The 140,967-nt window shown below is 42.0% G+C and overlaps 7 protein-coding genes and 1 pseudogene across 26 annotated transcripts; 5 read left to right on the top strand and 3 right to left on the bottom strand.

Annotated features, from left to right (window-relative positions):
* Positions 1-1,411: 1,411 nt before the first annotated feature.
* LOC106572028 (E3 ubiquitin-protein ligase TRIM33) lies at positions 1,412-27,910 on the top strand. The gene is given in 22 exon segments (XM_014145737.2): positions 1,412-2,326; positions 6,697-6,815; positions 6,955-7,102; positions 7,591-7,723; positions 7,933-8,049; positions 9,417-9,531; positions 10,182-10,328; positions 10,527-10,644; positions 11,120-11,430; positions 11,759-11,824; positions 11,826-11,915; positions 11,917-11,946; positions 12,454-12,663; positions 15,883-16,024; positions 17,091-17,154; positions 17,393-17,555; positions 22,782-23,194; positions 23,406-23,529; positions 24,224-24,298; positions 24,686-24,838; positions 26,555-26,605; positions 27,175-27,910. Coding segments are annotated over 22 exon segments (3,567 nt in total). The 5' UTR covers positions 1,412-1,767; the 3' UTR covers positions 27,394-27,910.
* Positions 27,911-33,733: 5,823 nt separating this feature from the next.
* LOC106572030 (uncharacterized) lies at positions 33,734-35,959 on the top strand. The gene is made up of 2 exons (XM_014145740.2): positions 33,734-34,557; positions 34,954-35,959. The coding sequence occupies exon 2, from the start codon at positions 34,987-34,989 to the stop codon at positions 35,704-35,706; it is 720 nt and encodes a 239-aa protein (XP_014001215.1). The 5' UTR covers positions 33,734-34,557; positions 34,954-34,986; the 3' UTR covers positions 35,707-35,959.
* Positions 35,960-38,714: 2,755 nt separating this feature from the next.
* On the top strand, positions 38,715-43,392 carry slc66a1 (solute carrier family 66 member 1). Of its 3 annotated transcripts, none has more exons than XR_001321045.2 (9): positions 38,715-38,848; positions 39,553-39,609; positions 39,888-40,094; positions 40,188-40,317; positions 40,543-40,630; positions 41,203-41,354; positions 41,478-41,570; positions 41,706-41,911; positions 42,226-43,392. XR_001321045.2 is itself a non-coding variant. In XM_014145742.2 (9 exons), exons 3-9 carry the CDS (start codon positions 39,889-39,891, stop codon positions 42,313-42,315), a joined length of 945 nt encoding a protein of 314 aa, XP_014001217.1. In that variant the 5' UTR covers positions 38,716-38,848; positions 39,553-39,609; position 39,888; the 3' UTR covers positions 42,316-43,392. The 3 variants fall into 3 exon arrangements, 2 of the variants coding, with proteins under 2 accessions (XP_014001217.1, XP_014001218.1); XM_014145742.2 differs by having other exon boundaries at positions 38,716-38,848; positions 41,726-41,911; XM_014145743.2 differs by lacking the exon at positions 39,553-39,609 and having other exon boundaries at positions 38,738-38,848; positions 41,726-41,911.
* A 7,672-nt stretch (positions 43,393-51,064) lies between these two features.
* nr1h4 (nuclear receptor subfamily 1, group H, member 4) lies at positions 51,065-68,004 on the top strand. 4 transcript variants are annotated; one of them, XR_006759075.1, is made up of 11 exons: positions 51,065-51,170; positions 58,724-58,865; positions 63,168-63,533; positions 63,760-63,900; positions 65,208-65,338; positions 65,888-65,986; positions 66,088-66,187; positions 66,423-66,539; positions 66,697-66,789; positions 67,156-67,288; positions 67,512-67,691. XR_006759075.1 is itself a non-coding variant. In XM_014145656.2 (11 exons), exons 2-11 carry the CDS (start codon positions 58,769-58,771, stop codon positions 67,709-67,711), a joined length of 1,458 nt encoding a protein of 485 aa, XP_014001131.1. In that variant the 5' UTR covers positions 51,065-51,170; positions 58,724-58,768; the 3' UTR covers positions 67,712-68,004. The 4 variants fall into 4 exon arrangements, 2 of the variants coding, with proteins under 2 accessions (XP_014001131.1, NP_001167301.1); XR_006759076.1 differs by having other exon boundaries at positions 67,509-67,633; XM_014145656.2 differs by having other exon boundaries at positions 67,175-67,288; positions 67,512-68,004.
* Positions 68,005-70,253: 2,249 nt separating this feature from the next.
* Positions 70,254-104,326, bottom strand: LOC106572032 (plasma membrane calcium-transporting ATPase 3). 13 transcript variants are annotated; one of them, XM_045696149.1, is made up of 23 exons: positions 103,843-104,326; positions 101,083-101,987; positions 98,723-98,920; positions 98,220-98,477; positions 97,845-97,970; positions 91,926-92,057; positions 91,069-91,119; positions 90,707-90,745; positions 90,122-90,283; positions 89,760-89,974; positions 89,277-89,519; positions 87,020-87,261; positions 85,938-86,172; positions 83,459-83,638; positions 83,228-83,315; positions 83,019-83,125; positions 82,368-82,559; positions 81,782-81,995; positions 80,987-81,198; positions 80,667-80,774; positions 80,260-80,442; positions 79,402-79,488; positions 70,254-71,635 (listed from the first exon to the last, which is right to left on the bottom strand). In XM_045696149.1, exons 2-23 carry the CDS (start codon positions 101,297-101,299, stop codon positions 71,198-71,200), a joined length of 3,927 nt encoding a protein of 1,308 aa, XP_045552105.1. In that variant the 5' UTR covers positions 101,300-101,987; positions 103,843-104,326; the 3' UTR covers positions 70,254-71,197. The 13 variants fall into 13 exon arrangements, with proteins under 13 accessions (XP_045552105.1, XP_014001219.1, XP_014001221.1 ...); XM_014145744.2 differs by having other exon boundaries at positions 101,083-101,722; XM_014145751.2 differs by having other exon boundaries at positions 71,373-71,635; positions 79,335-79,488; positions 101,083-101,722; positions 103,843-104,325.
* Positions 104,327-111,994: 7,668 nt separating this feature from the next.
* LOC106572034 (deleted in malignant brain tumors 1 protein) lies at positions 111,995-120,911 on the bottom strand. 2 transcript variants are annotated; one of them, XM_014145756.2, is made up of 12 exons: positions 120,054-120,911; positions 119,528-119,569; positions 118,797-119,123; positions 118,652-118,675; positions 118,211-118,528; positions 118,043-118,066; positions 117,589-117,918; positions 116,940-117,254; positions 113,639-113,680; positions 113,226-113,543; positions 113,048-113,092; positions 111,995-112,731 (listed from the first exon to the last, which is right to left on the bottom strand). In XM_014145756.2, exons 1-12 carry the CDS (start codon positions 120,121-120,123, stop codon positions 112,709-112,711), a joined length of 1,878 nt encoding a protein of 625 aa, XP_014001231.1. In that variant the 5' UTR covers positions 120,124-120,911; the 3' UTR covers positions 111,995-112,708. The 2 variants fall into 2 exon arrangements, with proteins under 2 accessions (XP_014001231.1, XP_014001229.1); XM_014145754.2 differs by having other exon boundaries at positions 116,940-117,272; positions 120,054-120,910.
* A 7,969-nt stretch (positions 120,912-128,880) lies between these two features.
* Positions 128,881-130,601, top strand: LOC106572037 (UDP-glucuronosyltransferase 2C1-like; annotated as a pseudogene).
* A 145-nt stretch (positions 130,602-130,746) lies between these two features.
* Positions 130,747-137,434, bottom strand: dedd (death effector domain containing). 2 transcript variants are annotated; one of them, XM_014145758.2, is made up of 5 exons: positions 137,274-137,434; positions 135,469-136,130; positions 135,088-135,189; positions 134,813-134,950; positions 130,747-134,545 (listed from the first exon to the last, which is right to left on the bottom strand). In XM_014145758.2, the coding sequence occupies exons 2-5, from the start codon at positions 136,043-136,045 to the stop codon at positions 134,112-134,114; spliced, it is 1,251 nt and encodes a 416-aa protein (XP_014001233.1). In that variant the 5' UTR covers positions 136,046-136,130; positions 137,274-137,434; the 3' UTR covers positions 130,747-134,111. The 2 variants fall into 2 exon arrangements, with proteins under 2 accessions (XP_014001233.1, XP_014001232.1); XM_014145757.2 differs by having other exon boundaries at positions 137,282-137,434.
* Between the last annotated feature and the right edge of the window lie 3,533 nt (positions 137,435-140,967).

Raw genomic sequence — 140,967 nt, 5'->3', positions numbered from 1 at the left:
TTACTGCATGGTCAGAACTAGAAGCACAAGCATTTTGCTACACTCGCGTTAACATCTGCTAACCATGTGTGTGACCAATACAATTTGATTTAAAAGGCGTGTGAGATCAGTAATTGTTAACCTAAAATATTTTCATAAATATACAGTTTATACGGGTTTTATATAAATGTTCTGTATAAATAGCACCGATAAAAAAATGTATGAAATGTATGAAATTGTATGAAATGTATGCATTCACTACTGTAAGTCGCTCTGGATAAGAGCGTCTGCTAAATGACGTAAATGTAAACGTAAATGATAATGTAAACAGACCATAAATGCCTACATTTTTGTTTTCTTGGAAAGCGTGTGAGTGATATGTCAGTACTTGTTGCATTTACAACTTGTCTATGTCCTATCAACTGATTTCAGTGCATAGATTGACACATTGAATGGAATGTTGGCAGTTAATTTGCAAAATTAATGTAATCATTCCTCAAACTGTGGCTAACAATATTTTAAACAATACAATCTTATTACAGCACTGGCAAACCATGATTGACCAACCCCCTGACCAAAATGGCAGACTTTTATCCCATTCTAGTATTCTAATTGCATTGTGTGTAATTTCTGTAATTCAGGGCTCATCTGCAAACTAAACCTGTGTCTCAGTATGACACATTGATAAAATGATGGTTAAATAAAAATTCCTAATTCTACGCATGAATCAATAGTCAAACGCAAGACTAAATCACGAAATGACGTAAACACGTTTTTTTTTTTTATACCTCGGTACGTAAGACGTTCAGGGTTGCGGTTCAAAACGGAGAGGCTGTACCGACACGCCTGGTGTCCAAATTGAGGACGTTTTTGCACAGAGAGTCGAGTGGAGAAGAGCGCATTCGATTCAGTCGTCCTGATGAGCCCTTCGACAGATAGCTAGTTTATGATTACGACTAGAAACGTAAGCAAAAATGTGAAATTTGTCTGCCGAAGTTGGGACTTGGGGGTGTTGAGAATCATTCCTGAGAATCATGTTTTTTTTTCTCCAATATATTTTCGGTGAAAATCACTACAAAAAAAATGTGCTTTAGCTGTCATCCTGGCCTGATATTATCTACTCACTATCGAGCTAGTGGGCTCCCGAGTGGCGCAGCATCTGTGCTTGAGGCGTCACTACAGACACTCTGGTTCGAATCCAGCCTGTATCACAACCGGCCTTGATTGGGAGTCCCCCGCAATTGGCCCAGCGTCGTCCGGTTTGGGCCGTCATTGTAAATGAGAATGTGTTCTTAACTGACTTGCCTAGTTAAATAAAGGTTAAATATAAAAAAATGTAAAATATATATATTTTTTTAAATACTCCTCTCCTGCGTTAAGTAGGAGCAAAGGACACGGTGTCCCGTGTTGTGTTGCAGCGTAAACTCTCCCGATTGAGCAGTGTATAATGTATCAGGGTGACATCCAGGTGGTTAATACCAATATTACAAGTTATTTATCGCTGCTATCCTACTAGAAATAAAATCGAGTGGGGTGGAACAAATTGAAGATGGTGACCAATACTACAAGTTATTTCTCCCTCTCCCATCGAAATAAACATCACTTCCTTTAACAAGTTGTAACTTGCGCCGTGCTTCTGTTGTTGCCAGCATAAACTAGCTGGTAAGGGCTTATCAGCACGACTGACTGAACCGAATCCATTCCTCTCCACACTCGACTCTCGGCTGCGTCATCAATTTGGGCACCAGGCGTGTGTCTGTAGCCTCTCCGGTTCAAAGAGGAAGGAAGATGGCGGACAACAAAGGCGAAGAGGATATGGAGAACGCTTCCAAATTAAATTCAGAACCACGGGGAGAGGATAGCGGGGACCCCGAATTGAAAGATGTGAATTCGGTGATTGTCATAGAGCCCGATTCGAAAGAAGGAGATGATTTACAATCCCAAGAGAATGTTTCTCAGATGCCTACACCCGCTAACGTCAGTGGAGGAGGGGACGCTAGCAGCAACAGCGCGGGCGCAGGGGGGGCAGGCAGCACAAGCAGCAGCCCAGTTGGGAACACCAATGGGGGTACAACCGAGTCCTCGGGTGCTGGGGACATTGCTGGAACCTCACCAACATTCACAACCGAAATGTCCCCACCGCCGACGGTTCCACCAGCCAACCCCGTCACCCCAATAAACCTTATGGATACGTGCGCTGTGTGTAAACAAAGTCTCCAGACCCGTGATTGTGAACCCAAACTCTTACCGTGTCTACACTCATTTTGCTTGAAATGTATCCCCCAGCCAGAGCGACAAGTTACCGTACAGGTGCCCGGGCCGAACGGACAGCCAGACACCCACATAGGTGAGTGTAGCCCTTCATCATGACTCTCAGTTCCATCACGTTAACAGTTAGTCATTGGACGAAGGCGTCTTCTGTAGGGGGGGTGTTAAGAGCCGCCACGATCGGTCTGAACATTAACACACATCACTTGCAGTACGGGTTTGAAAGCATAAGGACTTCATCTTCCATATCGTCGATTAATAATAAAAAGTTACATTTATACACACCTTTTTATAAGGTTAGGGTTCCCACACGGCCATATTTCCATGTTACAGCGCTTGTTTACGGAAGACAGAGTGGACTGACTACCTGTGCTAATTAGCTAGCGTCTCCGAACACCTGTGTGTAAACGGAAGACGGATGCCACAAACGTGTTGTCACTGAAAAATACTGTCGGCTGCAACTGTTAAAACCGTGTACAGTAAGTGTGTATTTTGCATTTGTGAAAATATTTTTATATGAAAATAGAAAATGTTATGTTCCTAGAATCGTACCGCAATTTAGTTAGAGTCGATGCACGTTAAGATTGAGTATTTGTCTGTTTTGGCTTCCAGAGGAAATTCTTCCTTTAAACAGAACATGCAATGTCTTTGGACTAAGGAGTAACGTTAGGCTCATTTAGTCCAATATTGGGCTAAGGTGAGTGTAGCCTGTTTGATTGAAGTGGGTATAGATGTGTAGAAGCATTGAGTACCAGGCAGCAGCCAAATGGTCAGCAAGCATAATGATATGCAAATAAATCGACTTGATGGAAAGTTTCATGATAATATTGTTTTTCACTAATTACCAGACGTCATATGGCGATAGATATATATTACTCACACTGTGACTCATTACAATAATGATTCACTTTGGGCCTAACATAGCTCCTTATGGTAATGCAACATAGCATACTGAATAATCAACAGCCCCTGGGCCTGATAGGTCAATGCCAGAAGAGTATTCATATTGAATGTCACATGTGCAACACAGTATACTTATTTTCAGTTTGTCTTATCTGTAAAGAGCCTTGGCCTCAGACCCAAAATTCAGTTTCTCCATCCTTCCTCAAGGTGGGAAATTTGTCCATCCACCGAGCATTATACTTGCATGACAATTACACCAGAACTACTATGCCCACATAAAGACAAGCCATATTCATATTTGGTAAGACCCCAAAATTCGGTTATGGTGTGGCTTTGGGACCGGGTGACATGATTGTCATAGGTGTGTGCATGTCTTCAGACAGAACACACATTTTGTTTTGCTTTTGTTAGCAAGGTTTCCAGGAGTAAACATTATGGAAAATTGGTGGACATGGAAAAGAGCTTGTTTTCTCAGATGTTCAAGCCTGGGGGGCTCTTTGAGTCCACCACTATGGCAACCAAATATCCTAGCCGGCTACGGGTCTGTGTAGTTGATATTGGTGCATTGATCCTTGTGGACTAGGCCAAATAATGTTAGAGGACATCCACGTGCGATTGGACCTCAAAGATATAGGCCTATAACGCCATTGACAAATCAAATGACTGATGAAAAATGGTACTCATGGTTGTTTGCTGGGAAGAAATAATGTTTTCCAGCTATACTAATTCAATTCATTTAGCAGATTTTTTCCAAATCAGATTGATTCATATAGCCAGTTATGTCCAAAGAAATCAACCAACCAACCTTTTCCAGCTTGCTATAATGATTAGGCCTTGGCAAAAAGTTGGATTACTATTTACTTTTACTCTATCAATTGTCAATTTTAGTACACCTGTTCTTGATACATTAACCCTAGGCTAACTATTGACATTCAGAACTCATTTACAGACCAGTTATTAAGGCCTAGGTTATGATCATGGGCAACCAAGAACACATAATTCCAGCATTATTTCTGGCATTAAATCAAGGTAAAATGTTTCCCATTTTAGTTGTGACCTTCTAGTTATTCATCTTTTTATTGGTGGTCATGTGGTATGGCCATGGGATGAACATGTCTGACTCCAACCATTACGCTACACTTGATAATGGCCCAGGAACACTATCCTTTTTGCTTGTCAGCCCCCATTGCATTCTGGAAGATGCCATTATGACACTTCTGCCTACACCTAGCCTAGTCTGGTCCTCCTAGATCTGTTTGTGAGTATTGCAGCCAACCCCTATGGTCGTTGACATAGCAAACTTTTGGAATTGACAATTACCATAGTGGTTGGCTACACACAAAAACCGATATGGGACCAGACTATGCCTTGCCTATTCAATGCCGATGGCCACTGTGGTCTGAACTACCCAAGGGCTGTTCTTTTTTTATTTTGAAATTATTATGACCCACTTTGTCTTATCAACATGGCTAAGATCGGATGATTTCAATGTAAAACATAAATACAGAAGCCTAAATAAGAGCAGTAGACTTGGGCCTAACTGTTTACAATGCCATCTCAAATTTCCTTGTGTGCCAAGTCTACAAAAAAGAACAAAATCGCCACTTGGTTTGGTATAGCCTACCTACAGCTGAGGGATTGGGTTGGGGGGAAACTCAAATTCAATGATTGAACTATGGATGCAAGGAATTACAGTTCATGAAATCAATATCATGGTTTTAAACATGTTTTGAAGCTATACGTTGTTTATTTACAAATTGAAGTGTTAGGCCAATCATACAACATCACATTATATTTGGGGTTATTTGCTTATGTAAATGTGGCATTAATAGTAAGGCTCCCGAGGTGGCGCAGCGGTCTAAGGCACTGCATCTCAGTGCTAGAGGCGTCACTACAGACCCTGGTTTGATCCCAGGCTTTATCACAACCGGCCTTGATCAGGAGTCTCATAGGGCGGCGCACAATTGGCCCAGCGTCGTCCGGGTTAGGGGAGGGTTTGGCCCGGGGTAGGCTGTCAATCTAAATAAGAATTTGTTCTTAACTGACTTGCCTAGTTAAATAAAGGTTTGATAATTTGTAGTTTAAATTTCATGTAGATCAGTAGGCCTAACTGTTTCTGGAGGGCCTAACCATTGAATAAACAAACATGTGGACTAATGGTACAAAATTGTCAGTGTCATACACATGTAGGCTACTAAAAAGGTCTGATGGCTATGTTACAATTTCAGACATTCATGCATGAAATTCTGCTTCACCTGTTATTTAGGTCATATAAATGGTATAATGTAACAGTACCCGACCATGAAATAGATTATGCATTTGGATACTGTTTGTGTGCATGCACCCTGACTTGCCTCAGTTGAAGGTGTCACAGCTGCAGTGGCAGATCAGATCAGCCTTGTTGGTGTGGTCTCACAAACCCTCCAGCTGCACTCACAGCCAATCACTCAGAGCCCCCTGCAGCTGGGGCTTACACAAACCGGCTGTGTGCAGCCCGAGCCGGTAAAGACTGGCTCAAACCGGTTTGTGCTGCATCCAGTGATGTACAGGGGGATTTAATTGATGGGTTTAAGGGAGTTGAGGGGAGTTAAGTGTGGGGTAGTTAAGGATGATGTATTCAACATTTAGGGTTATGTATTTTCATCATGCATATCATTGCACACTTATGATATAGATCACTGATTTACATTTCCTGCATGAGCATAGCAACCTCATTATTCAGAAATCTTGAAAATAATAGGAAATATGGTGGTGGATTTCAATAAATAATAATAATTTAATGGATTTATCTCTTTTCCCAACCCTCAATGGGAAACTACCAATGTGTAGCACCCACCTACTTAGGCCATATAATGTATTTCATATTTTGCTATTCATATGATACTTACCAATTCAATTGTAACATCTTTATTATTACTAAGTTTAAGTACCAACCAATTGTAAATGGCAAAAAACTGACATGGCTGACATTTCTCGAGGAAGGCTACCCAGAAACCAGTCTTTCCATACAGTTTTTAGATTTTTAGATACAATCAAACTCATCTTCATCAAAAATGTTTGTGTTTGTGACAAGCTGAGAACATGTGTTCTCAGGGGCGGCAGGTACCCTAGTGGTTAGAGCGTTGGACTTGTAACCTTAAGGTTGCAAGATCGAATCCCCGAGCTGACAAGGTAAAAATCTGTCGTTCTTCCCCGAACAAGACAGTTAACCCACTGTTCCTAGGCCGTCATTGAAAATAAGAATTTGTTCTTAACTGACTTGCCTAGTTAAATAAAGGTCAAATAAAAATGTGGAGGGACAAATGATAATTAAAAAATGTTAAGTAGTTGAACCAGCTTGTGATGCCTAATGCGTTTGATGATTTGCATCTGTCTCTTTCTATATAAGCTTTTTGAATAGCCTCTGACCTCTGTAGTATCTGTATGAAAACAATGAGTGAGAAAATGCAGTTTTTTTCTGGGTTGCTGATTTCAAATGTTTTCTTTGTAAATTTCTATAGGCCTAACCAGTGCTTCTCTCTTGTATCTTTCCTCTGTCTACTCTAGTGAATGTGATGCGGTGCATAGTTTGTTGTCAAGACTGCAAACAGAGCGACATCATTGACAACTACTTTGTCAAGGACACTACCGAGGCCTCCAACACTTCAGATGAAAAATCTGCACAGGTATACCACAATTGAACTCTAACACAATCCAGTTACATTCAAGTGGATGGTTGATTAATACAAGCTCCCATTTTATCAGCTGGATGTAGCCTAGCCTAAGTATGTGTGTAAGTGGGGTCATGTGTTTTGTCTCGTTCAGATGTGCACCAGTTGTGAGGACAACGCAGATACCATAGGGTTCTGTGCAGAATGTGGAGAGTGGTTGTGCAAGACCTGCATCGAGGCTCACCAGAGGGTCAAAATCACCAAGGACCACAAGATCCGCAAGAAAGAGGACGTCTCTGAGGGTAAACTGTCCTACAAACCTAAACACAATATGTAATGTGTACCCTGGAATATCAAGTGACAATTTGACATAGTTGGATGTGTAGGCCAGCTCTTTCTATTTGCAAGTAGAAGGCTCTGGTGTAGGCATATGGTGTCTCATAGCACGGTGTAGTTTCACCAAACTTCATAGCTGATTTGCCGTTTCCATGGCAACCATGCTGCAGAATCAGTCGGCGTGTTCCAATAGTAGATTGGCCCTGCTGGTTCTCAGTACTATATATTGTGATTCTATCAGACTTTCCTGAAGTAGTACTATATATTGTGATTCTATCAGACTTTCCTGAAGTAGTACTATATATTGTGATTCTATCAGACTTTTCTGAAGTATTAATTTATGTATCTCTCCCTTCTATTCTTTCTCTCTCATACTTTCACTTTTTTTCTACCCAATCACCAAATTTCATATTCTTTCATACTTTCTTTCGTTTGTTTCTCTCTGTCTCTGTAGAGTCTGTAGGTGCGTCGGGTCAGAGACCTGTGTTCTGTCCCATTCACAAACAGGAGCCCCTGAAACTCTTTTGTGAAACCTGTGACACACTCACCTGTCGGGACTGCCAACTGCTGGAGCACAAGGAGCACAGGTAGGACATGCATTGCATAGACAACACAGGATTGATCTTTAGATTAGGAAATCTAAATCTTTAGTGGATTCTAGTCGGTGGTGGATGGTAATGCATCTGGTTTTGTGTTACATTCTCATATCTCTATTGGGCACAATGAGAAAAGCAGCATCTAGTCCAGTGATCTAAGCACAAGTGTTCTTTGCTGAACAAAGTTTCTCCTCTCTCAGGTACCAATTTCTGGAGGAGGCCTTCCAGAACCAGAAAGGCTTCATTGAGACACACATGGCCAAACTGCAGGAGAAAAAGACCTATGTCCACTACTCTCACGCTCACGTGACAAGCAGGTACAGCATCATTCCCATCTCTTCTGTGAAAGTATCTTGCTATGCTACTTCATAGCTGCAGGGTGAACTTTCCCCTAGGTATAAATCTAGAACCAGCTTCCTGTCCCCCAATCCTAATCTTAACCACAGTGGGGAAAATGCTAGGGGCTGCTTCACCCTAGAGCGATTTCATACAGGTTTGTTAATGATTTGAGGAAAATTTCCCCTCCCAATGTTCCCTTTAAGCTGTGCGCGGGTGCGCAGTAGCTCCGAGACTGCCGCGCAGCTCCCTCGGGACAGCCAGCCCACGGAGAAAAGCATGAGATTGAACTTCACTTAACTTTCTAGAGTTTTCCCTGTTAGTTTCCCTTTACTGTGGCAATTGTGATCGAATCAACGCAATACTATCCACTTTCAATGCAACATACCTAAACTAACTATGAAAGAGATTTTGTTGTAGGCAGAATGCATCTGAGTAGGATTCTATTGCAGTAACATGCACAGCTCAGCCCATACTCTACACAGACCAGTGTGGAATAACCAATTAGAGCTGCAGTAGGCCTATATGCAAATAGACTATTACCATATATGGATATGTGCCATTTACTTTGAACTGAACTGTGTTTACAGCATGAGCGGTCATGAGTAGATGCGCTTCTTTTGAGATCAAAGCGAGAGCTGCATGTAGCCACGTGTGCACATTTTGTTCATATCCTTTGCTAGTTAGTGAGTTATTAGCCCAGATCGATAATTTGTGGTCAGCAATAGGGGAGTTTCTGCTTCCTACAAGAGCACGAAACGTGTGCTTTGAAAAGTGAGTCATTTTTCTTATTATTTTTTTTTCTTAAAGGGGCAGTGTTGTATTTTGAGGCAGGTAGTAGCCAATAGGCAGAGGGTAGTCAAATTTGTCTGATTCTCTGCAATAATGGTATGGGAATAATAATGCATTTTATTTTGTATAGTGGTTTCTTGCGTCAAACCAAACAAGATTTTCTGTCACCTTGTCTGAAGGACAAGTGGATAAACAGGTTCATGTCAAGTCCTGCATGTTTTTTTCAAAAGTGTCATGGAATGTAGGCCTACATTGAACACCACACATTGGCTGCTACTGTAGGCTGAATGATAGAACAGCTATTTCCATGTTCAAATGTTATATGATGCATTTTTCTCCATTGTTTTTGATGGTAGGGAACTCTGGTAGGCCTACATTATGATAAAATAGCCACAGTAGCCTAATTGGCCGCTGTTAAAACTGTAACTTAAAGCGGGTACAGCTACAGTGTTCACAGTAAACGCATGCTGATAGTTGCACAGAATTGACTAAAAGTGCTATTTTATTGTTTATTAGTGTGTTTCTAGTTTGAGTGTCTGTGTCTGTTTCCATCCAGGCTAAAGGAAGTTACTGAGACCCATAGGAAGGTGGAGCATGAGATCAAGATAGCCGTGTTTACTCTTATCAACGAAATCAACAAGAAGGGCAAGTGTTTACTGCAGCAGCTTGAGGTAAGGCGATAATGGAACCTATGCAAGGAATGCATTTAAACTTATCTTCAGAACCCTTAGAATTGAGAAAATGACATTCTGTGTATAACTATTTATGCTCTCAGGCCCATTTTCCTAGAGCCAGATTATGCCTAGTCCTGGACTCAAACACACTTTCAATGGAGATTTTTAATCCAGGGCTAGGGTTCGGGAAATGCACCATCAGTGTTTTCATTACTATATACCAATGAACTGTATCTAGGCCTATATTATGAGAAACATGAATACTAATGAATCACTATGAACTTAATCTCGCTCCTGCATTGCCAGATGATGGGAAGTTTATTCTGTGATGTTATTTGGATACTGTTTTAATTGAATAACAAAGGGGTTATGGTTTACCCTAATTACGTAGTAATCACATAGGCGGATGCCTGTTGGTAATGGCAAGTATCCTAGCGGGCTGCAAGTAGCCTAGCAGTTTTGAGTTTTAGGCCAGTAACCAGAAAGTCGCTGGTTCGAATCCCTGAACAGACTGTGGAAAAATATGTTGGTGCCCTTGTCTAAGGCACTTAAACCTAATTGTTCCTGTAAGTCGCTCTGGATAAAAGCGTCTGCTAAATGACTAAAATGTAACGTTTCTTCCTACCGTTTGTCCCTTGGTCCTCCAGAGTGTGACTAAGGAGAGGAGCATGAAGCTGTTTTCCCAGCAGACAGACATCGCCAACCTGGCCAGGCAGATCCTCCACGTGCTCAACTTCACCCACTCTGCCATTAACAGCGGCAGCAGCACCGCCCTGCTTTACAGCAAGAGGCTGGTACGGAGTACAGATAAACACACACACTCAGGGAAAATCTCACGCCATGACATATTCTCCATGACGAAAGGCTAAAATGTGCACTATAATATGCGGAAGCCATGACGGTTGTCCTATCCGAAATCGATCCTCTGTATATAGTATATCGTCTATATAGTACCTGCAAACAAATGACATCCCAATATCTTCATTCTTCAGATCATCTACCAGCTGCGCAAGGTTCTGAAGGCTGGACTGGAACCAGTGCCTCAGGCTAATGGTTCTGTTCGCTTCTTCTGTGACCCCACATTTTGGGCTAAGAATGTGGTCAACCTAGGTGAGAGGACCCCCCTTTGACTGTGATGGGGTTTTGGGGGTTTACTACTCTACGTGCAAGGAAGTATGCAAGGACATCTGTTTCTGGTCAGTGATGGTACAGTGTAAAACATTTCATAGAAAGGGAGATGTGGGGGGTGCCGAACTCGATCTACTTGAAAATTACTAAAACCAAATGGAATCTGTGTAGTAATGATAATGGATGTACATTCATAGTTTCCTGACTGTGTCTAGCTCCCTAATAATCACCCAAATGAAAGCTAGACAGTCAGGGAGCATTAAAAAAAAAAAATATGGATAGAATACTTTTTTCCCCTCAAATTCTGATTGTGAGAAAATATAACACTTTTTTCGTGTGGCCCTCCGGACCTAGTACGGCCCCAGGGCAAAATAAGTTTGACAGCCCTGGTCTAGAGGAATCACCATACACTCAGTCACTTACTCTTAGCCTCCCCTCTCTCCCCCTCCCACTGTAGGGAACCTGGTGATTGAGAAGATGCCCCAGGCTCAGCACCCTCCCAACATTATGGTGGGGCCCATCTCCCCGGGCCACGGCCACCCAGGCCACGGAAAACACCCAGGGCAGATCAACCTGGCTCAGCTCCGGCTGCAGCACATGCAGCAGCAAGCCTTCGCCCAGCAGAAACAACAGCAGCAGCAGCAGCACCAACAACCACACCAGCAACAACAGCAGCACCAACAGAGGATCCAGGAGCAGATGCGTATTGCTTCCCAAATGTCCCAGCAGCACCCCAGGCAGGGTGGACCTTCGATGGTACAGCAACAGGTAGACTGTTGGGGTACCGTTGTTCCCATCGATAGCAGTGGTGTAGTGAAGGGTAAACGTATGTAAACACTGTTTACCCACCTATTGTGAATATAGGGAGTATTCATTTACTCACCGCAAATTGTGATCAGTATTTATTTTGTTACCATTACATCACTGATCGATAGAGTACATTTGTCAAGCCAGGTTAGAATTTTTTATTTACAGAAAATATTTATACAGTCATAACGTAGTAGAAATATACTAGTACTGAGTATTATCTGTTGCTCTAAGGATTTAGTTAATTGTAATGTAATTTTTATGTAAAAGTATAACTGTCACTCCCCAGCCCCCGCGCCTCATCAGCATGCAGGCCCAGCAGAGGGGCCCCATGAACGGCGGTCCCCTCATGTACCCCCCCCCACCACCTGCGCCTGGCCCCGGGACAGGGCCGCATGCCCAGCCCCAGCGCCCAGCCACGCATGCCCAACGGCCAGCAGTACCCCCCCCATGATGCAACCCCAGCTGCAGAGACAGGTCAGACTACACCACTCACGTTATGTCCCTGAGGGGATAAAAAAAGTTGTAATGAATTGAGTTGCGGTATAGATACTTTATTACTCCCCAAAAGGGAAATTGATCAGAAAGACAACATCCTTATAATAATAAGAACAGTCACATATACAGTAAACAATATGTTTTATGCAGAAACCGGTATGACTGATTGGCGATACTGTCGCCATTTTGTAGTAGAATTTTCACTGAGTGTGTATGTATGGGTACCTTTTTGTGTTTAGCTGACTATAGATTCTGAGATGAGCCACCACAGGTTTCGTTTGTTACATCTAACAGGGGTTTGGCACTTTTTCTACTTGTACTTAAATAGTAGTTGTGTTTCGTGTTGCATGGGCATGATTAGTGATTATGCTTCCAAAAATGACCTTTCAGCACGTCGTAGACCTGGTAGAATTTAACAATAATAAATAGTTAATGCTGTTGTAAATCTGTAGTTTTTGACCTCCCTCCATCTCGCTCTCCCTGTAGCATTCTAACCCAGGTCATGCTGGACCCTTCCCAGTGGCCTCTCTCCACAACGTGAGCGCCGCCAACCCCACCAGTCCCACCAGTGCCAGCATGGCTAGCGCCCATGCCCACCGTGGCCCCGCCAGCCCCATAGTGGGCGCCATTGAGCTCATACCCTCTGTCACCAACCCAGAGAACCTGCCCTGCCTACCAGACATCCCTCCCATTCAGGTACACAGTGCTCAGGGAGCAGGCACATGTCACGTACCTCCATATCTAACCATACCTGCTTCCATTCTCATCCCACTCATTTTCTACTGGCGCCCACCTTTTTGCTTTTTGTAGATCTGAGGGGATTGGATAGGTATGAGTAATACAGTGCATTTTCCGTAATCAATCCACACATAATAACCCATAACACCAAAGCAGAAACAGGTTTTTATAGATGTTTGTACATTTATCAAAATACATTTGAAATATTACATTTACATAAGTATTCAGGCCCTGTACTCAGTACTTTGTTGAAGCACCTTTGGCAGCAATTACAGCCTCGTCTTCTTGGGTATGACACTACAAGCTTGGCACACCTGTATTTGGGGAGTTTTTCCACATTCTTCTCTGCAGATCCTCTCAAGCTCTGTCAAGTTGAATGAAGGAGCATTGCTGCACAACTATTTTCAGGTCTCTCCAAAGATGTTCAAGTCAGGACTCTGGCTAGGCCATTCAAAGACCTTCAGAGATTTGTCCCGAAGCCACTCCTGCATTGTCTTGGCTGTGTGCTTAAGGTTGTTGTCCTGTTGGAAGGTGAACCTTCGCCCCAGTCTGAGGTCCTGAGTGCTCTGGTGCAGGTTATCATCAAGGACCTCTCTGTACTTTGCTCCGTTCATCTTACCCTCGATCCTGACTAGTCTCCCAGTCCCTGCCTCTGAAAAACATCCCCACGGTATGATGCTGCCACCACCAAGCTTCACCGTAGGGATGGTGCCAGATTTCCTCCAGATGTGACTCTTGGCATCCAGGCCGACGAGTTCAATTTTGGTTTAATCAGACCAGAGAGTCTTGTTTCTCATGGTCTGAGAGTTCTTTAGGTGCCTTTTGGCCAACTCCCAAGCGGGCTGTCATGCCTTTTACTGAGGAGTGGCATCTGTCTGGCCATTCGACCATAAATGGCTGATTGGTGGAGTGCTGCAGAGATTGTTGTCCTTCTGGAAGGTTCTCCCATCCAAGAACTCTGGAGCTCTGTCAGAGTGACCATCGGGATCTTGGTTACCTCCCTGACCAAGGCCCTTCTCCCCGGATTGCTCAGTTTGGCAGGGCGGCCAGCTCTAGGAAGAGTCTTGGTGGTTCCAAACTTCTTCCATTTAAGAATGATGGAGGTCGCTGTGTTCTTGGGGACCTTCAATGCCGCAGACATTTTTTGATACCCTTCCCCAGACCTGTGCCTCGACTCAATCCTGTCTCAGAGCTCTACACACAATTCCTTCAACCTCATGGCTTGGTTTTTGCTCTGACATGCACTATCAACTGTGGAACCTTATATAGACAGGTGTGCCTTTCCAAATAATGTCCAATCAATTGAAATTACCACAGTTGGACTCCAATCAAGTTGTAGAAACATCTCAAGGGTGATCAATGGAAACAGGATGCACATGAGCTCAATTTTGAGTCTCATAGCAAAGGGGCTGAATACTTATGTAAATAAGGTATTTATGTTTTTTTTTAATCTGTTTTCGCTTTGTCATTATGGGTATTGTGTGTAGATTGAAAACCATTTTAGAATAAGGCTGTAAGGTAACAATGTGGAAAAGGGTCTGAATACTTTCTAAATGCACTGTATGATTAATATTCAATGTAACTTCTGCCATATTGCTTTATACCTATCTGGTCATTTCCTATTGTTGCTCATTGAAGGAGCTAGGGAAAGGGGGTAGGGAGCGTAATTGGAACCTGGCTCAACTCCGGTGAACTCTAATGTGGTGCCTAGTGAAAGTCTACACACCCTTTGCACTGTTGTCACATTTTACTGTCGTAAATGAAAATCAAAACCTTTTTTGAATTGGGATTTCCCCCCCAATGATCTACACAGCCAAAGTAAAATAACAGTTTTTTGGGGGGGAGGGGGTATAACTTGATTGCGTAAATCTACACACTCCTCTCTGTTGCACATCTAAATCATTTCAGGGTACAGATCAAGGGAAGGTTATGAAATCATTCCAATACACTGAATACCCTTTTGAGTATAGTAATTAAGCTATTGATGGTGTATCATGTCACCTGGTTACTGAGAGTAACACAGTGTTCGTGAGAGTCTTATCTTTCCATAGAGAGGTCAAACCATTTGGATGCTACAGACGGTTTTCAGAATGTGTCATGGTCTGACAAACACCGATCTAGCTCTGCCACCTTTCACCGCAGATGCGGATAGGCGACATCGGCGTATGCAGTGGATTGAGTTGCAGCTCATGCAAGAAAACATATCTCTAGCTTAAGCTAATTAGATTCCCACGTAGCGGTGTACATCGACTCTAGGGGTTTAAAACAGCCACAGACTTCATTGTCTGAGCTGAGGGAAATCTGTGGATGGATCAACATTGCATTCATTCCACATCACTGGCCTGTATGTGGCATGTGTTAAAACAAATCCATTCCAAATCATCCTTCTGGTTTACAAAAAGGCCATTAAGGAATACTGTAAGAGAATATGGCAAACAAATTTACTTTTTAAAGTAAATGCATAACTTTAGGTTTGGGGCAAATCCAAAATCAGAGTGAACCTTTCATATATTTCATGAATTGTGGTGGCATCATCATGTTAATATGGGCATGCTTGTCACCGGCAGGGACTGGGGAGTTTTGTTAAAGGGGCAAAGCCCAGGTAAAAACGTTGTGGAAAACATGCCTTAGTCTTCTGAAGACCTTACACTGGGATAGAGATGTATTTTTCAGGGTGCAAATTATCCAAATTATAAGGTCAAATATGCACCATAATGGCTTTCCACAAGGTGTTCAGTGTTTCTGAGTGGTGTAATCTTAGCCCAGACTTAAATCTGCATGAAAATCAGTCAATACTTGAATATTGCTGTCCATCAGTGATCCTCAACTAACTTGACTGAGATTGAGCAATTTTGAGCAATGTATAGATGTTGCCCCAAGAGTTGTGGAAAGTTGGTGGAACCGTATTCAAAATGATTTCCAAGAATGTGTATCATTTTTAATTTTGAAGTGTGGACTAGTTTGTGTAGATCAGTTGGGGAAAATCCTGATTTTTTTAAATCCATTGTTAGATTTTAATTTTAAGCGAGCCAAATGTGACAACTGTGCAAAGGGTGTATAGGCTTTCACTAGGCACTGTACATGGGGGTTCTTCATCAGAAATGTTCCCAAGGTGAGCTGAAAATGACCACTAATTCGGTGTTATTTTCCTGTGGTTGGACGCTTTGGCGCCATCAGCTGGAAGACGCAGGCTCCAGCAGTCTGGACGCCCTCCTGAGTCGCTGGATCTCAGCCAGTACATACCCTCAGCTGGGCTTGTGGCCCCCCGTGGACATGAACCCCTCCCCCGGACTCTCCACACACTCACCTGGCTCCTCAGGTACTGGAGGACTACAACACACACAGCTTCAATTCCATCTGTGATTTTGAAATCATTTATCAAAAACAAATGCTCATATCACTGTCACGTTTTACGAAGATAATCGTTTGTATCACATGACTTCTATATTACTGCTAGGGTTGAATACCGGTGTCCCTGGACTTCCTGACCATACCCCTTTCCGTTTCCCAAGAAATATATTGAACGGTCCTGTGGACTAATAATATAAACATTTTTATGCCGCACTAAAGCAAAAATACTAAATATGCATGTGCGAATAGCTACATGAACCGGACATATCAACTCTCTGGCTTCATTCATACATTAGACTAGTCATCACAACACTAGCAGCCTACCATATTAAGCCTACTTGACGTAAAGTCTCCAATAGAAAACATCACTTGGGCAACTTGCATGACTTTTATAAATTGCATCGCTGACTATCATGTGTAGGCTTCATGCGATGTCTCAACGCAGTTCCTGAAGGCAATCTCCACATTCACAAATCTCTGCTGCTATGGTGCTGCTGAATCTCCACTACTAGGCCTATTTGCTTATGTTTGTTTAGCTGGAATTGGATAATGTTCCCTGTGACAGTCTCCACAATAAGCGGGTTATCATTAAGTAAAAACAGCCGCAACCTTCTGAAATTCCCCTGATAGCCAGGTGCAAGGGGAGAGAAAAGTGCCAACAAGCTGGCTGACATCTTTCAGTCAAAGGTAAGCTAAAATGAATGTAATTTTCACCAGGCTGTTGGCTAATAACCTCATAATATTGTAGGCCTAAATCAACAAAATAGCGTGGGGACTTGGACAGAACTTTGAGTTGATTAAATTGTGGCAAATACAACAAGAAACCGTTAGATTCAAATCCATATTTCTCCATTTACAGTGTTATAATCATGTCTGATTTATTCATCTGCTGGTATTATTTGCTTTAATTAGCATTTCCAGTTTGAACAGGAATACCAGTATGGTTGCAATTTTTTCAGGAAGGATTTTCAGGAAAATATTCAACCCTAATTTGACTGCCTCTTCCTTGCTCTCTGTCTATCTCCCACCCACAGGCTTATCAAACTCCCACACGCCCGTGCGGCCATCCAGTACTTCCAGCACAGGAAGCAGGGGCAGGTAATGATGACACACAGGTTTAATACTAGAACTCTGCTCAAAAAGTTCAAATGACACTATTGCATAAAGCTGTGGAACATCCATAGGATGGGCAGAAGGTAGCAATGCCGATATTGTACCATAGACTCACTCCTAAACAATGAGTCCTCATCTCACTGGTATACATGTAAAAGTATATGGAAGACTGTAATGGAGGTCTTGACAGTTTGTGTGTGTGTGTGTACATTTGTGTCCCCAGCTGTGGCTCTGCCGGGAGGCCAGTGCCAGCGAGCGCCCCAATGGAACAGCAGGTCAAAGTCAAGCAGGAGCCCGGAATCGAGAAGGAGTGTGGCTTCTCAGGAACCACCACCTCCAACGTCAAAACGGAACGAGGGAAGGATGGAGGGAGGAGCGCGTGCATGGTAACACATCTCTAACTGCCCAGCTCTTTCACCTCCTAGCCTGTCAGTACCTTGATCTTAATCTAGCAGGTATCTATGTACCTGAGGCTATGTATGCTCTCCTCTATTTATTTGGACAGTGAAGCTAAAATGTTTAAATGTGGCTCTATACTCCAGCATTTTGGATTTGAGATCAAATGTTTCATATGAGGTGACAGTAAAGGATGTCACCGGGGTATTTTCTTACATATCTGTTTTACTGTTTAGAAATATAAGCACTTTATGTATCTAGTCCCCCCATTTGAAGAAGTCACAAGTATTTGGACAAATTCACTTACTCGACTGGTTTCACAGACAAGGCTTAAGCCTAGTCCCAGACTAAAATGCCTGTTTGAGCTGTCTTAACTCAAAGTGACTTGCACAGACTTATCTTAAAATAGTCATAGATTTAGCTTGTTCTGGATTAAACAAAGCCGATTGCAAGAGGGCGGATTAGAGGTACTCTAGGACTAAATTGAAGCTTAAAATAATCCTTCAGAGGCAGGTTTAACTTCTGCTTAGTACTGTTTGTGAGGGAGGATGGACTATTTCGAATAGCTAAATGAAGACCAACATGCACTCCAGAGGCCAGCCAGATGAGTACTTGTGGATAGTAATCCATTAAATTACTTGAAATAGCTTTTCGAGACCTTTTTCGTATGTACAAAGAAAATACATTGGAGATGCTTCTTTGCTTGAGCCTAGACTTTCCTCTCTGTCTCAAAGAGGAAGGCCTTTACCCAATTCTCTCCAAGTTATGATCACTTTGAGGTTTTTGAAATCTTTCATCGTGAAACTGGTGATTTGTGTGGTGCCAGTGAAGCAACTGTCTGTAAAATAGTTCACAAAGTCTGCAGGGCCATTTGTGAACTGAGGAGTCTTGACATCAAGTTTGCTGATGCTGCTAGCCAAGCCAACGATAAAGTGCAATTCTATGAATATGGGCACTTTCCAGGAGTAATTGGCTGTATAGGTGGATGTCATGTTCCCATGAAGTGTCCATCAACCCCTGATGCTGAGGAGTCTACAGGAACCGTAAGAACTGGTTTTCCATCAATGTTCAAGGTGTAGGCACTCCTAATTTAGATTTTCCAAACATTGTTGCCCGTTGGAAGGGTGCAACTCACGATTCAAGGATTTTTCTCAACTCTTCATTGTGTGCTCAGTTTCAGAGAGGACAACATAGTGGACTACTACTTGGTGACAGTGGATAGGTCAGAGTAACTTCTTATTCACGCCATAAATCCCACAACAGCTGAGCAGCAAAGATACAGAGCTCATATCCGCACGAGAGGGATGGTTGAGCGTATGTTTGGAGTATGGAAAAATCGATTCCAGTAAGGATGTACGATATATCGGTGAACACATCGGAATCGGACAATATTTGCTACAAATGCCAACATCGGTATCGGCCAATGTCTGGTTTAACGCCGATGTGCAAAACCAATGTCAAAGCTGACGTGCATATCTATATAACGTAGGTACATGACGTAATGACGGCATGTAAAATCTTGCGCTATACGTGCAACACAGCATTCCTAAACTAGCCCACAATGTCTGCTGTGTGGATCGAGCAGTCAACAAGTCAAGCAGTCATTTGAAAGAGTAACACAATTTCAGCGAGACAATTCAAAGTTGAAATCCATTAAAGCCAAGATAATGGAATTCATTGCCCTTGACAATCAACCGTTCTCTGTCGTGGGTGATGTTGGCTTTCGCCGACTGGTTGAGCACCGGTACACATTATTAAGTGTGCTATTTTTCAGATGTTGCCCTACCAGAGTTACACAGTAATAGCGTCACTGCTATTAGCTTCACGCCAAACATACTATGGAATGCCGTTTGGGTCTTTGCGTGTCAAAAAAGATACAGTAGCACTGTCAAAACTGTATAAAAAAGTCTGCAAACAAGCAAACACCGGCCACGAACGATGTGTTTACAATACCGCGTTGGTAATAAAGCATAATTTGTTTGACCACAACTTCTGGGGTCGCTAGCTTTAGCTAGAACCAATACAACAAGCCTGAAAACAATGACCCTTAGAAACTGCAGTCATTTTCATTATTCTTAGCAATGATTTGGGAATCCTTGTGAGTAAGTATTAGCTAGGTATCCACTTGTTGTTTGCCTATTGAAATTGAACTTCAGTTCATGAAAATAAATAGCTAGCCAGCTGCTTAACCCTGTTGCCCAAAACTAACATTATAAGCAGCCAGCTAGCTTCATCTGGCTAGTGATGTCTTTACCGAACCGGGTTATGGATTAGGCACAATAGGGGAATTTGAGGTTTGTCTTCAAAATAAATAAAAGTATGTCATTGACAGTGATGCAAATGAATACAAATAGTAGAATTATGCCATGCTAACTGCAAAGTCCACTATTGTGGCTAATCCTTATTGTGGCTAATCCTTATTGTGGCTATCTTCACATTGATGGGTCCGACCACCATTAATCAAGTAAGAACTGTCTTATAAATTAGGGTTATTTTAGATGATGACACCTAGCTATTTAGCTAGCTAACTATAGCTCCTGAAACATATTGTCGTTTTGCTATGTTTTTGGGGAAGAACATTGGTTGCATCCATGAGCTAGCTAGCTTTTTTTTTTTTAGGACCAGCACTGTAGGTGCGCGAGACAACTTTACCAGCGTCATAGCATACGTATTGATGAATCGTTGTGACATGAAATACGAGTGATTTTGTAATAACTATGTAAAAAAATTATGGACGGTTTAAATTTTAATGTGACGTGCAGTCATATTTAGGTCCTGATTGGTCAACAAGCGTATTTGACACATCAAATAGTGTTAAATAGTATATTTTTTTGACACGCAAATACCCAAACGGCGTTCTATAGAAATCCTGGTTGAGAATGAAATGACTGAACAACAAAACAGCACAGCAAGTAAGTGAAAGAAATTGGTTTTGTTTTACTGGTAATGGGGACATGCGTAAATGCCAACAAAATAATTTTTTGGTCAGTGTGTGTGTGTAACCTTTATTTAACTAGGCAAATCAGTTAAGAACAAATTCTTATTTACAATGACGTCCTACCCTGTCCAAACCCGGACGACGCTGGGTCAATTGTGCACCGCCCTATGTGCCTTAAACCGCTGTGTGTGTGTTAACTATTTAACTGTACTAGAATGCTTAAAAGGCCGCTAAAATTGTAAATATCGGTTATCGGTATCAGGGTTTTTTTGGCAAGGAAAATATCGGATATCGGTATCAGCCAAAAATGTAATTATCGGTGCATCACTAGATTCCAGTCTCTACACAGTACACTGCGTTTCAAGCCAAGAAGATGCTGCAAGCTTTCACATTGCAGCACTTCAACTAGATGATATGCATTTAAATATGTAATGTATTCATTATGGCTTGTTTTTGCTTTGATAATGTTTGTTCTTTACAAAATTAAAATAGTGTGCAGCATAATTAAATGAGTGACTAAACCAAGGCTAGTTTTAAATGTAGTTTGTGGTGATTAAAATACTCACACTCATGAATATCCAAATGACAAAACATTTATTTTTTACATATCATATTGTTCACCATGGCTGGTAATCACAATTGTCTCATTACTGTATATTTTTTGGCTCATACCTCTCTCTTCCAACTTCATATCTAATTCAACCTGTAGAATTCTCAATTTCATTTCATGTTCTTCAAGTATTTCATTTTATGCTCATGAAATTCTCTAGCTAACTTTTCATGCATGGTCATCTTTTTTGATCTCTGCTGAAAGATGGTGGTAGCATCTTCACTCAGGGATGCTATAGCAGATGTAGAGGGTACACACTCATTGTGCATTGGCTCTTCCAACCTGTTCAGATACCCTTCCTCTGGAAAAAGAACACCGTTAGAAGCACAAATAAACTCATATGGTCCTTAGAGTGAAAGAAGAATAAAGATTGACAGACAGTGGAATATATTTACCAAAGAAAGTAACCAATTTGCTTTCTTTTGGTATATGTACCATTTGTGCTCAGTTTTTTATCTGAACTGTCCAAATGGTAAAGCTCTGGTATACCATCGAGGTTGCTGGTGCTCTATTATTCCAGACAGCAAGTCACTCAATTCATCAGTCTTGTCTTTTTTTGGTGGTCCACCACCAGTAGTGTATCGCTCTCTTCTGATCTCTGCATTCTCTCTTTTTAAAGCCAGTGTAAGGTTCTATAAAGGCATATATCATTCAATATAAGTAATGCCACAAAAATATGAATATGAGAAATGTGGAATACTGATAATAATGAAGATATCTCAGCTGAAGTTGTTGTACTCTTCTTTTGGTTACATTTTCATTTGCATTGAATTCACTGCAAATTGTAGCCCAACCACTCTTTTTCTTTTGCTCAGTAGCAGTAGTATGGTTTTTACTTTCAATAACTGCATGGTTTGACAAAATTTGTTTTTAGTAGTTTTTTTCATACTCACTAAAGTGTTTTGGAACAAATTGTTTTTGCCTCAAGATTAACACCAGTAATGGTGTTTTCTATTCCATTCCGGGTTTTTATGAGCACCATTAGACCAACAGCATGTACTCATACTTAACCTAGTCAGGCTTAACCCAGGTGTTCTCATTTAGGCTTACTTACCTTACTCCAGAACTCCATAGTCTCCGACTAACTAAGCCAAATTTAAGCCACGTTCACGAAAGCTACTTGAATGTCCTAGTTTAACTAGTACACATTAAGGCCTACTCCTGGCTTAATCTAAGCCCTGTCTGTGAAACTGGCCCACTGTGTATGAAAGTAGTCAAAAGTTTAGTATTTGGTCCCATATTCCTTGCACACCATGACTATGTCAAGCTTATGACAAACGTGTTGGATGCATTTGCAGTTTGTTTTGGTTGTTTCAGATTATGCTTTGCCCAATAGGAACTGAATGGTGAATAATGTATTGTCATTTTGGAGTTACATTTATTGAACATAAGAATAGATGTTTCTGAACACGTCTACATTTAATGTGGAGGCTACCATGATTACAGATAATCATGAATAATGATGAGTGAGTTAGAGGCACAAAGACCATACCCCTCCCAAAAATGTCTATCCTCTCCTGTTATTGGTAATGGTGAGAGATTAACATTTTTAAGGAACTTTTGGCCTCACTTCTTGGTGCTACACCAGAATTCTCAATGTAATTAACCCTCTTGAAAGCATTCAGCTTTTTTTTAACGTGTGTGTGTGTGTGTGTATCTGTCCCACAGATGAGTAGTCCAGAGATCAGCCGGACTCCCCCTCTCCCCGTGCTGGGCTCCGTGGCTTCCGCCTCCTCTGTCCAGGACGCCCTCAAGACGTTGGGGGAGCACGTCAAAACTGAGCCCCAGGACCAGGAGGCCTGCAGCGGGGCCAACGGGCCTAGCAATGCCCCTAGCACCAGCCCATCCACTAAGGCCTCAGATGCCCCGTTGACCAACAGCAAGGGAGCCGGGCCTGCTACCCTGCGAACTCCACGCACTGCAATGGGGACCAACCAGGGTGGGGCGGGAGGGAAGGATGATGACCCCAACGAGGACTGGTGCGCCGTGTGCAACAACGGGGGAGAGCTGCTTTGCTGTGACCGCTGCCCCAAAGTCTTCCACATCACCTGTCACATCCCCACCTTGAAGTGCTCCCCGAGGTGAGCCACTGATCTACCACTACATGCATACACACAGGCTGGCTTTGACTAAGTGTCAGAATAAGAATGATTTTCATTCATATTTCAACAGATAAGCCCTTTAACATTGGATGCTGATAGCTTGCCACACATCGGCTATCTTTCTCCCATGTATATGTCTATAATATATCTGGGTTGTTGTGTCACATTTTCTCTCTGTTTCCCCCCTCAGTGGAGAGTGGATGTGCACGTTCTGCCGGAGTCTGGCCAGCCCGGAGATGGAGTACGAGCCTGATGACGAGCCTCGTGGCGAGAAGGACACCAGTGAGCAGGGCCTGAGTCCTGAGGACCAGAGGGTCAGTGGAACCATCCACCTGTAATACCTAGAATATGGCTTTCCCTGCTTACAGTTGAAAGGACTTTCCCATAGCATTAGTAGTTGCTCCTGCCACTGCATTTCCCCACTACTTATATCAGTTGACTTTAGATGCCCTCACATTTTAGGAGTAAATCAGAATGAATTAATTTAGTACACTTCTCTTAGTAAGGAGTATGTGAATTACGGAAAACGTGTATTTAGTAAGCTTGATGCGCTACTCCTTTCATCTTAATTTGCTGTGTTCAGCCAGAGGGACACATTCCTCATCTGTCTGTCTGTCTGTCTCTCTCTCTGTCTCTCTCTCTGTCTCTCTCTCTGTCTCTCTCTCTGTCTCTCTCTCTCTCTCTCTCTCTCTCTCTCTCTCTGTCTCTCTGTCTGTCTCTCTCTGTCTGTCTCTCTCTCTGTCTCTGTCTTTCTCTCTCTCTCTGTCTCTCTGTCTTTCTCTCTCTCTCTGTCTGTCTGTCTGTCTGTCTCTCTCTCTCTGTCTGTCTCTCTGTCTCTGTCTGTCTCTCTCTCTCTCTCTGTCTCTCTGTCTCTGTCTCTCTCTCTCTGTCTCTCTCTCTCTCTGTCCTAGCTGAGGAATGTTAAGCAGTTGTGTAATGTTCTCCTGCATAACCGCCCCTCCCTCTCTCTTGCTCTATATCTTTGTCTGTCTCTCTCTCTGTCTGCAGAGGTGTGAGCGTCTCCTGCTGAACGTTTTCTGCCATGAGCTCAGCGAGGGGTTCCAGGAGCCTGTCCCTCCCTCTGTAAGTATAACAAGCTTGTAAAAGGCAATGCCACCTGTATTCTCTGACCTGGATGGCCACATGTACTCTAGAGTACAGCCTCTCTAGGTTTCTTCTTTCTTGGGACATTTTCCTGGGCACTGTGCTCTTGATTCTGCCATTGCTTTCTTTGGGGTCTTGGCCAGATCTCTGTAAAAGCACGTAGTGTCAACTGCTGATTTAAAAAAAATAAAAAAAAATATATATATACATTGTATTTATAAATACATTTGATTGGTTGGTTTATGGATCCTTCCCTATGCCCACAGCACCACCTTACTTCAGCATTGTGGCTATAACCATAATGTTCTGTATAATAAATGAATGATCCAATATGGCTCTCTAACCATGGTGTTCCCCTCTCACCAGATCCCTAATTACTACAAAATCATCAAGAAGCCCATGGACTTGACCCTGGTGAAACAGAAGCTACAGTTGAAGCACGTCCAGCACTACCAGAGCCCCATAGAGTTTGTCTCGGACGTGCGCCTGGTCTTCAGCAACTGTGCCAAATACAACGAGGTGAGTGGGCATGACTTCCATGCATGATGAGATGGGGCTGAGTGATAGTTGAATGGATGCTGGAGAACACATGCACATTAATACTGTATGCGGGCAGTGGAAATGCACTATGCAGAAGGTTGATATCCTTATCACACCATTTTGCATGAGCTTGGGCACCCACAGGGATTAATGTTGGATGACCGGATGCAGTTATTGGGTACTCACACTGGGCTGTTTGTTGTGACGCAAAAATATTTTCATGGCCTCTAATTTAATGTCTTCCTAGTCAGTTATTTTGTAAGCAGTTAAGACTCCTTGATTTTTTTTAAACTTATGAGTTGACAAAACAAGCGAATCAATAAAGCATTGAACTATTATTGTCATTATTGTCACAATATATTAGACATTTTTGTCATTCTAAATAACTTGCCACTTTCTTGCAGAGAGATTACCTTTAAAATGGTAATACATTCCGTTTTGTCTGTATTCATTATAGCTAACCGTTTATCAATGATTGATAGTTTGTCCTTGACTTGATTGTTTTTGGGTGGAGTTTTCCTTTAATATCTTGTGCAAGCTATCTCTTAGTATTTGTTTCATTAGTCCATTGTTGATGTAGTTAGTCAATGTTTTGCATGTCAGCAATCACGTTTTCAAGATGTATAACTGTAAAAATACAGAAATACGGTATGGTGTATTTTGCGTCATATGATGCTGCGTTTTGCAGAAGATCATTTGAGGGTGGAATTTTCCTATTAAAGTGTATATTTTCACTAGATACTAACACAAATACTTGGACTTTTCGAATGCAAAATTTGTCCCGTGTGTGGTCTCTTCATTGCATTGGACCTTTTGATATGGTGTCAATGTTTACTTTCTTAATTTAATCTCTCTGGACATGTTTTCAAGTGATGTGTTCAGGGGAAAAAAGATTTACAAGGAATTTTGTGGTTTAGATTTTCAATAGTGATTTGAAATGGAAAAGAGGGGACCAATATACTACCTTGTATTGAGAGGATCAATGAGGAACTGAGTTGTGGAGGTAACGTTAAAAGGTTTTCTATTGGTTGCAGTTGACATAGTCAATGGTCCAGCGCAATGTGTCATATTTGCAAACTTAAGATTTTAAAAGAGACACTTATTAGGTATCAGTGAAGGGACTGTCAGTGTCAAGGCTAAAAGGTTTTCTATTGGTTGCAGTTGACATAGTCAATGGTCCAGCGCAATGTGTCATATTTGCAAACTTAAGATTTTAAAAGAGACACTTATTAGGTATCAGTGAAGGGACTGTCAGTGTCAAGGCTAGTAAGTCAAGCTAACCAATTTAGCAGGGAGAGAAATTTGAAGACGTCTTTCCCAGGAATACGCCAGGACCCACAGCAAGGCCATGGATGCTGTTCAGAATTCAACAGGCAGAAGCAGCCAGGTAAAGACTAGACAGACCATAGGTAAAGACACTAGACTCGTTGGGAAATGTAATGGCAAGATTTAAGCAAGGTCTGCAACTGAATCCTCAATAAGTTAGACAGTAAGTGAAACAAAAGTTTATGGAGGAATGACGATGACACACACCACATTTGGACTCCAGTTCAATAAGGCGTGTATTTTACGTAGGCCCAAAGACCAAGGGTAGTGACAGTATACATGGTTGTTACCTATAACCTGTCTGCTGTGAAATTCTCCCCCCCCCTTCTGCTTTTGTCTTTTATTGTACTGTTATCACCCCTTTTTTAGATGTCTCGAATAATCCAGGTATATGATGAGGAGAAACAGAGTAATGTGCAGGTAAGCTGTTTCTAATACACATGGATGGGAAAGGTTAGGCTGCCTACCCTGTCACTATTTTAAAAATGTGGGTTTTATATGCATTTCCACACTGAGGTCAAAATAATATTGTGAAAATGATAATGCTTTTTTTAGTATAAGAGCTGTTTGAAAAGACTGCCAGAAATTTCAGCCTGTTTTGATGGGATGGAGTTTTGGGGGTACAATTGTTTAGACCAACAAGAAAGAGTTCCAAACCTCTGCCAATAACAGCTAGTTTTCAGTTTTCCAAACTCAGACCACTCCTAGACAGTCCAAGAAAAATCTTGGTTGAGAAATTGCTCTTTGCTAAGAAGCTAATATTGTTTATTTTTGACAATTTTAATTGGAGAAAAAAATCACACTAAGGTACTTAATTGTTACCCACAGATTATTTAATATTGAGATAAAAACAGCTGCGTTGGACCTTTAACCCTCTCTAGTGTGCTCCATCTCCTCCCCTCCCATTCCTTACCCATTCATCCCTCCTGTTAAATGGTGCCCTCACACCTCACCTTCCTCATACTCTCCCCCTCGTTCCCACCTGGCAGGCGGACTCAGAGGTGGCGCAGGCAGGGAAAGCCGTGAGTTTGTACTTTGAGGAGAGGCTGCTGGAGCTATACCCAGACGAAAGTTTCCCCGAGGTACCAGAGGAGCCTGAGGCCCCAGTTGGAGAGGAGGCAGATCTCACAGAAGACTCAGAGGATGAGTTTGTGCAGCCTAAACGCAAGCGGTTAAAAACAGATGAAAAGATGCTTCACATCAAGTGAGAATCAGTGTTAAAAAAGGAAAAGGTCAAGAGAAGTGAAAGGATTTTGTCTTCCTCATCTGAAATGCAAGACCTATTGTACACATTTACAAGTTTATTTCATTTTTGCCTCTTTTACTTATTGTAAAATAGAAATTAAATTAGTCTGTATCTGGCAAACTGGACTTTTTAAAGATATATTGGAAGTTCCACTCCTTCATTTCCTCTGTGGGAATTTATGGATGTTCAAGAAAATGCTTGTACAGATTTGAAAGTATGTTTTGTTTGCAGTAGTCTTTTTTTTTCTATTATCATTTATGATAATATTTGTGAAACATGCTTTATAAAATATCCAAAACTCCCATTTCCACTATTAATCTTAATGTACTATAAAGTTTGACATGAATTACCTAACAAGTATTTGTATTGTGTTTGAAATATTTTACCTGCTGTAAATAAGAAAAACCAAATGAGGAAAAACCAGTGGCTTGTTTGGTCTTTCACCAATAAATAAAATATGTTCAAATATTTACTGTCAATGTTGCAAGACACAACTTAATTTCAGGCTCTGAGAAAAAACAGATTGAACATGTTTCTGTGATCTTTTTTCATTATATAATCAGGTCTCTTTTGGGAAAGAGATTTGTAATCTCAATATGATCTGAATAAAGGATAAAAGGTTTTAAATTAATACCAGGTTGGCAATGGGTTTTACAATCAAGGACTCAAAGACTGAGTCACAATGGTTAATGAAATTGAAAAATGTGCAACTCAAGATAATATGGTGCAGGTTTTCAAATGAAGTTAGTTACAGAAATGGTCTTCTCTTTTTACATCAGTCAAAATTGTGCAGCATTGAAGGACAAGCCTGAGTCATCAAGATCCCTCCATCCCTCACACACAAGTAAATCAGCTACCCCACCCTGAGAGACCATCGGCACTAAGGGGTTAATTAGTTCTGTAAGTACATCACTCTTAGACAAAGTAGATAGGAAATGGCATTAATAAATATCAATCCAATCAACTAAAAGTACTGTATTGTCAAAGGTGTGAACATTTTAATGGAAACGTTCTTACATCTCATCTGCTGTGGCATTACATGCATGAAGGGAACTCTCGTGCGCTAGCCGTATGGTTAGTGAGAAAGTCCATTGTGCAAATGTACGCTCCCTTACTAGACGTCCGACTACGTCCGATAAATCCGCGGACGGCGTCGGGCCGCTCACAGGGGCCGGATCTTCCAGGAAGTCATCGAACGGAGTCTCTCGGACCTTCCGTTTCCGTTTAATAAAATTGTCCAATTTTGGTCATTTCTTTGCAGTTCCGGATTATTCCACGGGAGGGCGAATGGAATCATATTGCAAACGTAACATATCACCAATCACGACACGGCTTTTTCTCCTAAACGGAAAAGAATTAGAAGACGAAACTCGGTCTGCGTGGGTTTGGCATAATGGGCAGTTGGCCCCGAACAGGATGGAGTCGAGGCCTTGACGCTTTGAGTTAAGGCTATTTTTCTGGGATTGAAAGTCAAACGGGAAAATAGAGTGCTGATTTGACCGCTTCACATCAAACTACATGAGCCTACGGTGTCAGGAGAAAAGGAACCATGCATTTACCAATGTTCATTTCAGAGAAATTGTACAATGACACATTGGTGATATTCAACAATAGGTTTTTTTTCCAAAAAGTTACATATCCAGTTGCAGCGTGTTCAGGTGAGTCCGTTAAGGCGGGTTTCGGAGCTCTGCGAGATTTCTGTGATTTTCTGAAACAACACACACTTGTTCAACCCTCTGTAAATAAGTCAGTTCTTAACATAAAGACCTACAACTCAATATTCTATAAGAGCCTAACGTTCAGATTCCTGTGTCAACCAGAAGTGCCTTAAAATGGTGTCATAGGGGCTGTTTTGAAGGGTTAAAAAGGTCAGATCTTTCCACAACTTCATATGTGTGACTAGGCAACCCTCATGAACTGTAATTCAGTCATATATCCCATCAGATGTCAAAGAAAAGCTCTCTCACACACACACACAGCAAGGACGGAGTGACACAGTGCGGTGCTTAAAGACACAGAGCCTGCAATGGCATTACCATTATCTCTAGGCTGTGCCGAGTTCAATGAGACGCCCCGCTTGACCGTAGCTCAATCTGTCTGAGCGCAGTGACCGTGAGAAAACTAGGCCCAAAATGATGCCTGCACCAATATGTCAAGTGCTTTTGGGTGACAGTGAGAGAACCGTTAGGGTTAGAAGCACAATTCAACCTCAGGAGCGTTCCTGAGGTCCTCTCGATCTGTGCAAGCCTAACCTTGACCCTGTGGCATTAACCCTTCACAGTAAAAAGGTGTTTAGATCAAAAAGTGTGCAATGACTTCTCTCCCCATAGGAATACATTGACAATTCTCCTAAATTCAACCTGAAGTCTATGTGGGTTATGAATGCCTTATGAACCTGTCTTCTATAACAATCCATCAGGCTACTGTGAGGTCTACCTGTGTCGATTCTAAGGTTCCTGGAGCAACCGGAAGTTGTTAAAATCACCCTAGAGCTATTGTCATATAAGCAACCTGCAGATAGTGAAAATCACGCAACTCAACCATGTGTCATTCAGTCAATTCTTAAGGTAGAGACTTCATATTCAGGATTCTGTTTATGTCTACCCCAAAGACAACGTGTGTGGAGCAAGAGCTTCCTGTGACAACCGGAAGTTGTTAAAAACAGCCTAGAGCTATTGTCATATGGCCAACCAGTAGATAGTGAAAATCACGCAACTCAACCATGTGCCATTCAGTCAATTCTTAAGGTAGAGACTTCATATTCAGGATTCTGTTTATGTCTACCCCAAGGACAACGTGTGTGGAGCAAGAGCTTCCTGTGACAACCGGAAGTGGTTAAAAACAGCCAAGAGCTATTGTCATTTAACCTGCACATAGTAAAAATCACGCAACTCAACCATCTGTCATTCAGTCAATTCTTAAGGTAGAGACTTCATATTCAGGATTCTGTTTATGTCTACCCCAAAGACAACGTGTGTGGAGCAAGAGCTTCCTGTGACAACCGGAAGTTGTTAAAAACAGCTTAGAGCTATTGTCATATGGCCAACCAGTAGATAGTGAAAATCACGCAACTCAACCATGTGCCATTCAGTCAATTCTTAAGGTAGAGACTTCATATTCAGGATTCTGTTTATGTCTACCCCAAGGACAACGGTTGGAGCAAGAGCTTCTGTGACAACCGGAAGTGGTTAAAAACAGAATGTATTTAACCTGCAAAAAAGCAACTCAACCATCTGTCATTCAGTCAATTCTTAAGGTAGAGACTTCATATTCAGGATTCTGTTTATCCCTACCCCAAAGACAACGTGTGTCTATTCTTTTTGCAAAAAAAAACTAAAACACACACACACAATTTGGCCATAGGGACATAGTGTGGGGCTTAGAGACTTATACCGCCTTCAATAGTTACTTTCGTTCAAACGATTCAAGAACCGTCAGACCTAGAGCTCCGAAATTTTAGAAACCTGTTCTAGAGCTCAAGTCGATAGTGCACGAGAAAGACCGAGAAACCGCCTCGTGCATTTGCAATATGTTCAATTCATTGTGAATATCACGGACATGGCGACATGTAGAAATGTCCCAGAGTCACAAGACTAGGTGCATTGAAACCGCCTCGGCCCATAGAGACGGACCCCAATGTCTCTGTCCGATAGCTCATTCAGGGACCCCGTAGTAACGCCCTGAAAAAGTGGATTTTCAGCACCAATTAAGGCCATTGCTCGGGCACCGAATGACCTATCGAGCCGAAACTTGGGATTCGGGGTCGCCTCACATAGGCCTACACATATTGTCAGAGCTGGACCCGCAGCTATAACGTAACTATGTGTTTTATGTTTTTTTATGGTTAAAATTGAAAGCACTGTGAATTATGGGCCTTCTCTGACATATGTGATAGTTGGCTTCTATACGAGTTGGAAAAAGTGGATTTGGTGTCAGATGGTATCAGTTTGGTGTCAGAATGACATCTAATTGACTGATGGATGCTGACTGCTGGGTGACGAGCAATGGAGAGGAACCACAGTCACTGCCCGGCCATCCTGAGTTCATCGGGCCAGTCAATTATGCATTTCTGCAGTATTTTTGAGCATGCCTAAATTCGTGATGCTAATTGCCCATTGAATCATATTGCAAACGTAACGCGCAATATTGCAAATGTAACGTGCATTTGCAATATGATTCAACAGCAAAAAATATCACCAAAGTTGACATGATGAATCATATTGCAAACGTAACGCGCAATATTGCAAACGTAACGTGCATTTGCAATATGATTCAACAGCAAAAAATATCACCAAAGTTGACATGATGAAATCAACACAATGAGCGATAGAGAGGAACCACAGTCACTGCACGGCCATCCCCAGTTCATTGGGACAGTCAGTTATGCATTAATGCAGGGTTTTTGAGCATGCCAAATTTGTGATGTTGAGGCCCATTGAAACATATTGCAAATGCGCATCCGTGCACATGGTGACCCGAAATGGGTTACCAGGATTAATTTTTTAGAAGGGTTTTAAATGCCTTTAGGGGGGTGCAAGGGGTCCACGGTTGGGTAGGGAGCACCTTCCATCAGTGCCCATCTAATATGGGGCGCCCCTAGTCATTTTGGACATTTTTCCACAAAACAAATCGCTAAAAAACGACAGTCCCACTTCTCTCATGTCACCATCAAGCCATGGAGAGGAACCACAGTCACTGTCCGGCCATACCGAGATCATCGGGACAGTCAATTATGCATTTCTGCAGTATTTTTGAGCATGCCTAAATTCGTGATGCTAAATGCCCATTGAATCATATTGCAAACGTAACGCGCTATATTGCAAATGTAACGCGCATTTGCAATATGATTCAACAGCAAAAAATATCACCAAAGTTGACATGATGAAATCAACACAACGAGCGATGGAGAGGAACCACAGTCACTGCACGGCCATCCCGAGATCATCGGGCCAGTCAATTATGCATTCTGAGCATGTCAAATTCGTTAAAAATGTTTAAAAGCAACAGAGTCCCTCTTCTCCCTCATCATACATGACAAGTAGACTGTCTGCATTGATTCATGGCTTAACATAGGGCTATATATCATTTGGGCAGTATAAATGCCATTTGGACTATGGTTCACTGACTTTTGGGTTTGGAAACCGACTTCCTATGATCGTACATGGCAAACGGACAAACATCCTGATTTGGCACATTCAATACTTTCATACACGTATAATTGACAAAAAAAGAATTGGACATTTCATTTGCACATTTCTAATGGCATTTGGCAAAAAAAAGAAAAAAAGATGTCACTTTTGACTTCCTATGAAATCATATTCCAAATGCACAAATCATATGCCTTATGCACAAGCAAATATGTCACTTTTGACTTCCTATGAAATCATATTCCAAATGCACAAAACATATGCCTTATGCACAAGCAAATATGTCACTTTTAACTTCCTATGAAATCATATTCCAAATCCACAAAACATATGCAAAAACAACCCAAAAAATGATGTCAATAAAATATGTCAAATGTATGTCCATACAGCTCTTATACATGTGTAATTGACATAAAAATCGAAAAACGGTCCAGAAACCACTCTTTAAGGGGTTGAAAAGTTTTCAAAAAATATGTCATTTTTTCCAAATTTGACTCTTGGGTCTTGAATTGTGTTACATTTGCAATATGAAAATTCACAGCGGAGAGCTCTAGCCATCTATTGGATATTTGCTGTGATTTGGCACATTCAATACTTTCATAATTGACAAAAAAAGCATTGGACATGTCATTTTGCAAAAAAAAAGAAAAGAAAAGTCACTTTTTTCCTATGAAATCATATTCAAAATGCACAAAACATATGCCTTGTGCACAAGCAAAAGCAACCCAAAAAACGACGTCAATAAAAAACGTCATAAGCATGTTCATACAGCTCTTATACATGTGTAATTGACATAACAATCGAAAAAAATTCGAAAAACGGTCCAGAAACCACTTTTTTAAGGGTTGATAAGTTTTCAAAAAAAAAATCATATCAAAATCTGACCCTTGGGTGTAGACTTGGGTATCATTTGCTGTATGAAAATCCACGGTGGAGCGCGCTCGCCATCTAAAGGAAATTTGGGGTGTTACAATTGGCAATTGCCATCGGAAAATTGCCATATGATTTGCACGGAGATGGACCGCTTTCGGTGGTATTTACAATCGTGTGTATGATTCGTGCTATGCCAATATGTTCCCATGTTATTTTGTCCAAATCAGGGGGGTTTTCCCTTACATTTAAAATCGGAGTCAGGGGCCTCCTGAGGGCTGCAGCGGTCAGACCCGGCTTCATTCCCGGGCTGTGCCATAGGACTGCGCATAATTGCTCCAGCGTCGTCCGGGTTAGGGGAGGGTTTGGCTCATCGCGGCCGGTCCGGGTGCCTGCAGGCGGAGGCTCTATGCATTATACCGCCTCCAACATTGTAATTTACTTCCTACCGGGTTGATAACTTCCGGAGCGATTTCTGCTATTGTTTTTATCATTAGCTTTCTAGCTATAACTAGTCGATGCATTTCTGACTGAAATAGTTTGCAATGACTACATTTAAATTACAGCCCGGCGAAGGAGGTGCTAATGAGCATTGTTCAGTTTCTTCCAAATGTAATGGTATTGTGAGCTTCCATAGTTTCCCGGTCGATGTAACAGCGCTCAGAAAAAGGTGGTTGGTGGCAATACGTCGTGACAACTTTACTGTCACCAAACACACAAAGGTGTGTAGTACACATTTAATCGAAAGTGACGTTGAGGGAAAACATGGGGGCGACAATACCTAAAAAGAGGTGTTGTTCCTACTCTTCGCGTGGAACTGGCACATTCAAAAGAGACCTGATGTTTGGGAAAGAAGACTGAAACCTCCGACTGAGGAGGATGAGAACAAGGTGCGCTGCTTATGGACTGTGCCGTCTCTGATCCGGTCCAGACACATGATTACTATGCAGTCCCTGAACCCGCAGCCCTGAACATGACCCTAATGGCAAAACATGAGCACGTAAGAGAAATTGAAGAGCTTCGAGCCAAGCTGGAGAACTGACCGCCCAACACAGCTTTGGTCTACAGCGATTTGCTGGTTCTGACGAGGATATACGTTTTTACACAAGGTACAGTAATCATTTATTATCGAGCATTACTATTGTTTATTATTTACTATTAATTATTATTATCCCAAAGTCCATCTTACCTTTAAGAACATGTTCATTGTTATTTAAAACTAGGCTAGCATATCTTAGCATAAGAAGGCACATTGAATGTATGTTGTCTTTACATTAGTTTTCAGTTAACCCACCAAAATGCTCCCAGGTCGTTGCTGCAAATAAGATTTGGTTCTTAGTCCACTTCCCAGGTTAAATAACGGAACATTTAAAACAAATTCACTGCTGTGATGATAGCTGCTGTGACTTCATTAAATACTTAAGAGAATATTATTTGATCTTACTTTTTGTTATGGACCGAATATAAGGACTATATTGTACTAAAACGGTTTTCTTTACGTTCAGACACTGCCATCAATCGACGAGTTCTTCTTGTTTATGACTCGTCTGTCGCTGGGTCTGAAGCAGAAGGATTTGGCCCATCGGTTCAGCATCCACCAATCGACAGTGAGACGGATTATCATCTCTCGGGCCAATTTACTCTACTGTCTGCTTGGATCAGCACGGATATGGATCCCCAAGGAAACCATCAAAGCCCACCTACCACCTGAGTTCAACGACTATCCATACACCCAGGTAGTGATCGACCGCACTGAACTCCTCTGCCAGACACCATCTTCACTACTACTGCAGAGTGAGGTGTTTTCTTCCTACAAGTCACACTGTACCTTTAAGGGCATGTTGGGAATGTCACCAAATGGAGCTGTCACTTTTGTGTCATGGTTGTATGCTGGATCTGTGAGTGACAAGGAGATCTTCAAGCAGTCTGGAATTATTTCCTTACTCACCCCTGACATGGCCATTATGGTGGATAAGGGCTTTCTCGTAGATGACATTGTTCCGTGCAAGGTCTACCGGCCAGCCTTTCTGTCAAGACGCACACAGATGCCAGCGCATGAGGTTAGGGAGACCCAATCCATTGCCAGGCTGAGAGTGCATGTTGAAAGAATGATCCGCAGAGTAAAGGAGCACAAGCTTTTTGACACAGTCATCCCCCTGACCATCTCAGGCAGCATCAACCAATTTTTTCCAGTGACGTGCCTGTTGGTCAACTATCAAAACGGACCTTTGGTCAGAGCATGGGCCAAGCCAGTGTAAATGAACATGTGTTTATTTGCTATCAACAAAATAATAAGTTGTTTATCTACGACATGTATCAGTCACTTGTGTTGTAGTGAATATCAGTTTGTGTGGAGCTTGTATTGTCTTTAATTAGGCAATGAGCTTAGGGGTGGAGGAATGAAATCAAGTAAACACAGAATAGCCAGAATGCAAGATTGAATACAATGTTAGAGATGTGTAATTGATTAACTGAACTGTTGAACATTTGCTGAAATACATTTTTTTTAAACAAATCTATTCTACTATAGTTTTCTTCACAAGAACATCAATACTTATTTTTCATGAAACCACTAAACTTGGCACCCATGCAGGGGATCCATTCAGGTGCGAGATAGACACTTCTGCAAGTAGTGGTAAAAATAAGTGGTCAACCTTCTCTCTTATAGTTTTTGAAACCTGTAGATCTGTATATATCCTTTCAACTAGGATGTCCTCCTGTGCACGGATGACAAAGTTACACCAGCTACAACCTGTGAGAAGGATTTGACCTTGCACCTGCCAGTAGTAAGCATGAGATCTCTTCAACTTCAGCTCTCCATTCTGTATCTTAAGGTAAGGGCAGTCAACATAACTTGGTACATGTGGGCACTTGACCTCTAAGAGTCCAAAGTGTGGTCTCACACTGGGATCAAATATGATGCCATCTAGAGAGGATCCTAACCACGGAGCATCTGGGTTCACTACGAAGCCACACGGAAAGAAGTTAACATTCTTCAGTGTGCAGTACTCCTGTACAGCCACTGGCTCCATGGCTAGCCCCCTCTTCATCGCCATGGTCTGCATACCAGATCCCTTGAACATCCGCTCAGCTAGGTTGTCAGCTGAGGTCTCTCCCCGGACATGGCAAACCTCTCGGAAACGAGAGGATGTTATTCTAATTTTCCTGAGCTGATGCCATTCCGGGCTGCTGCTCTGCTCCCTTGTAGCAACCTGAACTTTGTGTGACATCTCGTAGGTTGTCTCTAATGCATTGACGTGGAACTGACATTTCCATTGTTGTCACAAGAGGGGAAGTAAGTAGAGAAAAGTTGGCATACGTTTCTGACACGGGGAGAAGGTCCATGTCAGGCATGTATCCATTGAGTGCTATGTAGAGAGAACTTCTGCAAAACATTTTAAAACCTTATCAGGTTGGAGAGATTACAATGACAAAGACTCATGTAAAGTTTCCAGAAACAGCACAAGCCTGAAAGTTCAAATAAAATGAATTAAAATACAGATTTATAGATTATATATTTCCCCCCAGTCTTTGTCCCAAAATGTGTCATTACATCGTAAAGACGCCGCTGTTTGTGCTTATCATCTGGATACAAAAACAATCACAAGAAAATGTTTTCTAAAATGTTTCCATTCTAGGAACCTCCAACTTACCTTATTCCATCAGCACACGAGTTTGTAGGTTTACGGAACTCTATCCCATCAACCGGACCTGGCTTCACACCCTAATTTAGAAGGATTTACTGTTACATAGGCTGAATACTTTTCAGGTGCATTTTTTAATGGATATTGATAGACTCACAAGTGTTCTTGGCTTGTGCCAACACTGTTCTGTGTCTGTGCAGCTGTGAACTGGTGGTGCAGCAGGAATGTTTAGTTGAGTCTGGTAAAGAAGGGCCACCAGATGATTGCACATAGCACTTCGTGCAACACTGGAGCAGTGGCTTTGGACCACTACCACTGGTACGGAGTGCTTCAACACCATCTGTGAAGATAAGTGTGATGAAAGACTGAAGTGAGAAACAAGAATGATGCGACCCATGAATAACAAACATAGTAGTGTCTAGTCTTCTTAAATAGGGGCTCATTTAACTATACAGGAATACATTGTGTCTCAGTAACACAATTACCAAACACTGCAGCAACAGATCTTTACCAAATAACCTGTTAAGTGGGCAATTCTAAATTGGGATTGGGACCCATCATTAATATCTATCTATTGATAAGATTAAACGTTGGCACTGTCTCCAACACATTTTGACCATGATGACGGTGTCTCACAGGGGATGTTTAACAAGGTCCCTAGTAGCTATCTATAACCTTTCCCTACTCTCATGGACCTGTGACAGGCAGCCCTCACGGTGATCTCCCCTGTCAATGTATCTTTGTTAGATACTGTGTAGAAGACATGAATAACAATTATTTTTAGCTAGCAAATATACCTAGCAAGCATAACTTAACCAAGCTAACGAAAATACACACATTCTCGGGTAGATTCTGTCAACGTTACATAATTTTACGAAGTAACTTGCTAGCTACAGTTAATAGTTAAATTAGCTAGCTAATGATTGTAGCTAGCTAACGTTATATCTGTCACTGACTTGGTACTCACCTTCATAGTTGTCTATGTAGCTTCCTATAACGGTATACATCTTGAACCCCTTTTCATTCTTGTTAGCTGGAGTCTCGGAGGCTGATTTAACAATTTGATGTACATCATTAATATTAATTTGAGGCAAGTCCTGAAAACACCTAGTAAAAAAACTGCGACATAGTGGTAATAACGTTATATCGTCGATAATAACTAGACTGACCGGAAATTGCCACGCCGGTAGGAAGTGTTAAGAACGTTCTATCATGGAATGTGCATAAGGGAAGGTTTCTTCTGACACATTGGTGCGGCTGGTTTCCGGGTTAAACTGGCGTGTGTTAAGGAGCGCGGTTAGGTGGGTCATGTTTCGGGCATGATTCCACCTTCGCCTCTCCCGTTGGGGAGTTGCAGCGATGAGAAAAGATCGAAAAGGGAGGGGGGGGTAAAATAAATAAACAAAAATCAGTGTCAGATGCATGTTTGTGACATAGTTGAACCCAGACCAAAATAGGCCATAGGGAAGGTATTTGGTAGAATAAACTGACATGATTTCAGAGCAGAGAGGAAGCAAGAGGGTTTGCTCCCGTCAAAATATGTCCCCGATAAGCAGACCTCCCGCCTTTGGAACAACAACTCCCATTTTTGGGGAGGAGACTACACCATCTCGTCATTATATACAGTTTCTCTGGATAAGCATAGTTCTCTGCTGAGTCATCAGTCAGGTGAGCAGGGTCAGCTGACAACAGTGTTTAGATCGAAGACTCCCGCGAGCTGAGGCCGAGCAGTTTTTTTTTTAGCTTGTGTGTTGAGGTAAGCCATACTGTTCAAAATACACTAAATTTGTCACAATTTCATGGGAGTAATTGGCTACCTGTCGAGTCGTTTGCGTGCGATCGTTAGAATAGCTGGGAAATGTGCATGTTTCAGGCAGAAATATGCGGCCGCAGCGAACATCGGATGTACATGATAAATCTTAATTTTCACAGCTTTATGAAAAAATGTAAAGCCTGTAGATCTTCGAAGACCGTGGGGAGGGAGGCTTGCTGCACACTAATGACAGAATTGCCACGCAGATCGATGAGGCTAAGTAACGAGGACTGTTGATATCTGATGCGAACATGTGACATGTGGACACAGTTTACCGCTGTTCTGTAACTTCAAGTTTCAGGAGCTTGAGGACAATATTCATCGTGTCTGTCTATTTCAAGATGCATCCTAAATTCCAGAAACGTCCCCCACAAACGCAGGTTAACTAGTTCGAAATTATTATTTTATGCTGTGATTTGGACATTTTTAAAATGTAGTTGATTTGTTTTTGACCGGAGGTATACTACAAACATAATATCTACATTGAACTGTTACACATAAAATGAAGAATGAATACGTAATTTAATCGGATCTTTATGGTGTGGCTTCATCTGTCGTCCTAACTCCGCCTTTACTCTGACGTTGGAGATCATATTCCAATCAGTTCAGTTGAGCTAAATAGTTTTCTCCCTAACCTTTGCAAACAGACGTCTGAAAAAGGCATTGTGCCTCCTTGGACACATCAACAACCGCCCGAGAATCAGGTAAGATACTTAAAAAAAATGTTTGACCACAACCGTTGTCCTGGAAGACGTTTGAAGCAGAGCCAGCTGTAAAAACTCAGCGAGCAACATGTTTGTCCCCAGCTGAAAAGTCTTTATCAGTACAAACCGACTTCACTCTGAATTCCATAGCAGATAGTACATTTTGAGACTGAGCTATAAACAAGTTTTGTCAATAGAAAGAATAAGCGGCAACTTGTTGTTTATTTAGCTAGCTATATTGTTTAGCTTGTTCGTTTAACCCTTTCCCCTCTGCTTAGTATGAGCCTGAATATGGGGTCAGCTGATGGTGTCCTCAAGCGGGGGTCTTTTGGATGGAACACTGATGGAAACTTCAGCTCTGTATGCCCCAATGGATCGGTATGGGTTTGGGAAGGGCTGGGGGAATGTGCCCAGGACGCCAGGGACATGGCCAGTGTCATCCTGGGTCTACTGTCTATAGTGTGCTTCATGGTTTCTTCTCTGCCGTAAGTCTTGATTGGGAATACATTATTTCAGCCCATTTCCAAAGTATGGACAACACCTTTAGTCTTCTTATTTTGTTGTGTTCATGAATACAGGCAATACTACAGCTCTTGTAAGAGTGGGAATATGGACAGCGCCTTGTCCATTTGGTTTCTGTTGCTGTGGCTGGGGGGTGACTCCTGCAATCTTGTAGGCTCATTCTTAGCTGACCAGCTGCCACTACAGGTAAGTGATGGCTATTTGGGGTCAGTCAATATTTCTGAAATGCTTTAAATAACCATATAAATGTTTGTCAAGCATGAAAATAGAGGGATAAACTGAAATTGTCAACTCCCAAGATACTAATGAAAAGATGTTTTAATGTTACAAAAAAGTGTAATAATATGCATTTAAACTAGTATATCCCCTTGTCCGCCGCACTGACATGTCTCTCTCCCCCTTCTCATGCAGACATACACAGCAGTGTATTATGTCCTGGCTGACTTATTGATGCTGGGATTATACTTTTATTACCTATCTAAGCACAGGATGAATAACAGTGAGTTTTTGTCTGTTAATGTATTTGATCTCTCTATGAAATTAGCTGCTGTGAGATTTGTCTTGTCAATAATAAATCAAGGCCATTGGTCAGAGTACATTCCACGCATTGACTATTAACTGAGGCCTCTGTTCCACTGGGACCACAGTTTGTAATATACAGTATAACACATGCATGACAGAACAAGGTATGGCTTGTCCACATTGTTCTATGTTCTGCCCATGACGCAAATGTTCATTCCAGGATGCTGCAAGGTTTTTTTTATACATACAGTTGTTATTTAACAGTTCAGTGAACCTGACGGGTGTCAGGTTAGACTGCTGTAGCCTATACACAGAGGGTCCCCAGGATTAGTGTTGAGAAACAGACATTCATTACACAGGAGGAAGAATCATACAAAACTAGTGTGATGTCAGCAATACTACTCGTGATGTCAGCAATACTTTGCATCACCACCACCTTTTCTTATTTCGTTTCTTAATTGTTGTCACCGTGACCCTTTGTTGGATGACTTTGCTGAGGCGGCATCTACCAATATTGACAACTAATAGCTTTATTTTTCCTTTACCCAGACAGGTCGGTTCTAAATGTAGTTGGAGTAGTCTATATACTGGGCTTCTCTGCCAGCCTCGTTGCCTTACCTGGGTCAGGGTCCCAACAGGATGTGGTCCTCTCTGGGTTTAAGGGGCGGGCCTTGCTGTCAACCACTGTGGACAGTGTTAAGGTAAAATATGGGTTTTGTGTAATCAGTGCATGTTAATATAATTGATTTGTTGATTTTATTCCGGCCCCTGGCCAACCTTTTATCTGTCTGAGTGACATGCAGATGCTTTGTCTTTGTGTCCAGGCTTTCAGCACCAAGGAGATCATTGGGTTTACCATTGGCTCCATATCCTCAGTGCTCTACCTCTGCTCCAGACTGCCACAGATGCACACTAATGTGAGTCTTAAAAAGGGGAGTGGGGGGGTTGGTAAGGAAGTGAACGAGTACTGGATGGACAGATCATTTTTAAAGTGGAGGCAAACCTACCTGTGAAAGTTTTGCATGGATCTTTTTCTTTCTCGTTATATTTAGAATGTTTATGTCTCTGGTAGTACACAAGGAAGTCGACGGAGGGTGTGTCCTACTTCCTGTTTGCCCTGGTCATCCTGGGTAACACTACGTACGGCCTGAGTGTGCTGCTGAAGAACCCTGAGCAAGGCCAGGGAGAGGGGAGCTATGTCATCCACCACCTGCCCTGGCTCATTGGAAGCCTGGGCACCCTCTCTCTAGATGTCCTGGTATCCTTCTCATTAAAATGCCTGCTGGGCCTCTGGCCTCTCCACCAACATTTTTGCAATATCCAACGATTTGTTGTAATATTTTGTGTGCTTTGACATAACACTTTTGCTTTTGTATTGTATTACAATTACCCTAATGAACTTATCCAAATGCAACAGGTTCAGGTTTAAGTTTGATTAGTATTATCTAAGTACATTATCCTATATGCCAGCATGCTGTTGTTGGAATGTGTTTCCTTTCTATTATCTAAAAGTTTGACTGTTATTATTTGAATTTTTTTCAACTTCATGAATTCCTTGACTCTCTGCTTCAGATCTCCGTACAGTTCCTGATATACCGCAATAATGCCCCTCTGGAGTTGGAATCGCAGCATGATGAGAGAGCTCCTCTGCTGGACAAATGAAACTTCTCCCTTTGTGCTGGATCTAGCAGTTCAGACAATTATCCCCACCCAATAGACTCTCACTCACATTCCTAACCACTAAATTCAGAACTTTTTGACAAACACAGGAAATCCCTTTTCACTGTATTGTTATTTATGTGTTATGAGAAAGATGCGACTTTGTTAATTGGGATTCAGCTGTAGTTTACTTTAACTGTTCTTAATTGCTCTTAAACTTTTTGTGAAGGACCTTCCAACCATCTAAATACTTCTAGTATTTCAAATTTGTTAAAAACCTGTCCTGACAATCATGACACTACTACTGGTCACTACATGGAACCCTCTCGTTGTCGTATTAGAATAGTCTTGTTGTTGTATTTCAGAAGTGATTGACAAAACATTTTTTTTTTGCAGATCACTTCATGTCTTTTGTATACAGAGACATGAATCTTAGTGTCTTGACATGTTCATGTGGATTTATTGTAACTTCATTAAAGTGTAAATGTCTGAAGTACTGTACTTAATTTATTTGATCGTTTACATCAATTGCCTTTAAGCATTTTTGAATTGTACATTTTAATTTATGTACTTTTTGTTGACTACTTTTTTGGGGGTATGGTATCCGGTCTGGAGACTTGACCTCATGTTTGTTCAGTGTAAGCACAGAGTAACGATGCTCACTGAAGGTTTCTGTTGCTGGAAGGGTCCTGTTTCTTTCTTAGTCTGTTCCCTACCAAATGGTGTTGCATCAGTACTGAAATACACAGGAAGGATTTAAGATTTTATCACGTTGATAATGTCTCATTCCCCACTTACTACTACATTTAAGCAGGAAAAAGACAATGTTCTAAAGAAATTAGTTGTGGGAATGTCATTCATTTTGATAAATGTTTTGTTTCACTAACACACTCAATAGGACACATAAATCATGCTTTTAAATAACTGAATTTGTATGGAGCCCTGCTGTCATTTGGCCAGTGTACCTGATCTTTAGTATGTTAAATATGCTGGGAACATGTTGTTTTCCGCCTTCCATATCCAGCACATACTGTTTTTGACTGGACTCCAAGATTGTATAATAAAATTCATGAAAAATAATTTCACATGTTTAATTCTAATGGGAATTTTAATGTTTGTGCTCTTTAATATATGTGTTCTATTCATGTACTGTTCTATAAACCAATTTCTGTGTTCATGCAAGTGGCTGACTACAAATCACTTATCGGTAGCTGCAATTCGGCAGTACGCCCAGATCGTGTTTTGAGAAAGAATGAACGTGTTTTGAGAACACCAAAGTTATCTCAGTTTTAAGGTCTCGGCTGGGCGAGAAAGACGCCTTGTGTGGTGTTGGTCTATCACGTTATGAAACTATTGGTCGGTCACATGAATGAAATAAAACGGTAATGATTAATTATGCTAAATCATGCAATATAACTTGTCTGTGTATATAAGACAACTGCTGGGACTGCCCAGGGAGAGCTCCTGATTGACATGTACTATGGTGCATTGAGTTGGTTGGAACCTCTCCAGCCAGCTGACAATAAACAATGATTCATTTAAGATTGACCTCAAGTGTCCCTGTGTAAGAATTTTTCCACAACACAGTGCATTCGGAAAGTATTCAGACCCTTCAGGCCCACCCATGTGAAATCCATAGATTAGGGTTTAATGAATTTATTTCAATTTACTTGTTTCCTTATATGAACTGTAACTCGGTAAAATCGGCAATTGTTGGGTTTATATTTTCAGTATAGTTCCTATTTGTCCGTTTTGTAACATTAAATCAACACATTTTACAAAATAACTCATTTACATTTTTAGGCTGTTACTAGTATAACTTCACATAATAATATCCTAGGCATTAAGAATATTTTTGTTTCAGAACACTAGATCACTTTTGTTCCTGGTTCTGTTTCCGTTCCTCAAATGTTAGTCTTTTTCGGTACACTGAACCAATTCCAACCCCTGATTTCAATAGTACCATGCAGAGTCATGTATAGAGTCATACATATAGTGCATTCAGAAAGTTTTCTCACCCCTTGACTTTATCCACATTTTGTTGTGTTACAGCCTGAATTAAACATTTATTAAATAAAGATTTTTGGTCACTGGCCTACACACGATACCCCATAATGTCAAGGTGGTATTCTGTTTTTTTTATATTTTTTATTTTTTTTACAAATGTATAAAAAATGTAAAGCTGAAATGTCTTGAGTCAATAAGTATTCAAGCCCTTGGTTATGGAAAGCCTAAATACGTTCAGGAGTAAACATTTGCTTAACAAGTCGCTTGAGTTGCATGGACTCACTCTGTGTGCAATAATAATGTTTAACATGATTTTTGAATGACTACCTCATCCCTGTACCCCACACATACAATTATCTGTAAAAGGTTCCTCAGTTGAGCAGTGAATTTCAAATAGATTCAACCACAATGACCAGGGAGGTTTACCAATGCTTCACAAAGAAAGGGTAAAAATGGGTAAAAGTTTGACAATTTTCCTGTCCTGCTAAGCATTCATAATGTAATCAGTACTTTGTGTGTCAGGGAAAATGTATGGAGTAAAGAGTACATTATTTTATTTAGGAATGTAGAGAAGTAAAAGTAAAAGTTGTCAGAAATATAAATAGTAAAGTACAGCTACAAAAAAAAATTACTTATGTAATGCTTTAAAGTATTACTTAAGAAGTTTACACCACTGATGATGTTTACTCAGCTTCATGATATGCCACACCTGTCAGGTGGATGGATCATCTTGACAAAGGATAAAATGCTCACTAACAGGGATGTAAACATATTTGTGCACAGAATTTGAGAGAAATACGCTTTTTGTGAGTATGGAAATTTTCTGGAATCTTTTATTTCAGCTCATGAAACATGGGACCGATGAAACATGGGACGAAAGTACTCATTACATTTTGAATGCTTATCAAGAGAACATCACTGTTCATCCGTACTGCCTCTGATCTAGTGGACTAACTGAACACATGCTTAGTTTGTAAATTATGTCTGAGTGTTGGAGTGTGCCCCTGCATTGCAATCTACTTTGCTTAATGTAAGGAATTTGAAATGTTTTATACTTTTACTTTGATACTTAAGTATATTTAAAACCAAATACTTTTGGACTTTTACTCAAGTAGTATTTTACTGGGTGACTTTTAATTTAGTCTTTTTCTATTAAGGTATCTTTACTTTTACTCAAGTATGACAACTGGGTACTATTTCCACCACTGTCCAAAACATGCATCTTGTTTGCAACAAGCCACTAAAGTAATACTGCAAAGAAAAATGCGGCAGAGCAATTAACAGAGCAATTAAGTGTTATGTTTGAGGCAAATCCAATACAACACATTACTGAATACCACTCTCCCAGTTTTCAAGCATGGTGGTGGCTGCATCATGTTATGGGTATGCATGTAATCATTAAGGACTGGGGAGTTTTTCAGAACTAAAAAAAGAAAGGAATGGAGCGAAGTACAAACAAAATCCTAAAGGAAAACCTTGTTCAGTCTGCTTTCCACCAGACTCTGGGAGATGCATTTACCTTTCAGCAGGACAATACTCCAAATCACAACGCCAAATCTACACTGGAGTTGCTTACCAAGAAGACAGTGAATGCTCCCGAGTGGCCAAGAAAATCTAGGGCAAGACCAGAAAAGGGTTGTCTAGCAATGATCAACAACCAATTTGCCAGATCTTGAAGAATTTTTTAAAGAATAATGGGCAAATGTTGCAATATCCAGGAGTGGAAAGCTCTTAGAGACTTACCCAAAAATACTCACAGCTGAAATCGCTGCCAAAGGTGCTTCTACAAAGTATTGACTCAGTAGTGTGAATACTTATGTAAATCAGATATTTCTGTATTTTATTTTTTATAAATTTGCAAACATTTCTAAAAAACTGTTTTCTCTTTGTCGTTATGGGATATTGTGTGTAGTTTGATGAGGAGAAAAAATGATTGCATCCATTTTAGAATAAAGCTGTAACGCAACAAAATGTGGAAATAGTCAAGGGGTCTGAATACTTTCAGAATGTACTGCATATAGTTGTGCCAATGCAGTTTCTGTCTGAACGTTCCGAGAGCACCACTTTCTCCTCCATATCCATTGCTAAGTGATAATTGACACTTCTGTGTTGCTCTGTTTATTTCTGATAGTTTTTAAAACCTATGAAGGTGTCCATTGAAAGCATATACAGTGCCTTGGAAAAGTATTCATCCCCCTTGGCGTTTTTCCTATTTTGTTGTATTACAACCTGTCATTTAAATTGATTTTTATTTGGATTTCATGTAATGGACATAGTCAAAATAGTCCAAATTGGTGAAGTGAAATGAAAAAATTACTTGTTTCAAAAATTCAAAAATACACCTGTTCTGAAAGGCCCCAAAGTCTGCAACACCACTAAGCAAGGGGCACCACAAAGCAAGCGGCGCCATGAAGACCAAGGAGCTCTCCAAACAGGTTAGGAACAAAGTTGTGGAGAAGTACAGATCAGGGTTGGGTTATAAAAAAATATTTGAAAGTTTGAACATCCCACAGAGCCTATTAAATCCATTATTCAGAAATGGAAAGAATATGGCAACACAACAAACCTGCCAAGAGAGGGCCGCCCACTAAAACTCAGAGAGGCAACAAAGACACCAAATATAACCCTGAAGGAGCTGCAAAGCTCCACAGCGGAGATTGGAGTCTCTGTTCATATGATAATTTTAAGCCGTACACTCCACAGAGCTGAGCTTTACAGAAGAGTGGCCAGAAAAAAAAGGCAAAAGGCATGTGGGAGACTCCTCAAACATATGGAAGAAGGTACTCTGGACAGATGAGACTAAAATTAAGCTTTTTGGCCATCAAGGAAAACGCAATGTCTGGCGCAATCCCAACACCTCTCATCACCCCGAGAACACCATCCCCACAGTGAAGCATGGTGGTGGCAGCATCATGCTGTGGGAATGTTTTTCATCGGTAGGAACTGGGAAACTGGTCAGAATTGAAGAAATGATGGATGGCGCTAAATACAGGGAAATTCTTGAGGGAAACCTGTTTCAGTCTTCCAGAGATTTGAGACTGGGACGGAGGTTTATCTTCCAGCAGGACAATGATCCTAAGCATACTGCTAAAGCAACACTCGAGTGGTTTAAGCCCAGACCTCAATCCAATTGAGAATCTGTGGTATGACTTAAAGATTGTTGTACACCAGCGGAACCCATCCAACTCGAAGGAGCTGGAGCAGGTTTGTCTTGAAGAATGGGCAAAAATCCCAGTGGCTAGATGTGCCAAGCTTATAGAGACACACCCCAAGAGACTTGCAACTGTAATTGCTACAAAAGGTGGCTCTACAAAGTATTGACTTTTGGGGGTGAATGGTTATGCACGCTCAAGTTTTCTGTTTTTTTGTCTTATTTGTTTTTTGTTTCACAATAAAACATATTTTGCATCTTCAAAGTGGAAGGCATGTTGTGTAAATCAAATGATACAAACCCCCCAAAAATCTATTTTAATTCCAGGTGTAAGGCAACAAAATAGTAAAAATGCAAAGGGGGTGAATACTTTCGGAAGCCACTGTATGCAATTTGTTGACACCACTACAAAGTAGAGACTTGGATACACATGATCCAAAATGCTAATCAATAAAAATGTCTGTTAAATTCGCTGCTGTAACTTTTATTGAACACATAAAGAAAAACAAGAAAACAAATGAACGACAAACAGTCTTGCAGGCTAAACACAGCAATGCAAAAACAACTTCCCACAAAGGACAGGTGAAAACATGGCTACATAAGTATGACTCCCAATCAGCAACACCGATATACAGCTGTTCCTGATTGAGAGCCATACCAGGCCAACACAAAGAAATACACAACATAGATAGAGCATAGAAATACAAACATAGAACATAACCAAAAACCCCGGAATACTCTAAACAAACACCCCTCTACATAAACACATATACCAACAAACCGAACCACATAAAACAAACACCCCCTGCCACGTCCTGACCAAACTACAATAACAAATAACCCCTTTCCTGGTCAGGACGTGACAGTACCCCCCCTCAAAGGTGCAGACCCCGGATGCACCTCACGAAAACTAACCACAAAAATAAACCCCCCAAACTAAAGGGAGGGAAGGGAGGGTGGCAACCGTCACCGACGGTTCCCGTGCTACACCCCCCCTCCCCAATCCTCCTACTGTGGAGGTGGCTCAGGCTCTGGCCTTAGTCCCCCACCTAACCAGTCCACCCCCGCTGAATACCTCGGGCTGAAGCGCGTCACTGTAGACCTCGGGCTGAAGCGCGTCGCTGTAGACCTCGAACTGTAGGGCCGACTCTGGGAGCTCCGGACTGTAGGGCCGACTCTGGGAGCTCCGGACTGTAGGGCCGACTCTGGGAGCTCCGGACTGTAGGGCCGACTCTCTCGGTTCCGGACTGTGGGCCGTCTCTCTACGGGGCACCGTCGCCGGACGCTCTGGACGGGGCACCGTCACCGGACACTCTGGACGAGGCACCGTCGCCGGACACTCTGGACGAGGCACCGTCGCCGGACACTCTGGACGAGGCACCGTCGCTGGACACTCTGGACGAGGCACCGTCGCCGGACACTCTGGACGAGGCACTGTTGTCGGAAGGCCTGATGCGTGGGGCTGGCTTAGGACACGCACCACAGGGCTAGTATGAGGAGCAGGAGCAGGACGAGCTGGACTGGGCTGACGCACTGGAGGCCTGGTGCTTGGGGCTGGTACTGGAGGTACCAGACTGGAGACACACACCTCAAGGCTAGTGCGAGGAGCAGGAACAGGACGAGTTGGACTGGGCTGACGCACTGGAAGCCTGGTGCGTGGGGTGGTACTGGAGGTACCAGACTGGAGACACACACCTCAAGGCTAGTGCGAGGAGCAGGAACAGGACGAGTTGGACTGGGTTGACGCACTGAAGGCCTGGTGCGTGGTGCTGGCTTTGGAGACGCCAGACTGGATACACGCACCTCAGGGCTGGTGCGAGGAGCGGGAACAGGATACACTAGGCCGTGAAGGCGCACTGGCGGTCTCGAGCGCAGTACTGGCACCACCCTTACTGGCTGGATGCCCGCTTCCCCCTGGCAAATGCGGGCGCTGGCACCGCATACACCGGCCTGTGAATGCTCGGCCTCGACACCGTGCGCATCACCCCATAGCACGGGGCCTGACCAGTAACATGCTGCCTCCGGTAAGCATGGGGAGTTGGCTTGGGGCTTAACCCTGGCCCAGCCAAACTATCCGTGTGCCCCCCCCCAAAAAAAATTATTGGGGCTGCCTCTCGGGCTTAAATCTCGTATTTTCACATCACCAACATTTAGAGAATGAATGCGCTAACATTGCCGAACTCTCTCTCTATATATATGGCTCTGGTATTATATATTTCACCATATTTATCCAACTGTAACCTTGACTTTATCCCATGTACACTCAACCTTAATTAATCATGTCACGTGCAGATCAGGCCCTATTCCTGACCTCTGACCTTTCCACTCCACACTCTGGTAGACCCTGGGGGAGCCTGGTAGACCTGTCACTGGAGCTAATGTTCCTGGAATACACAGCTATGTTGTTTCTCTTCATTAGTGGAGGTATTCTTATACTGTCATGTTAGTGAAGAAAACGAGCGATGGAATTCGGACCCCGGGAAACCCTCCTCTCACTCACTCACTCACTCACTCACTCACTCACTCACTCACTCACTCACTCACTCACTCACTCACTCACTCACTCACTCACTCACTCACTCACTCACTCACTCGCTCACTCGCACACACGCACACACACACACACACGTTTTCCCTCTCACACACATACACACACATATAAGTGACATTGAGGGCCCACCCAGAGAGGAAGGAAAGGTCAGAACAAAACTATCACGATGGGTTCATTGAGAAGATGAACTGTGTGGGGGGCTGATATCGTACAGTGACATTGAGGGAGTAGGAGTATGTGTGCGTGTAGTCGTCGTCGGTTGTGAAACTGAGGTTGTGTTCCTAGGCAGTCCCAGGCTTCTTACGGAGGGCAGCAGGAAAAGCCAGAGATAGCGGGCCATCATCCATCACCGGGATGAACAAGAAGCTGTTTATAAACACACAATGCTGGGAATGTCTTAATGAGCCTGCTCTTTCTCACTGCAGGGCCATGGCCCACACCATCACATCCACTTTCCCCTCCGTTCTTCATTATGGTGCTCCACATACTTCATTTACATCCCTCTATGCTCTCTAATTTCACACAATGCAATTAATTGAGGGAGGTATCAATTACAACTTCAGATATCACCTCATGCCGTAGGCCAAAGCAAGGTGTGCACACTCTCAGGAAAGATTTGTCAGTGTGATGATTCGACTTGAGCTAAATTCTAAGGTTTGCCCACCGAGGCCTATGTATCACTGCATAGTAATAGGTGCGTATATTTCTTTGCAGGCATTATTCATTTGAATAAATGACTGATCATGTTTGGGGAAAGAATCACATACATTACATTTCACAGTCAATAACCTTGCACACTATATTGACATCCTACTTACTGTATTGGAAACAGTACCTCTGCTAAATTTACTCTGAGAACCCCTCTTCTTGAAAGAAATCCATGGTATTTAATACCCTAATCTACTACATACAATGTTTCTGATATTGTGTCCAGTCTTTTGTTTGAGAGGGAAAACTCTTCTTTGTACTTGTGAGTGTGTGTATGTGCGAGTGTGTGTAGCGTGTGTGTGTGTGTGTGCGTGTGCATGTGCATGTTTGGCAAGTGTAGGGTGTCAGAGGCTGGACTGCAGTCAACATTACAAATGTAAGGGGAGGAAAAATCAAGAGGCTATCAGAAGAGTCAACACACGAGGAAGAAGACCACCGCTGGTGAGTTCATATCACTATTTTAAATACATTTTACTGGATGAAGAGTAATAGCCTTATTTTAATATGAACCTTTATTCAAACTCTGCTATGGACTGTGTATTTGGAAATCTTAGTTTGACCATAATCTTCCCCAAAGCCACTAGAATGCGTTCTCTTGTTAATGTGAAGAAGCTCAGCGGTGTCCTACTTCTCTTGAGAAACTTGCTACCTGATAGATGAAGTGCTAAGGAGCCATAGTGCATCTTACTGCCTAACAGAGAGATTTAGAAGTTTTAACAGTGTGCTTTGGAAGGGTAATCAACTAAGTTTACTGTTTTTTAAAATTAGTTTTATGTTTATTTTTACACATTAGTGATGCATGCAAGAAGGAACTGACATTGGACAGGTTACAGAGGTTTGGTGGTTGCACTTGGACGTTAAAAAATATCTTTGCCACCGTGTTGAGCCAGTGTTTTAAGTTGATTCTGTGTCCTTTCCGTCCTGACAACAGTAGCCTAACACATTTATGAAGGTTTTTAAGACCTGCTGTTACAAACAAGTAATGGATAAGGAAAATATAGTTGTTAAGCTTGCATCTACAGTATGTAGGGGGGAAACCAAAATCTTGATTCTGTGGAATCCATTTGAGAGAGAAGCATTTTCTGAAACCTGCAGTTGTGCTAGCTCAAGTTTTCTAAAGCGACAATAGTGCCCACAATTAAAATCAAAGATATCAAAGATTTTAATTGTGAATATTATGTTAGTAATTATGTTAGTAATACACACACACACACACACACACACACACACACACACACACACACACACACACACACACACACACACACACACACACACACACACACACACACACACACACACACACACACACACACACACACACACACACACACACTGACCCCTCAAATGTAGCACTGGACTTTACCCACAAATCCATCTACTGGCCCTCACTGCAAGGCCACTCTAATCTAACGTAAGTTTCCTGTTTGAATCAGTAAACACTGTGCTATCTGAATCAGGCTACCAGCAAACACTGTGCAGCGATAAATAGACAAGCAGGGGGACATGCTGAATGAAAGAAAGAGAAATAGATTTATTGTGTGCTTACTGCCTTCAGTCCACATTTTTTTGTGAATCAAGGGTAAATATTTTAAGCTCACCCTTACCCTACCCTCCTCCTTCTCCTTCTCCTCCTCCTTCACCTCCGCATCCTCCTCCTCCTCCAAAAATCTTCCCTTGGGGATGTGCAACATGCTCAGGCCCTTGTCCAACAAAGTGACAACTAGGCCAGACTAGGAGATCCATGGCCACATGTATACACTCCAATAAATTGTCCCCATCACTAAATATGATGGGAAAAAGGAATGAATGTGCACGCAGTCGTTCCCTCCGTTATCCTGCAGTATGATGGATATCAAGGGCTTGTTTTGCCGGATATGTGAGGACATGACTAATGTAACAATACAAATGACAGAGGAACATAACAACAGAAGTCTTTCCTGGGATTTGTTAATTTACTTTTACAATGACAAAGAGGAATCAGATAAATGTAATAATGACATAGTGTATTTGGGGATTTCTCTACATTGGGGACCTTAGTCGGTTGTTCCTAGGTATCAGATGAAGGGATATTAGATGGATCCAAAGTTGACACAATGTTAATGTGAAGTTGCTTTATTGGGAGCTATGGAGAGAAATTGCGAGTTACTGTAACAGAGACGATCAATATAGAGGGTCTGTTTTTCTGAGCATCATCAAAGCTTTTATACATAAATGTTTTTGAATCATCCAGAATCCACCAATAGTCAGGTTTGCGCCCATTTCTCCAAACTCTACAGTATGGACCTGTTTAGAGCATCCTCCTCTGTTGATTGCTCTTTCACCTCGTCCTCTCAATATCTTTCACTTTACAGGAGACTTTAGTGTCATGTTTGATGCACAACACAGTGTGGCATATTCATCTATATCCAAAATGATTTAGACCACTCCCCAACCTGGGGTTGCCACCTCTTTCCAGACAGCCCTCATTGAAGGTTCAGCTCATTGGGAATTATGAGTTTGGCACAGTTACAGTATACTGGAAACCATTAGTGAAGAACAGAGGACTGCATGCCTGAGCAGGAGTTAGTGAAACATACAGGTGTCGGATCTTAATTTGACCAGTTTCGTCGCAGGAGTAAAATAGTCCTGCAGCAGGATTTGATTCTAAAAAGTGATAATTTCTAAAACGAAATTAGTTTTGATAGGCTACAGTAAGCTATAGTTCAGGATACACTTGTACTTCATAGTGGAGACTAAAATCTATCTTGTGTTATTAAACTACACTGAACAAAAATATAAACGCAACTTGCAACAATTTCAAAGATTTTACTGAGTTACAGTTCATATAAGGAAATTAGTCAATTTAAATAAATAAATTAGGCCCTAATCTATGGATTTACTGGGAATACAGATATGCATATGTTGGTTATAGATACAGTTGAAGTTGGAAGTTTACATACACCTTAGCCAAATATATTTAAACTCAGTTCTTCACAATTCCTGACATTTAATCCTAGTAAAAATTCCCTGTCTTAGGTTAGTTAGGATCACCACTTTATTTTAAGAATGTGAAATGTCAGAATAATAGTAGAGATAATTATTATTTCAGCTTTAATTTTTTATTTTTTCATCACATTCCCAGTGGGTCAGAAGTTTACATACACTCAATTAGTATTTGGTAGCATTGCCTTTAAATTGTTGAACTTGGGTCAAACATTTCAGGTAGCCTTCCACAACCATCCCACAATAAGTTGGGTGATTTTAGGCCCATTCCTCCTGACAGAGCTGTTGTAACTGAGTCAGGTTTGTAGGCCTCCTTGCTCGCACACGCTTTTCAGTTCTGCCAGCAAATGTTCTATAGGATTGAGGTCAGGGCTTTGTGATGGCCACTCCAGTACCTTGACTTTGTTGCCCTTAAGCCATTTTGCCACAACTTTGGAAGTATGCTTGGTGTTGTTGTCCATTTGGAAGACCCATTTGTGACCAAGCTTTAACTTCCTGACTGATGTCTTGAGATGTTGCTTCAATACATCCACATAATTTTCTTTCCTCATGATGCCATCTATTTTGTGAAGTGCACCAGTCCCTCCTGCAGCAAAGCACCCCCACAACATGATGCTGCCACACCCGTGCTTCACAGTTGGGATGGTGTTCTTTGGCTTGCAAGCCTCCTCCTTTTTCCTCCAAACATAACGATGGTCATTATGGCAAACAGTTCTATTTTTGTTTCATCAGACCAGAGGACACTTCTCCAAAAACTAGGATCTTTGTGCCCATGTGTAGTTGCAAACCGTAGTCTGGCTTTTTATGGCAGTTTTGGAGCAGTGGCTTCTTCCTTGCTGAGCAGCCTTTCAGGTTATGTAGATATTGGACTCGTTTTACTGTGGATAAAAATACTTTTGTACCTGTTTCCTCCAGCATCTTCACAAGGTCCTTTGCTGTTGTTCTGGGATTGATTTGCACTTTTCGCACCAAAGTACATTCATCTCTTGGAGACAGAACGCGTCTCCTTCCTGAGTGGTATACGGCTGCGTGGTCCCATGGTGTTTATACTTGCGTACTATTGTTTGTACAGATGAACGTGGTACCTTCAGGCGTTTGTAAATTGCTCCCAAGGATGAACCAGACTTGTGGAGGTCTACAGTTTTTTTTTCTGAAGTCTTGACTGATTTCTTTTGATTTTCCCATGATGTCAAGCAAAGAGGCACTGAGTTTGAAGGTAGGCCTTGAAATACATCCACAGGTACACCTCCAATTAACTCAAATGATGTCAATTTGCCTATCAGAAGCTTCTAAAGCCATGACATCATTTTCTGGAATTTTCCAAGCTGTTTAAGGCACAGTCAACTTAGTGTATGTAAACTTCTGACCCACTGAAATTGTGATACAGTGAATTATAAGTGAAATAATCTGTCTGTAAACAATTGTTGGAAAAATGACTTGTGTCATGTATAAAGTAGATGTCCTAACCGACTTGCCAAAACTATAGTTTGGTTACAAGAAATTTGTGGAGTGGTTGAAAAAATAGTTTTAATGACTCCAACATGAGTGTATGTAAACTTCCGACTTCAACTGTACCTTACAAAACAAATAGGGGCGTGGATTAGAAAACCAGTCAGTGTCTGGTGTGGCCATCATTTCCCTCATGCAGCGCGACACATCTCCTTGCTGGATATTTGGGTGAACTGGAACACACTGTCGTACAAGGCGATCCAAAGCATCCCAAACATGCTCAGTGGGTGACAATATCTGGTGAGTATGCAGGCCATGGAAGAACTGGGACATTTTCAGCTTCCAGGGATTGTGTACAGATCCTTGCGACATGGGGTCATGCATGATCTTGCTGAAACATGAGTTGATGGCGGCAGATGAATGGCACAACAATGGGCCTCAGGATCTCGTCACGGTATCTGTGTGTATTCAAATTGCCATAGATAAATTGCAATTGTGTTCGTTGTCCAAAGCTTATGCCTGCCCATAAAATAACCCCCCCCCCCGCCACCATGGGGCATTCTGTTCACAATGTTGACATCAGCAAACCACTTGCCCACTCAACGCCATCTGCCTGGTACAGTTTAAACCGGGATTCATCTGTGAAAAGCACACTTCTCCGGTGTGCCAGTGGCCATTGAAGGTGAGCATTTGCCGACTGAAGTCGGTTACGATGCCGAACTGCAGTCAGGTCAAACCCTGGTGAGGACGTAGAGTATGCAGATGAGTTTCCCTGAGATGGTTCCTGACGGTTTGTGCAGAAATTCTTCAGTTGTGCAAACCCACAGTTTCATCAGATGTCTGAGTGGCTGGTCACAGACACTCCCGCAGGTGAAGAAGCAGGATGTGGAGGTCCTGGGCTGGCGTGGTTACATGTGGTCTGCGGATGTGAGGCCGGTTGGATGTATTGCCAAATTCTCTAAAACGACATTTGAGACAGCTTATGGTAAAGAAATTAACAAATTCTTTAAATTCTCTGGCAACCTCTCTGGTGGACATTCCTGCAGTCAACATACCAACTCCACGCTGCCTCAAAACTTGAGACATCTGTGGCATTGTGTTGTGTGACAAAACTGTACATTTTAGAGTGGCCTTTTATTGTCCCCAGCACAAGGTGCACCTGTATAATGATCATGCTGTTTAATCAGATCCTTGATATGCCATACCAGTCAGGTGGATGGATTATCTTGGCAAATGAGAAATGCTCACAAACAGGGATATAAACAAATTTGTGCACACCATTTGAGAGAAATAAGCTTTTTGTGTGTATGGAACATTTCTAGGGTTTTTTATTTCAGCTCATGAAATATGGGACCAACACTTTACACGTTCATACATTTTTTTATTCAGTATATATAAAACAATGATTGTTGATATGTAGGGCTGCCTTTCAGATACATTTTTGTACGTTTGAATGTCTCAGTAGTACCTACAGTAGTAGGACATTTATTCTGTCTGGTGCTTTAGCGTTTGGGCAAGCGGGAGAGAAAGAGAACTGATGGCTTTCAATTAATTTATGTAAATCACAAGGCTCATTTGAATGTCCTGCGACGCAGGAAAATTCGCAGCGAGAACAGAGTGATCAAATTAGGATACTATATCTGTAACTAATTAGTCACCGAACTATTATTACTTTTATCACTTCATGTTATGCGTGTGTGCATATACTGTATGCATCCTACATACGGTGTACCTTCTCATTTGCACTGCTTGCTCAGCACAGATGCTCAACAAGTGGGATAGATAAAGTCTAATTAAATTACATGCTGCTTGTTGCTCGGCTTGGTTCACGCACAGGCCAGTGTAATGAGACAGTTTAGGAATGCGGTGAGGGTGGGAAGGATACCATAAGTTCTCTAGAATCAAACTGCATGTCAAACCCAATCAGGGAGAGGTAAGGGCAAATCTAGGGTCTCTCTCTCTCTCTCTCTCTCTCATCAGGGCTCAACTCAACTCAATCAACTGGAGGGGCATCCAAGTCCCCCAAACTCTAAATCTGCCCAGCGTCAAATATTAACTGCAATACAAACAAAGCAGTGGCATAAATGCCCTGGGGGCTCCAAAGCTTCATTAAATAGTACCTGCAAAACACCAGTCTCAACATCAACTATTTAATGAAGCTCCCAGTTGAGGACTTGTGAGGCATCTGTTTCTCAAACTAGACACTCTAATGTACTTGTCCTCTTGCTCAGTTGTGTACCGGGGCCTCCCACTCCTCTTTCTATTCTGGTTAGTGCCAGTTTGCGCTGTTCTGTGAAAGGAGTCGTACACAGCGTTGTACGAGATCTTCCGTTTCTTGGCATTTCCTCGCATGGAATAGCCTTCATTTCTCAGAACAAGAATAGACTGATGAGTCTTTGTTTCTGGACATTTTGAGTCTGTAATCGAACCCACAAATGCTCAACTAGTCTTAAGAAGGCCAGTTTTATTGCTTCTTTAATCAGAACAACAGTTTTCAGCTGTGCTAACATAATTGCAAAAGGGTTTTCTAATGATCAGTTAGCCTTTTAAAATGATAAACTTGGATTAGCTAACACAACGTGCCATTGGAACACAGGAGTGATGGTTGCTGATACTGGGCCTCTGTACGCCTATGTAGATATTCCATTAAAGGCCGTTTCCAGCTACAATAGTCATTTACAACATTAACAATGTCTACACTGTATTTCTGATCAATTTTATGTTATTTTAATGGACAAAAAATGTGCTTTTCTTTCAAAAACAAGGACATTTCTAAGTGACCCCAAACTTTTGAATGGTAGTGTATACACACACATGCTCACACATACACTAATACACATACACACTCATACAAACAAACATGCATATGCCCGCGCGTGCACACCCACACACACACACTACCCACCCAGGGAGAGTAACTACAGCATAGTAATAGTATACTGTGTAGTGTAGATGGGGAAGAGTATTAAAGTTATCAGGATGTTTATGGAAAATAGAAGAAATATTACAAAGATTGACCACTGGTCATGTCAAGTTTTGTTGGTACAGAGACAAAATAGAAGTGAGTTATCAGCTACAGCTAAATCATTGATCCAACTCTGTGATCTCCTCTCCTACGACACACACACGCTCAAGTGGGTGATTATTGGGTCCCTGTTGTTCCATAGTGGGGTTGGATCCACCCAGGCCAAACCTGAGCTCCTCACCAGGGACAGGCCCCCATCTGACAAGACCTTTCTCTTCCCTCTGAACATTCAGCCGGGGCAGCTGTTTGGACATGAGTCCCATCTCTCTCTTCTTCTCATACTCTCATCGCTGTCCCTTGTCTCCCCGTGATTCCTCTCAGAGGAGCAGAGATCCATCCCATTGCCACAGACTTCAGCTGCACGCCTCCACAGTGGACAACAGTAACCTTTAGTTTTGCATCATAGAGGGTAGCTTAAAATAGGCAATGATATCACAGCTAGGAGACTGAGGAGACCTGTCGTCAGCGTGGATATAAAATGTTTGGAGAGTTGCAGATTCCTCAGATGTGTGGTTCCCTGTGTGTGTGTTGATAGATTAAGCGGGTGTTCCTAAGAACTGACTGTGGATCAGCTGTCCAGATGAGAGAGTGGAGTGAGTCGGAGATGACCATGTCTGCCGGTGGTTACCTCTCCGCCTTTGATGGATACGGCATTTCCGAGCCTCTGCAGTACTACGGTGAGCGACTCTTGATCTGGACTGTCTGCAATTATACTAAAATAATCTAGTCAGATTTTTTAGGGGTTATAAATTGTCTGCAATACTATGGTATGCTGATCCAAACACAATTTATCTTGATACATACCCTGTAATTGTATGGTGATGACCTAATTGAATCAAAATGTCATGATTAGACATTTATATTCCACATGTTTATGCTTGCTTTGTTCTGCTTTAGTTTGTGTGTTGCTTTTTTGTTCAAATGTTTAGTGCCGTAGGGCCTGCAGATTAGAAAGGGAGACTTTTAGGGATACATAATGTGGGTCTAACCTTATACATTTAGAAAATAACTATTTAATGGTACTATTTAATGTATTTTTTCCAATACACAGGATGTTAGCTAACAAAAAAATGTCATTGGAAAGAGGGGCTATTTATAATGGTTGCAGTGGAGAGTTATGGCCTAATCCGAACTATGAGGCTTCTTTCTTCACATTGTTGTCCTCTCCTCTCCTAGCTGGATGGATGGGATATGACAAGCTGCATGATGGGGGGTAGTGTTAGTGTGCGTGGGAAGGAGGGCGATCCGGGTGTTTACACAGTGCTGAAACGGTTTACTAACAGAGCTCACCACAGCGTTGTCACACAAGCAAAAGCTCAGTATTGGCCTCCATTCTCACCAGGACAGGAAACATCTGGGAGAGACGGAATGAGTTAGAAAAGTGGAGAGAGTTAGAAAAGTGGAGAGAGAGAGAGAGAGAGAGAGAGAGAGAGAGAGAGAGAGAGAGAGAGAGAGAGAGAGAGAGAAAGGCTAGAGAGTCAAGGTTCTAGAAGAGGGGTGAGGAAGGTTGTGGTTGAGGATGGGGTGAGTTTTGGGATTCAGAAATTAGGGGTCATAGGTCAGAGGTTGGACTCTAGAAGTCACTGTGGTATTCAGTCCATGTCAGGGCATCAGAGTTGTGGACGAATATCCATGCTTATATGGTAAGAAAACACTCGAAGTGTGCCTGAGTACAGTGTAACGTGTACAACCCCTAGTATTGATGCATTTTGAGAAAGGATGGAACTTCTAGTCATTGTTGGTGTCACGGTTGTTGTAATAGATGGACCGAGGCGCGGCGGGTACGTGAATGCTCATTTTTATTTATCCAAAACAAACACGAAAAGCGATAAACTGACGACAAAACAGTCTTGTAGGCAACACACAGCAATACAAGAAACAATCTCCCACAATTCCCAAAACAAACACACTCCTAAATATAGGACCTTCAATCAGAGGCAACGATAGACAGCTGCCTCCAATTGAAGGCCCCAATCCCCATACCTAAACATAGAAATACAATACCCTAGCACAGACAGAACTAACAACATAGAACTAACCAAAAATCCCCGGACTAATAGATCAAATACCCCTCTACATGAACACATACTCAAACACACCCTGAACCACATAAAACAAATACCCCCTGCCACGTCCTGACTAAACTAATAAGAACAAATAACCCCTTTACTGGTCAGGATGTGACAGTACCCCCCCCCCCCAAAGGTGCACACCCCGGATGCACCTGACAAAAAAAAAACTACAAAAATCAACCCCTTACTAAAGGGAGGGAAGGGAGGGTGGCTGCCATCACCGACGGCTCCCGTGCTACACCCCCCCTCCCCAACCCTCCTACAGTGGAGGTGGCTCAGGCTCAGGCCTTAGTCCCCTACCTGACCAATCCACCCCCACTGAATACCTCTGCCTGAGGCCATTCACTCTAGACCCTGGACTGGACTCTGGGAGCTCCGGACTGTAGGACGACTCTGGGAGCTCCGGACTGTAGGACGACTCTGGGAGCTCCGGACAGTGGGCCGTCTCTCTTGGTTCTGGACAGTGGGCCGTCTCTCCTGGTTCCGGACAGTGGGCCGTCTCTCCTGGTTCCGGACAGTGGGCCGTCTCTCCTGGTTCCGGACAGTGGGCCGTCTCTCCTGGTTCCGGACAGTGGGCCGTCTCTCTTGGTTCCGGACAGTCTGGACGAGGCACTGTTGCCGGACACTCTGGACGAGGCACTGTTGCCGGAAGTTCTGGATGAGGCACTGTTGCCGGAAGTTCTGGACGATATACTGTTGCCGGAAGTTCTGGACGAGGCACTGTTGCCGGAAGTTCTGGACAAGGCACTGTTACCGGGCACTCTGGACGAGGCACTGTCGTCGGAAGCTCGGGACTGGGCTGACGCACTGGAAGCCTGATGCGTGGGGCTGGTAGTGGAGGTACCAGACTGGTGACACGCACCTCAGGGCTAGTGCGGGGAGCAGGAACAGGACGTACTGGACTGGGCTGATGCACTGGAAGCCTAGTGCGTGGGGCTGGTACTGGAGGCATCAGGCTAGGGACACGCACCCCAAGGCTAGTGCGAGGAGCGGGAACAGGACGTACTGGACTGGGCTGACGCACTGGAAGCCTAGTGCGTGGTGCTGGTAGTGGAGGTACCAGACTAGGGACACGCATCCCAAGGCTAGTGCGAGGAGCAGGAACAGGATGAGTTGGACTGGGCTGACGCACTGGAAGCCTGGTGCGTGGTGCTGGTTCTGGATGTGCCAGACTGGAAACACGCACCTCAGGGCTAGTGCGAGGAGCAGGAACAGGACGAGTTGGACTGGGCTGACGCACTGGAAGCCTGGTGCATGGTGCTGGTACTGGATGTGCCAGGCTGAAGACACACATGCACCTCAGGGCTAGTGCGAGGAGCAGGATACACTGGACCGTAGGCGCACTGGCGGTCTCGAGTGCAGGACTGGCACCGCCCGTACTGGCTGGGTGCCCAATTCCCCCTGGCAAATGCGGGGCGCTGGCACTGCGCACACCGACCTAAAGATACTTGGCCTCGCCACAGTACGCATTAACCCGAAGCAGGGGACCTGTCCAGTCAAAGGTTGCTTAACAAAAGCACGGGGATTTGGCTTGGGGCTTAATCCTCGCCCAGCCAAACTACCCGTGTGCCTCCCCCAAAAAAATTATTGGGGCTGCCTCTCCGGTTTGAACGCCAACCGTGTTCCCCTGTAACATTCCCGGTCCTCTTTCGCCGTCCTCCATGGGCCCACTCCGGCTTTAATCTCCTCCCAGGTCCATGACTCCCGACAGTCCATCTGTTGCTGCTCCCTCCTCCGCTGCTTGGTCCGTGTTTGGTGGGAGATTCTGTCACGGTCGTCGTAATAGATGGACCAAGGCGCAGCGGGTACGTGAATGCTCATTTTTATTTATCCAAAACAAACATGAAAAGCGATAAACTGACGACAAAACAGTCTTGTAGGCAACACACAGCAATACAAGAAACAATCTCCCACAATTCCCAAAACAAACACACTCCTAAATATAGGACCTTCAATCAGAGGCAACGATAGACAGCTGCCTCCAATTGAAGGCCCCAATCCCCATACCTAAACATAGAAATACAATACCCTAGCACAGACAGAACTAACAACATAGAACTAACCAAAAAACCCCGGACTAATAAATCAAATACCCCTCTACATTAACACATACTCAAACACACCCTGAACCACATAAAACAAATACCCCCTGCCACGTCCTGACCAAACTAATAAGAACAAATAACCCCTTTACTGGTCAGGATGTGACAGTTGGTCATAATCATTCAATGTTTTTGTGTTTAAAAGAAGAAACCTCTCACTTTTTCAGTTCTTTTCTGAACTAATAAAATGCCAAGAGACTCAGGTTATGGAAGAGGATCTTTCTGATCAGAGTGACTGATTTAGGGCTGATCTGTGACCAGCTCTTCTCCTTATAATGCAGATGTGCTTCAGAAGAGCTGCCAGGGGCGACACATGTTCCCTCTGTGGACGTGGGGCTTGAAGTAACAAAACGTTCACAGATCCACCGGCCACCCCGCTACGCTCACAGAACATTCAGTCAAACACCAATCTACACGGCCATAAAACACTGAATAAAACTCTATAAAAAATATCAAATTCATAAACAACGCTGTAACCTCTCAGCTGCATCCTGTTTCCACAGTCCAAACTGGTTCACAAGGTCTTGCTCTGACGTTTTTTTATTACGCCCCACAGGACAAATAAAAGACACGTAAGATTGTGGACAAGGAACACATTCTTTTGATGCACTTTGACTTAAAAACCAGTTTGACAGTAATAATGGCTCTGGTAGAAAAATGCATTTATTTAGTAATATGTGCCGGTGGACCCTCTAGGCTAGCCATTAGACGTTCCCAAATCCACTCCTGTGGTGCACATAAACTTAACTGGAGTGACCAGGACAAAAACACTTAATTAATTTTGTGTTGTTATCCCATCACACAGATGTGCTGGGGGACCCTTTGGGCTACTCTTTCCAGGAGCCAGACCTACAGGGCCTAGCCTTCAGCCAACAGCAGTACAGCCCCGTCAACCTGCAATTCTCTGTCTACGAACCACCGTCCTCCCAGCCATGCCACCCACCCTACACCCACCCCTACGGCCCCCACTGCCTGGAGGCTCCCTGTGAGCCCAGCCCGGAGCCCCAGTGTGGAGGCCTGGGGAAGGGGGGTGGCGGAGGTCTGCACCTGGTCAAGAGGACCAGGCTGGGCCCTGGAGGGCGGGTGAGGGGCCTGGATGAGCTTTGTGTGGTGTGTGGAGACAAAGCCTCTGGCTACCATTACAATGCCCTCACCTGTGAAGGCTGCAAAGGTAGGGGAGGCAGTGTTTAATCAAAGTTTACAACAATATTTGGGAGGGTCAATCTGAAAGTTTTGTCATAGAGCCTGCTATTTCTGATTCTGTCTGAATATGTGTTTCTAATTTGAATGGGAAAATCTTTATCTGGATTAACTTTAATTGAAATGGACCCCAACTAGAGGTGGTTGCTACTCAAACCCATATCATAATCTGTCATTACTGTACTCCTGTGCTTCAGGTTTTTTCCGAAGGAGTGTGACAAAGAAAGCAGTGTACCGGTGTAAAAGTGGCGGAGGCTGTGAGATGGATATGTACATGCGGAGGAAGTGCCAGGACTGCCGCCTGAGGAAATGTCGTGCTGTGGGCATGCTAGACGAATGTGAGTGGAACGTACTATAACAAAATGCCTGTAGGTATCAGAACTCAGGATAAGACCCAGATGCAGACAGTTTGAATCACAGATGTTTATTAACAAAACAGGGGACAGGCGGACGACAGGTCAAGTGCAGGCAGAGGTTGGTAATCCAGGGCAGAGTCAGTAAGGTACAGAACGGCAGGCAGGCAGGGTCAGGGCAGGCAGGGTCAGGGCAGGCAGGGTCAGGGCAGGCAGGATCAGGGCAGGCAGGGTCAGGGCAGGCAGGCAGGGTCAGGGCAGGGTCAGGGCAGGCAGGGTCAGGGCAGGCAGTGTCAGGGCACGCAGGGTCAGGGCAGTCAGGATCAGGGCAGGCAGGGTCAGGGCAGGGTCAGGATCAGGGCAGGGTCAGGGCAGGCAGGGTCAGGGCAGGCAGGGTCAGGGCAGGGCAGGCAGGGTCAGGGCAGGCAGGGTCAGGATCAGGGCAGGGTCAGGGCAGGCAGGCAGGGTCAGGGCAGGCAGGGTCAGGGCAGGGTCAGGGCAGTCAGGATCAGGGCAGGCAGGGTCAGGGCAGGCAGGGTCAGGGCAGGGCAGGTAGGGTCAGGGCAGGCAGGGTCAGGGCAGGCAGGATCAGGGCAGGCAGGGTCAGGGCAGGCAGGCAGGGTCAGGGCAAGGTCAGGGCAGGCAGTGTCAGGGCAGGCAGTGTCAGGGCAGGCAGGGTCAGGGCAGTCAGGATCAGGGCAGGGTCTGGGCAGGCAGGGTCAGGGCAGAGTCAGGGCAGTCAGGATCAGGGCAGGCAGGGTCAGGGCAGGCAGGGTCAGGGCAGGCAGGGTCAGGGCAGGCAGGGTCAGGGCAGGCAGGGTCAGGGCAAGCAGAGTGGTCAAAAGAGAAACATGAGTACGGGAATACACGCTGGTAGGCTTGACGAGGCAAGACGAACTGGCAACAGACAAACAGAAAACACAGGCATAAATGCACAGGGGATAATGGGGAAAATGGGCAACACCCGGAGGGGGGTGGAGACAAGCACAAGACAGGTGAAACAGATCAAGGTGTGACAGTAAGGATATTTGAACTATTTTGAACTGAAAGTGATGTGAATAAAGACAAAGTCCGATAGCAATAAGATCAAGAATCATGACCAGTGACCAAATATCCAATTTAAAGCCAGGCGGACTTAAACATTTGTCATTGCTAAGACAACCAAAATACCTTGGACGTGGATCCCTTGCAAAAATGTGCTATATCTCAATACATCTCCCCAGTTAAATAAAAGACAAATAAATGAAAGATAATTGCCTATGTGAGTCTGACAGAGGCAGTTGTGTTGCCAGGTCTGCTGACGGAGGTGCAGTGCCAGTCCAAGAGGCTGAGGAAGGGAGCCAAGCACAGAGGAGGAGGGCCTGAGGAGGAGGAGAACATGGAAAGCAGGAGCGTCAGCTCCACCAGCAGGCTGCCAGGACAGGTACATCCCTTTCTCCTCTCCTCCATTCAAACTTTCTCATCTAGTTTTCTAACCTTAAGTGTTTTGGTTAACTTTCTTGAATATTATGAATGGGGAAGACATTGTAGCTTGCTGTTTTTGAAAGATACCCCAAGATCATAATATTTGTCCAAAGCAAATATCCAAGCGTCTAAATAGTTACAGACCTTTGGATGATCATCTTGTCGAATGGATTGCACCACTGGAGTACCCGGATCTCTTCATCAAGACCCCAAGTTCACTTACTTTGGTTCATAAGTGGCCCTCTCCCATATTACTTTCTTGGACATCCAGTTTAAGTTCTTGGACCATCAGCATGTCCAAGATCACATTTTTGGACAATCAGATAATTTTATTGGTCAATGCATATGTCTTTGGAATGCTCCATCAGTAGCCTGAAACACTTGTGAATTATTTCTTATGGGGGCGTCCTGTAGTACGAACCCTACTTATACTCCAAGTCTGTTTCAGAATGATCATTCCACTCAGCAATCAACTGATCTGTTGGTGATGCATTTCCTTCCGTGACAGGTGGTGTCTGCAAATCTGTCAAGAGAACAGAATCATGTGCTGGACAGGATGGTGGAGGCTCTTCGGCAGTACAGGGCGCAGTACACTGTACACTGTAGGGTGGGTTGCTGATTAGAATAGTCATTCTGTTGTCCGTGGATTGAGATTTAAAGATGTGTTCCCATCTCATTGAGAGCTTATTCAGGCAGTTTTTTCTGCAGGTGTTTGAGTGGACTTGTACAGAGGATGGTGGAGACAGACTAATGGACGTGGCCTCCCCTCCCTCTCAGAGGCTGCTGCAGTTTGCCAAGAGTGTACCTGGTGAGTTGGGCCTCATCTCGTACATCAGCTTCCTCTCCTTTCTTGTTTCTGCACTGATATGAAAGAACTAAACAGGTCAAATGGAAAGCAAATACCTGGTAAGCATACATCATTTTTCTTTCAGCTACCATATGTTTTCAGATTTTAAAAAAACCTATTTCTTCTCTCTGTGGCCCCTCTGCTTCTGAATGACCTCCAGCAGTATTAACTAATCTAGCGTCTGGTGTCCGTGTAGGCTTTGAGCTCCTGAACTGCTCGGACCAGAGCACCCTCCTCTCTAGTTCCTCTGTGGAGGTCATGTTTCTGCTCTCAGCGCAGCAGTTCACCCAAAACCCGGCAGCCTGTAGTCCAGGTACTGACACCACTACACCACCATGAGGATTGTGGGTGTCTGAGTCATTTGGCCTGGCTCCATTTCAGCATACCGAAGAGGTAGAGGATAGGGATGAAAATGGATCCGAGCCGATTATGACATAGAGCTAATCATTTCTTCCCCCTTATTTTACAAGAACTACAGCCTTTCAACATCTCAACTCATCATTGGCTGAAAACCTTGGAGTCCAAGGAAAACATTCATAGTGGGACTGGCCCTGTAAACTCAGGTAAGGCACACTGTCCTTATTAGATACAGTATATACACCACCATAGTATCCCATCTTACGAGCTTTATTTGTAATACTATTTGAAGAGAGGTTCAACGGATTTTTAAAAAACATTTTAGCTTATTTTCCACTAGCATTGATACAGGCAAAAAAATATACTAGCCCGGAGAATCTGGACATTGCTAAATAACCAGCTAAACAACTTATTAAAAATGGTTTGGATGAAACCAAAACACGTAAGTCGAAAATATGCTAAAACTTCAAAATAGTGAACTAAAACCTTCAAAGAAGTTAGAATGAAGTGTTGCAGTGGGGCAAAAAAGGAAATGGTGTGTTTTTACTCTATTCTTCAATTGTGTGTCTTAGCTAGTGTGTCTGTGTGCAGGAATCAATGAGGACCTGCTAGGACCGGTGATCAACTTCTTCCACAGCATGGCAGCATTGGGGGTGACAGAGGCTGAATATGCCCTGCTCACTGCTACGGTACTGCTATGCTCAGGTGATTGGCTCTCTATGCCTGACATATTACTGTATGAAAAGCAAAATGTATTTATTAATACATTTTTAATACATATAACACAATACTTTTTTATTAATAAAGACACTTTTTATTTACTTATCATTTTCCTCCAAGAGTGTCTAAATATCTCCTCTAGCTTGCCCAGATAGTGATGACAAACTCATATATGTCGTTCTGTCATCTTCTGTATCTCTGTTAGCAGACGAAGCGTCGCTGCGAGCGGTTGCGTGTGTGGAGAGCTTACAGGAGCTGATCCTGGAGCTGCTGTCCAGGGTGTGCGGAGCCTGGTGTGGAGCCCAGGGCCCTCAGGGAGCCCAGCGCTTCGCTCGCCTGTTGGGGAGACTCACGGAGCTGCGCACGCTACAACACAACCACCTCACCCTGCTCCAACAGCAGCCCTGAGACAGTCAGCCCTGAGACAGACACTGAGCACGGAGAGACAGGGATACAAATAGTTTAAATAAAGACTTAGTTTAATAGTTTAAATAAATACTTAATTTTGTATGTTTTCTCAAATGTGTACCCAAAAAATGTAACACTATTGGCCATTTATGATTATGCGATTTATCATGAAAATACCATTCTTTTGAGTGACTGGTTTTTACTGTAAAGTTTAACGTCACAGACCAGTATTAAACCAATATGAGTTTTGTTATATGGAGTACACAAATGTATTAAAAAAGTATTTTATCATACCTTGGCAGTCATCGTGTTTGTGTCAGCTCGTTTCCAGGATGAAAATGAATCAACCACCTGGCCATAATACTTCCATACACCGCTCTGGTAGATCTGTTATAACTTGTTCTCTTGGAGTTTAAAGGGATAGTTAACAAAAAATATAAATATAAATGATTTTACACTTACCTAGGATGTTGTCGGTCGACAGTATCAGCTTGGCAGTTTAGTGCAAAACAGTTTATTGATATCAATTGTGCCTAACATCAGAAAACATGGCAATACACCTTACAGATACCTCAGTCGTCCAACTTCTATTGCAACCACATCACTCCCACTCTGTGATAAAGGGAATTATTTCTCATGGTTGTTGAATTTATTTTCTTCAGACCGCTTTAATAAGTGCTCCACAAAGCAGGGAGAATTCCTATTTGCTACTTTCAAAAAACTAAATCACTCTTAAAACGCTATATGTGGAAATGTAAGTAAAATGTAAAAGTAAAGATATATTCAATGTTCTGTTCTGATACATAACTGTGCCACTGTAAAAGCTGTGACTAGTTATCACTGTTGATGGCAGTAAAGCATAGTTGGGTAGAAACACATACAGTGAGGGAAAAAAATATTTGATCCCCTGCTGATTTTGTATGTTTGCCCACTGACAAAGAAATGATCAGTCTATAATTTTAATGGTAGGTTTATTTGAACAGTGAGAGACAGAATAACAACAAAAAAATCCAGAAAACGTATGTCAAAAATGTTATAAAATGAGCTGAGATTAGTTTATAAAATGAGTTGAGATTAGGAGCACACTCTTAAAGGGAGTGCTCCTAATCTCAGTTTGTTACCTGTATAAAAGACACGTGTCCACAGAAGCAATCAATCAATCAGATTCCAAACTCTCCACCATGGCCAAGACCAAAGAGCTCTCCAAGGATGTCAGGGACCAGATTGTAGACCTACACAAGGCTGGAATGGGCTACAAGACCATCGCCAAGCAGCTTGGTGAAAAGGTGACAACAGTTGGTGCGATTATTCGCAAATGGAAGAAAGACAAAATAACTGTCAATCTCCCTCGGCCTGGGGCTCCATGCAAGATCTCACATCGTGGAGTTGCAATGATCATGAGAACCATGAGGAATCAGCCCAGAACTAGAATCAGAATCTTGTCAATGATCTCAAGGCAGCTGGGACCATAGTCACCAAGAAAACAATTGGTAACGCTCTACGTCGTGAAGGACTGAAATCCTGCAGCGCCCGCAAGGTCCCCCTGCTCAAGAAAGCACATATACATGCCCGTCTGAAGTTTGCCAATGAACATCTGAATGATTCAGAGGACAACTGGGTGAAAGTGTTGTGGTCAGATGACACCAAAATGGAGCTCTTTGCCATCAACTCAACTCGCTGTGTTTGGAGGAGGAATGCTGCCTATGACCCCAAGAACACCATCCCCACCGTCAAACATGGAGGTGGAAACATTATGCTTTGGGGGTGCTTTTCTGCTAAGGGGACAGGACACCTTCACTGCATCAAAGGGACGATGGACGGGGCCATGTACCGTCAAATCTTGGGTGAGAACCTCCTTCCCTCAGCCAGGGCATTGAAAATGGGTCGTGGATGGGTATTCCTGCATGACAATGACCCAAAACACACGGCCAAAGCAACAAAGGAGTGGCTCAAAAAGAAGCACATTAAGGTCCTGGAGTGGCCTAGCCAGTCCCCAGACCTTAATCCCATAGAAAATCTGTGGAGGGAGCTGAAGGTTCAAGTTGCCAAACGTCAGCCTCGAAACCTTAATGTCTTGGAGAAGATCTGCAAAGAGGAGTGGGACAAAATCCCTCCTGAGATGTGTGCAAACCTGGTGGCCAACTACAAGAAACGTCTGACCTCTGTGATTGCCAACAAGGGTTTTGCCACCAAGTACTAAGTCATGTTTTGCAGAGGGGTCCACTACTTATTTCCCTCATTAAAATGCAAATTATTTTATAACATTTTTGACATGCGTTTTTCTGGATTTTTGTTGTTGTTATTCTGTCTCTCACTGTCCAAATAAACCTACCATTAAAATTATAGACCGATCATTTCTTTGTCAGTGGGCAAACGTACAAAATCAGCAGGGGATCAAATACTTTTTTCCTTCACTGTAAATCATACAGTCAAATATTGTTTGATAGATTCTAAAGTACATCAAAAAGTAATTATTTCCTTTTCATTTGGTGTTATGTAATCTATGCAAATTAAAGACAAAAATAAAGACAATACACATGGATTAATAAAATAATCATTTAAATAAATTACTTTAATCACTACGCACAACTTAATATTTTCAATACTCAGTTCAGTTGTTCCCTTTGTTCATGGAAGTGTCCAAATGAATAACTTAATTCAAGACATATCTACATGAAGAGAAGAACCAAAAATATTAGTAGTGCTTTTGGGGAGTTTTTTTTATAGCATATCTACTATTTTCTTACCATTTTGTGTTTTGAAGTTGTTGTATATGTTTTAAATTTATTTGAATAGTTATATTTATTATTTTCTTTTTCAAGACATACACAACACATGTAAACACAGAAAAGGAAAAAAGGTGACGTGACCAGAAGGAGTATATAAAAACAGAAAAACACGGAGACAAATACAGCAGTTAAGCAAACAAACAATACATACAAACATACATGGAAAGATAAAGCTAATTAATGAAGCATCATTAACTGGAATATAATAATTGTAGTAGTAATTGTAATAATTGCAGTAGTAATAACAACAGTAATAATCTGAACAATTATATTGTTAAAAAGCAGAATGAATTAACCCCATTTCACTTTCCATTGAGTCTTTCATATTTTCAATCAAAAGGGCAAGAATCAATTCCAGTTCATTCTTGTCTCTACTACACCAATCACTCCTCTATTGCGTGCCTAGATATACATTTCAAAAGTGTCAATCAGAGTCTGATGGGGTTAGCATCGTTAGATTGTGGAGGTTTTTGAGAGGATATGTGAGTGTTTTGAAGCGGAGTGCAGGCTAAAAGCAGTGGCTTTTTGGGGAAAGGTTGGGCAACAATCTATAAAACCATTGGTCTATACAATGTAATACTTTCTCTTTCCATGTCCAGTTTTCCTCTTCATTTCCTCTTTGTTGGGTAACATCCATGTCCATCAAAGTCATTGGTGTTTCCTCTCCCTACTTGTCAACCACGTGCCCAGATTGTAGTTATAAACAGGTCTCCAAGCTGTGCAATGGGCTGGCGGGGCGGCAGAGAGAAGCAGTTGGTAGTCTTGCATTTTTTGGGTTCAGATGATCTCCATTCTCAGCGTCAGCAGCAGCAGTGGCGTTGTTGTTACAGTTGAGTGTAACGGGGAGGCTCTGCTGACGGTAGGGGGCGGGACGGGAGGCGGAGCGGCAGCGAGGGGGAGGCTGAGGGGGCTGGGCAGGGGGAGGAGCTTGACGAAAAGCCAGGCGAACGTTGTTGCAGTCTGAGCGCTCTGATTCTTCGGTTTCAATGTCTGTCTCGTCAATCAAGGGGATGTTGTGGACCAAGTCACTGATGAGAAATTCCGGGTGTGCCATGAAGTCGTGGATGGAGTTCTTGGATTCCGGCTTCTCAATGCCATCATAAAGTGGACTACGGAATGCTTTCACCACTCGGATCTATGTTGAGTTTTATATAATAATGGTCAAACAAGGGGAGAAATGCAGAAAGGAAAAGGGAATAGATGGGACAAACAATTGGAGAGAGATGTAGCATTTAAGTATTTAAAAGCATCACAGTGGCCGAACTATTTGGCTGAACTGACCTGAAAAAGTTATGAATCTTCTGAAAATTCTTATAAATGTTAGTTAAATTCTAAATAAAAGGTGTTATCGTACAGTAGTAGGCTTGCCTGGGCGTGGGGAGGTGTACCTCTTTCTGTCCAATAAGGTCATTCCTAGATATTATATTTGTCCATTTAGGGGACACCTTTTGCTCAAGAACTTGCCCAGAGGCAAAAGTTCTGTACAGCCTCTTTAAAGGCAATCAATTACCTATGAGTTTCACTGACCTGATAAAACCTACTGTATGTGTACAATATGTACATGTCTACTTTGGATTACTCTGTAACTTTAAAGTAAATGAGGGAAAGTAAAACAAATGAAAACTGAAATAACGACTTAAGTAAAACTTAGTGTTGTGAGTTCAATATAAGATATTTAAAATTAATCAAATATTAATTGATGGATATACAACATTGTCTGACACACACACACACACACACACACACACACAAACATTTTTCTACTGAACTCATTTTTCTACTGAACGGGACAAGTGAAACAAGTAGAACACAGAGCATGGGATTCAGATCAGTTCAAAAACCAAACAACAACTGACATGCCAAGACTGATCATGTGAGAGCCTCATTTACTGCCATGCTGTAAAAGAAACACATTCAAGGTGGTCGTGCATGAGCTTGTCCTGGTGCAAACGAAAATGGGTGTAGTTGGATAACATATTGTTTGGGTGATGCAACGTCCAATGAGCCATAATGCAGCTACCAGTTAAGCTAAGTGAACATCACCCACAATACAGACCAGTCACAGTAATCACAGGCTTCTGTAGACTTGATGAGTAATGTTGTTATATCACTGTACATTTGGGGGTGGCTGTAAAAAAAAGCCCTTCCTTAACAGTGTATGTGAATAATTAGTTCAACTTCCAAAAAAGTATTACTGAAAGTGAATTGTATATTTCTATTGAACATCTTGAACGTGTACTTTTAAGTTATCTAGGGTATATCTAAACTCAGGTGTTTTAGATACAGTACAAACAAATGTAAGGTCATAAATGCAGTCATCCAGCTCAGTACAAAAATGGCAATATAGTAGACAATAGATGTATTACATAAGGCACAATAGTCACCAGACTGGAATTGCCAGTGCTGTACAACAAATCATTACCTTCAATGTCAGAACAATTGTTTTAAAAACTGTTCCTCAAAATCACATTATACAGTGCCTTCGGAAAGTATTCAGACCCCTTGATTTTTTCAAAATATATATTTTTTTTACAGCCTTATTGTAAAATGGATTAAATTGTTTTTTTCCCCCTCATCAATCTACACACAATACCACATAATGACAAAGTGGAAATACGTTATTTACATAAGTATTCAGCCCCTTTGCTATGAGACTCGAAATTGAGCTCAGGTGCATCCTGTTTCCATTGATCATTCTTGAGATGTTCCTACAACTTGATTGGAGTCCACCTGTGGTCAATTGATTGGACATGATTTGGAAAGACACACACCTGTCTATATAAGATCCCACAGTTGACAGTGCATGTCAAAAACCAAGCCATGAGGTCGAAGCAATTGTCCGTAGAGCTCCGAGACAGGATAGGGGGAAGGGTACAAAAAAATGTCTGCAGCATTGAAGGTCCCCAACAACACAGTGGCCGCCATCATTCTTAAATGGAAGAAGTTTGGAACCACCAAGACTCTTCCTAGAGCTGGCCGCCCAGCCAAACAGAGCAATCGGGGGAGAAGGGCCTTGGTCAGGGAGGTGACCAAGAACCTGATTGTCACTCTGACAGAGCCCTAGAGTTCCTCTGTGGAGATGGGAGAACCTTGCAGAAGGATAACCATCTCTGCAGCACCACCAATCAGGCCTTTATGGTAGAGTGGCCAGATGGAAGCCACTCCTCAGTAAAGGCACATGACAGCCTGCTTGGAGTTTGCCAAAAGGCACCTAAAGACTCACAAACCATGAAAAACAAGACTCTCTGGTCTGATGAAACCAAGATTGAACTCTTTGGCCTGAATGCCAAGTGTCAAGTCTGGAGGAAACCTGGCACCATCCCTACGGTGAAGCATGGTGGGGATGTTTTTCAGCGGCAGAGACTAGACAGGACCGAGGGAAAGATGAACTGGGCAAAGTGCTGAGAGATCCTTGATGAAAACCTGCTCCAGAGCACTCAGGACCTCAGACTGGGGCGAAGGTTCATCTTCCAACAGGGCAATGACCCTTAGCACACAGCCAAGACAACGCAGGAGTGGCTTCGGGACAAGTCTCTGAATGTCCTTGAGTGGCCCAGCCAGAGCCCAGACTTGAACCTGATCGATCATATATGGAGAGACATGAAAATAGCTGTGCAGCAACGCTCCCCATCCATCCTGACCGAGTTTAAGAGGATCTGCTGAGAAAATGGGAGTAACTCCCCAAATACAGGTGTGCCAAGCTTGTAGCGTCATACGCAAGAAGACTCAATGCTGTAATTTCTGCCAAAGGTGCTTCAACAAAGTACTGAGTAAAGTGTCTGAATACTTACAGTACCAGTCAAAAGTTTGGACACACCTACAAATTTTAATATAATATTGAAGACATCAAAACTATGAAATAACAAACGTTTTTAATTTTTGATAAATTAGCCACAATTTCTAAAAACCTGTTTTTGATTTGTCATTATGGGGTATTGTGTGTAGATTGATGAGGGGGAATAAACGATTTAATACATTTTAGAATGAGACTGTGACATAACAAAATGTGGAAAAAGTCAAGGGGTCTGAATACTTTCCGAAGGCACTGTAAGCATGGGAAAATCTACATTTGAAACATTTATGATGATACACCACCAGTTGTTCTGTGTCCAGCCACCACATACCCATCTCCTTGTACAAAAAGAATAAGAAGTGATGGGTTATTCATCCACTCAAAGTCAGCACCCATTCACACAGAACTCAACATAGGTCTTAATAGGCCTTATGGTAAGCTTGCTTTAATATTGTTAATGAGGGAAACAATACATTAATAAATAGAATGTTTCTGTAATGACTATGGCTGGTCCTAAATGGTAAAGAGATGCACATATTGTGAAGTATAATAAAATAATAATAATACATTCATTCCCACAGAGCAAATAAGTGTGTGAACATGAATGCAATCATATTCTGTTGCGATGGGCACTACAGGCTGAATCCTAACTTGAGATACATGTGAGTAACTAAAACCCTTGTTTAAATCATGCACTGATATAAAAAGGGATATTCGTGTGAAAGTCTGAGTTTTGGGCAAGCGTTAGAAATTATACTTAGGTCCTTATTCCTATTTGCTCAGTGGACTGTACCTCAGCATGCACAAACAATATGATTTGTTTGTTCATTCCTGCAGCAAGCATAGCCACAAAGACCCATTTCTTCAGCAAGCACCTCTAAAAAGACCAACCTTTGTAGCAAGCACAACCCAAAAAAAACATTCTAAATGTGAAAATGACCACAAAGATCTTGCACAAGAAGCGACATTACCCAATAACATTGTTGTGATGAGGGAGTCAGGCAACACAGAGACACTGTTAAGGTTGACTTGTGCTGATTTGTTTTTCCAATGAGCTGTTTGTTCCCATAAAGTAAATTATTTAGAAAATAAATAATTATTATGTGCCCTCTGAATTCATGTCCCCTTGTGAAAATTGTAAACTTTCGAGTATAGTGCCCGCAATGGTCAATAAAACACTACAGCTGTTGAAAATGAACTATTACTCAAGTCAACGTATTCACTTGGTTCTTTCAAATGGGCCACCTAAAGTTCTCTCAAGGAGCTGGATGGAAAAACAGAAGTTTTATTGTGGTGGAGTATGAATCCCATGGTCACTTCAGACTTATTGAATTACACTAAACAATTTACGCAAGTCAGGGTTAGGCTCAATTCATTTTCACTCAGTCAATTCAGGGAATTAAATGGCAATTCTATTCATGAATTGGTCAAACTATTCTCAGTGAAGATAATGGACCATCCATCAATGTACACAGTATGATTAAGGGGAAACAATGAGAACTACCTATAAAGCTGAACAGCAAAACAATTAAGTAAAAGACACGCTGAACAATGCAAATTCAGAAATAGAAGCTAGTGTTCCTACATTCAGATATCTACTAACCTTCCTAATATACAGAACAATCTGTGTTTATAAGAGAAATTAGCAAATCAAAAAGTCCTCAAAGGAAATGATAATAGGCAAAGTGCACAACACTTAATGGTCTGTTTTTGAATATGGGTTGGACGAATGCCTCGGTATTGCATTATACCAAATGCTGCAATGCAACCTCCAAAGGAAATGGAGACATTTCACATAACTGCATGCAACAGATATATGGCGTGTCTTGCCCTTCAATTATGGTGTATTTTGCCATATGTAAGCTGTCAGTCAAACTGAACTGAAGTTAGCTGTCAGTCAAACTGTGTAGAAGTGAAACCGAAACTTAAGTTAAGGCATTCATTCTAACTGGTTAAAATGTTAGGGTTAAGGTTTGGGATAGGGTTAAAACAGAAAAAATAAAACAAAAAAAGGAGTGCCTAGCACTAAGATTGAACCCGCAATGCTTGGAGCTGTAGTTTCCAGTTTAAGCCCACCCTCAACCCATCATTGACTTATCTTAAGGGAAACATATAATTGAATGATCTCAATGGAATAAGATAATCTGTATGTTTTATAAGAAAAGAAAACAACAACAAAAATAAACTGTAATAATCAGTTAGAGTTGGCCTATGTTAGGAAATAGAAAGGAAATAAAACTACTTCCTTCATGAGATGCAGAACCTACAATGAGAGAGAATGAAAAAGACCAAGTAAAATGAGGATAGTTATTTGTACAAAGCAACACTGCAGATCCTATTTTGGCAGTCTGATCGAACCTAGGGACAGAGAAAGATTTATGTTGGTAGGGTGACCAAACAGTAACATCTCAGAAATGTCACTGTTTCAGGCTTACACTCGAAGGTTTACAACTGTCTAGAAGTGCACAAACCCAAAATACATGTTCTTTTTTTTCTTATATCTTTTGTGTCTTTTTTTTACCTTGATTTGCCATTTAGGAAATTCTTTAAAATTGGCATTGTTGTAATGCTCTGAATAAAATTCGTATCTCTTTGAAAATTAAACATATGTATTGTCACAAATCTGATAAAACCATAGGAGCATACCGACAGTCTGCTCTGGGCAGTTTAAAACACGATTGATCACAGACTGCATCAAGCCAAACAAAGCAGCAAGATGAAGAAATAGATTAAGGCCAGGATTAAATCAGATCAGCGGTAACCCACATTAGCCAACAAACTCTTGTTTAGGCCGGGTAAGAGGTATAACTACGGTATGAGCTGTCAAATTGGTGAGCTGCTGCTCTTGTGGACATTTTCAAAAGACACTACCGTCTGTCATGCCCTGATCTGTTTCACCTGTCCTTGTGATTGTCTCCACCCCCCTCCAGGTGTCACCCATCTTCCCCATTATCCCCTGTGTATTTATACCTGTGTTCTCTGTTTGTTTGTTGCCAGTTCGTCTTGTTTGTTCAAGTCAACTAGCGTTTTGTGTCTCAGCTGCTGCTTTTTCCAGTCTCTCTTTTATCGCCCTCCTGGTTTTGACCCTTGCCTGTCCTGACTCTGAGCCCACCTGCCTGACCACTCTGCCTACCCTTGACCCTGAGCCTGTCTGCCAACCTGTACCTTGTCCCCCTCTGGATTATCAACTCCTGCCTGCCTTGACCTGTTGTTTGCCTGCCCCTGCTGTTGCAATAAACATTGTTACTTCTACACAGTCTGCACTTGGGTCTTACCCGAAACCTGATACCGTCGTTCACTAAAACGTTAGTAGTTCAAAATATTGATATAACGTGTAGACTCTATTGATGATAGAAATAATTACACTTGAATGTAAAATCTTTCAAAAAACTGTTTACAAAAGGCACCTGGCTACGTTCTCCTTATTTGTGCAGTCAAAAAGCATAAATGAGGAAACATTTTCAGAACTATGAAATTGTCATACATAAAAAATATAGGCTATAATTAATCAAAAAAGAATACAGTGGCTTGCGGAACTATTCAGCCCCCTTGGCATTTTTCCTATTTTGTTGCCTTACAACCTGAAATGAAATTGATTTACACAACATGCCTAGCACTTTTAAGAAAAAAACTGAAAACTTTAGCGTGCATAACTATTAACCCCCCCCCCACAATTTTCATCTGACCAGAGTACCTTCTTCCATATGTTTGGGGTCTCCCACATGCCTTTTGGTGAACACCAAAAAGGTTTGCTTCTTTTTTTCTTTAAGAAATTGCTTTTTTCTGGCCACTCTTCCGTAAAGCTCAGCTCTGCGGAGTGTACGGCTTAAAGTGGTCCTATGAAGGAGCTTTGCAGCTCCTTCAGGGTTATCTTTGGTCTCTTTGTTGCCTCTGATTAATGCCCTCCTTGCCTGTTCTGTGAGTTTTGGTGGGCGGCCCTCTCTTGGCAGGTTTTTGTGGTGCCATATTCTTTCCATTTTTGAATAATGGATTTAATGGTGCTCTGTGGGATGTTCAAAGTTTCAGATATTTTTTTTATAACCCAATCCTGATCTGTACTTCTCCACAACTCTGTCCCTGACCTGTTTGGAGAGCTCCTTGGTCTTCATGGTGCCGCTTGATTGGTGGTGTGGCAGACTCTGGGGCCTTTCAGAACAGGTGTATATATACTGAGATCATGTGACACTTAGATTGCACACAGGTGGACTTAATTAGTTAAATAATGTGACTTCTGAAGGTAATTGGTTGCACCAGGTCTTATTCAGGGGCTTCATAGCAAAGGGGGTGAATACATATGCAAGCACCACTTTTCCGTTTTAAATTCTTAGGAATTTTTTGAAACAAGTAATTTTTTTCATTTCACTTCACCAATTTGGTGGTGTGTATGTCCATTACATGAATCCAAATAAAAATCCATTTAAATTACAGGTTGTAATGCAACAAAATAGGAAAAAACGCCAAGGGGGATGAATACTTTTGCAAGGCACTGTACATAAATAATAATAAATATATTATTTATGGGTTCATTTAATACAGCTGGCCAGCTAATATCACGCTTGAAGAAGCGAGGTAGCCTATACATAATTACAAAGACAAACAAATATTCAGCCTGACATTGCGGCACTCGAACAAGAGCTATGCGTTTGTCGGCTAGCGGGGATCTGATTGAATCCTGGCCTAAGATCATGAGGTAGTAGTGAAAAGGAGGTAGAGAAATGTAATATTAAATTAACAAATAATAAAACCACAAATATACACATAGACACACAGTCATTAAACTAATTAAAACATGATGGAGATAGAGATGGTAGATAAACCAGAACAAAGGAGGAAAACTCAAATGAAAAGGTCAGTTGGTCAGGCACCTCAGTGTTGACTCCCCCACGCCACAACACACACACAGACAAACACACATATCTTTGATGCTTAATTGCATTTCTGGGCAGGCAAAGGTCAATTTTCTACATACAACATGCTCATTTTGATGATGGTGAGTGGACTGTTTTTTGTTGTGTGCCGTTAATGGATGGCAGAAACTCACTCCCAGGCGCACCAGTTGCATTGGCAGTGGAGAGAACTACGTGAGTGGGAGTAGAAATATTGGTTACGTCATGGAGTTGGCTGAGAACTGAGGAGCGACGTCGCGCAGCACCCTGAAAGGAACCACTTCTCTTGAAGGTACTCACTACCTCCATCTGTTGGAGAGAAAGGGAGGATATTACAGAGAGGACATGACAGTCTTGAAGTACCTCATGTCAGTTGATAGGGGGCCCTGTGGGGCATATTGGAGAGCTATGAAAGCAACAGGCAGAATGAATCAAGGGATGGTATAGTAGAACTTTTAGTTTTGTAGAGTTCATGTTCCACTATGAAGGTATCAAAAGCATGTATTAGATACAAAAAGGCATTTTAAAAGAAAATCTAAGTATGTTTTAAATCAATGATGTTGCCCCCTAAACATGGACTGGTAATGTTAATTATTGTATTTAGCATTACATCAGCATCATATGTCACACCTAGAGGCTGGTTTGAGTAAGAGACAGACTACAATTAGAACTCTTGTAATATATTTAATATACTTGTTGTTAGGATTATTAGGTATGATCATTGAATCATTTTCTGTGTAACAGTGACGAGGACTAAGGATACATAAAAAATAAAGACAGAAACTGTGATAATCGCAATGACATGAGGATGAAGGATAAAAAGTGAGAAATATGACCATGAGATGTAATCAAAATTACTCTGATAGGTTACAATAGAGATTATTATATTTCAATAAATATAGGAAAATAAAGTGTGGTGAAATAAATTAAGGCATCAAATGGTGAAGAAAGAGCAACACAAATTAACAGAGATAAGTCGGGCAAGCAGAAAAGACTCTTCGTAGGACAGTACAGCACATACCAGAGCCCTTGTTAGGGAAAGACAAGGGACAGAGAATGGTGGAGCCCAATGCACTGTACCTGAGTCTGAATACGATTGAGGCCCCGGAACCAGAGGATCTGCCCTCGACGTAGCTCCCTCTCAGCATGGTCAATCTCTTGCTCATCATCTGCCATGTCATCATCAATCATCTCTTCCTTACCCAGCGCATGACCCGCTTCCTTCAGACAGGGCAGGCGGCTGGTAGGCACCGTGGTGATGAGCTGTTGGGGTCAGGGGTCAGCGTTAGTTGACGAGCAGAAGAACACAACTTCCGTTTCGGTCTGGTTGGTCCTAGCAAGTCCTTGTGTCAAAGCCAACTGAAGACTGGGTTATGGATATGTGGGTTTGTCTATGTCAAAGGTCTTAATTGTGTCTTGACACAAAACCACTGGAGAACCACAGATTGGTTAACACATTCACACAACATTAACTCCAGCATAAGTACCTGTCCCCACAGCAGCTCTCCTACTCCCACGAGCAGACACCACAGCCACTGCTCCACATTGAGCGGTGTGCAGCTGAAAGGTTTCCCCCCAAACTGCACAATCACAAACTGTACAGAATAAGACACAAGACGAGAGAGATATGATTACAAAAAGTGCTTGCCATTGGTTAGCACAACATACATGTATCATATATCCTGTGAGACAATAATTAAGTAGTCAATATTATTAGGTATATGTCATGGTTGAATAACATTACTAGGGTTGCTATAATGTAAAGGGAAAACAACGTATAAGAAGTAAACGCTTGTGGTCCTCTCACCTGCATTAAAAAAGTCCCCAGCACAATACTGCAGAAAATAGGGTTGTGGAATATGCCGTCGAAAACATTCCTTTCACCGTGGATCTTGCGGGCATTGATCTCGTTGAACAGTTGCATGAGCACAAAGGTGTTGAAGATGATCGTGTAGTGCTCGGAGGGGGGAGAGTGCAGAGGGGCGTTGCGTCCGCTATCAATGTTGAAGATATTTTCTCCTGAGATGGAGAGGAACACAAAAAGGATAAGCAGACAATAGAAAGAGACACGTAGTCAAATATATATTTTCTAGTTAAAGGGATAGTGCAAGATTCGGGAAATTAAGCTGTTTTGCTACTTACCCAAAGTCAGATGAAGTCATGGATACCATTTTCTATGTCTCTGCGTGCAGTTTGAAGGAAGTTGACGGTAGTTTCTACTTCCAGTGATTACGTTAACGCTAGTTAGCATTGGCACGCAAAACTACCTACAACTTCCTTCATACTGAATGCAGAGACATAAAAATGGTATCCATGAGTTCATCTGACTGGATAAGTAGCAAAACACACTATCCCTTTAATGGCAAGCAAAGGTATACTAAATGATCATGTAAAATACTATGAGCTAAAAGAGCACCACAGTTCCATGACTGTTTTTCTTCAACCTTCTTGTTCCTCACTATTGCCATTACCTACACCCCACTCCCCCTTTCCCCACCTCCAGCCTCCGTCCCCCACCTCCACCTGCAGCCACCCTCCACCTCCTCCCCTCGTCTTCATTCTCCTCCCACTTCCAGTCTCTCTCCTCCTCCCTTGTGTGTACCCGCAAACAGCAGGGTGAAGATGATGGTGAGCTGGTAGATGGCATGGCCCAGGATGTTCTTCATCATGGTGCGGGAGATGAGGGGGTTGTTGCGGCCGTAAGGCTTCCTCAGGAGCAGGGACTCAGTGGGCGGCTCGGTGGCTAAGGCCAGGGAGGCAAAGGTGTCCATAATCAGGTTCACCCACAACATCTGGACAGCCTTCAGAGGAGAGTCCTGAAGGGAGGAGAAAGAGAGGAGGGGGTTGGGACATGTAAGGAGAGAGGGAGAAAAAGGTAGAGAGAGGGAGAAGGAAAGAGGCAGAGGGAGAAGTAAAAAGAGAAACAGCAAGAGAGAGAGGTAAGGAGAGAGAAAAAGAGGTAAGTAGATATCATTTTAATTAATTTTGCTTCAAAGCTTGTTTGGAATGTCCACAGACCGTTACCTACATCTTAGATCATTTACTACAGTTACTTAAATGGTCAATTTGGATTTTACACAACAGTGAATTGTGTTGTGGTGTGCTGTGGTGTGGTGTGGTGTGCTGTGGTGTGGTGTGGTGTGGTGTGCTGTGCTGTGGTGTGTGACAGTCAGAGATGGAGTGAGTACCTGTGTGATACAGGCGCCAGTGAAGGCCACGATGACAGCCACCACGTTGACAGTGAGCTGGAACTGGAGAAACTTGGAGATGCTGTCATAGACGTTACGTCCCCACATGACTGCCTTCACAATGCTAGAGAAGTTGTCATCAGTCAGGATGATGTCAGAGGCTTCCTTGGCTACGTCAGTACCAGCGATGCCCTACACAGAGCCCAAAAAATTATCCACTTTAAATTCACCCCCCCCCACTTGCACAAGTCTCACATAAAAAAACATGTCACTAATACCTATGTATGTGCATGATAGTTACATAGCCGTAAGTACTATGTTAGAACTAATGTAACAATACCACAGTACATACCATGCCTATGTAACTACAATGTAAATAGGTAGGGAAATGTATTATTAAAGTGATGCTCCAAAGGTCTTCCATAATATCACACAGTAGTTTTGAAAGCAGTGCTCACGAGCCAAAACTGGTCCCTGAAAATTGTGCACAATTGTGTACTACATCAACCATTTTGTATGATACGTTACAAATTTGTAAGTGCTTATGATCCTGGACTGCAACTTTAAGTGTGGGACTTAATATTTTCCCAAAGTTACTAAAATGACAAAAGATTTGTCATCATCATTATCATCATCATCATGATGTCTCACCATGGCAAAGCCAACATCGGCCTTCTTCAGGGCGGGTCCGTCGTTTGTCCCGTCCCCTGTCACTGCCACTACCTGCCGCTGTTCCAGTACAGTGCTGTCTATGATGCCTGCAGGGAGATTAAGGTCTCATTGGAAATCCTGCAGCTGCATGGTTTACAAACTGTTTACAAAAGAATACTGTAGCTTTGAGTGTTGAATCTCTGACCCACCTTTGACCAGTGTATGTTTGTCTGTAGGTGAGGACCTAGCCAGAACTCTCAGTTTGGGCCAAACCTTATCCATGCGCTCCTGCTCAACCTGTAAGAAAGAAAGATTAGGTATCCACAGAAAATGTTGAGTCATGTAACACTATGTAAAACAAGCTAAGGAACTGAATCAGGGCACTTATATTTTTTAGTCAGTTAAAAAGTGTCAAACAATTCATGAATGATGAATTCTACCTCTCCTTTCTCATTTCTGATTCGTCGGTTGAATTCCTTCCCGTCTATACACAGGAAGTCATCCCCTGGCTGGATGATGCCACACTTGGCAGCAATGGCTCGTGCTGTGTTGATGTTGTCACCTGTCACCATGCGCACCGTGATACCTGCTCGCTGGCATTTCTTGATAGCATCTGGGACCTGGTTAGAAAACACAGCTGGGTTTTGATAAAGCCTTGGCACACCCTCTTACTAGCTAATGTGCATGAAACTACAGCTTAATCACTGAATATTTACTACAATTATAACAATACCTATAATCTCAGAAACGCAGAACTGAAACATTTTTAATTGCATCGGACACTTGATTATGTTCTGGGGGCAGATGTGTTAGAAAATATACTACAACAAGGAGTGAAATAGCCCCCCCTCTCTGTATACTTATGGCAAGTCTATGGTCCAAATGTCCACTCCCCTTCCGAAACTCAAAAAATGCGAACAGCTGTGACAAAGTTCCTTGTTAGTCATCGCATCCCAGTCTGTTGACAGACGCTACGATACTATTTATTATGTATGTTACGTGTGAGATTACAATACCTATACCTAACTATGCCTATCTATACCTATACCTGACTATACCTATACCTAACTATACCTATACCTAACTATACCTATACCTATCTATACCTAACTATACCTATACCTAACTATACCTATACCTAACTATACCTATACCTATCTATACCTAACTATACCTATACCTAACTATACCTATACCTAACTATACCTATACCTATCTATACCTATACCTAACTATACCTATACCTAACTATACCTATACCTATCTATACCTAACTATACCTATACCTAACTATACCTATACCTAACTATACCTATACCTATCTATACCTATACCTAACTATACCTATACCTAACTATACCTATCTATACCTATACCAATCTATACCTAACTATGCCTATCTATACCTATACCTGACTATACCTATACCTAACTATACCTATACCTATCCATACCTATACCTAACTATACCTATACCTATCTATACCTATACCTATCTATACCTATACCTATCTATACCTAACTATACCTAACTATACCTATACCTGACTATACCTATACCTAACTATACCTATACCTGACTATACCTATACCTAACTATACCTATACCTAACTATACCTATACCTAACTATACCTATCCCTAACTATACCTATACCTATCTATACCTAACTATACCTATACCTAACTATACCTATACCTAACTATACTTAACTATACCTATACCTATACCTGACTATACCTATACCTAACTATACCTAACTATACCTATACCTAACTATACCTATACCTAACTATACCTATACCTAACTAAACCTAACTATACCTTTACCTAACTATACCTAACTATACCTATACCTAACTATACCTATCCCTAACTATACCTATACCTATCTATACCTAACTATACCTATACCTAACTATACCTATACCTAACTATACCTATCTATACCTATACCTATCTATACCTATACCTAACTATACCTATACCTAACTATACCTATACCTAACTATACCTATACCTATCTATACCTAACTATACCTATACCTAACTATACCTATACCTAACTATACCTATACCTAACTATACCTAACTATACCTATACCTATCTATACCTATACCTAACTATACCTATACCTATCTATACCTATACCTAACTATACCTATACCTAACTATACCTATCTATACCTATATATACCTATACCTAACTAAACCAATACCTAACTACACCTATCTATACCTATACCTAACTATACCTATACCTAATTACACCCATACCTAACTACACCTATACCTAACTATACCTATCTATACCTATCTATACCTAACTATACCTATACCTAACTATACCTATCTATACCTAACTATACCTATACCTATCTATACCTAACTACACCTATACCTAACTATACCTATACCTAACTATACCTATACCTGACTATACCTATACCTAACTACACCTATACCTAACTATACCTATACCTAACTATACCTAACTATACCTATACCTATCTATACCTATACCTATCTACACCTATACCTAACTATACCTATACCTATCTATACCTATACCTAACTATACCTAATACCTAACTATACCTATACCTAACTATACCTATACCTAACTATACCTATACCTGCTGTTTAACAACACCTGTTGTATACAATACCTGTTGTGTCACCCTGCTGTTCCAGTCCTTCCATAATGGCATGGGTCTTCCCACTCTAAACTTTTTTATTCCTAAATTCATAACTATTTAACTTATTTAGACATTTATCTGCAGAATAACTCACTTGAAATGAAGAGCAAGAAACAGTCAATTGTCATACCTGTGGAAAAACTCCACTCCAAATCTCTACCTACATTTGTAAACAACTGCACCGCAATAGAGAGTCCCTCTGCGTAAGGTCTTGGTTACCTCTGGGCGGACAGGGTCCTCGATGCCCACCACAGTGATACAGATGAGGTCGCTGACGATGCCCGCCTCGTCCTCCCAGTCGGGCTCAGGGCTGGCTGGCAGGTCCTTGTAGGCCACGCAGATGGTGCGCAGGCCGTCGCAGGCCATGGGCTCGATCACCTTCTTCACCATCTCGTCCCTGTCCCGTGGGCGGAAACCCCGCGGATCTCCACCGCCAGCCATGATAGAGGAGCACCTGACAGACAGAGAGTCAGAACTATGGTTGCAAAGCTACCGGTAATTACAGAAAATGTATACTTGAATAACTTTTAAGTATTCATACAGTATATAGTATTCATTTTTTATATCTGTGTCCATATTTTCCATGAGCTACTAGTAAATAGACCATATGGTTCAAGAGAAATAGCCGATTACATTTTTTTTTTAAACCATCTAATCAACAATGGCATTATTAAGTATGCAACTTTTCCAACTATTTATTTTTTCACAACTACCACCAGTTTGGCAACACAACATTTACAACAAAGACATATTGACACAGTAAAATAAATAAAAGTCTGTAAAAACATATATAAAGGATATTTTCTGGTGGCATGGCCCAGGATTAAACACCAATGGTATTCACTAAATTCATGGTTTATACTTAGGATGTTTTACACCTTTGTCATTCTATTTTAAATGTTATTTAAAAATCATCTTATTAGATTCTGTTATATATTGTACATATGATAAGGCCACACAGAAGGCCAGAGATAATTACAGACACCAGTGACCATCTGAAGGACCTAAAAAGGCCACGAGATGTCCAGTGATAAATTCCTTAAAATCCTTGAAAGTTACCAAAATTGTGTTAGATACTGCTACTTTCCAGTAATATACCCTTCCTTTGATACCCTAGTCAGGACACAAGTCAGATGCTCTGTATGTTAGGGCACAATATTAATGTTAGTCGTTTTGTTTTGTTCATCAAACCTCATTCAAGGCTAACTTTATCTCGAGGCCACCACCACCACATTCTCTATCAAAGCTGTAACCTCAAATCAAATCCAACTTTATTTGTAAAGCCTCGGAGTCAGACTTACTTCTTGAGCAGGATCTCAGAGGCCCCCTTGCTGTAGAGGCGGAAGGATCCATCGGGCAACTGCACCACTGTGCTCATGGACTTGCGCACCGAGTTGAAGGTGTAGACCTTGTAGAGCTTCTCCTCAGGGATCTGTTCCCTCACGGGGGCATAGTCCCTCTTCAGGTCCAGGACGAAGCCCAGTAGGGCACACTCCGTCTTGTTGCCCACTTGCTTGGGTAGGCCTCCCTCCTTATCTGGGGGCTAATGGATAAAATATTAAGTTACTATTTCCCCCCCGCTCAACAGACTGGGCAAAATGAGTCTAAGAAAAGAAGGAAAAGAAAAGAAAAGGTAAGACGATAACATTTGTATGTAAATGTGTATGTAAATTTCTATGTACATTCTGAATTCTATGAATTGTTTTAGCTACTGTATGTTGTGCTGACATGAATAAAATGAGTTTCCATCTACAGTGCCTTGCGAAAGTATTCGGCCCCCTTGAACTTTTCGACCTTTTGCCACATTTCAGACTTCAAACATAAAGATATAAAACTGTAATTTTTTGTGAAGAATCAACAACAAGTGGGACACAATCATGAAGTGGAACAAAATTTATTGGATATTTCAAACTTTTTTAACAAATAAAAAACTGAAAAATTGGCCCGTGCAAAATTATTCAGCCCCTTTACTTTCAGTGCAGCAAACTCTCTCCAGAAGTTCAGTGAGGATCTCTGAATGATCCAATGTTGACCTAAATGACTAATGATGATAAATAGAATCCACCTGTGTGTAATCAAGTCTCCGTATAAATGCACCTGCTCTGTGATAGTCTCAAAGGTCCGTTTAAAGTGCAGAGAGCATCATGAAGAACAAGGAATACACCAGGCAGGTCCGAGATACTGTTGTGGAGAAGTTTAAAGCCGGATTTGGATACAAAAAGATTTCCCAACCTTTAAACATCCCAAGGAGCACTGTGCAAGTGATAATATTGAAATGGAAGGAGTATCAGACCACTGCAAATCTACGAAGACCCGGCCGTCCCTCTAAACTTTCAGCTCATACAAGGAGAAGACTGATCAGAGATGCAGCCAAGAGGCCCATGATGACTCTGGATGAACTGCAGAGATCTACAGCTGAGGTGGGAGACTCTGTCCATAGGACAACAATCAGTCGTATACTGCACAAATCTGGCCTTTATGGAAGAGTGGCAAGAAGAAAGCCATTTCTTAAAGATATCCATAAAAAGTGTCGTTTAAAGTTTGCCACTAGCCACCTGGGAGACACACCAAACATGTGGAAGAAGGTGCTCTGGTCAGATGAAACCAAAATCGAACTTTTTGGCAACAATGCAAAACGTTATGTTTGGCGTAAAAGCAACACAGCTCATCACCCTGAACATACCATCCCCACTGTCAAACATGGTGGTGGCAGCATCATGGTTTGGGCCTGCTTTTCTTCAGCAGGGGCAGTAAAGATGGTTAAAATTGATGGGAAGATGGATGGAGCCAAATACAGGACCATTCTGGAAGAAAACCTGATGGAGTCTGCAAAAGACCTGAGACTGGGACGGAGATTTGTCTTCCAACAAGACAATGATCCAAAACATAAAGCAAAATCTACAATGGAATGGTTCACAAATAAACATATCCAGGTGTTAGAATGGCCAAGTCAAAGTCCAGACCTGAATCCAATCGAGAATCTGTGGAAAGAACTGAAAACTGCTGTTCACAAACGCTCTCCATCCAACCTCACTGAGCTCGAGCTGTTTTGCAAGGAGGAATGGGCAAAAATGTCAGTCTCTCGGTGTGCAAAACTGGTAGAGACATACCCCAAGCGACTTACAGCTGTAATCGCAGCAAAAGGTGGCGCTACAAAGTATTAACTTAAGGGTGCTGAATAATTTTGCACGGACAATTTTTCAGTTTTTTATTTGTTAAAAAAGTTTGAAATATCCAATAAATTTCGTTACACTTCATAATTGTGTCCCACTTGTTTTTGATTCTTCACAAAAAATTACAGTTTTATATCTTTATGTTTGAAGCCTGAAATGTGGCAAAAGGTCGAAAAGTTCAAGGGGGCCGAATACTTTCGCAAGGCACTGTAAATGGCCAATAAAGATGTAAATGTCCAACTAAACTACACTGAATAAACAGAAAAAATAAATCTGTGTCCCGTTATCATTCCACGCTGCAGACATATGCCACAATAAAACTGTAGGAGCATTCAACAGTGTGCAGGTATCTACAGTATCTGTCTTTCAAAATCCACCCTCTCACCATAATCTTGGAGGTGTAGGCGCTGTTGACAGCTATGGCATTTACGAGTGTGTCCAGCACCATAGGATTCATCTGGTCAGGGTGCGGGACCCTGTGGAAGTGCTGGTCGCCCGCGTAGGCCTGCACCACGGTCATGCGGTTGGTAGTGAGGGTGCCCGTCTTGTCAGAGCAAATGGCCGTGGCATTGCCCATGGTCTCACAGGCATCTAGGTGGCGCACCAAGTTATTGTCCTTCATCATTTTCTATAGGGAAACAGGAGGAAACAGATGGAGAGGAATCTTACTGTTAGGCCTGAGAAACTACAATACAATTTCAGCTGCATGCACAATATATAGTGTAATCGCGCCTTGTTTTGTCACATGGGGGATATTTGAGCAAAAATGCCATTTAACATGATTGTCACATAATGTCTGCAGCAACACACACACACACACACACACACACACACACACACACACACACACACACCTTATTCCCCTCACCTTGACAGAGTAGGCAAGTGATATAGTGACAGCCAGTGGCAGCCCTTCAGGCACAGCCACCACCAGCACTGTGACGCCGATGATGAAGAACTTGACAAAGTACTGCACATAGACGGGTGTACACTCAGTGAGCCACTCCCGGCCCTGAACCACAAAGGTCTCGATCACAAAGTACATCACCAGGATGATCACTGTGATGGCTGACATGACCAGACCTGAGAAAGAGGACAGAAAATGTGAAGAGTTTGTCAGCAGTGTATGCACTACTAGCCACCTTGTGTATTCACAGGTCAAGTCAAAGTGAACAAGCAGGCCAGCAGAAAAGAGATTATGAATGCTGAATGCTTAGAGTCAGCCCTCACCTGCCTTCCCGATCTGCACGGCCAGTTTAGTGAGTTTGCCCTGGAGCACAGACTTCTCTTTTTTAGGCACGTTGCCCTTTTTCTTCTCTGCTTCCACCTCCCCTCCTTCAGCGCTCTTCAGGGGCTGCATCTCCATGGCAACGGCCTCATCCTGTTTCTTGGCTAAGGTTGGGGGTTGTCACAAAGTTAGGGAGTGGTTAGGATGGTTAGATGAATGTCAAAAGGTGTGGTGAGCGTTGCGGCACAAAATGGCTGCCGTGCTTCGCTCAGGTTGGTGCTACAGTATGCAACTGTAACATGGAGTGCCTCCTATAGGATTTTAAGCACTTTGAGACCTAATAAAATGCGCTGTATACATACAATCCATTATTATCACATTTACAGGTGCAGGTAAGATGTTTTCAACATATATCAAGAGATTGCTTCCATCTTATTCGAGAAGTAAAAATGTTCTATATAAATATTTGGTATAAATTATTACCTCATACCATCTGTTGTTTGTATAGTTCTCCAAACGCTTTATATATGGCAGCCTATTTGAAATGAGGGATGATTCATCTGCCTTGAAATCCCACTGTTTCTTACCTTTGTTCTGATTGTTTTCCAATGTCCCATCTTGCTTACCTGTGATTGAGTGAGAGAGAGATAAATATCTAGACTGATACAGCTGAACGTGACAGACATAATGCTGCATGGGAGGCAAACATGGCTCCCATTTTAACCCCCCTAAAGGAGTAAAAATTGAATGGGAAAATGAATAGACAAAATGAAAGTGACAGAAACATGTGAAGAAATTGCATGTTAAACATAATTTTATAAATATGTTTACAGTTTGTATTTTTTCCCCAAATTACATTAGGGGCCCACAATTTCCCATGGAAGTCCCATGGAATATCTCTAGCAAATCCCTTCACCAATCTAACCAGTCTAGTAGGGGAAACACCTACCATTCGTGATGCTGATCTGTTTTGCTTCGACTGCAGGGGTATTATTGCCCTCTGACGGGATAGTGGTTTGGGATTTGAGATAGGGACAGGGACAATAAGAGATTTTATCAAATTAAGGGACAGGGACAATAAGAGATTTTATCAAATTAAGAGACAAAAACAATCAAATCACTAAAAAGAATGAGCAACAGAAACAACACAAACAGGGAATGGATAAAAATGAGTGAATGAGACCTCAGGAGCAGTAAATAAGTAAACCATTGCATCATATCTTTCTGTGGTCTACATTGTGAAGTTTGGTCCTAACCAGAGGCTTCCACGTCTGTGTAACCCCATCTCCATCTTGCTCTCCCTCTTTCCATTCAATTATTGATCGCTCTGCAGACTGCTATGCTTTTACTGGATATAATTATTAAACAGCTAGCTAGCTACCACTCTCTTCATATCAAGGAGAGGGAGACAGAGAGGAAAGTCTCTGCCCATGTACTGTAAATATACACTGTACAGCTCAGTGATGCTCTCTCTGCTCTCTCTTTCTCAGCAGAAGTAACATCCGGTCTTAAATGACTCAGCTAAATGGAGCATCATTTCAACACACCTATTGAAACTGCCAATGCATGATTTATTTTCATTTTTATTTATTTATTTGATACATACATGTCTCTGTGTATATACAGTATAAGAAACAGACATTGCAAGTCTATCATATGTAAATACATCCGTGTACAGTATATATCCATATTAAGCATCCCTGCTATATGTGTTGAGATTCAAATGTAGGCTACTATATTTGCTTTTATACCAATGATAACAACATCTTAAGGACATTACACCTTCAGCATGTCTTATTATCTTACCTTTCTTGTCTTTCTTCTCCTCCTCTTGATCACCCTCTCCAGCCCCCAGTAGAGTGAAGATGATTCCAGTTTGAGAGTTGATCCCCACAGCAGTAACCAGCATCTTTCCAGAGCCTTCCATCACATGAGTTCCTAAGGGGACACAAAGATATAATTCATAAATAGGCATGGAAATAACTCACAGTTATCAACACTATATTAAACAGAGTACCTTTATATATATGGCACCTAAAACAGAAGAGAAAATGTCCATAAATATTGTTTGTATGCTATTCAAAGATTGTTATTGCAGAAAAATCATGTTTATTTCTAGGATGTACTGAACAAAAATATAAATGTAACATGCAACAAGTTCAAAGATTTTACTGAGTTACAGTTCATATGATGTCACAGGCATCGTAGTGAGCAGACCAAGGTGCAGCGTGTTTAGTGCTCATTCCAAATGCTTTAATGAGTAACACTTACAAAATAACAAAAAACAACCAATAGTTCCGTCAGGTACAATAACTAAACGGGAAAAACCACCCACAAAACCCAAAGGAAAACAGGCTGCCTAAGTATGGCTTCCAATCAGAGACAACAAAAGACACCTGCCGCTGATTGGAAACCATACTCCGCCAAACATGGAAAACGAAACATAGAAATGGAAAACTAGAACAAATTCCCCTAGAACCAAAAAACCCCAAAACACACAAAACAACCCCCCTGCCACGCCCTGACCATTCTACTATGGCAAATGACCCTTTTCACTGGTCAGGACGTCGCCAGAGACCCCGGGCTGAGGGGCGTCGCCGGAGGCCCCGGGCTGAGGGGCGTCGCCGGAGGCCCCGGGCTGAGGAGCGTCGCCGGAGGCCCCGGGCTGAGGAGCGTCGCCGGAGGCCCCGGGCTGAGGAGCGTCGCCGGAGGCTCCGGACTGAGGAGTGTCGCCGGAGGCTCTGGACTGAGGACGTTTGCTGCAGGCTCCGTGCCATGGATCATCACTACTGGTTCCGCGCCATGGATCATCACTGGAGGCTTTGTGCCATGGATCATCACTGGAGGCTCTGGGCCATGGATCATCACTGGAGGCTTCGTGCCATGGATCATCACTGGAGGCTCTGTGCCATGGATCATCACTGGAGGCTCTGGGCCATGCATTATCACTGGAGGCTTCGTGCCATGGATTAACCCTACAGGCTCCGGGCCATGGATCATCACTGGAGTCTTCATGCCATGGATTATCGCTGGAGGCTTCGGACTGTTGATCATTACTGGAGGCTTCCTACGGGAGCTGGAACCGGTCTCACCAGACTGGGGAGACGCACAGGAGACTGGGTACGCAGAACAGGCACAGGGCACACTGGGCCGTGGAGGCGCACCGGAGGTCTGGAGCTCAGGGCTGGCACACCCGTCCTGGCTGGATGGTCACTGTAGCCCGGCACGGCTACAGTGATTTTTTTACATCCTAGAAATAAACATGATTTTTCTACAATAACAATCTTTGAATAGCATACAAACAATATTTATGGACATTTTCTCTTCTGTTTTAGGTGCCATATATATAAAGGTACTCTGTTTAATATAGTGTTGATAACTGGCACAGGGCGAACTGGGCTATGCTGGGGAATGAGGGCTGCCATGCGTAGAGCAGGCGCAGGATAAACTGGGCCGAGGAAACGCACTGGAGCCCAGATGCGTTGAGCCGGCGCACTTCTTCCTGGCTGCCGGCCAACTCTCGCCTGGCAACGCTGCGGGGCCCGTACCGACCACACCGGACTGTGCGTGCGGATGGGCGAGATAGTGCGCATCACACCGTAATGCATTTCTCGCCCCTCTGCACGCCCGCTCCGCAGTGCCCTTTCCGCCAGTACCATTTCCCGGAATCTCGCATCGAACTCAGCGCTTGACTCCTTAACTGGCTCCGGCTTGCTCCACGGCTCTCTCCTATACGCCCGGGAAGTTAGGTCAGGGCTCCCCCTGACCTAGCCAAACTACCCGTATGCCCCCCCCCCCAACATTTTTTGGGGCTGCCTCTCAGCCTCCTCTTGCCGTCCCAGCCGTTCCTCCCAGTAACGCCGTTCCGCCTTCGCTGCCTCTATCTCCTCCAGCGGGCGGCGATACTCTCCCGGCCTTGTCCACGGTCCTGCCCAATCCATGATTTCCTCCCAGGTCCATGACTCGACGTACCTCCTCCCACGTTGCTTGGTCTTCTTATGGTGGGTGGTCCTGTCACAAGGCGTTGTAGTGAGCAGACCAAGGTGCAGCGTGTTTAGTGCTCATTCCAAATGCTTTAATGAGTAACACTTACAAAATAACAAAAAACGACCAACAGTTCCATCAGGTACAATAACTAAACGGAAAACAACCACCCACAAAACCCAAAGGAAAACAGGCTGCCTAAGTATGGCTTCCAATCAGAGACAACGAAAGACACCTGCCTCTGATTGGAAACCATACTCGGCCAAACATTGAAAACGAAACATAGAAATGGAAAACTAGAACAAATTCCCCTAGAACCAAAAAATCCCAAAACACACAAAACAACCCCCCTGCCACGCCCTGACCATTCTACTATGGCAAATTACCCGTTTCACTGGTCAGGACGTGACATATGAGGAAATCAGTCAATTGAAAAATAAATTAATTAGGCCCTAATCTATGGATTTCACATGACTGGGAATACAGATATGTATTTCCAGATACCTCACAGATACCTTTAAAAAAAATGGGCCTCAGAATGGACCTCAGGATCGCATCACGGTATGTCTGTGCATACCATAAGACCACAGCCACCATGGGGCACTTCGTTCACAACGTTGACATCAGCAAACCACTTACCCACACGACGCCATGGTCTGCAGTTGTGAGACCGGTTAGACGTACAGTGCCTTCAGAAAGTATTCACACTCCTGGACTTTTTCCACATTTTGTTGTCTTACAGCCTGAATTTAAAATGGATTAAATTGAGATTTTGTGTCACTGGCCTACACACAATACCCCATAATGTCAAAGTGTAATTATGTTTTTGAAATGTTTTTATGAATTAAAAATTAAAAACTGAAATGTATTGAGTCAATAAGTATTCATCCCCTTTGTTATGTCAAGACAAAATAAGTTCAGGAGTAAAAATTTGCTTAACAAGTCACATAATAAGTTGCATGGACTCACTCTGTGTGCAATAGTAGTGTTTATCAAGATTTTTTAATGACTACCTCATCTCTGTACCCCACACATACAATTATCTGGATTTCAAACACAGATTAAACCACAAAGACAAGGGAGGTTTTCCAATGCCTCGCGAAGAAGGGCACCAAATTGATGGATGGGTAAAAATAAAAAAAGCTGACATTGAATATCCCTTTGAGCATGGTAAAGTTATTAATTACACTTTAGATGGTGTATCAATACATAGAGTCACTACAAACATACAGGAGTCCTTCTGAACTCAGTTTCCGGAGAGGACGGAAACCGCTCAGTGATTTTACTATGAGGCCAATGGTGACTTTAAAACAGTTAGTGTTTAATGGCTGCGATAGGAGAAAACTGTGCATGGATCAACAACATTGTAGTTACTCCACAATACTAACCTAATTGACAGAGTGAAAGGAAAGAAGCCTGTACAGAATAAAAATATTCCAAAATATGCATCCTGTTTGCAACAGCAAAATCCTAGAGGAAAATCTAGTTCAGTCTGCTTTCCACCAGACACTGGGATATGAATTCACCTTTCAGCAGGACAATAACCTAAAACACAAAACCAAATATACACTGGAGTTGCTTACCAAGACGACATTGAATGTTTCTGAGTGGCCTAGTTACAGTGTAGACTTACGTCGGCGTGAAAATCTATGTCAAGACTTAAAAATGTCTGTCTAGCAATGGTCAACAACCAACTTGACAAATTATAATGTGCAAATATTGTACAATCCGGGTGTCAAAGCTCTTAGAGACTTACCCACAAAGACTCACATCTGTAATCAATGCCAAAGGTGAATCTAACATGTATCTACTCAGGGGTGTAAATACTTATGTAAATTGATGTCTCTGTATTTCATTTTCAATACATTTGCAAACATTTCAAAAAACATGTTTTGAATTTGTCATTATGGGGTATTGTGTGTAGATGGTGGAGAAAACCAATCTATTTAATCAATTTTGAATTCAAGCTGTAACAGAACAAAATGTGGAATAAGTCAAGGGGTATGAATACTTTCTGAAGGCCCTGTACTGCCAAATTCTCAAAAACAACGTTGGATGCGGCTTATGGTAGAGAAATTAACATTAAATGATATGGCAACAGCTCTGGTGGACATTCCTGCAGTCAGCATGCCAATTGCACGCTCCCTTAAAACTTGAGACATATGTGGCATTGTGTTGTGTGACACATTTTAGAGTGGCCTTTTATTGTCCCTAGCACAAGGGGCACCTGTGTAATGATTATGCTGTTTAATCAGCTTCTTGATATGCCACACCTGTCAGGTGGATGGATTATCTTGACAAATGAGAAATGCTCACTAACAGGGATGTAAACAAATTTGTGCACAGCATTTGAGAGAAATAAACTTTTTGTGCGTATGGAAAATTCAGGGGATCTTTTATTTCAGCTCATGAAACATGGGACCAACACTTTACATGTTGCGTTTATATTTTTGTTTAGTGTAGATATAGTGGACGACTAAGTTAACATTACACAGTGATGTCATCTTCCCTAAGACCTAAAAGCCAACTCTCATTCCTGGAGTGACAAACTAGCTTCTTGCACTAGAGTTTTGCATGGTTGGCTTGAGTGAGGTGTGCTGTTGGGAACGCAGGTTCGAATCCAGGGTCAATGCAGAATTACACTCAACAATCTGTGGCTACTGTAGTTTGTCTTTTTTAATCACTGTGTAAGGTCACGTTCCTCTGTTTTTCCTACTGACCGGTGATCTAATTACTTTTGTACAGCAGAGCTTCATTATGTTCCCATTAATTAAACTACTCGACCACAAGAGACCAGGAGTTGTTTAATAACACTGTTCACATACCCTAATACCAGGGAGAGGAATAGCCCTCTGTGAGAAAGAACAATCAGTAATAGTGCAGAATACTGCTAAATATGTTTGATGTTTGTGAATGTTTAAATATGCAATGGCTTGAGACTGTTATGAATATGTGCACTAAATCACAGCATGTAGATGGTCAGAGCAGGTAAAGCTAATGTATTTCAACTGGAACTGATACATTCTCCTGCATTTACAGAGTTTGCAATCATCCAGTATGCTGTGGCCCAAACATCAAGTGATGTATGTAAGCGTGACAGGTACATACCGGGAAAAAAAACATCAATGCTAAGAAAATGGAATTGTCTATATTGCTTGATGAAATGACTGACCAATCGTATCATACATATTTCTTAACCTGCATCTGAAAACGTTCAATATTTGTTCTTCTGCTCCATTACAGCAATGTGGATGAGGCTGCTACACCATGATCACAATATCACACTCCTCTTTTAGATCTCTGCATAGGCCTGGCCGGGCAATGGACCTATGGAGTGAGTAGCAAAGTCCAGTTCCGAGTATCATTATTGGGAAAAGGATGAGAGAGGGTGTCCTGTGGGTCTAATGGATCTATGACCCGGTGCTCAGGAAGCTGACCAGGGGCTACAATCCGATTAGCCCTGTCAGGCTCCAGGGAACAGGGAGGAGTCACTCTCTTACTGGGAGAGGCAATGAGATTTCCCCTCTCTGCATTACAGCCAGCATACTGACACATTAGACAGGCCATTCACTCAGGCAGCTCATCAGTCAGACGTAGGCACGTACAAGAAACAAAAGAACACGCTTAAGGAAGCACCTAGAACACACACACACACACACACAGCACAGAGGCAAACACCCCTAGTATGGCCTCTGTCGCCCAACTGTAACATGACTACTGTATTATATGCAAACAACTCACCAGACAGCAACATAGGGTCCTTGTCAACAGACTTTTTTACATGGTCAGACTCTCCTGTCAGCGAGCTCTCATCGATCTTCAGGTCATTTCCCTGTATCAGTATCCCATCAGCAGGAAGGAGATCGCCTGTGTGGGAGCGGGATGCAGGAGGAGACATGGGACCAGAGACTTATAAGGATCTATAAGGAATTATAAAGATCCAAACATCGTTATAACTGCTTAATAAAAGTATACACAATACCAGATATGTTTAATTAATTATATGGTTGCTGTTATAAGGACCACAAATGCCACAAATGTGTTTTACACAGGTAGCTATGTAGATAGTCTAACCAGGTTTACTACACAGGTGACCTCTCCTGATCCTGGACTGACCGTATTTGATTTGGGCCACATCCCCGACCACCATTTCGGCCACGGGGATCTGGATGACGGTGCCGTTCCGCACCACGGCGAATCGCTGTTCCTGCTCGATGCGGCTCTGCAGTCCCCGGAACTGTTTCTCCTTGCTCCAGTCATTGAAGGCCGTCACCAGCACCACACAGACTACGGACAACAAGATGGCTGCGCCCTCGATCCAGCCAGCCTCCGCTTCGCCCTCATCCTCTGCACCGGACGCCACGTTCCCACACGCTGCAGAGAGAGAGGGAGAGAGAGAAACGGAAAGAAAGATGACAGAGAGAGACAGAGAAAGAGAGGGGGCAGAGAAATTAGGGAAGACAGAACTCCACTCACCTGATGAGTTACCTTAACTGATAGAACTGAAAACTTGGGTTAGCCCCCAGAGGTAATATCTAGGCATTAGCTCAGAGGGCTAATGCTTTCTTAAGGCATGCGGAAAGCCCAAGTTCAATACCTGGATAGTCAGTCAAACCTACCTTCGCTCTCCTCTCCGGGTGGTTGGTAGAAGGACAGTGCGAGGGAGATGATGGCAGCTATCTCCAGGATGATGAGAGTGACATCCTGTAGGGCCTCCCAGACCAGCTCCAGGAACGATTTGGCTTTCTTAGGAGGGATAAAGTTCTGGCCAAACACCTGGCCACGCTTCTCCAGGTCTGACGGGTTGTCTGACAGGCCTAGAGGAGAGGGAATACTGCTACTGACAATGGTGTACGGCATCCCATCATTCACCTCACTGGATTTAATGTAAAACGCTGCTAGAGGGCATTAGAGTCTGGCGTGAATTCAGTAGGTATAGGGGGTAGTTCTGTCAGGATGCCTACATAAGACTAAACATTTGTCAAATCGCAGGTCTCTGACATGAATCTGTTGAGTTTCAGTGCATCATGATTCACAAAGTCAGTGTGAAACACTTCATGATAGGTTCATATTAGAAACTGGCCTTGTGAAATACTGTTGTCATAAACAGTCATTACATTATATTGGACATGGTCATAAAACTTGAGAAAATGACAGGTAATGTTTCTTATAGCCTTGTGTAGGCATTATGACAGCGCTATCAAAATGTCTACAATAGAGCAGACAGAACACAGTATACGGCATCATTCAATTACTTCTGTAAATGTACATGTCAATAGACTCACTCACATGCATCATATGACAGAAATATACATGTTTGAGTGCTGGGTGCTCTCTTGGTGAAGTGAGATAGATGGGGTGTGAACAGCACAGATGGCTAAGTCAGTGTGTCTGCTTCTCTGTGGGGTGTGTGCTCTGGCAAGCACACTTAGGCAGACTGTCACACACTCCTCATGTCCTTCCCTGCCAAACGTCACCTGCTGCTACTGGCAACCCAGTCATCACTCTCTCTGTGTCTCTTTCTCTCCCTCTCTCTTTATCGGTTTCTTTTTCACACAATCCCATTTCGTCGGGTAGTCAAAATGTAGTCGCACCATAACCAGAGCTAGGCCTGCACCGCACACAGAACTCCATTTGACCTTGACCAAGTTCAGAAATTGTGTGAAACAGTCGGATGATAAAATCACACGTGAGTAGCGACATCTCAGGTTGAGGAGATATGCAAATGAATCATTTATCTGAATGGAAACTCTGTGAAAATTCCCCTTTTACTAATTCAGACAATATTCTTGCAGTTTCTATGGTAATGAAAGGTTCATGACAAATTCCTCTTGATCTCTCTAACAAGATGGTTCCGAAGACATGATCACTCTGTTTCTACCTCCTAGCCAACTTTGCAGTATTGACTATAATTTTTGGGGGGGTAATTTCTTATATTATTTCCTCGGAACGTTTATTTTATTATTACCTACTCCTGGAAAAAACTTTTGGATATTCGATGTATATATATTTATAGTCCGGTCTCTGACATTTAGATGTTTCTTGATTTCTTTATTTTTCTGGATTATGTGTGTATTGTTCTGTTTTATTATTGCAAGGTATTGCAGTACTGTTGGGAGCTAGAAAGCATTTCACTGCACCTGCGATTACATCAGCAAATCTGTGCACGTGACCAATAACATTTGATTTGATTATTGAAACATGTATTTCTATTGAATTATAAAACATTGTTTTGTAATCATTATAAAAGTTTGCAGATATTAGAGGTGTGTTGAATTGTAAAAACAGGAATATTTAAAATTGTTCTTAAAAAATGCAAATCCAAATGAGACTCCTTTGCTCTTTACTTAGTAATTTCCACTGAAGTAAATTGAAACTGAAACCGACATTAATTGGAAAGTTCCCATTCAACTCAACAGCATAAGCAAAAATCCCTGTTTAAGATGATATGGTGAAAAACAGTAAGGCACTTGTATCATTTAAGGTCATCTGATTTTTTTTTCAATTACATCATTTGAAACTATAGTAGTGAAAATAAAGTAATTATGCTGAAAACATGAAATGCTCTTATAGGTTTGAGCATCTCTCCTCGGGCTGATTTGATGTTTGCTGGAGGATGAATGAGAGGAGGTGTCTGTCTCTGCCTCACACCCACCAGATTGCTGATGCTTTTGTAGCTTAGCAACGACATGAAAGCATGTTCGGGCAGACTGGGTTGGGAATACAAAAATACAGATAGAAAACCAGACGGATGAGGACAGTACAAATGATGACATTGAGTAAAGTAGAAACCGTCTATGCAAACACGATGGCAGTGGCGCTATGACATACAATATCATCAACTGGTTCTTCATAAAAAATTCAGTTGATTTAACATATTGGTTTGAATTTGATTAGTAAGGTGGACTAATAATGTGCATCTTGTGTTACAAGTGAAGTATGTCACTCTGAGAGTGGTGTGTCTGAGTGAGACTCTCACCATCGGCTGGGGAGGTCTTCAGTCTCTGACAGAGGCCCTCTGTGTCCGTGTAGTTCTCCTGGATCTTCTGAATGGCTTCTGCACCCCTCAGCTCCATAAGGTCCCGCAGGTCCTCCAGGGTAGCCCCAAAGTCCCCTGCATGGTTGACCTCCATTCCCCCTCCACTACCTCGCTTCTTGGGTTTGAACTCCACCGAGCTATTGGCTAAGTCCCCCATGATAATGTGTGGTTATAGAAATGTGTTGATTCTTCAAAAAACAATGATTTTCTGATGGACTCCTTTAGTGCCTTGGCCAGGGTAGGAAGTGGGGTATGCTTGACTATGTGATTTTTAGATTAATGTTCCCCCATGCCACTCCCTCCTTTTCCCCTTCTATGATTCTCCATATCAAGGCATGTGTGGAAGAACATATGGAAATGTTTTTGTTGTGTGATTTGACGGTGGTTTATTCCACCAGAGACCTTAATCTGGTGTTTTTCACAACCCCAGAAGAGAAAAGGGCATCACACTAAATGATAGGGAGGATACCAATCCATAGAGACAGATATTTGTAAGGAGAGAAATAAAAAGAAGAGCTCAAACGTTTGAGTGTAAAGAGTAAGATGCTTCAGAAGGTGGAGTGTTGGATTCACCTAGAGGCTGGAGAAAAGGGGTTTTGTAGAGAATATTCTTTTATCATTCAAACCTATCTATAAATCAAATTGTGAGCATTTGCCAACAGAGAAAAAGAACTATTAGTCCCCTTAAAAGACTTTATAGTCAGGTCTCAAAATAACTCTCAGATTGTAAGGAATTGAGGGTCTTGGCAGGATGTCACCATGTCATGAAAATACGATCTATCATTTGCATCAAAGAGAATTCCTAATGACCCAATAGGAGTTGCTGGAATCCCACACCCCCTTCACTGGGAGAAGAAACAAACAAAACAAAAAAACAGACACCATAACTTATTTATAAGAGGACTATTGATTTGGAGTTTATTGATTTAGGGGGTTAAGGCCTCTCTGGCTTGAAACAACTTAACAGTGGGTTGGCTCTCTGATCATGGGGACATACGTAACCATCTTGAATGCTCATACTAAAAAAATTAAGGAGAAAGGCACTGGGATGAAAACACATGCAAATATACAATATCTTTATAAGACTGATACTGTTATTTATCTATGACTCCAAGTCACATCTTTGAATTGTGACTTCAAATAGTACAGTACATCATTACAGAGAAATCTTTACATTTCCTTATGATTTTATACTTCATAGTCAATGGTTTAAAGGCCTATGCAAATAATCCGATGGTGTGTATGGGATTTGCTGATTATTTTGGCCCTAATGAATTTGACAAGCTTTTAGCCTACTAATGCTACACTTTTCTAAACTTTGTATAATTATTTACGTTTGCATAATAACCTCCTATCTTAATCATCTTCAAACAGAGAATGTTATTCCCTCGATGCTATTCCATCCATACATGACACATTAGGCCTACTATATGCGCCCAGGAATCATCCAAATCCCAAGAACATTTTTAAGGTTAAACACAAACAGTAAACACATTTCCAGAATATATTTGTTCTCACAGTACCGCCTTCTGAATGAGCGTCGTCACGCTCTTATGGAAATAGCCAATCCATGTCTAGAATGGGTTTTACCAAGGCGACGCGCACAGCCATGATGCTCAGCCATGATGCTCAGGATACAGAGAGGATACTCTCCTCGGAGTGATGGGAGGGTAAAAGCACCTCCATCGTGGCACGAAGCATTATACTAAGATGTTCTTATATTTCCACAGTATCAAAGAGCGAATGGAAGCATAGCTGTTTATATATCATTCTTTTAAAAAGCATCCCTTTCCCTTGCAACACGGAGCATGTATTATTGTAGTAGTACATTGTCAAAATCCACCGTGCCCTTTACTTGTAACCTTCAGATATCAGTTGTTAACCTTGGTCTGCACAAAAATCTATTTTGTCAACGATATCCTTCCATTACGATAGAAATGCACACCAAAGCATGGAATTATACACCTTCTCTTAAATTCGGTTTCATTTTTATTTTCTAGAGGTGGAATGGGGTATGATGGGCCTAATATGAATAAGAACACATTTTCGAGGCAACAGATTTCAGAGGAATTGCAGCACATAGAAAAATACGATTGGAACATATTGATAGTGGGAAAACGATCAAATTCTGCCCGCGTGAATGTGCTACATTTAATACGTGAGCTGGCCTAGGCTACTGCAAGGTTAACACCGGATAGACACCGGCTTTGGTTTATTTGCAGAATAACTCATCTCTGTGGATTCGGACATAAATCATAGTAGTGACCGGTAGGCCTATACCCTATTCCCAGAATACGCCAAATCGGGATTTCAGATATTCCAGATGCCAGTGCTTCCCTACTAATGAATCATAATCTATTCCTGTTGCCCACAACATTAATGTAGCCTACCTAGATAACTGATAAATGTTTTATAGCATTTCATATTGATAAAGGTAATGTAGCCACTGTATGTTCAGTGTTGGATGCATGAATAGGCTACGTTTTATCTCATGGAGTAGTCAGTATTAGCCTACCAGTCCCATAATATATCAATAGCCTTCTAGCGAGAAAGGTATAATAATAATATAAATAAATAAATGGTGCACATCATCGACATTTTCACAGGTCATTCAAATATCACGAGGCATTTTGAGTCAATATTATCCTTAGCCTATCATAATAACAGAAGAACACCACTGAACGGAGTTAAAATACTCACCCGGCCATGTCCAAAGACGTCAACGGGGAGTTTAGAAAAACAGAAAATACAATGTTCTTGACGTTCAAATTCACTTCAAATCCGACAGAGAAAAAAACGTTTGAGGGATGTATACCGATGTGATGTCCCATCTGTTGTTTCAGCATATAAAAATGTAGAGCACAGAATTGTGCAGACGTCTAGGCCTATGTGGAATTCCTCTAATGCTGAAGAAAATGAAATGATACAGAGTAGACATTAGCGTGTTTGCATAAATGAATGGTTATGGACTGCAGGTAGCTATTTGATATTATTAGGCCTACTGTTCTTGTCGTTGTTCCCAATGTTTCTCGTTGTTGTTATTTTTTGTCTGAGAATACAGCATAAGCTCCAATGGGTAAGCAAGAATTTGGGTCTACATGCTGAAAAGATACCTCGCTAACCGCACTCGTCCTAAGGTGATGGCAACATTCAAATGGGCTGTTCTATGCGACGGGTAGGAAGGGGGAGGGGGAGGGGTGGATGGATGGATGGATGCTGCCACTGCCGAGCTTGACGCTCGTATCCCTCCCTGCAACCCCTCCGTTTGCACACCCTGACAGTAGTTAGACCAGAATATTGGTACTAGATTGACTGTCTGAGCCTTAGACAGTCATTGGAAAAACTAAATGTTTACAAATAAAATAACCATCAAATCATCATTATAATAAATTCAAATCAGAATGACTTCATCAATTCATGGAGGTAGATAGGCCTACAGTGCTTTCGGAAAGTATTCAGACCCCTTGACTTTTTTCACATTTTGTTACGTTACATCCTTATTCTAAAATTGATTACATCGTTTGTTGCATCAATCTACACACAATACCCCACAATGACAAAGTAAAAATATGTTTTTAGAATTTTTTGGTAATGTATTAAAAATGAACACTGAAACATCACATTTACATACAGTACTAAAAAAAAGTTTGGACACCTACTCATTCAAGGGGGTTTTCTTGTTTTTACTATTTTCGACATTGTAGAATAATAATGAAGACGTGAAAACTATGAAATAACACATATGGAATCATGTAGTAACCAAAACAGTGTTAAAGAAATGCAAATATATTTTATATTTAAGATTCTTCAAAGTAGCTACCGTTTGCCTTGATGACAGCTTTGCACACTCTTGGCATTCTCTCAACCAGCTTCATGAGGTAGTCACTTGGAATGCATTTCAATTAACAGGTGTGCCTTCTTAAAAGTTAATTTGTGGAATTTCTTTCCTCCTTAATGTGTTTGATCCAATCGGTTGTGTTGTGACAAGGTAGGGGTGGTATACAGATCATAGCCCTATTTGGTAAAAGACCAAGTCCATATTATGGCAAGAACAGCTCAAATAAGCAAAGAGAAACGACAGTCCATCATTACTTTAAGACATGAAGGTCAGACAATCCGGAAAATGTCAAGAACTTTTAACGTTTCTTCAAGGGCAGTCGCTAAAACCTTCAAGCGCTATGATGAAACTGGCTCTCATGAGGACAGCCACAGGAAAGGAAGACCCAGAGTTACCTCTGCTGCAGAGAATATGTTCATTAGAGATACCAACCTCAGAAATTGCATTCCAAATAAATGCTTTACGGAGTTCAAGCAACAGACACATCTCAACATCAACTGTTCAGAGGAGACTGTGTGAATCAGGCCTTCATGGTCGAATTGCTGCAAAGAAACCTCTACTAAAGGACACCAATAAGAAGAAGAGACTTGCTTGGGACAAAAAACACAAGCAATGGACATTAGACCGGTGGAAATCTGTCCTTTGGTCTGATGAGTCCAAATTGGCGATTTTTGGTCCCAAACGCTGTGTCTTTGTGAGACGCAGAGCAGGTGAACAGATGATCTCCGCATGTGTGGTTCCCACCATGAAGCATGGAGGAGGAGGTGTGATGGTGTAGGGGTGTTTAGCTGGTGACACTGTCAGTGATTTATTTAGAATTCAAGGCACACTTAACCAGCATGGCAACCACAACATTCTGCAGCGATACGCCATTCCATCTGGTTTGCGCATAGCGGGACAATTATTTATTTATTTAACCTTTATTTAACTAGGTAAGTCAGTTAAGAACAAATTCTTATTTACAATAATGGCCTACCCCGGCCAAACCCAGACGACGCTGGGCCACTTGTGCGCCGCCCTATGGGACTCCCAATCACGGCCGGATGTGATTCAGCCTGGATTCAAACCAGGGACTGTAGTGACGCCTCTTGCACTGAGATGCAGTGCCTTAGACCGCTGCGCCACTCAGGAGCCCACTCAGAAGCCCTATCATTTGTTTTTCAACAGGATAATGACCCAAAACACACCTCCAGTCTGTGTAAGGGCTATTTGACAAATAAGAAGACTGAGGGAGTGCTACATCAGGTGACCTGGCCTCCACAATCACCCGACCTCAACCCAATTGAGTGGTTTGATGAGTTGGACCGCGTGAAGGAAATGCAGCCAACAAGTGCTCAGCATTTATGGAAACACCTTCAAGACTGTTGGGAAAGCATTCCAGGTGAAGCTGGTAGAGAATGCCAAGAGTGTGCAAAGCTGTCATCATTGGTGGCTACTTTGAAGAATCTCAAATATAAGATATATTTTTATTTGTTTAGCACATTTTTGCTTACTACATGATTCCATAAGTGTTATTTCATAGTTGTGATGTCTTCACTATTATTACACAATGTAGAAAATAGTAAAATGAGTAGGTGTGTCCAAACCTTTGACTAGTACTGTAAGTATTCAGACCCTTTACTCAGTACTTTGTTGAAGCACCTCTGGCCGTGATTACAGCTTCAAGTGTTCTTGGGTATGACGCAACAAGCTTGGCACACCTGTATTTGGGGAGTTTCTCCCATTCCTCTCTGCAGATCCTCTCAAGCACTGTCAGGTTGGATGGGGAGCGTCGCTGCACAGCTATGTTCAGGTCTTTCCAGAGATGTTTGATCGAGTTCAAGTCCGGGCTCTGGCTGGGCCACTCAAGGACATTCAGAGACTTGTCCCGAAGCCACTCCTGCGTTGTCTTGGCTGTGTGCTTAGGGTTGTTGTCCTGTTGCAAGGTGAACCTTCGCCCCAGTCTGAGATCCTGAGCACCCAGGAGCAGGTTTTCATCAAGGATCTAACTGTACTTTGTTCTGTACATCTTTGCCTCGATCCTGACTGGTCTCTCAGTCCCTGCCATTGAAAAACATCCCCACAGCATGATGCTACCACCACCACTGCTTCACCGTAGGGATGGTGCCAGGTTTCCTCCAGAAGTGACACTTGGCATTCAGGCCAAAGAGTTAAATCTTGGTTTCATCAGACCAGAGAATCTTGTTTCTCATGGTCTGAGAGACTTTAGCTGCCTTTTGACAAATTCCAAGTGGGATGCCATGTGACATTTACTGAGGAGTGGCTTCCGTCTGGCCACTCTACCATAAAGGCCTGATTGGTGGAGTGCTGCAGAGATAGTTGTCCTTCTGGAACGGTCTCCCATCTCCACAGAGGAATTAAAAACAACTATTGAAAACCTTTTGCTCCTGAATGTCATTTTGAAGACTGCTGGGATTTTAAATCTTGCATTATTCAAATAATACTTATTGCAATTGTACATAATGTATTGTTTGGAAAAGGAACACAGTGGCCGCCCGGGAAAACTGAGCAATCGGGGGAGAAGGGCCTTGGTCTCTCAGGGAGGTGACCAGGAATCCGACGGTCACTCTGACAGACGCCTCACAAGTCTTCAACTGGCAGCTTCATTAAATAGTATCCGCAAAACACCAGTCTCAAAGTCAACAATGAAGTGGTGACTCCGGGATGCTGGCCTTCTAGGCACAATTGCAAAGAAAAAGCCATATCTCAGACTGGCCAATAAAAATAAAAGATTAAGATGGGCAAAAGAACACAGACACTGGACAGAGGAACTCTGCCTAGAAGGCCAGCATCCCGGAGTCACCTCTTCACTGTTGACGTTGAGACTGGTGTTTTGCAGGTACTATTTAATGAAGCTGCCAGTTGAGAACTTGTGAGGCGTCTCTTTCTCAAACTAGACACTCTAATGTACTTGTCATCTTGCTCAGTTGTGCACCGGGGCCTCCCACTCCTCTTTCTATTCTGGTTAGAGCCAGTTTGCGCTGTTCTGTGAAGGAATACTACACAGTGTTGTATGAGATCTTCAGTTTCTTGGCAATTTCTCGCATGGAATAGCCTTCATTTCTCAGAACAAGAATAGACTGACGAGTTTCAGAAGAAAGTTCTTTGTTTCTGGCCATTTTGAGCCTGTAATCAAACCCACAAATGCTGATGCTCCAGATACTCAACTAGTCTAAAAATTGACAGTTTTATTGCTTCTTTAAATCAGCACAACAGTTTTCAGCTGTGCTAACATAATTGCAAAAGGGTTTCTAATGATCAATTAGCCTTTTAAAATGATAAACGTGGATTAGCTAATACAACGTGCCATTGGAACACAGGAGTGATGGTCGCTGATAATGGGCCTCTGTATGCCTACAGTATGTAGATATTCCATAAAAAATCAGCTGTTTCCAGCTACAATAGTCATTTACAACATTAACAATGTCTACACTGTATTTCTGATCAATTTGATGTAATTTTAATGGACAAAAAATGAGCTTTTCTTTCAAAAACAAGGACATTTCTGAGTGACCCCAAACTTTTGAATGGTAGTCGTTGAAATATCTCCAAAAGTTGTGATGACACAGAGGTCAGTTTTTGTTGAGCAAGAGCAGTGGAAACCAGGGAAAATAATTTGATAACATCTTGTGATCTTAATGTGAATTACGGGGGGGGGCATTTCCCCCAGGGGCTAGTTACCCCCTAGTACCCTACATGTTTTTATTATCTTCATAATAATTAGCTAAGCATTTAGGCTACATAACATTATTAATAGATAATCAGAGAATAATAGTGTTACATAACCTACGTGTCACACCCTGACCTGAGAGAGACGGTTTATTTCTCTATTTTGTTAGGTCAGGGTGTGGGGTGGGCATTCTATGTTTTGTATTTCTTTGTGTTGGGCCGAGTATGGTTCCTAATCAGAGGCAGCTGTCTATCGTTGTCTCTGATTAGGAATCATACTTAGGCAGCCTTTTCGCACCTGTGTTTTGTGGGTAGTTATTTTCTGTTTTGTATTCGTTACCTGACGGAACTGTTTGGCTTTTCGGTTTGTTTCTTTGGCATGAAGCCTCGTGTGCCTCCATGGCATGAAGCCTCCAGTGATGATCCGGAGCCTGTAGGGATGATCCATGGCACGAAGCCTGTAGGGATGATCCATGGCCCGGAGCCTGTAGGGATGATCCATGGCATGAAGCCTCCAGTGATGATCCATGGCCCGGAGCCTGTAGGGATGATCCATGGCACGAAGCCTGTAGGGATGATCCATGGCACGAAGCCTGTAGGGATGATCCATGGCCCGGAGCCTCCAGCGACGATCCATGGCACGGAGCCTCCAGCGACGCTCCCCAGTCCGGAGCCTCCAGCGACGCTCCCCAGCCCGGAGCCCGGAACCTCCTGAGACAGCCCAGAGTCTTCAGCGGCGGTCGGCAGTTCAGAGCCTCCGGCGATGATCCACGGTCTGGTTCCTCCGGCGACACAGAAGCGGGGGGATCAGCGGGCGGCGTGGGGGCTATGCCCTGAACCAGAGCCGCCACCAAGTATAGATGCCCACCCGGACCCTCCCCTATAGGTTCAGGTTTGCGGCCGGGAGTCCGCACCTTTGGGAGAGGTACTGTCACCCCCTGACCTGAGAGATTTCTATTTTGTTAGGTCAGGGTGTGGGGTGGGCATTCTATGTTTTGTATTTCTTTGTGTTGGGCCGAGTATGGTTCCTAATCAGAGGCAGCTGTCTATCGTTGTCTCTGATTAGGAATCATACTTAGGCAGCCTTTTCCCACCTGTGTTTTGTGGGTAGTTGTTTTCTGTTTTGTATTCGTTACCTGACGGAACTGTTTGGCTTTTCGGTTTGTTTCTTTGTTATAGTGTTTCAATGTTTAATAAATATAATGAACACTTACCACGCTGCGCTTTGGTCCCCTCTCTACGACAGCCGTAACACTACGAGACATTACAGGTTGTTTCTCTGGTCCCGTTGATATGCACTGTCCATTCATCATAATCAGATCACTCCTGTCCTTCTCCCCAGAACAAGTTGCCTTCTAATGCTAAACTACATGAATTATAGAGGTAGCTATGCAGCCAGCGAATTCCCCATTAATAAAACATAGCCCACACAGGAGTGGGGTGAAGAAGAGGAGGAAGGAAGTTATTGAGTCCATGACCTTCACCTACTGGAATCTGACTTGCACTTGGTCTCTTCATTTACACAACAAATTACATAATTTATTTTAAATCATTTAAATGTCCAATCCAAAATATAACAAATGTGAATTGAGATCTGCCGGTCTGTAGCATAGGCCACTGCAATTGCAAGTTATCCTCTGCCATAACATGGAATTGCCTGATTGCATATTCAGAATCTAAATAGAGATTAATTAAGCTCAACCTGTGAAATGAGCTGAGTTGCTGGGCCTCTTTCATGCCATAAATGTGATCGACTGACTAGCTAATGTTTATTCATTAAACAGCAGCGCACCTCCCATAAGCCTGACTTGACATTGTGAAACCCATTGAATTAGGACTTTGGAATACTAGAATGGACATGAACTATCTGATGACGGTACAAAAGGTCAGCCATTTTGGTAAAGAACTTGGCCAGCCATGGTCAGCCAGTGATGTGCTAAAATATTGTGTAAGAATATCTGCACATTATGTTTATTAGCTAGCTAGTCAGGCAGTATTAGTTGAATGATTCCATACATTTTTCTAATTAACTGTCAGTATGCCAATGTTCCATTCAAATAATGCAGTCCATCCACAGCCATACACTGGCTGATATCAGTTGATGATAGGACTTAGACAAGTTGTGACAGCCCCTCCCTGCTCTGTCTACTGGGTTTTGATGCGCTTACTTCCTGCAGGAGATTGGTGGGCGGAGTAGGAGAGGTGGGTGGAGCTGGGAGGGTCATCAGTGCTGATGGGGCACACCTGTGAAAGCTCAGCTGTGGCATAAAGCCACTGTTTCTCTATTCAGCAAGAGATTCCTCTCTCCATGCATATCGTTGGTTGGTTGGTTGGTTGGTTGGTTGGTTGGTTGGCAGTTGACACCTAATTTACTGACCGTCATGCCTCATGTGATTATTGTTGTGAGTGTTTACTTTATTTATGGTAATAATTTCGTTTTGTTATTCCTTTACTCAGTGTGTGGTTTTCCATTGTTACAATCTTGAGCCAGGTTGTAACAAAGTTGTAAATGCAACAAATGAGCTACTGATATTGTAACACAGCTTTCCAAGAAAACAAACACTGGGATGTCTTTGGTCTGTTTACATATATTTTAGAGGCTATTTATATAGAACATTTGGTAGGCTATAAAATCTATGTATAATTATTTGACTACTTTGGGGTGACTATTTTTATTACACAATTTCTGATATACAGAATGACTTGCCTTTTATTTTTGTGAATAAGTAAAAGCAGGAAATGCATTACCTATGCCCCTACTGCCATTCATTCCAATTAGACTGGTTTGGATTTCTCCCTGATTAAAATGGCTGACATGATCATACCATTCTGGAACTTTGAGGGTTTATGGCATAGCCCTTTTAATAATTAAATAGGATCTAAGGTGAAACAATTGTAGTGATTGTGGGTGAGAAATAGGACAGTAAATTAATTTGAAAAATGCATTCCTAATTGAGATTTGAAGGAAATTCAAGTGTTCAAGTTAGCCTAGGTTGTAAAGCTTAATTAGATAACTCACTACAGACCCAGGTTCGATCCCGGGCTGTATCACAACGGGCTGTGATCGGGAGTCCCATAGGGCTCAATTGGCCCAGTGTTGTCTGGGGTTTGGGAGGGTTTGGCTGGGTTAGGATGTCATTGTAAATAATAATTTCATAACTGACTTTCCTTATTTAAAAAGGTTAAATACTTGTTTTGTTTTTTAATCTAATGATGACCTATTGTTGCTCTCTATTGATAGAGAAGATGGAGAGGAACTTAGCATGTGAACTTACTCTTATGTGCAACTTGGTAAATATATGGGTAAAATCCCAAATTATTTTGAAGAACAATACAGTATTTGTTTTGATTTAATTAAAGATATTTCATGATAATTCACAATAGACTAGCTTGGGAATAGGACACACAGCATTCTACAAGTAACAGAAGGTCCTAACCATGAAAGGAACAATACAGTGTTTAGTATAACCAAAAAAATGTCAACAAACTTTTAAAAGACTAAATATCATTAATTAATTGAAATTAAATCCATTAATTGAAAATTGCTCAATATTTTCAGATTCTTGGGGAAATTGAATTTAGTTCACATACTGATGTGTTAGTTACAGCATGTGAACACTATACAAACCATTTTCAAAACTTATGCATATTCATCTTACAGGTCATGTGATTGCATTTGAACTGTATTTGAGTTAAAATTCAGAAGGCCTTTGGGGCTTGGCTGGCCTAGGTTGTTTTCACCTTCTCGGTCTGGAAACTCTGACACAGGATCTTCTTGGCACGGTGTCATTATTGATGGCCATTGTGAATGATACATGAGGCAGAATTTGAAATGGTTCAACCCCACTTTCTTGCAGAAAGCAAGAATCCCCTCTGGCTGGAAATTAATTGTTACCGATAATGGTTTACCACACTGTATTTTTAGAAGTGTGTTTAATTTGCACAGCAGCATGTCCCAGCCGGAGAGAGTTGATGACAAATAGAATTAGAACGTACATACAGTGTCTATGGTTAACCCTTGATACTCCTAGACTGTACGGATGAGAGATCTATATGCTTTCAGAAACCTCCGGAACCAGAACCTAAAAATGGAAAACAATCAAATATTGACACATATGCTATGATTTGTTTCACACAGACTTTTACACAATGTGTAGGTATTTGCTAACACTAACTTTTGGACTGATTTCTGCTTAAAGCCACTCACATTTGCTGATGACCTTTTTTTAAAGGATGCCTGTTCTGTTGTGTGTATCAGGGGTTGGCATAAGTGTTATGTTCAATTACATTACATACAATCAAACATTTATTTTGGGGTACAATCAGGTTTGAAGATGTCAAAAGTTGGATATGAATTGAATCTGACCCACTGGAATGATGAATAAGGATGTAACTTACCCTGGGTCCATGATGAGTTGAATGGCTGGATGCCTCCAGAAGGACCTGTCAGTGTCAATGAATACAGAATATTCAGTTACATTTATTGTCTTGGAGTTACAGTGGTGATGTTAGTACAGTTACCAACATAGACAATATCATGATATCTAAAATTCATTTCAATAAACAGTCATCTTACCTGTGCAGGTAACTCCTGCATCTTCATAGTGGACACAGTTATGGTTCCCCAGTCCACTGTGGGGACACTGCAGCAAAGAGTCTTCAGAGCCAGAACAAGCCAGGTCATCCAGAGAGATAGAGCCACTTCCTTCTCCAAACTCTGCAGATCTAAAGGCCTCTTGAGCTTCTCCACAGCCCAACTCTCTGCACACCACCTGGGCATCCCTCAGATCCCACCAATCATCACACACTGTACCCCACTGGCCAGAGTGGAACACCTCCACTCTACCAGAGCAGTTGTCGGTGCCGTTGACCAGACGCACTCTGGAAGTGCCATCTGTAAAATACAAGAAAAACTGTGAAGATTAACAGATACTGGGATTGTTGTTGAGTTGAAAACTTTGTAGACGGAATATGAAGAGAATATATTACCGTAGGTCCATGTGGAGTTTTGCTGGATGTTCTCTGTAGGACCTGTAAAAAAAGATACAGTACCTGTCTGAACTCCATTTAATACGTTTTGTGATTTATTCAAATAAAAACATTTTAACGGTCAATTACGAGGTGTACATATGTTTCATGAATTTTGCATGGGTATTGCAAGGAACAAATACAGGCCCTCTATGCACATGTTGATAAACAAGATCCAAAATTGGCAGTGGGATTTATGCCGATGAGAAATTGTTTTGTTAATATGAATTCAAATCAAATCAAGTGAAATTGTTTTTGTCACGTGCCGAATGAATTTTGGGGCGTGCTCGGTCCTCTTTTTCCTGTTGTCCACAATCATCTCCTTTGTCTTAATCATGTTGAGGGAGAGGTTGTTGTCCTTGCACCACACGGTCAAGTCTCTGACCACCTCTCTATAGGCTGTCTCGTCGCTGTCGATGATCAGGCCTACCACTGTTGCGTCATCAGCAAACTTAATGATGGTGTTGGAGTCGTGCCTGGCCGTGCAGTCATGAGTGAACAGGGAGTACAGGAGGGGACTAAGCACGCACCCCTGAGTTGCCCCCGTGTTGAGGATCAGCGTGGCGGATGTGTTGTTATCGACCCTTACCACCTGGGGGCGGGCGGCCCGTCAAGAAGTCCAGGATCCAGTTGCAGAGGTATTTAGTCCCAGGATCTTTAGCTTAGTGATGAACTTTGAGGGCACTATGGTGTTGAACGCTGAGCTGTAGTCAATGAATAGCATTCCCACATAGGTGTTCCTTTTGTCCAGGTGGGAAAGGGCAGTGTGGCAGTGTGCAATAGAGATTTTCTCATCTGTAGATCTGTTGGTGCGGTATGCAAATTGGTGTGGGTCTAGGGTTTCTGAGATATTGGTGTTGATGTGAACCATGACCAGCCTTTCAAAGCATTTTATGCCTACAGACGTGAGTGCTACGGGTCGGTAGTCATTTAGGCAGGTTACCTTAGTGTTGGGCACAGGGACTATGGTGGTCTGCTTGAAACATGTTGGTATCACAGACTCAGACAGGGAGAGGTTGAAATTGTCAGTGAAGACACTTGCCAGTTGGTCAGTGCATGCTCTGAGTGCACATCCTGGTAATCCATCTGGCCCAGCGGCCTTGTGAATGTTGACCTGTTTAAAGGTCTTGCTCACATCACCTGCAGAGAGCGTGATCACACAGTCGTCCGGAACAGCTGATGCTCTCATATATGTTTCAGTGTTACTTGCCTCGAAGCGAGCATAGAAGTTATTTAGCTCGTCTGGTAGGCTCTTGTCACTGGGCAGCTCTCGGCTGTGCTTCCCTTTGTAGCCTGTAATAGTTTGCAAGCCCTGCCACATCCGACGAGCGTCGTAACCGGTGTATGAGCATTTTCCTGTTTGCTTACGGCGGAATACAGCTCATTGAGTGCAGTTTTAGTGCCAGCCTCGGTCTGTGGTGGTATGTAGACAGCTACAAAAAATACAGATGAAAACTCTCTAGGTAGATAGTGTGGTCTACAGCTTATCATGAGATATTCCACCTCAGGCGAGCAAAACCTTGAGACTTCCTTAGATATCGTGCACCAGCTGTTGTTTACATAAATGCATAGGCCCCCGCTCCATGCCTTACCAGAGGCTGCTGTTCTGTTCTGCCGATAGAGTTTATAACCCGCCAGCTGTATGTTCTTAATGTCGTCGGTCAGCCACGACTCGGTGAAACATAAGAAATACAGTTTTGAATGTCTGTTGGTAGGATATACATGCTTTCAGTTCGTCCCATTTATTTTCCAGCGATTGAACGTTAGCTAGCAGAACAGAAGGCAAGGGCAGATTAGCCACTCGTTGCCTGATCCTCACAAGGCATCCCGATCTCTTTTTGCAAAACCTACGTTTCCTTTTCTATCAAATCATGGGGATCTGGGCCTGGCGTCCGTAGTATATCCCTCGCGTCCGACTCATTGAAGAAGAACTCCTCGTCCAACTTGAGGTGAGTAATCCCAGTTCTGATTTCCAGAAGCTCTTTTCGGTCATTAGAGATGGGAGCAGCAACATTATGTACAAAATAAGTTACGAACAACGCGAAAAGACAAACAAAATAGCATGGTTGGTTAAGAGCCAATAAGATGGCAGCCCTACACTCTGGCGCCATCTTCCTTTAGCGTTAACAGTGTAAATGTGATGCACACAATTAATCACAAACTGATTTTGGTGTACAATACGTTTTGATGACTCACATAAACTGGATATAAATTGAATGTGACCCACTAGAATATTGAATAAGAGTTTAACTTACCCTGGGTCCATGATGCGGTAAATGGCTGTATACATTTTACATTGGTTTTGCATATATCATAGTTCTATAAAAGCAAAGGCAAAAGACGGCAACCTTGCCTGGTTCCTCTGCTCTGAAGGAATTATTTTGATAGGACATCATTAGTGAATATGGCATTTGTTTTTTCATGAATGGTTTTGATCCAGTTAAATAAAGTAAACCCCATATTAGATTGATCCAATATTGCAAAAAGAAAGTAAGAAGGTCCACACTGAGTTAAATGGCTGGATATCTCCAGAAGGACCTGTCATAGAATTAGGTTTTTCATCTAGTTTGGTGTTACAGTGACACTAGTACTGTTAACAACATAGACAATATCATGATGTCTGAACTTCATTCCACCAAACATGTATCTTATCAGTGTAGGTCTTCATAGTGGGAACAGTTTTGGATCCCTAGTCCACTGTGGGGACACTGCAGCAAAGAGTCTTCAGAGCCAGAACAGGCATCCATCTGATCCCAGGCATCATCACACACTGTACCCCATTTGCCACAGTGGAACACCTTCACTCTACCAGAGCAGTTGTTGGAGCCGTTGACTATACGCACTTCAAAGATGCCATCTTCATGGTAAAGGTAACACATATATTTACTTGTCTTTGACTATATAAACATGCACACAATACTAAGATTAATATAATAGTTTGATTAAAATGTTTAGATGCTTTGCAAGAAGAATGATCACCTTTACAATCTGGTTTATATGGACACATCTGATGGGACTTTGGAAAATGCAGAAAATCGCCAATCAAAATAAAAGTTCCATCACTGTGACCATATTATTTTTGGGAAGCCTATTTGATCTGAGTTTGGACATATAAACTATTTCTAAGATGCATACTTTCATATTTTCCAAACTTACTTTACTCGTGCCAAAGAGCGAGGCTGGTGCTGCTCGTGACAGCATATGCACAGATGAAATAACCCGCAGGTACCCTGACAACCCTATTTTCCCCAACCTTTCTTACCTGCACAGATGACTCCTGCATCCTCATTATGGTCACAGTTGTGTACCCCTGGTTCACTTCCGCTGCAGTCTTGTAATGATCTCTCTGTGCCCTCACACGACACATCGTCCAGAGTGATGGGTCCTGAGCCCTGACCAAAACAGGCTCTACCTGGGGCTTCCTGGGCCATCCCACAGCTCAGTGCTTGACACACCACCTGGGCATCCCTCAGATCCCAGTCATCATCACACACTGTACCCCACTGGCCAGAGTGGAACACCTCCACTCTACCAGAGCAGTTGTTGGAGCCACCGGCCAAGCGAATTGAAGGTCCAGCTTTGATAGGTAAATAATCTGTTTTAATGTTAACAAATTGACACATCAGGCTGTGGAGATTATTGTGTAGTGTGCAGACAAATTAATGTACTCATTCTGGTGTGAATCTGCAATCCATAGGGAGGAACATGAAAAACAAAGAGTTGTTGCATATACTGTATGTTACCTTGAAAAGCGTTATTAATAAATAAAGCTAACTGTGCCTTAAATTTGCTGAAATTTGTAGTGGCTGTTTAGATAAAACTCAACCGAGGATTACAGTTTCGCCCATAAACTACTTTCAGGGTCAGGAACCATCTAACAGTTAAATACGGAACTTCCCCTTTAATCTCACCTGAGCAGACCACACTCGCATCCTCAGGATGCATGCAGTTATGCTGACCTATCGCCTCAGAGGGGCAGTCAAAGAGAGTGCCTTCTGTGCCAACACAGGCTATGTTGTCCAGCAGAATGGGAATGCCAACTCCCATACCAAACCAGGCCTGTCCAGGGGCATCCATAGCCCACCCACAGCTGAGCTGTCTGCAGACCACGTCAGCGTCGCTCACGTCCCAGTCATCATCACACACCGTACCCCACTGCCCCGCATAATACACTTCCACCCTCCCTGAACACTGATTAGGACCATCCACCAGCCGGATCAATGGGCCATCATCTGGGACCACTGGAGAGAAGAGTACATTATTTTAGGTAGTCTCAAGGCTTGGTTCCTCAGTGCAGTATATGTTTGCTTTGTAAGGACCACTCATATTGTCAATTTGAATATAGTTTTATGGAATTTATCTTACTGTTTCTATCTGGGTCCTCTTGTTCTTGAATTGGATGTGAGGAAAATATTAAATAATGAAAAGGTGTGTGAGATATTGTGAAAAACAGGTATTCAATTCTCCTTAATTAATCTCAACATTAACTATTTTATTCAATTGAGCTTACTGCATTTGTAGGCTTAGACTTACCCGTCATGCAAGTTACACTGGCATCTTCATCATGGCCACAGTTATGGTTTCCTATCCCTCCTGAGTTGCATTCCAGTAAAGATCCCTCACTTCCCATGCATGCCACATCGTCCAATAGGATGGAGCCACTCCCCTCACCAAAGTGAGCCTGTTGAGGAGCCTCCGTGGCTGGTCCACAGCTCAGCTCCCTACATACAACTTGGGCATCTAGGAAACCCCAATTATCATCACAGACTGTCCCCCAACTCCCATCATGGTAGACCTCCACCCTTCCAGAGCAGTGATTGGGACCATCAACTAAGCGCACTGCCAAGCCAGCTGTTAAAAGGAAGGGAAAGTGAGAAACACATTACAGGCATTGACTTTTTGTTTTTCAAATAAGTATTATGACTCGTTCTGCAACTGAAACATAAAGTAAGGAATCCTTTTTTTATTACTCACAATGAGATTCTGAAGGGGATTGACCTGAGAGATGGAGAGAGAGAAGGGGGGGTAGACAGCGAGAGAGAAAAATGGTAGCATTACACAAGCCCCTAGTTGAAGTTGGTAGTTTAGATGCATCTTTATACCAAATTCAACCACTCACCTGACTGACCTTCACATATCACTCCTGCATCCTCAAAGTGTACACAGTTGTGTGACCCCAGTCCATCTGAGCTGCAGCTAAGCAGTGACTCTTCATTCCCAGAACATTCCACATCATCTAGCCAGATCTCCCCCTTACCCCAGCCAAAGTGGGCCTGGTGCAGGGCCTTCTGGGCTGCCCCACAGCCCAGTGCCCTACACACTACCTTGGCATCCAGCAGGTCCCAGTTGTCATCACACACTGTACCCCACTGGCCTGCATAGTACACCTCCACCCTGCCAGAGCAGTTGTATGGGCCATCCACTAAACGTACTCCTCCAGAACTGACTGAGGCAGATAGAAAATAATTGTGTAGTTAAGTCCCACGTTAAGGGCTCTATTCAATCTGTATCGCTGAAGCATTACAGATTGCGCACTAGAAATGTAAAGATAATTTCCGATTCAGCCGACATTTGCAGCGTTTACAGTAAATGCAGTCTCAGCTAACGCGGAAACATTACCTTTAAATTTCAATCACGCTATAATACTGAACTACCACAATACAGATTGAATAGAGCCCTATTTAGACACTTTGAGTATTTATATGATAGTCACACAAAGAGGTACTTTAACTACAGTGTATGACTGACATCATGTAATTAAAAATATTTATAGAGATTAAACTTGCCAACAAACTCAATAACAGAACTTATTAGAAGTCTATGGTCTCAGCGCTTCATTATTATACTTACGTCTGTCTAGAACTCGAGATGCTCCTTCATTGGAGCAAACAACTACATGAGAGGAACATAATGATAAAACATACAATAAGGTAAAGACGTTATATTTTATAGCCATGTCAAAGGTTATGTGTATGTGAGAGTTGATAGGAGGTGGACACGGATGTGTTTCAGTCCTTATTTGCTATTAGTTAACAGATTAATTGGAAAACAAATTAGACCAGGATATTAGTAGTCATATACTTCACAGTGCTGTTTCTGAACTTTCGCAAATCAATATGGCATTTATACAATGAACATGTTAGTGAGCAGAGTAACCATTGTGGATTAACTCAATAATATTAAATAAACAATGATTTGCAGAGAACCTTGCACAAAACTACTATATGAAATCCTAGAGCCCTGTGTAGTAAACAAAATATGAATTGTGTTTTAAGTATTTTGTAAAACACACTATTTTTTAACATGGGACAAACATTTTCATAAATAGTTAACATAAATATGAATGTATGGTATTGTTAAAATACAATTTGCTCACCTGCAATCACAAATGCTAGGTACCACTTGCGCTTGGGTGTAAGATTCATGATCAAAGTTGAGAATGTCATGTTTGAGCCTTTTTATAGCCCAGTTTTGTTACCTTTTGTTGTGTGTCACCTGATTTCTCCAAAGAGGAAAACCGATATCTAACAAAAGATGGCATTTATGTATCACTGAATACATATTACATAACACCAGTGAAGACTACTATTTGAAAAGAAAGCACATAAAGGAATCTTCTCTGGGAATAAGAGTAACACACCGTTTATCAAAACAGAATACAAGCTTTCTGTGCTGGTTGCTCTATTTATTTTAGGCTCTGATTAAAGGAGAGCTCAACAATGAGGGGACAGAATTTAACAGCTAAATGAAAGTTGTCGGGTTATTTAATAGCACGTGAGAATATCAGGCATGGGCTGACACCAGCTCCGTGATAGAAAGTATTTTGAGAAAATAGAATGTATGTATTTTGGGTAGTAGTTGTTTCAGAACCATATTAAAAATGTTCCAGGTGCTTTCCTCTTCCCACTTTCAATTCCCTGGGGGGTAGGCCTGTTTCATGATAGGTAGTGGGATGGGGTCAATTTTAACAAGCTAACTTAGAAACAAAACATATCCTGGTTAGTTGTAATTTTGCCCATGTGAAACTAAACTACTAGGACATTATGATACAACTCAGGATTTGCTGGTTCACTTAGTGGGCTTAGCCTCTGACCAGTTTCCCAGTGACTTTGACAAGTTTGCTCATCTCACATAGTAAACATTCAAAGATTTTACATTTACATTTACATTTAAGTCATTTAGCAGACGCTCTTATCCAGAGCGACTTACAAAATGGTGCATTCACCTTATGATATCCAGTGGAACAACCACTTTACAATAGTGCATCTAAATCTTTTAAGGGGGGGGGTTAGAAGGATTACTTTATCCTATCCTAGGTATTCCTTAAAGAGGTGGGGTTTCAGGTGTCTCCGGAAGGTGGTGATTGACTCCGCTGTCCTGGCGTCGTGAGGGAGCTTGTTCCACCATTGGGGTGCCAGAGCAGCGAACAGTTTTGACTGGGCTGAGCGGGAACTGTGCTTCCTCAGAGGTAGGGGGGCCAGCAGGCCAGTGGTGGATGAACGCAGTGCCCTTGTTTGGGTCTAGGGCCTGATCAGAGCCTGAAAAAAATTTGACAGAATTATTGTTCTGTGGTAAACTCTCCATATAAATTGATGTAATAATGTGATGTATGCCCCTCTCGTATTCAAAATGTTAACCTTAGACAACATTAATTTAGCTCATTACAAACTCGAAGGAAATAGTCATTTCAGTGTGATGCATCAGTGTATCAATGGGTTACACCTATAGGACACTTTCTATTCAGTAAGGACCAAATCTTAAATTGGGATATAGGCACATGCATTATGTAAATGAGAGACTAAAGCAGGAACAATGTGTGTGGATTTGGCCTAGAAGACATGACCACAATACTAGAAATCCCCTTTAGAGGTCATACAACTGCTAATGCTCTTACTATTGGTTTTCAAACAATATTTAGGCCTAATTATAATGAATGCATATGCTTGTAAATCTCATATCTTGCACTTTTAAAGAGCATTGTCCTTGGGTTATGAGAGGCTCAATCAGTGTGAATGAATTTAGCATAATCCCCTCTGCATAATCAGTTTTTGAAGCAGGCATTGAATTTCAGAACACATGCTTCAGAAGAGGCACCCGTTCTCTCACTCCGCTATAGCACAAACCACGTCAGAAATCTAGGTCAAAGTTCATTTGTACTTTTCTTACGGTGTGCTAAATTGCAGTGTATATGTTTGTTGTAGTAGTCTCTGAAAACCCTCGATAAGCAGAAAGAAATGCCTGCACCCACGGAGAAGTGAAGAAACAGCCACTGCCAGGCGTTTATTTTCCATCGCCTTGGAAATATTCAAACAATTTTTACGAAGTGCTCTCATAACCAAAGGGGTTCTTTGGGGCCACTTACAAGGTACTCATCATATCTTCAGACTCAAGGTAAATTGTGACGTGGAAGCAACGTTGATTGAACATGTTTTTGCTCAGTGGGATGTTTTTTCCCAAAATGTTATGTCTTATCATCCGTTGAATGATAATGGAAAGGACAAGTAATTAACATTTTAAAAATGAGCAGATTTTTTTTCTCATTATTTTGACCTCCCACATTACAATCTGAAGAAGTGTAAACTATAACTTGCCTAGTTAAATAAAGGTTAAATAAAAAAAATTAAAAAAACAATAACATAGCATATTAGCTAGAAAGGTATCTCCAAACTAGGGCTGTGACGATTATGGAATTTAGGGTAACGATTAACGTTAATTGTCATGCAAATCGCACAGTTATTATCATAATTGTCATTTATGTTTATGTTTTTTGTTGTTGTTGCTTGTAATGCATCATAATGCATCTTTGAAAAACATGAATAACACTACTGCACACATAATATGAATAACACTACTGCACACCTAATGTGAATAACACTACTGCACACCTAATGTGAATAACACTACGGCACACCTAATGTATACAACACCGTTTTGGTGACACCCCTTTCTCAAAAAACGAATGGTTTTGACCGCTTAGATATTTTTGAAATATCTTCTTCTCCCAACCGCGCCGTTCTGCTCGTAAAATGATCAACAACGTTGCCCACTTCACGTATAAATAATAAACTGCTATTGGGTAAACCATATCTACTTGAATATAAAGTCTCCTGTAAATAATGTATTAAGGCAATTAAAATCATTATTATACGATAATTGTACCCCACTCCAAACACATGTTCGCCAATAGCAGCTGTTTAGCTGGTTAAAGGTTAGGGAGTGAACCAACTTGGGTCTCAGAGCATTTCGTATTATTCTGTACTTTAATCTGAGACACTCCATTTAATATTATATTGTTATATTTCGAATGGTATGTATTTATTTGTGGATGTCCGTCACCCATTTCGTATTGTATGTTACGAATTACAATTCGTAGTATATGATGTATAATAGCTAGGTGGCTAACGTTAGCAAAACTAGGGGGTTACGGTTAAGTTTTGGAGTTATGTTAAGTTTAGGGGAAGGGTTAGCTAAAATGTTTAAGGTTAGAGGAAGGGTCAGCTAATATGCTAAGTAGTTATAAAGTATCTAAAAAGTAGTAAGTAGTTGGTAATTTGCTAAAATGCTAAAGCTGTCCGTGATGACATTCGAACTCGGACCTCTGAAATAAAATGATGGCCCTCCCTATTTTACCAAAACCCTCCATGAACACTTGAAAAAGTAATCTCCAATATACCCAAAATAATCATTAAAACAAAGTGGATAGCAGAAAACATGAGTACCCTTTACCTCATTTCTTGGACAGACCAGAGCCTTATTTATGCAGTTTTAGAAACTGTTATTTGTCTTGTAAGCATTACATGGTAACGCAGGAATGTTGATAGCGCACAGGGCAGCGGGCCACAAGGTTGTGGGTTCGCAGACGACTGTGGACAGGAGTTGGAGTGGAAAGACCTTTATAGTAAAAGCATTGCATTCATCTATCATCGTATTTGCAGGTTCGAGAAAAAATTGCCTTTTATAAACATTTCATGCAATTCTAAATAATTCTACATATTAGCAGAATATTTTTTAATAATACCACACAAAATTACTGAAATTACAGGCTAAGAATGGACAGAGAGTTAGGCCTATTTGTTCATTTTATCATATATTTCCAATGCCAAATCGGTGTCTTGTTTGCAAATAATTAAATCTGAGACGCCATTAGGAATCTGAACATGGTAATTTCTAAAATTAGGGCTACTTTTCCACCCCAGACAGAGTAGGTCTACCGAAGCAGAACATCTTTACTGCTGGCTACTCTTCTTCCATGGTTTAACCAATGAGAGAAGATCTCAGGTGTTTCCCTAAAAACTGTCTGGGTTTAAAAATCTTCTATTGTACAGAAAGTGAATAGCTTAATCAATTGATAGTGACATAATTAGATTACTTCCCAAGCAAAGTAAAAAAAATGTATCTCCTTGGCTATAGAAGGTTCTAAGTCATCCTCTGAAAGTCAAAGAAATAACACAATGATATTCCCATATATGCATCGGAGTCAGTCTTTCCCAGGTATTTTATAGCTTGATTCTAGCATAAAGCATCGCGGACTAAAGCGCTGTTATAGATCACTTTATATAATCGGATCAGTTTTATTTTCTTAAATCTTAAACTAACAAGGGATAGGCCTGTGTTTTTTTGCCATGTTCTTTAATAAAAGGTCTGCATATGGCATACCCTCTCATACCCCCTCAATTCGAGTCATAGTTTTAATTTAACAGCCCTTCACTGACACAGAGGTATTCTATTTGAAGAGTGCATGGTGGGTGGAGGAATTGACAACAAATCTATGGATATAGCAGCCTATAGCCTAATTTCATCTGTCAAACAGGTACTCCCACCTCTTATTTCTTAAATAGGAAGAAATAGGCTCCAACACAAAGCCCTCTTGTTGTTAGTTAAGTCTAATTAAAATGAAGACTGTTGAAAGGAATTATACCTACTTATAACTGCTTCAAATTTCAGCACCACAATGTAAGTTACTCGAATTTGGCTTATTGTGAGGTCAATAACTCTGATAAATACATCATGCGAAGAAACAAGTAACAAGCTATCAAAGTTGACCTCCTGTCCTCCTCATCTTCGCTCTCTCCTTCTCAAACTGAACAGAACATAGGCTATAGGCTAGTCTGCGTGCAAGATTGGACATGACCTAATCAACACCAACAAAAATCGGAAGAAGCTTTTGATTCTGCTCCTGAACTGATAAGGTAGGCATACACAGCACAGCCATTGTTTAGGCAGCACACAAAAGAGCAGAGCAGGCTGGGGCTCAGGGTTGGAATATCCATTACAGTGTGTAATGCAGCCTAGTTCTTTATTTTATTTTTTATTTCATCTTTTTTTTAACCAGGTAGGCCAGTTGAGAACAAGTTCTCATTTACAACTGCACCCTGGCCAAGATAAAGCAAAGCAGTGTGACAAAAACAACACAGAGTTACACATGGGATAAACAATCATACATAACACAATAGAAAAATCTGTACAATCTGTACAGCTGCAGCGATCGGTAAGCTGCGCTGACAGCTGACGCTTAAAGTTAGTGAGGGAGATATAAGTCTCCAACTTCAGTGATTTTTGCAAATCGTTCCAGTCATTGGTAGCAGAGAACTGGATGGAAAGGCGGCCAAAGGAGGTGTTGGCTTTGGGGATGACCAGTGAAATATACCTGATGGAGAGCGTGCTACGGGTGGGCGTTGCTATGGTGACCAGTGAGCTGAGATAAGGCAGAACTTTACCTTAGTAAAGACTTATAGATGACTTGGAGCCAGTGGGTTTGACGACGAATATGTAGCGAGGACCAGCCAACGAGAGCATACATGTCGCAGTGTTGGGTAGTATATGGGGCTTTGGTGACAAAACAATGGCACTGTGATAGACTGCATCCAATTTGCTGAGTAGAGTGTTGGAGGCTATTTTGTAAATGACATCGCCGAAGTCAAGGATCGATAGGATAGTCAGTTTTACGGGGGTATGTTTGGCAGCTTGAGTGAAGGTTGTATTTACACCAACCCAGCAGCTATCTTAGAAATATAACTTTGCTCTGTGCTTCTCTGAGCATGCACTTCGTAGCCTATAGGCAATGGATTATTTTATTGAGACCACACTAAATAGCATATAGGCGGACACTTGATATTGCACGCCCAGCGGAGAATCAGAGATGAGCGGCGGCATCAGGCACACATCGATATATAGCCTAATAAGAAATGAATTATAAAACACTGAGAAATATAGAAATGTAATCAATTCCAAATTACATGGCTCTCCCTTGGACTAGATTTAAAAAAAAATACTAAACCCTCCCCTTGACCAAAATTGAAAAAAGATTACCCTCCCCCATTTTCCACCAGGTAATCATTCTGTAAATTTTGATCCTTCCCTTAGCAATGTGTTGGAAAAAATGAATGTCCAAGTCAAGAAACCTTACGAGCAGCCAGCGTAAAGAAAATATTTAGATTTGTTTAACACTTTTTTGTTACAACATTACAATGTGTGTTATTTCATAGTTTTGATGTCATCACTATTATTCTACAATGTAGAAAATAGTAAAAATAAAGAAAAACCCTTGAATGAGTAGGTGTGTCCAAACTTTTGACTGGTACTGTATATAAGTCTTTTTGACAGAATATTAAAATTAGGTGAAATAACGTTTTTGGTTTTTGTGTGACAGAATTACACTATCCAAAAAAACACTTTACATGGAATGATCCATGTGTAAACACATTCTATTTTCTGTAAAATGTTGTCAAAATACTGCAACAAACTACTAACAATAAGTGTGGCTAAATCCCTGGTTCTTGCAGAGACCCCCCCCCCAGCACCACCACCACACACACACACACACACTCACACACTTTTGGATTCAGGGAAAGTTGAAAGGTTGTGTTACACAAGTGATATCAAAATGTTATGATTTTCTGTAAATGAGTAACAGAAAGGACCTGTACATAAGATCCTCAAGCTTAATCAGTAGCATGAACTTACTTGAACCGAGAATTGGTTCAATAGCACATTTTGCTTTCAGTGACCTCCCAATATCAGAAATGTAATTTCCTCTAGAATCTTCACATTTGTCAAACACATTGCTCTTGCCTCCCTCTGATTACACTGAATGAGATCATATCTATGCACAGTGCATATCATCACACAAAAGTCCATTATCTAGTCAAAACTTGTTTGACCATGTCCATTGTGGCTCTCACAAAGGTTGGTGTCGGGTAAAGGGAGGGACCCAACTTTGGTTCAAGTGTACAACATAACTACAACTACTGCTATTCGAATGCTACTCTCATCTTTTTTAATCTAAGCATGAATTATTATCAATAACGGCCTCACCTACCCACATATCTGCCTAGCCAGCTTCATATCCTCTTCTGACAACAAGTCTTGAAGTTGCAGTAACTCAACTCTTTATCATTGTCAGTCTGAAAATATGCAACCAATACACACACAAACTATGTTATACTTGGTTAGATACAGGTAACTGACAAAATAAGGGAAACACTTGAGTAAATGAGGGATACAAAGTATGAAAGCAGGTGCTTCCACACAGGTGTGGTTCCTGAGTTAATTAAGCAATTAACATCCCATCATGCTTAGGGTCATGTATAAAATTGCTGAGCAGGCCATTATTTTGGCTACCATGGTTAAGCCGCCATAGGATGACAATGCCCTCATCCACAGGGAACGAGTGCTCACTGAATGGTTTGATGAGCATGAAAATGATTTAAATCATATCAAATCAAAGTTTATTTGTCACGTGCGCCGAATACAACAGGTGTAGACCTAACAGTGAAATGCTTACTTACAGGCTCTAACCAATAGTGCGGGAAAAAAGTGTGTGTAGGTAAGTAAAGAAATAAAACAACAGTAAAAAGACATTTGAAAATAAGAGTAGCAAGGCTATATACAGACACCGGTTAGTCAGGCTTATTGAGGTAGTATGTACAGTGGGGGGGAAAAGTATTTGATCCCCTGCTGATTTTGTACGTTTGCCCACTTACAAAGAAATGATCAGTCTATAATTTTAATAGTAGGTTTATTTGAACAGTGAGAGACAGAATAACAACAAAGAGGAGTGGGACAAAATCCCTCCTGAGATGTGTGCAAACCTGGTGGCCAACTACAAGAAATGTCTGACCTTTGTGATTGCCAACAAGGGTTTTGCCACCAAGTACTAAGTCATGTTTTGCAGAGGGGTCAAATACTTATTTCCCTCATTAAAATGCAAATCAATTTATAACATTTTTGACATGCGTTTTTCTGGATATTTTTGTTGTTATTCTGTCTCTCACTGTTCAAATAAACCTACCATTAAAATTATAGACTGTTCCTTTCTTTGTCAGTGGGCAAACATACAAAATCAGCAGGGGATCAAATACTTTTCCCCCCCACTGTACATGTGGGTATGGTTAAAGTGACTATGCATATATGATGAACAGAGAGTAGCAGTAGCGTAAAAAGAGGGGTTGGCGGGTGGTGGGACACAATGCAGATAGCCCGGTTAGCCAATGTGCAGGAGCACTGGTTGGTCGGGAGGGGGGGGGGCACACAATGCAAATAGTCCGTGTAACCATTTGTTTACCTGTTCAGGAGTCTTATGGCTTGGGGGTAAAAACTGTTGAGAAGCCTTTTTGTCCTAGACTTGGCACTCCGGTACCGCTTGCCATGCGGTAGTACAGAGAACAGTCTATGACTGGGGTGGCTGGGGTCTTTAACAATTTTCAGGGCCTTCCTCTGACACCGCCTGGTGTAGAGGTCCTGGATGGCAGGCAGCTTGCCCCAGTGATGTACTGGGCCGTACGCACTACCCTCTGAAGTGCCTTGCGGTCGGAGGCCGAGCAATTGCCGTACCAGGCAGTGATGCAACCGGTCAGGATGCTCTCGATGTTGCAGCTGTAGAATCTTTTGAGGATCTCAGGACCTATGCCAAATCTTTTTAGTTTCCTGAGGGGGAATAGGCCTTGTCGTGCCCTCTTCACGACTGTCTTGGTGTTTTTGGACCATTCCAATTTGTTGTTGATGTGGACACCAAGGAATTTGAAGCTCTCAACCTGCTCCACTACAGCCCCGTCGATGAGAATGAGGACGTGCTCGGTGCTCCTTTTCCTGTAGTCCACAATCATCTCCTTAGTCTCAGTCACCAGATCTCACCCACAATTACACTTATGGGAGATTCTAGAGCGGCGCAAGAGACAGTGTTTTCCACCACAATCAACAAAACACCAAAATATGGAGTTCCAGACACTTGTAGAATCTATGCCAAGGTGCATCGAAGCTGTTCTGGATTGTGGTGGCCCAACGCCCTTATTAAGACACTTTATGTTGGTGTTTCCTTTATTTTGGCAGGTACCTGTATGTTTGAGACTATAGTCACATGAATTAATGTCTGTGTGTGTGTGGTGAGACATGGTGGAAAGCAGTGGTCAATGAAAACACTTTCAAATACAGAAAGCAACCGTATTTGTTACGTTCTTTTTCCTCTCCTCTTCCATCACATTGCCCGTGCCCAGGGCCAGCAGCCTGGAGGACCCGCAGTACATGGCATCCTTCCTGAAGAGGAGCCTAGAGATATGGACACGAGAGCGCTCCATTTTGTCCTTCATCAAGCTAAAGAAACCATTAATTTGCTGGAGGTGGACCCATCGCTGCAGTGCTGAAATGGCCCACTTAGCCATGGAGGAAAAACAGTTAATGGAGAAGCTGAAGGCAGCCAATTTTGATTTAATATTGACAGATCCTGGATTTGCAGGAGGAGTTGTATTGGGGAGTTACTTGGGTCTTCCTTTTGTGCTCAATGTTCGTTGGGACACCAATGCAGAGGGACACTTTGCGACTGCACCTTCGCCCCTTTCTTACATACCAACTATTGGGTCGCTGGTCACAGATAAAATTAGTTTTGTCAACAAACTGAAAAACTTCTTGCATTATGGAATCTCTCTTTATATTGATTATGGCATAACAAGACCTCTAAACCAGGGGTCTGATCAACTAATTAATCGATCCAAACACCAATATCTATTCTCTCATTTAGGGGGCTGACCTATGGCTGATGAGAGTGGACGTTGTGTTCGAGTTTCCACGCCCTACCATGCCCAATGTGGTCTACATGGGGGGCTTCCAGTGTAAGCCCTCTAAGCCTTTGCCTGCGGAGTTAGAGGCATTTGTGCAGAGCTCGGGGGAACATGGGGTCGTGGTCATGTCTTTGGGGAGTCTGCTGGGTAGCCTCCTCCCGGAGATGTCAGAGGTAATTGCAGCTGCCTTCGCCCGCCTGCCTTAGAAAGTGGTGTGGAGACATACAGGAGAGAAGCCCTCTACTCTAGGCAACAACACACTGCTGGTGAACTGGCTGCCTCAGAACGACCTACTTGGCCATCCAAAAACAAGAGCCTTTGTGACACACAGGGGCACCAATGGGATCTATGAAGGCATCTACCATGGGGTTCCCATGTAAAGCCTTCCTCTCATCTTTGACCAGTTTGACAACATGCTTTGTCTAAAGGCCAGGGGTGTGGCTAAGATTCTCGAGGTGACGGACCTAGAGGTGGAACCTATGACACAGGCTCTGACAGACATCCTGGACAAGAGTAAGCCCAACAGAGAGAATATGCACAGGATGTCAAAGCTCCACCGCGATACACCTCCCAAACCAATGGACAACGCCATCTTCTGGCTAGAATTTGCTATGAGGCACAAGGGTGCAGCACACTTGGGCACCGAGTCCTACAAGATGCCCTGGTATGCTTACCATAATGTGGACATACTGGTACTTCTCCTGACTGTTGTTGTCTCTGTCCTGCTACTAACCCTAATGACTTGCAGGGTTCTAGGTAGGGCTCTTTGCCGAACGAAAAAGGAAAAACTGCAGTAGCCTCTGAAGAATTCCAGTTTTACATACTACAGTACAGTATATACAACTACGCAACTACTATATTCTACTACAACACAAATGGGCATGAAACATTGTCAATATAAGAAATGTTTTCATTAGACTAGAGATGGTTTCAGTCATTCTCAATCATTCTATTTCTTGGAATAAAATAAAAACAGTAGTTAAGCAAATGTTAAATCAATGCAATCTGCTCAAAATGTCACATTGTTAACACAACATTTTTATTGACTTTTAAACAACTTATTTTTTATTTGTGCAGACAAATGTACCAGTCACATATCAATGTAAATATTCACGTAAAACCACAATCTCTTTTTTGGTCAGCACAAATAAAATAATTACAAAATAACAACATACGGCGAATATGGGCAAACAATGTGATGCATTTCTTGGTTTTATGTCCTAGATTTCTGAGTAGGGGATTTTACTATGTTTGTGTGCTACAGGGGAATATTTAAAACAGAGAAAAAATAAAGTGCTCCTTCCCATCTGCTGTATGGTATGTATTGACAATATCGCTCCAATTTATGACCAGTTCCATTTGCTTGCACTACACAAGAAAAATGCATTTAAAAGTTGCAAAGAAAACTAAATATAGCCTATTGAATTATCTACAGAAGGTTACAGAAGTTGTCTCATGTTTCTGGGGATCATAATCAGACATGCAATCTATTAAGGCTTAAAAACAATTAACATAGAACCTATATAATAGATACCAGTTTGCAACTTTGTGTTATATTCCATTAGGGAAACATGAACAGCTGTATTGCATCGTAATACTTGCTTTAATGTGTGGTATGGCAAACTGCTTAATAATGTCAGTTGGCTGAGGGGACTCTTTAAAAAAAAAAATCTATCTATAGATAATTGGGTAACAATTCCTTTTAAATGTATTTTTCTCATCTAAAAGCAAGAACATTTTTAAAGTAGCAGTAAAACTGAAAGAAAAGATGGCACATGACATATTGCAAAACAATGTGAATTTAATTTCTGGTCTTCTTACTCAAAACAGAACCTGGCAGAACCTTTTATGTACCAAGATTAGATTTTAGTACCAAATATGACTAGCTCTTTTATTTAATACATGGAAAGGTAAAGGGAAATGCCACTGATCATTTTAACAAGAGTTAAAAGCAAGAGTGAATTTTGAAAGCAGTTGGCAAAATCCTTTAATCTTCCATAAAAATGAACTGATCCAGGAAAAGTCTAAGGCTAAGTAGCAGCGCTAAAATGCTAATCTTGTCGGTTATAACATTAATTTACCAACACAAATTAAAACATATTAGGGGTATACAAATATAACAGATTCTGCACTCTAACTTATTACCTTTTCATGTGGAATCGTATAGATATTGAACATCCGTTGAAAGTAACCGATGTACACATTATACACTGTTAAACAGAGGCAGACAACTGCTGTAGCCTACAGATGCGGTCAAATATATTTGCACTCTTGCATTTCACACTAGAGCGCAATGGAGTACAATCTTCAGCTTGTTCTTTTCAAAACTGATTGAATGGCAATATTTACCCCATAGGCACCTGCAACTTACAACAGGGGAGTAAGAAAAATTATGCCTCCAACCAAATTAATTAAGACTTTTTTTATTAATTAGTCCAAGCCATTTTTTACTTTGAAGGGAAAAATCGTAAAAAAGATGTTTTTGTTCTTCTTGCCCATGTGCCGTTGTAAATCAAACAAATACACTTGTAAACACCAAAAGATTTTTTAATTTCAACTTATTTTAGAATAGTGAATCAAGCAAGGGTGCCAATATATTTGACCACATCTGTATATGAGACTGAGGACATTCTGACAATGCAAACAAGTATGAAGTGAACCACTTTCCAACACATCACTGCTCTTGACCTTGCTGCATCTATGAAAGCCAACCTCACAACCTATAATTTTTTTTCTCCTAAAAACACCCTCATATGTCAGAGGTATAGCCAACTGTATTAAATCATTTATCAGATGGCAGTCTGATCAATGTTAATCGTCTGTGGATCTGACTCTGCCTGTACGCTCATCACACACGATATCTCAGACAGCACTGGACCGATTTTGACTAAACTTACACTGATTGGTCCAAGGCAGTAAAACATGTTTAAAGTTGCCTTGTTTCCTAAAGCAAGTATCAGAGGCTCCTAGCACTACACCATGCTACATTGTGTCAGACTGATTGTAGAATAATGAACTGTGGACAAAGATGTCTTGAAAATGTGGTCCAAAATAATCACCAACTACTCTGGTCTTGTACATTTGCATGACACACAATATGCCTAATTATACCTTTGTAGTAAAATGTATGATATTGATGAACTCAAACAAAATGGTGCTCCCAGTGTACGTCCCTAAATAAATGGTTGAAAGTACTAAATGCAGTGTGTAGAGCCTCTTTACATGAAATGACCATTAAAAAGCAAAAACAAGGGGTGAACTTTGTATGTTGGTTGTAACTCAAATATAATAAAACTATAATAAAACAATTGTTTAAAGTTGAGATCCACATAAGGTGAAACAGGCCACTGGTCACCCCAGGGGCTTTTGTTTTGTTTATGAAACAGAGCAGCGGAGCATCGTGGTACCTACTCTGCTGTTCTATCGCACTTGCAATGATGTCAGAGGGAAAAAAACTGTGTTTGTTGTTTGAAGTACCGTCTTTGTTGTTGTAATATCGCAAACAGACGTGGCAGTTTCACCACTAAGGATTCCAGCTTTAATGAATGTGTCTTTCTGATTAAATTCTAATATTGACAAGCAAATCAAGAAATAGAAATCTGAGCCATGGGTGAATACACATATTCAAAAAGGACATTTGTATTTGAGTTTAGAGGGTAGATACAGTATTTGGGGTCAAAATTATTTCAAAATGACTTGCCTTTTTTTATACTTATTACTGCATTCTGTTGTTGAATTTTGTATTGCAATTTTCAAGCACATCTGAAACCACTCAGTACGCTTAATCTTTTCAATCCTTTTGAACCAAATCATCAAGAACGACCCACACAAGAATTGTTCATTTGACAACGTACCAAAAATATTTTGAAATGATTTACTACCAAATAATTGTATGATGGCATGTCTCTGGCTTACAATGATTTTGTCCCTGTCTGGCAGTAAACAAAATGCTAAATGTCCCAACAGGGACTTGTTTATAGCCATGTGTAGTAATAGTCTACTAGGGGCCATTTCAAGAACACTTTATGGCAAAGAGCTGTGTGATACCAAAAGAAAATGTTAAATCAGATTTTATAGTCAATTCACAAGTTACAATATAAAATATTAGCATTGTCCTTCCAGCAGAAAAAACTAAACCTTCAACATTCAAAACACTTATCTTATGTCTGTGTTCCATACATCTAACTCAACTTGCTCTTGCTCACTTTTATTTCACATTCCCTTCATAGATGAAAGGGCAGGGCACCCAGCATTCTTCCTCATACTTCTTCCTGAATCAGACCGTACTTTACACTTTCCTTGCTTCTGTCCTCGCCATGAAGTCAAGTTATCTTATTTGGGACATAGGTGCCCCCTCTGCTAAAAGAAGCAGACATGCGCTTCTAGGAGGATGGAGTCCCTCTGCTCCCTTCGGGTGCGGCAGCAGCCCCGGCCCCGGCCCCAGCCCCACCTCCATTGACCAGGTTCCGGAGCAGCTTGCGGCGGCCGGCCTGATAGTCCTCCTCATCCACATTGACCAGCAGTTTGATGGCCTCATGGCCCACCGCCTGTTTGAGTGAGTCTGTGATGAAGACGCCCTTCAGGGCCTCTAGCAGGGAGCCGTTGATGTAATCCCGCCAGAAAGCATCTAGGTATGTGAGCTCCGAGAACTTGATGTCACAAATGATGGAGCCCAGGTCCCGGGACTTGAGAATAGTGTTTGCCTGGTTGAACCTCTCAAACTGCCTCTCCAGAGCCTCCTGCTTGTTGGAGAAGACGTTTCCCTGAAGCGCTGATTCATGCTGGCAGTACTCGGCGCGCACTCGTAGGCGGATGTCTGCAGGGGTGTGGGGTGAGTAGGGAAGAGCAAGTGGAATGGTTATACAGAGGAAGTGTGTGCCGTCTAATGCCATGGAAACAATACAGTCAAGGAATTACTTAATTCAGCAACTGTATAGTTTGGTCGCAGATATGTATGCATGTGCTTTAGCCAACTCTTTTGTAATTCATTGTCATGAAAGAACTGTCAAAAAGTAGATACACACATGCAACCTCTGAAGGCATAAAGTTACTAAACAAAACAGTTGCTTTTGAATTCCCTTACCACAGGTTTGCTTCTCCCTGCAGTCTCCTGTGGTGTGGGCCCTCTTCCTTTTGCGGCTAGGTAATGGAGGGCCTGGCTTGGTACGGGGGGGGCCCACCTGGGGCCCCGATGGAGAACAGCATATTACTGGTTGGGGGCCTGTTAGTGGAGTAGGGAAAGAAATGCTAAGATATTTAGAGATGTATTCATTTCACTATTTCCACCAACTTTATTACACCCCCCACACACACACGCATACTGTATGTAGATGTATACATGCAAAGTCACACATTCACCTGTCCTCCTATGGGGTGCAGCCTCCCTGCTCTCTCCTCCTCTGGGGGACACATAACGCACTGACGTCTCTTCCAGGTACTTATCCACTGGGTCTGGGCACACTGAAAAGCAAAGCACAGCAACGCTTTTGGTTAGTGACTTAATATTCACATTTAATGCAAATTGTCAATTATTAACTAAGAAAACACAAAAAGTGTGTTTTCAAGAAGGTGGCCGAAAAGTGGTAAAAAAAAATTTGGCATAACATTTTGGAGACTGACAACATAACATTTTGGGGATCTATGTTTTCTGCCTTGGCGCCAATAGATTTAGTTTGCTTTTTCATTCGAATTTTAGTGGGCCCGAAAAAGGCAAAGGTTGAGAAGGAAACCACCACTCACCGGTCTGTCTCTTCCTGAGTGTGACGTAGGGCAGCAGGTCGTGCCGTGTGATGATGCGGAGCAGCTGCAGGACGTGTCTGAAGTTGGTCTCATCACAGCGCCCCTGGCGCTCCAGAGCTAGCAAGAAGTCCCGGCCGCTCCTAATGCCTCCTCGCTCATACTCGTCGATGACGTCCACGAACAGGAAGGAGAGCACTCGCACGTCACGGTGCGTGAGCTGGGCTCCCACTATGTCAAACATGCGGTGCAGCGAGTACAAGCCGTAAGCGTTGTCTACGGCCTCCTCAGGCCAGGGTTCGAAGCGTCCCGACGAGAGCCTCCTGGAAATGGCAGAGTTAGTGCAGGAGGCCGAGGCGCCCCTGTTCACTGCCACTCCGCTGGAGGTCCCCACTGATGAGGACCCCACACCGCCCATCAGACCTCTGTGGGGGGCAAGGTGCCCCGCAGCACTACTCTGAGTAGAGTCCAGCTGGTTTGGGTGAATGTGAGGCCTACTGTGGTGAGCTGAAGAGTTCTGGGGGACAAGGAGGGGAGGGTTGACGTTTGCATTGGGGAGGGGATGCTGCTGTGAGGTCATCACTTTGTTAGGGCTGGAAGATGACAACGGGGATGCAGAAATCCCAACAACTTCTGTGTTGTGTCTGAATACTTAAACTGCTTTCCTATAAAAAAGAGGGACAAAACACTTCACACCTGGCAAAACAGTAAAAGACCGGAACTGAAAGAGCATAAACTCAAACAAAGGAATTATTTTTAACATGAAATTAGGTTGATTATCAACACTCAAGTTTCAGCATCTAGATAGGTAGCTAAGCTCTGTCTATAACTAGCTTAACAAGTAACGTTAGTGTCTACCATGCCTATAGCTATCAAGCCAACCAAACTGAAAGTTACTACTGTAACGATAACAGCTAGCTTCTAGGCCAAATCATCTTGCACGGTTTATCCCTTTAAAATAAGAATTACACACTTATTTGAGTAAGGGAAACAAATATGCACAACATGGCTGTCAGTCATGATATCAGTGACGTAACTCTCTCACGAAGTTTACTACATCAACATGAAAAATGGGCAATGATGACTGGCTTTCTAGGCTAGCTCAATGCACCAAGCCAACAACGACGTAGCTACAGTAGCTAGTTAGCCCAATCAGACAGGCAGAGGTCCAAGCTAGCTGGCTAGCTATATACAATAGCATAGCTAGTATATATCATCTTTGGCAGTAGTAGTTAACGTTAATCACAACAGTCTGGAAGCTAGGTAGGTCATTGTTGTTAACAACAAACATCTAACGTTAGCTAACGTTACAGTCAGTACAGTAGCTACTAGCTAGTTAAGTTAGCTAACATTGTTAAATTTCGCTAATCCTAAAATGACTATCTAACGTTAGCTAGATAAACCACCCAGATAACTGGATAACCACCAAGCTACAAACAGCTTGTTATTGTGGAAACGTAACTAGTTAGCTAATTAGGAGCTCGTATGTAGTTAACAAACTAACGTCGCTACGTCAACTCGTTTAAATGTAAATTAACGAACGTTAGCTAGCTTGCTAAACGTTATTTAGTTACACAAAACAACAAAAACGTGGTCACAATAAATTAAACGACACCATCGGTAGCTAGCTAAGATTCGTTTTTTTAAGCCACTTAGCCACAGTAAGGACTGGTTTTCGTATGCTAGCTAGTAGGCTAACTATAGCAATGTAGATAACTAGTGCTAACAATGTTTACCTTAGCTACGTTACCTTAAGTTAATAGCGTTAGCTACCTTGATTCAAAATAAATCAACTTGAAAGACCGTACCTACTTACTTAACGTTCTTGGTGGAATGCTAAGCTCCTTCAAGATCAGAAAACACAATTATGATGGATAATGTCACACTCTTTCCAGAGGCTACAATTAGCATGCCCATTGTCCTTTCTCAACTAAAATGAAAGAATATCCGGTACACAGTATGATTCACATCCAGGTTATTAATTCAGGCCCTGTTATAATACTTGTAAACTAAACAGTCTTTGCTTGCAAAGTGCATCCTTCCTTCCTCTCTCTCTTGAACTAATCTTTCATCTAAACATGAAATGGATCATTTGTTTATGACAACAAAAACATAAACAGGAGTATGTTTTTGGGTTATGATAGGTGATATGCAGCTCATAACGGAGGCATTTACAAATTAGGCTTCAAGATGGGTAGCCTACAACATCAGGACATCGTCCTGATCACACCTATCCTATACATTTAATTCAATATAGCCTTCACAGTATTAACAGTATATATGATGTGGATTTTAATCTTTGTTTATACTGATACAGGTAAGTAAATTAAGAAACAATTATTGTTTACAATGACAACTTGTCCGTCCAAACAAGAACCTATTTGAAAAGGAAAGTAACAGGCTGATGTAGAGAGCGTGAGCTGTATTTGGGCTGGATCCATGGATTCTGCTGTGCAGAGACCAGAGCTGTAGTCCGTGCCACAAAAGCATTAGACCTAGGGGCGGAGGCAGAGCCTCTTTCCATTCACACCAAGCCCCAAATGGCAACAATTCCTTACAAAGGCCATCCCACAGCTACCACCAATGTAGCCTAATATGCACTATACTTTACTTGTGGTTAATATAAAATAATATAGACGCAGGCTACAGATTGAGGAGTGAATCCATACTGGAAGCTTTACTTCTTAACACACACTACATTTGCCTTGTAGGACACTTCATCCAAATACCACATACATGTCATAACAAAATCATCCACAACTCAAAGGCCAAATTATTTCATATTGCTCCGATACATTGGAAACATTTAGCACATTTAGTAAAATAGATCACGGTTTATTAAATATATTATATTTACAACAATGTCTTGGAAAACATCTGTCTCGTCTTCACACTCCTTATCCTTGGCTCTTCTGGGAATCTAAAACAAACATCAACATAAAATTAAAATGTGCTTCTCAAATATATTCATTTTATGAATACTTTGTGCCCAGAAAGTCGTTGATATGCATCTCTAACTTTGGTCCTGGCAGTTCCAGCCAAGCACTTACACACACGATTCAATCTCCAGGACTGGAGATTTTTATTTGTTATTTTTATTTAACCTTTATTTAACTGATGGAGATCCCTAGTTCTACTGTATATGTATGTTTTAACTTACCTGGTTGCACACAGCTTCTACATATTGTACAAAGGCAAAGTGTTCACAGTTGAGTGAGAATAGTCGGTATGGGAATAATAAATGTTCATCAGAGCATCAAGCCTCTGACTTATCTTTTCCTGTGATGAGGGCTGGTGAACTCCCAAGAAGGAGGTCACCACACACAGGAAATTCTGCTTGCAGGCCATGGCGGATGGTACTCATCAGCCACCCCTCATCTAGGATCAAAGCAGTTTGGGAATAAAGATGCACTTGAGGGTCATAAAATAGTAATTACATAAGAATAGTTGTACATTTGTTGACTCAAGACTTTATGGGTATCATTAACTCTAAATATCAATATAAGAACTCTGTAACACACCAATCTTGTATTACCCTGTTTTCACGTTCATGTCTCACCTGTCACTGCAAAATGGATTATGTGTCCATCTTCATCATATACACCCAAATGTGAGTATCCAATAGGGTAAGAGAATTCGATCAAGTCTCCAAACTTGGTAGCTGACAAAATGTCATCAATATGTACAGAACATACGATAAGCAATGCATTCAAAACTCCACCCTGTGACAGTTTACCTATTCGGTTTAGCAGCAGATTTGACATTGTAGACACAGGTGCAGGTTGGTAAAGGATTTCACACAATTGTTCTTGCACTTTTCCAACATTCAATCAGTAGGTTTACTGTAGTTTAGTTATAGACTTGCAGTGCTTAACTTTTTTTTTTAAAGACACATCATACAGTGCCTTCAGAAAGTATTCACACCCCTCGACTTTTTCCACATTTTGTTGGCGTTACAGCTTAAAATGAAATTGAGATGTTTTGTCACTGGCCTACACACAATACCCCATAATGTCAAAGTGGAATGATGTTTTTTGAAATTTTTACAAATGAATGAAAAGCTGGGGACTCCAGAGTGGCGCAGCGGTCTAAGGCACTGCATCGCAGTGCTAGGGGCATCACTACAGACCCTGGTTCACTCCCGGGCTGTGTAACAACCAGCCGTCATCGGGAGTCCCATAGGGCGGCGCACAATTGGCCAAGCGTCGTCCGGGTTAGGGGAGGGTTTGGCCGGGGGGGCTTTACTTGGCTCATCATGCTCTAGCGACTCCTTGTGGCGGGCCGGGCGCCTGCAGGTTGACTTCGGTTTGTCAGGTGAACAGTGTTTCTTCCGACACATTGGTGCGGCTGGCTTCCGGGTTAAGCCGGCGGGTGTTAAGATGCGCAGTTTGGCGGGTCATCTTTCGGAGGACCATGACTCGACCGTTGCCTCCCGAGCCCGTTGGAGTTGCAGAGATGAGACAAGATCGAAAAAGGGGGTAAAATAAAACATTTAATTAAAAGCAGACATGTCTTGAGTCAATAAGTATTCAACCCCATTGTTCTGACATGCCTAAATAAGTTCAGGAGTAAAAATGTGCTTAGCAAGTCACATAATAAGTTGCATGGACTCTGTGTGCAATAATAGTGATTTTTGAATGACTACCACATTTCAAACACAGATTCAACCATACAGAGCAGGGACATTTTCCAATTTGTCACAAAGATGGCCACAGTTACAGGCGTCCTTCCTAATTCATTTGCCGGAGGAGAAGGAAACCGGTCAAGGATTTCACCATGAGGCCAATGGTGACTTTAAAACAGTTACATAGTTTAATGGCTGTGATAGGAGAAAACGTAGGATGGGTCAACGACATTGTAGTTACTCCACAATACTAACTTAATTGTATTATTAACTTAATTTGTATTATTGTCAGGCTGAAGCCTTTAAAAAGTTAGCCAGTCTGCAAGAATATTGAGAATATTCTAATAGGTGGGATAAAATAGTAAAATTTTGAAATACCTAGAAAAACATCTAATGACATTAATTTGTTGAAGAAATCACAAGATTTCATAAAAAGGTATGCAAAATGTATTCTAAATAATTTCCAAACACATCATAACAACAACATTTTTTGAACAAAGTTTATGAGTGATCAATTCTTCTGAAGGTGATTAAAGCTTTCAACTGACAGTTTGTATTGTTCTTTTATATCCAAAACATGAAATCAGTTGTCAGATCAAAGGTCAGTTGAGATCAAACAAAAACAAACAAAGAAAATGATTTATTAATAATCATGATTGACCTTAAAATGAGGGACAGATTTTTTTTCCCCTTAAAATTATTCACTAATCACATAATATAAATAATAATCTTCAAAAACGACTTTGTCAAGCAAAAAAATAACTAGGGCTATGATGGTGAAAACATGGGAAAATGTAGGGGTTAAGTGGGTTAAACTCTTCCTTGAAGTCCCAGAGTGCACATAGGAAAATGTCAAAATGCTGAATTTGCAAGTCTTT

The sequence above is a fragment of the Salmo salar genome, chromosome ssa15, assembly GCF_905237065.1.
Source record: "Salmo salar chromosome ssa15, Ssal_v3.1, whole genome shotgun sequence".
NCBI classification, from domain to species: domain Eukaryota; kingdom Metazoa; phylum Chordata; class Actinopteri; order Salmoniformes; family Salmonidae; genus Salmo; species Salmo salar.
Note: the sequence above shows the minus strand (reverse complement) of the source record. Positions and strands in the feature narration are given on the sequence as shown.

Coding starts and splice junctions, on each gene's coding strand:
- LOC106572030 (XM_014145740.2), top strand. CDS start 34,987: ATGACTCGTCTGTCGCTGGGTCTGAAGCAGAAGGATTTGGCCCATCGG.
- slc66a1 (XM_014145742.2), top strand. CDS start 39,889: ATGAGCCTGAATATGGGGTCAGCTGATGGTGTCCTCAAGCGGGGGTCT. Junction 40,318..40,542: donor CTGACCAGCTGCCACTACAG/GTAAGTGATGGC, acceptor CTTCTCATGCAG/ACATACACAGCAGTGTATTA. Junction 41,571..41,725: donor TGCCACAGATGCACACTAAT/GTGAGTCTTAAA, acceptor TGTCTCTGGTAG/TACACAAGGAAGTCGACGGA.
- nr1h4 (NM_001173830.1), top strand. CDS start 58,769: ATGAGAGAGTGGAGTGAGTCGGAGATGACCATGTCTGCCGGTGGTTAC. Junction 65,987..66,087: donor AGTACACTGTACACTGTAGG/GTGGGTTGCTGA, acceptor TTTTTTCTGCAG/GTGTTTGAGTGGACTTGTAC. Junction 66,790..67,174: donor GACTGGCCCTGTAAACTCAG/GTAAGGCACACT, acceptor GTCTGTGTGCAG/GAATCAATGAGGACCTGCTA.
- LOC106572032 (XM_045696149.1), bottom strand. CDS start 101,299: ATGGGGGACTTAGCCAATAGCTCGGTGGAGTTCAAACCCAAGAAGCGA. Junction 90,746..91,068: donor ACAGATCAGCATCACGAATG/GTAGGTGTTTCC, acceptor ACTCAATCACAG/GTAAGCAAGATGGGACATTG. Junction 81,996..82,367: donor CTGGCGCCTGTATCACACAG/GTACTCACTCCA, acceptor TCCTCCCTTCAG/GACTCTCCTCTGAAGGCTGT.
- LOC106572034 (XM_014145754.2), bottom strand. CDS start 120,123: ATGACATTCTCAACTTTGATCATGAATCTTACACCCAAGCGCAAGTGG. Junction 118,676..118,796: donor GATATGTGAAGGTCAGTCAG/GTGAGTGGTTGA, acceptor TCCATCTCTCAG/GTCAATCCCCTTCAGAATCT. Junction 117,919..118,042: donor AGAGGACCCAGATAGAAACA/GTAAGATAAATT, acceptor TCTTCTCTCCAG/TGGTCCCAGATGATGGCCCA.
- dedd (XM_014145758.2), bottom strand. CDS start 136,045: ATGACCTCACAGCAGCATCCCCTCCCCAATGCAAACGTCAACCCTCCC. Junction 135,190..135,468: donor ACTCAGGAAGAGACAGACCG/GTGAGTGGTGGT, acceptor TTTGCTTTTCAG/TGTGCCCAGACCCAGTGGAT. Junction 134,951..135,087: donor TGCACCCCATAGGAGGACAG/GTGAATGTGTGA, acceptor CTCCACTAACAG/GCCCCCAACCAGTAATATGC.